Source organism: Mauremys reevesii, linkage group 6 (assembly GCF_016161935.1).
Source record: "Mauremys reevesii isolate NIE-2019 linkage group 6, ASM1616193v1, whole genome shotgun sequence".
NCBI classification, from domain to species: Eukaryota; Metazoa; Chordata; order Testudines; family Geoemydidae; genus Mauremys; species Mauremys reevesii.
This window is the reverse complement of record NC_052628.1, coordinates 61,119,805-61,241,700: the sequence shown is the minus strand read 5'-3', so window position 1 is coordinate 61,241,700 and position 121,896 is coordinate 61,119,805. Positions and strand designations below refer to the sequence as shown.

The 121,896-nt window shown below is 40.7% G+C and overlaps 1 long non-coding RNA gene across 7 annotated transcripts; it reads left to right on the top strand.

Moving 5' to 3' along the window:
- Positions 1 to 329: 329 nt before the first annotated feature.
- On the top strand, positions 330 to 64,603 carry LOC120408193. 7 transcript variants are annotated; one of them, XR_005600501.1, is made up of 6 exons: positions 330 to 353; positions 10,636 to 10,732; positions 16,263 to 16,413; positions 25,057 to 25,223; positions 57,738 to 57,861; positions 63,666 to 63,893. It is a non-coding gene; the product is annotated as an uncharacterized LOC120408193 (long non-coding RNA). The 7 variants fall into 7 exon arrangements; XR_005600500.1 differs by lacking the exon at positions 63,666 to 63,893 and adding an exon at positions 64,468 to 64,603 and having other exon boundaries at positions 332 to 402; XR_005600498.1 differs by having other exon boundaries at positions 332 to 402.
- Positions 64,604 to 121,896: the final 57,293 nt, after the last annotated feature.

Below are 121,896 nucleotides of genomic sequence, written 5' to 3'. Positions count from 1 at the left end.
TCTATAACTTGCGTGGGGAATTAAAAAGTTCAGAGCTACAAGAAATAGTGAAGAATGCTGAAAGCATATATTATATGCAGTAAACTAAATAGTCATAATGTGTGGGAAGTAAGATAACTGATAAAAATGGCACATGCTATGAAAACAAACAAACAATCAATCAATCTAGTGGTTTTAAGCCATGGCACCCCAACTAGCTTTAATGCAGTAAATGGTAGTTTTTTCTGGCTTACACCTGGGAATTATAACAGCAGATATTGTAAGTAAATACAACTGGGAAATATATAAAGAAGGAATGAAGAATGATCATTTCCCTATACTTCTTACTTCTCAAGGGCCAGGTAAAGTTGAAGGTAATGGAAAATTGCCTACTGTGATGGGGTTTACAGACTCTATGGTAAGGTAAGAAAAGTGGTGAAACACTGTTGGGATAATAAGACCCCCACCCCTTAGCAGCTACTGGGCATGCACCCCATGGAGCACCTACTTAAAAGTGAGCTCTGGCAGGAGAGACTAGCTGCAAGAAGGCAGACAGGCTTCAGCTACTGAGGCAGAGCACTCTACAGGGGAAAGACTGGGACTATGAGTAAGGCCTGGCTGGAATCCCTCTGACTAAAGAGGGACAAGTGAACTCTGAGGGTGGGCTGGGAAGCTTCCCCACCCCCCCGGCTGAAGCCCTGACACTATTGAGATGCCCCTCATTTTTCTCCCCTTAGGCCCTGGGACAGGACCTGGTGCAGAGTGAGAGCCCAGGTCTCCCTATCCATCCCCTTTTCTCCAGCCTCCTGAGAGATCCTGGGGGCCGAAGGGGGTGATGAACTGTGGCTTGGCTGCCAGGCCCCTGGACTGCTCAACGAGCCACCTCAGGGTTTGCAGAGAGTCTTTGGCTATGGCCTGCCTGCCTCTGAGCTAAGCCTGCTACACCCACCTGTAATTTTAAGAAAGCTAAGTGGGAGCTATTTACAAGAAAATGGACTGAATTTGTGAATACTCGTTGTGTGAGTGATGACAGAGAATTTCAGTGATAATATGATAAATGGATTAATAGCAGCAGCTACTGTAGCTGTATCCTATGATTACTAAAGTACTTCAAAACTAAAAACTCACTTCCACAGTGGAATGAGGAGTGAAAAGTGGCAGTTAAAGAAAGGAACCAAGCCCATAAAATATAGTGAATATCTAATGAAGTATAAAAGAAGAAAGAAGAATTTAAAATAATCAGAGTTGGAGGAAGTACTGTCCAGGGTAAGATAGAGACATCAGAAATATTCAGGCATATTAAACAAATGAATGAAATTGAGACAAAGAGTAGCCACATTCTAATATGGTTAGAAGTTCTGATAACAAGAAAGCAGAAGTTTTAGAGAAACTTTGAGGGGTGAATGGTGAAAATCCAAGTGCAGTTTTCCACCAGATTAAAAGACAATTAGTTGAAGAGGGTCATGATCTATTATGTAGTTGGGGTAAACATGAAGATACTGAACTGAATGAATGCTATTGATATCAGCACGAATACTTCCCAAGGTAAAGTGAATATATCTAACAATATTTAAATATCTCTCTGAAAGTAGTTTGAGGATTCTTTTGGAATTATGTAACATGGGGGGATGATGGGAGTGTCGGGGGAGGAGGAGGTGCATTACCAGTACAATAGAAACATGAAGTAGTAATTTCAATATCAAAACCAGGAAAATTATCCACAAAAATGGATGCCTATAGACCAATAGATGTCCTGTCTGGCTAAAATTATGGGAAGAATGGTAAATGAAAGATTGGTTGCCTCCTTGGAAAACAATGAAATTTATAGATAAGGTGCAGAGTGGTTCTAGGAGAGGAAGTTGCACCATTGGTCACATCATTAAATTAGAAACAAATACAAAAAGGAAGACGCACAAGGGTTTCATGACAGCTGGCTTTCTGGATATTGAAAAGGTGTAAGACATGCTATCAAGGGAAGGCTTGTTGTACAAAGCAGGTGCACTAGGGATAAGGGGATGACTGTCTGACTGGATTAGGGATTTTTTGAGTAAAGGACCATGCAGGTCAGAGTTGGGAAAGTTATGCTGACTATATACAATATTTTAAAGGGTACACCACAGGGAGTTTTTTATCAACCCAGCCTTATTTAATATTAAACACTCTCCCAAAACAAATAAGCACCAGGGTTGGTTGTCACTCTATTCATGGGATTGTACTCTGTGGGTTAGGTGCAGGACTATTGGGGTGGTGGAAAGAGAATCAATAAAGCATTACGAGAGATCTCTGACTGGGGAAATGCATGGGGTTTCAAGTTCTCCATTGCTAAAAACAAAGGATTGATATTTATAAAAAGGAAACTTACAAAGGAAGGTAAACTGTATCCATATGGAGAACAACTAGATACAGCTAAAAGGGATAATATCTGATACTAAATTACTTTGGAAAGCTCATATGAACTATGTTAAAAATAAATGTACAGGAAGGATTCACCCGCTTAAAAGTCTTCCTGGACTAATTGGGGGTGTGTGTGGGGGAGAGAGCACCAAATGCTATACAGAGCCTTAATCAGACCAGCTGTTGACTGTGACTGCCAAGCTTTTGAGTCAACATCAAAATCAGAACTTACAAAATTAGATGTAATACAAGCCCAGGCACTATGAATTGAGTGTGGTGCATTAATTACAACACCTATATGTGCAACATATAGCTTCTAGTGAAATGCCAGTTGCACTACAAATGAAACTACTGGACCTAACTTTCTGGGACAAATGGGAACTGTAAGAAAAGTACAAAATCTGATTAATACATCAATAAGACATTTGTAGGGCATTTGACTTGGTACTGCATGACACTTGGATTAAAACACTAAAGATATAAAATGAATATGGCACACATTAAATAGAGTAAAACCTGGCTAATTGATAGGTCTCAAAATGTAATTGTAAATGGGGCATCATTATGGAGTCAGGGTTTTTTCCTAGTGGAATATTGGGGATTATTCTTGGATCTATGCAAATTAACATTTTTATGAAACATTTTTATGTATACAACTATACATGTATACATGACATTAATTTATGAAGAAAACATATAATCACCGATTAAGTGTGCAGATGACACAAATTAGAATGGTAAATAATGAGAAGTCAGGTCATTGATACAGAGCAATTTGAATTGTTCAGTAAGCTGGGAGCAAGCAAACAATATGTGTTTTAATATGGGTAAATATAAATGTATACATCTAGGAACAAAGAATGTAGGCCATACTTACAAGATGGGGGAGCCTATGCTGGGAAGCAGTGAGCCTGAAAATGATTTGGGGGTCATGGTGGATAATCAGTTGAACATGAGTTCCCAGTGGAATGTTGTGGCCTAAAGGGCTAATGTGGTCCTGGGGTACATAAACAACCTCTCTTTTCCTACTCAAGAGTCCCTTGTTTATATTTGGCACTGGTGTGACTGCTGCTGGAAGACTGTGTGCAGTCCTGATGTCTATAATTCAAGAAGATGATGTTGAAAACTGGAGAAGGTTCAGAAAAGTGCCATGAGAATGATTAAAGGGTTAGAAAATGTGCCTTATAGTGATCAAGCTCCTTGAGTCTATTTAGCTTAACTAAGATAATGTTACATGGTGACTTGAGTACAGGCTGTAAGTACCTACATGTTGAATAGGTATTTAATATTGAGCTCTTTGCATCTAGCAGAGAAAGGTATAACATGATTTGATGACTGGAAGCTGAAGCTAGACAAATTCAGACTGGAAATGAGGTAAATTTTGAACAGTGCATAATCAATCATTGAAACAATTTTCAAATGTTGTGGTGGATTCTCCATCACTAACAATTTTAGAAAAGCATTCAATCTTGATTTAAAAAGATCTGCTCTGGGAATTATTTTGGGGGAAGTTCATGGCCTGTGTTAGACAGAAGTAAGACTAGATGATCACTATGATCCCTTCAGGTCTTAGACTCCATGAAATCTTATTGCAGTTGGCAAGGTCACTCTTCTTTGGCAATTTTACTATAAGACCTCTCTTCCACTGGGCTGGGTTCTTTTGTTCATTCCATATTCTATCAAAAAACATAAGTGAAGTCTTAAGGGCTGTTTCATCACTTGCTTTAAGCATCTGTCCCGTAATATCCTTTCCAGCTGCTTTCCCATTTTTTAGTTTACTGATGGTTTTTCTAACTTCTTCCATTGTAATATCTCTTAAATCAATATCAAGCTCTTGTTGTTCTTCATCACATATTTCTAGCCATTTGGTTGGGCTTAGTCTATTTAAAACACCCTGCCAATGTTCTGCACATCTTTTCTTTTGTTTTGCTTCTGTTCTAATAGGGCCTCCAGTACTGCTAACATTTCCTGTTAGATGTTTGGTTGTCTTACGCAAGGTTGCAAGGTCACCTCTTTGACTACCGCCTTCAGCCTCTTGAGATTTTTCTATGAATATATGCCCTTTCATTTCTCTTTAGCCCTTCTGATTCTATTTAAAGCTCTGTATTCTTCTTGCCACTTGCTCGTCTCTTCATGTCTTAGCATTCATGAGTTTTTTGCTTTACACTTCTTCTCTTTTCCACTGCTGCCCAAGTAGCATCACTAATCCATTGTTCCCTTTTAGATTTTTTTTATTAGAACTGCATTGTACTTTCTAGACCGTACTCTCCATTTTCCCACAGAGTATCAATTTCTTGGTTTTCTTCAGTTGATTCCATTAGAACACTGGTTTTCAGCTTGAACACAAGGACGGGTTCACTTTTTTTGTTTGGGTCTTTCAGTTTTGCGCTGTTAAAGAGAATAAAAACATGCATTAACTTGATCATCAATTTAGTGATACACAGGTTATAGTCACTGACCACACCATCTCCTCTGTATGCATGTATATCTGCCAATGAGTTGTAAAACATGCTCATTAAATATATCATCTGGGGAAATCCATGTTGCTTTGTGGACTTCTTCATGAGTAAATATTGCTCCACCTGACACTAATTTGTGCACATTGGACATTTCTACTAATCATTCACCATATTGTTACATGTTCAAAACCCTGCCACACTTTCCTATAATTTTATCCAACCCATCATTGTTACTTCCAACTTTTGCATTAAAAATCACTTATCGTCACTATGATATGTTTCTGGGACCTCTGTGAACACATCCTGCAACAAATCATAAAAGAACATCTTCCTCATCTGTTTTTTGTTGGTTTGTGCAAAGCATTGCATTACTTTGAAGAATCTAGTCTGAAAGTGAGCTTTGAATTCTTTCATTGACTGACTGATTCCCAGTCAGTGCCTGCTCTGCATCATTTAGGATTGCTGTGCCAGCTTCTTGTCTACCAGCTGTATTTCCAGAATAGATGGTGGTTTTGTTTCTTTAAAGGGTAGTTTGTTCAAATCTGTCCATCTACATTAACTGATTCCAAAGACATAAAGATGGTGTCTATCATTTTTTTCTTTAATTACTTAAGCTGCTTAAGTAGTTTCATACATTGTTCTCATGTTCAAAATCTGATTTTCATTACTGACCTCGAGCAAGGGACTTTTCAGAACATGGGCTTCTTTATGGATTTGACTGATGCCTGTAATATTCTTTACTTTAAGTTGTTCTTTTGTTTGAGGCTTCTGCATACTGATAGGACTCCTGACATTCAGTTCTGTAGTAAGTTTGTTTTTTTACATGATGGGTTACCAGGCCCAAGCACAACCTTATGCTGCTTGATCATTATTCACCCACTGGGGGACACTTGGTAGCTTTGGATGCCCTGAGTGTTTATACCTTCCTAGCTTGAAATGGAAAGGTGAAATTTATGTAGATAACCACATAAGTTTCATGGTGGTCATTTTTGCTGTGTAAATAGTAAAACTGTTTAAATATTCCACTGCACAGATCATACAATGTTTCAGGGCCTATCAACCCTGCTTTGTGGTTCTCTCATCTTTTCTACAGCCTCACTATTTTGAGTCTTCAGTTTGCCTTTGCCTTTCCTCGTCTCTTCAGCTACTTGTTCCACTCACTGGTTTTTCTGCAGCTCCTCTTTTTCTCCCATTCCAATCCCTTCCTTTTTCCTGCAGGTATTCAAACAGCAACTATACATGTATCCATGTGGATATGTTTCCTAGGAAAAGAACTATTGCTACAAGAATAGCATATCTGGCTGAATGCCTAAATAAAGGATAACAAGTTGTGCTGAACTAGAAGAATGGAAACCATGTGATCTCAAAGGAACTGCCATTCAGGAATGCTAGAACTTGCCAGCTGGTGTTACACACCAGAGGTTGTTGAAGGACAGTAACTTGACTCAAGAAACATGTTTCAAACTGATTCTTAGTCAAAGTTCTATGTTGGTTTGGTCTGATAAAGTATAAGAAGCACGATGGGAGTGTCCAAATTGCAAAAACAAAGTAAATAGAGTTCTGTTTCTACTGTGGAGGCCTTGAGAGAGGTGGTAATATATGAAGCAGGCTTACTCTGTGGAGAGAGGAACCAAAGTGTAGTACCCCGATACTGGAGAGCAAGTGTGAAGTGTGTGTAATCTACTGAACTTGCAATCTTTTGTCACAACAGCAGCAGACATCCCTGATTAACAGTTTACTACCTTTGCTGTTCCCTTTGGTTTGCCAATAGATGGCTCTGTTGTTTCTGCTAAAAAACCACAATCTTATTCTGCATTGGATGGAAAGTTAAGGTCTTTGGAACTCAGAGCATAGACTGCAGCAGTCACAAAAAACAAAAACAAAGAAAACTCCATTATGAGAGGTATGACTATTGTCTTTTGTCTGGTTGCTTTCTATTCTTGCAGTAGTAGCTGCTTTTTTGTTGCAGTAAATATAAATATACTTGGTTACATTCTTTTTCTTATTATGCCTCTCTTGCAGAATTTCATCTCTCAGAAAAAACACACGTGCACATCACAGTGAATTTTAACTATCTTCATATTGTTTAAATTTAATAGCATTTTTAATACAAAAATCCTGGGGCATATAGGTTCAGAATTCTAAATATAGGCAAGCATGCATACTCAAACCAGAATTTATACTGGCAAACTGGAAACTGCATTTTTAGGAGCTTGCGTTATAAAGAAGTTGACTCTTTCTATGGGCTAAAATAAAAGTTTGAGGGAATTAAGGAACTGTTATTTTGCAATGAAAGACAATACAAAAACTTAGATATCTTTTGCCTTGATGTGCATGTATAACTTGCTTTTGTGAATTTCCTCATAAAAGGACAGTTAAGAACATACTTGTAAATAATAGGGACCAATTTACTTTAAAAAAATTGGAGATCCATACATACCTGTACAATAGCAGGCAAGCACATGCATTCACCAAAAAGTTCACATTCAGGTAAGCCATATGTAACTGAGTTGAAAACACCCACCCATGGCTGCTTCTCCAATTTGCAGACATACCTCTAGTAAGTAGGTGCACAAAAGCAGAGACTAAGGAACACATGGAAAATGTGACTAAGGCCGTGGCTACACTTGCAGCTGTAGAGCGCTTTGGGTTAAACCAGCCTTCGGAGAGTGCACTACAGAAAGCGCTCCAGTCTGTCCACACTGACAGCTGCAAGTGCACTGGCGTGGCTGCATTTGCAGCGGCATTGGGAGTGGTGGATTATGGGCAGCTATCCCAGGGTTCAAGTGGCTGCAACATGCTTTTCAAATGAGGGGGGTGGGGTGGAGTGTGTTGTGTGTATGTGGGGAGAAAGAGAGTGTGTTTTTGGAGTGCTAAGAGTGTATTATTAGCATGCTGTCTTGTAAGTTCAGATCCCCCTAGCCCCCCTGCCTCTCACTCACTCAGTAAACGTTTGCTTTGCCCCGTTGCAGGTAAGCAGCCTCCGTCTGAAACAGAGCTCTGAAAAGGCACTTCCACATTCCTCAGCCAATTTCACAACGAAGAGAAGAGAGACCACTTGACTTAAGGGGATCATGGGACGTTTTGGGAGGTCAATCAGAATGCTGTAACTTAACTCCCCATTTACACTGGCCCTGGGGCATCTCAGCCAATACGCAACAGCCATTATCCCTTTCATGGAGGTGGAGTACCAGGAGCGCTGTAGCCAGGGAGTCAGAGCGCTCTACGTGCTTTGCCAGTGTGGACGGGGACTAAGATAGAGCGATCTGGGAAGCTTTATTGTGGTATAAAGTGCCAGTGTAGCCAAGCCCTGAGGAACGCATGCATCATTAACCTTTAAGACCTTCCCTAAAATATGTGCTTGTTCAGAACCACCCTCAGAACAAACACTTGGTTAAAGTTAGAGAAGGGCTTACGTATAAAGGAAGTGTAAAAAAAAATGGTGAAGATATTAGGTCTCTAAAATTAAGATTCTAAAGCCTTAGTAAGGCACCTAAATATGGATTTAGGATGCTAACTTGAGACACTTACTTCTGAAAATCTAGGCCTTGGATTGTTTTGTCTTGAAAGGAGCGGGATGAGAGAGAATTTAATTGAGATATTTAGGATTTAAAAAAACCAAACACACACACACACACAGAAAAGCCTTTCGTTTGTACACTGTCCCATAATAAAGAAACAAGAATATTTAATTTAATGTTCAATTGGCCTGATCCTACCCTCACTGAAGTCTAATGGAATTTTTGCCATTTACTTAACTAGGAATAGAACTGGGATCTAATGGGTAGGTGTGTTCTAAAACCAGTAAGAGGATTTATGCTACCACTTCATATGGCTTTATTCAGCCAGTGGAATTCATTGCTGCAGGAGGTTGTAGAATCTAGTTCTATCACCTGTTTTTAAAAGCAGCAAGATTTTTTTCATTAGCTTATAATTATGATTCAGGAATTAAATGCAACGCTTTAAAGAATCAGTTGGTTCAGCACATGCTATAGACCAGTGGTTCCAAAACTTGTTCCACTGCTTGTGCAGGGAAAGCCCCTGGCATGCCGGGCTGGTTTGTTTACTTGCTGTGTCCACAGGTTCAGCCAATCATGCCTCCTAGTGGCCGTGGTTCACTGCTCCAGGCCAATGGGAGCTGCTGGAAGCAGCAGCCAGTACGTCCCTCGGCCCGTGCCACTTCCAGCAGCTCCCATTGGCCTGGAGCAGTGAACTGCGGCCACTGGGAGCTGCAATCGGCTGAACCTGTGGACGCGGCAGGTAAACAAACCAGCCCGGCCCACCAGGGGCTTTCTCTGCACAAGCCACATCCCAAGTTTGGGAACCACTGCTATAGACCATTAAAATACAGTGAGCCCTGTATAAGTGATCACTGTTAGTCAGATTTGTCTAGTATCCTCAGACATACTTCACTGCATCCTCAGTTGTTGTAGCTCCATTGAAGGGATCTAGTGATCTATAAAATAGGCAAAGTATGATAAGGGTCTGACAGAACTCCACCCTAGGGTAGATAAGAGGAAAGGAGAAGCATTCTAAAAAGGGTATCTACATTTTTTTTAGGTTCACAATTTTTTCTGATAGACCAAGAAGTTGGGCCACAGATAGGAGAAGCAGTTTTCAACTGCCAAATTAGTTGTTGCTGCTGAAAAATTGAAGGAAAAAAGACTAAAACTTTTGCACACCAAGAGGGACTAGGAAAATCGCACCAGTTTGGCATCAGGAGTAAAGTTTCACCTGTGGTCAATGTTGCTGAATATTTGAGAGATTTTTATATCGGTGCATTAAAGATGCAGCTTGGATTGAAATATGTCAGGACACTAAAACCTGAATTCTATGTCAGAAAAAGAGACTTCCTAATGTCTTTCAATGGCTGCTTACAATAATCATCCCAAACCTATTCAATTCTAATTAGGTTTATGTCATACCCCCACCACACAGTGGTGTGTTCTCTTCACCACTTCTCCTGTTATATCATTTACCTGCCCTTATTAAGCTTTATCTATTGATTTATAGAATTTAAATGAGGTGATTTTTTTAGACCAGCATTGAATTGATTACTTCATGTAGCAATTTTGTTCAGGTCCATATGGGACATCTACAACTAATTAGCTCTAAAACAAGAAATTCAGACATACAAATATGTACCAACATGCAGCTCTGATATCAGAGACAAAGATTCAACCTCCAATTAATAGACTGAAGACACAGAATGTCACAATCTATAATTGTTTCCCTCTGGGCTCATGTAGTTCAAACAGTTACTTAGAAAGCTCTTGAGTTAGGAGAGTTTGAGCTCAGGTTAGTTCCAAATTAATATGCTTAGGGTTTTTTGTTTGTTTGTTTTTTTTGCTGTTCAACTTATTTTGTTACTCACATGTATGATGTATACTTGCCTATCAGAACTCCTACATTTTTCTGATTTGCTTTGCTCATGATTCTTATAGGGCACCTGCCACCAAGTTTGTTTCCTTTTCCATGAGTGAAACAGAACGATGCAGTGCTTAAAGTTAGAGCTGGGGGAATAATGGATTTCTTTGCTACACTGGAAATTATGAATAATTGAAACATTCTGTTACAAAAGTGTTGACAAACTTAGAATTTTGGGGATTTTTTTAACTGATATGATTCTGTTAAACTGACAAGAATATGCAAAATTTTGGTGTTGCCAAATCTGTATTTTTCTGCTGAAATGTTTTTTGCATAAAAAATATTGCCTAGATTTACTTAAAATGACAAACAGGTCAAGCTCCACAATACTTATACTTAGACATAGATCTTGTCCTGGTTCTCTTTTCAACTGTAGACTAAGCAGAAGAATAGCAGTAAAAGATTCTGCAGCAAATGAAACAGGCTGAGCTACAGATAACGCAGACTTCAAGACACCAAGCTAATTACCTACAGTAAGTGAATTGAAACAGTTCCAGTGAGAGATTGGTGAATAAGCATATTAAAACTGCTATAATAGGAGACATGAAATGAGACAAAAGAAATAAGGGATGAAAATGTAATGCATGAAAGGAAATTCATACAGGAGATTAAGAAAGTATACATTGCTATTGTTTCATTCTCAAAGTGAATGACCTTCATTTGAAATGTTTTGAGGCAGTTATTTGTACCTAAGGGAACATAAGCAAGCACAGTTGTTGACTGCACTGAGGCTTAACTCCCCCTGGAAATACATTAGGTACAGTATAGATATCATAGTGCATAATGTGATAACTAGGAGAGAGAAGAAGCCATAGACTAGATTCACCAAGGCGTTTCTTTTTCTGGTGCTGTAAAGGCGATTTAAAATTTTGTAGCGCTTCATTTTTCATAGACACACAAGTTCTAAGTTAATATTTCAATATTGCCACCAGGTGATGAGTTTACATGGTGGATTTTTCTGCTAACAAAGTCTACTTTTTCTGTATATTTCTGTAGAACTGTTTAGGATTTTCTTGTGGGTGTGACTGCTTTTGTTTGGCTCTGTGTTTTTCTTATAATATGAAGCAATATCATACTGAAATATTCTCCCCTCTGGCTGAGTTCCTGTGCTTTCCTTCCTTTGACCCAGAAATGATTTCTGTTTATCCTCTTGTACACCCATTAGAGGCTCTCTGTTGTTGTCGTACATTCTTGTATCTTCCTTGGCCAAATGCATTTTTCAATACCTTTGTAAACAGCAAATATATCTATACACTTGCAAAACTGTTTCCTATGAATTGGATGCCAGATTTAAAATTTCTGTTTTAATCATTGATATTACAACCACTGCCAGTTGAGAGATCGAAACAAGTTTTAAATCTAAAAATCTCCACTCAGATAATACAAAATTTGAAACTAAGCTGCTTAGCTCAACTTCAAATTGATTCTGATTTACAATATACTATTTTTCTCCTGGTAAAGTTAATCCTATTAGATGAACAGACAAAAAAAATTAGCTGGAGGGCATTTTTATTAGTATTTATTGATGGTGGCTAATAAATAAAATCAAAGTCCTCCTTTGCATCCCTAAATATAGAGAGACCATCACAAGCTGCAAGCCTAATGGCCTCCTTTCGCCCTCCACGAGGAAAGCAGCAGCCTTGAGAAACCCCATATGCAAACAGAATGTTGGGAATCATTAAGAAAGGGATACATAAAATGAAAAAAAATATCATATTGCCTCTATATAAATCTATGGTATGCCCACATCTTGAATACTGAGTGCAGATGTGGTCACCCCATGTCAAAAAAGATATATTGGAATTGGAAAAGGTTCAGAAAAGGGCAACAAAAATGATTAGGGGTATGGAATGGCTGCCATATGAGGAGAGATTAATAAGACTGGGACTTTTCAGCTGGGAAAAAAGATGACTAAGGGGAGATATGATAGAAGTCTATACAATCATGATGGGAGAAAGTAAATAAGGAAGTGTTACTTACTCCTTCTCATCACACAAGAACTAGGGGTCACCAAATGAAATTAAAAGGCAGCAGATTTAAAACAAACAAAAGGAAGTATTTTTTCACACAACACACAGTCAACCTGTGGAACTCCTTGCCAGAGGATGTTGTGAAGGCCAGGACTATAATGGGGTTCAAAAATAACTGGATAAGTTCACGGAGGATAGGTCCATCAATGGCTATTAGCCTGGATGGATAGGGATGGGGTCCCTAGCCTCTGTTTGCCAGAAGCTGGGAATGGGCGACAGAAGATGGATCACTTGATGATTACCTGTTCTGTTCATTCCCTCTGGGGCACCTGGCACTGGTCACTGTTGGAAGACAGGATACTGGCCTAGCTGGACCTTTGGTCTAAGCTAGTATGGCTTTTCTTATACTCACTACTCCTTTCCCAAAGAACAGGGTCTAGGGCAGAAAAGCCCTCTTATGTATTCAGAGAGACCAACGCTGAACCTAGCAGCTTCCTCTCCTCATTGGGAACAGTAGCTGGGAGGAGCTTTCTGAAACATGGATTGTAGACTCTCATTTGTTCACAGCTTCACTCTCCCCCATCCTACTATTGCAGTCACCCAAATTCCCTCTCCTTGCCTACTCTCATCCTACTTTTCTGTCTCCTTTCCCATTTTTTTCTTCTGATTTTACCCACCCTCTTTCTTCCTTCCTCCTCCCTACTGTAGCCTTCAATGCTCTCCACCTCCCATGTCAGTTTGGTTGCATCCAATCAAAGCTTTAAAAACATTTGGGACTAACATGGCCCGTATCTGCATCCCTGTGTTCACTTTGCTTGTGTAAGATGGGAGACCCTCCATCTGTGTCTTGTCCTTTCAGAGTGTAAGCTTTTCAGGTCAGGGATTTTGCCTTCCGATATATTTGAGTCCCTGAATCTTCGGCTTGTGAGAACTACTGCTGTATACATGATAAATAATAATGCCAAGACTTAGGAACGTATTGGGCAAGTGAGCGTGTTCTTAAATATGTAAGCAAAATAGCTCGGGTTCTCTCCAGCACTGAGATTTACTTGTCATTGGAGTAGCTGGAGAGACCCATGAGAGATACAGCTGTAGCTCCCTGATTCTCTGGATTGCTGGCCCTGACTCTGACCTAGGTTACAGCTGCCTGAGGAAGGAACTCACAAGATTATAGAAACATATTTCAAATGAGGGCCTCATATTCTGGCCATGCCCAACCCCTCTCTACACCAGGGCCAGATGGGGGCTGTTGTGAGAACCAGCTCTGCATCAGCTGAGAGTTCATCCCCCAAGGGTAATTCTCACGTGGCAGTATCCAGATACTTGCTAGCCTTTTGTTCTGCCAGTGTGGTACAAAGGGGCCAGGATACTAGACAGATTCTGGCCCAACCATACAATCGTTTCAGTCAATTTGTAGTCACCCCCAGAGCTGACATTGATACACAAAAAGTGCACGTTGAAGAGGATTTGTCCATTTTGTTACTTTGTTTTAGTTTGTAAAATCTAGTAAAATGACAAGTTCTGGGATAAGAGATCATTTTGAAACTGTAAAGCGACAATTTAAAAAAGAGGCTTTATGTATCTATTTCATCACAGAGAACATGGTCTCTTTTGACAAATATTCCTAATTAGATCATTAGTTTACCAAAGGAAATTCTTTGAACTTATAAAATAACTCCTCTGCATGGAGGAGAAAAAAAATCTTGTGCTCTGACTTAGTTTTCCTAACAACAGATTATTCATTTCCCTTTAAGTGCTGTTTCCTAATAGTTCCCAGTCATCTTGATGATTTCTTGCATTTTTAAAGCTTTTTGTCAGTACCATGAAGTTAAATTTGTTTTTTAAATAGCTGATGCCAAAATGAAGAATCAATTTAAAGAACTTCCACCAAACAACCCAGCAATTTTGGTAGAGATATCGGTGTTGTTTCAAAATAACTTTAAATAAAACATTTTAAGGTAGCCTGGTTGCAGAAGTATATCCTGACTGTTCTATTATAGCATCCATTTTCCAACTAATATGATTTTGCTCTGCAGTAGATTATCTAAACCTAGGAGGGGGTCAAATGTACCTAGCTTTGGTCTTTTGCTTGACTAGCATTTTAGAAAGGCATAACTATTTTGATGAGAAGGAAAGAACCCTCAATAAAGCAGATTGAAAAGTAAATTCTATAAACTGTATGCATAGAAATGCATCTTTTATGTAGTAGTGTTTGGGCACAAAAGAGAGCATTACAATGTCTTTCTGCAATAATTTAATGTTGTGCACAACAAACTCTTCCTATCTAACTGCTTCCACAGGATTTCATTTTATTTTTTTAGTCCAAATTTGTTTTAACAAATAATCTTCCCACTCTAACAGAAGAATCAGAAAGTGAAAATTGACTAAAAACTTGTTTATAAAGCTAAAGTGGAGCTGACTGGTCTATTTGTCCAAGCTTGAAGAAATGCAATAAGGCCAAAATATTCAATCTGGAAAGCTTAATATTAATATGTATTTCAACCAAATTGTACTTTCCAATATATCAGTGTTAATGCATAGAAATGCATGTTTTATGTAGTAGTGTTTGGGCACAAAAGAGAGCATTACAATGTCTTTCTGCAATAGTTTAATGTTGTGCACAACAAACTCTTCCTATCTAACTGCTTCCACAGGATTTCATTTTATTTTTTTAGTCCAAAAAAATACCCATTCAAGTTATATTGTATTGAAACTGCTGCGACAGAAAAGAGAATCTGTCCCATTGACTTTAATGGAAACTGCAAGTGTTTAGCAGCACTTCTAAAAAATTAGACTCCTTCAATTCCTTAGGCAGCCAAGCTTGAAAAATTTGTACTTAGTGGGGAAAAAAGCCAGTATAAAAGTCAAAAAGATAATTCAATATTTAGAAATCTTTCACTTTTAAAATCTCAGATGCTACTTTTTTAAATGTGATTTTTTTTTAAATGGGGCAGTGTCTCTGTCATTTCTCACACATTATACATGGTTAGTACTTCCTTGATACAGTGTTAAGTAAAAGAGTGATCATTGATTTTGTTCCATACACTAAAATACTCCATTAATGACAGACCAAATACATCACCACTCTAATGATACTAGAAATAACTGGAGGCTGAAATCTCTCCAAAGAGAGCCTCCCATTGAGAAGCTCCTCAGTCATCTTAAAACTTGTATTAATGTTGTAAAGCCAAGAATTTGTATCATTTGCATGCCATGCCAAAAATATACTAGATTTAAAATAACGTTAAGCTCTTTGTAAGTCAAGTTTGAATCCTGTGTTGTAAATAATTATTTATGACCAATTCACTCAGAGTGATACTTGAGGATATGTAGCACACACAATATTATTTAAATAATAGACTGATAACATAGAGCTTTGTATTCTGTTCTCTATCCTTTATATTTACAGTAATGCCTGCATTAAGTAAAATGGCTGAGGCTGAGGTGATTTGTATTACCTGAGAAAAAGGGATTAGCATTTTTTCTTTAATCACAATAACCAACATATAAAATACTTTGGGGCTGTGTGGGGCCTTCTTTCTAAACTGTCTGTAAAACTCAAAAGACATAGGGAGCAGCTGCTGTAATCATTGCTTGAAATATTTATGGAGGTATCACTGCTGAACTGGAAACTTTGTATCGTGTAATGGGATGATTTGATGTGCACACTAAAGCCCTCAAGTTACAGTGCAACAGTTTGCTGACAATAAAATGTGATGGGAATTAATGGTGGCTGGAATAGAGTTTGATCCAGTAGAACGTCTGTCCTGAATTCTAAAAGACATACATGCTCATGCCAGTGGACTGTCATATAAAAGCTATATGAACTAAGGACAGAAATTTATGAAGTTAAAGATAAGGAAGATACATGTTAAGCAAAGACCTAAGATCAGGAAGTTCATTCAGAGGAAAATGTGATTAAATAAGCAGAACAAATTATGCGCATTTATGAATTAGTTATTTCATTCAACTAGCTGTACACTGTTAGTGATGCTCCTTATTCAACTGGAGTGTGTTATTACTGTTCACATAGGCATATAGCACCATAAATGTGAAATTCAAGAGGAATCTTAAACACAGACCACTGGAAAATTCTACACACTGCAATGGCATGCTTTACAGGATAAACTTTGTGGTCACACTTAGATTAGATCCAGCTAGGTGTGCCCACATCTACACTACAGGTTAGTACTGTTTTGTGCATTACTTATATTGCTAAACAAAAACATGTCAAGTAAAAATATTTTATAGATTTTAAAAACAAAACCTAGGAATTAGTTGTGGAAAAAGAAACAGCTATTACAGGAGCAAAACTGGAGACTCTAGGAATGCAGTGGGTTGAAGTGACATGTTGTGCAGCATCTTGTATGTGGAACTGATGCGCTTATGAAATTTATGCTTGCAGTGTCTGAGGGAATTTTAAGTTTTATTCATTGTCTTATGGCATGGTAATCAAATAGCTACAATTCAGCATGATCTCCCTTTTATAACAGTGTAATATCCCTCACACCCAAAAATGGACACAGTAATCAAGACTTCTTCAGTCTAAAAAATAGACAAATTGAACTAAACTGAAAAGGACTTCCTAATGAAATCCTTCTTTCATTTGATGGATTATGTCGCTTGTGCTTGCACATGATTACCTCTGATTGCTTCAAAAGAATTGAGTTCACAATCAGCAGTGCATACTGATCATTGGGGATCAATACAGTCATTAGTATTTGGTTCTTGAGGAAGAAGTTGGAACGGAAGGTGTCCAAAATCTTTTATATTCTAAAGCCAGCAGTTTATAATTTTCTAAATCATATAACTGTTATTTGAATAGGTTCAGACCTGCTATTATTAATGGTATTTTGTTGGATTGTGAACAACAGTGTGCACAGATTAGTTCTAATGCATCCATTATGTATTTTACCATTCCTCACTTTCCTGTTGAAATGAATGAAGCAGAATGCAATGATTACTGTTTTTGTCTCCCAACTTTTCCACAGTGACACTGTAGTTGCCTGAAGAAATATTTTGAATGTTTAGAAAAGAGGGGTGGAGGAAAATGTATTGTATAAAGTAACCAGACCTAGAATATATATTACAAAACAGAAATTACTTATTTTATCAATTACACCATTGCTTTTAATCACATTCAATTACTTGGATGACAAGTGATTCTTTTTTCCCCAACCTATTTCCTACCCGAATGCTAATGATGATTGTAACACACTATAATCTGTGTTTTTTCTAACATAATATCTCTAAATGCAGAGATAAGAGCAGATTTTGCTGGACATGTCATTTGCTGTGCAACTCAGAGTGGTGAATATTTTAAAGAGGAGAGCTGCCTCATGATTCTTTCCATTTGAATTATATTTTGATGGTGTTCTGCCTTGAAAAACTGATGATCAGTTCACTGAAGCCAATAGGAACTTTTAGGTACTCAGCACTTTTGAAAATCAAGCCTATTTAGGTACCTATTTATGGACTTAGAAGAGAACTTACAATAGGCATCTACTTAAAAAAAGTCTTAGCGCTAAATCTTGAGTAATTCTGCTGTAATTTTGTTTATGCACTTCAGAGGGACATGTGCCTAGTCCTCCTTGTTTGCAGGGAGGGGAGGATTTGCTTAGAGGCAGGGCCTATGGAGGATGGAAGTAGTAATTGTTGAGCATTAAGATAAAATGGAGCTTGTGGAGGTCCCCAAAAAAGACTGGACAAGCCCTTGTAAAACCTTGTAAATAGTGGCTATTTTGATCTTGCTGTTCCTGCATACCCCTTTCTGCATCCATAGTTTCTTGCTCCACATTCAATCACTTTATCTGATCAACAGGACCGGGGGCCTGATTCTACTTCCACTGGAGTCAAGTTTCCCTTGACTTCAGTAGTGCAGGATAAAGGCCAGGAGAACAGTCATGATATCAGCACTCTTCCACCCTCTAATGCAGTGCAAAAGGCTTCTGACAGCACCAGAGTGTGAAAGAGAAGGCAAGAGTTGTTGTGAACATTTTATGCACAACAAAACAGGCAGACCTCTCGTGACTGTCCTCCAGTTCTTGGCAGGGATGTCTGCCCCATAAGACTTGGCATCAACTGTGGATATAGAAAGAGGAGAACAAAGGGCTTAATCCTCCTCCCAGTGAGGTCAGTGAAGGAACTCCCATTGGCTGTAGCTGGGCTTGGATTGATCTCTTATTTAAAAGTTCATTCTGATAGTCTTGCTTTCATGCTTTCACAATACAGTGTTAGTCACAGTTCCTATGGTGGTCCTTGTAATAGGTAGTGAAATGTGCCATGAACTAAATTCCTGCTTCACACTCAATGTAGTGTACAGTTGCAAGAAGCAGAAAAGTGAATGGCTCTTCCACCCTCAGTTCTATACTCAGCGTGGTGTGTGAGCGAAAGGTGGCTTTAGGCTCTCCCATATGCTGGAGTGGTCAGGGGCCATTTTGGCTCTGTTGCAGGTTAGAGTAGCCTGACGGAGTAGCTGAGGTTTAGGAACCCTTAAGTCACATCCCTCAGTTCTCCAACACAATGCCTTGTAACCCCCTTCACTGAAGGATGCTGCCAGAGGTATTGCATAGGCAGAGTGTAACAGAGCATGGTAGGCTCCCTTTGCTCCCACTTCTGCTAGGTCCACAAAGTCACTTTGAGACCCTTAGTCACCGCTGGTGCAGTTTATGCACAGGCTTGTTCCCACCACTGTTTCACCATGTACAGTTGGTCCTTCACCATCTGCGGAGAGGGGCGGGGGGCAGGTGTCTACCTCCCTGCTTTTCCCCTTTCTTTATGCTCTCCCCTTGGCTTCCTTCCCAAGGCTTTTATATAGCACCCAGGATAATTAGGCAACAGCTGTCTCTGCTTCCCCAATTAGGGCCAGGTTATCTCCAGCCAGCTAGAATTTATTCCCCTAACTGGGAGGTGTCCTGACTGAGGGCTGAATCAGCAATCCTTTGCCCAGCACCCTGTCACGCAGAGCTTATGTTAAGTAGCCACAGGACAATGCATAAACTGTCTACTTAGCTCATGCCTAATAGACTCAAAATCGTGCGTTGGTAGAAGTTTGAATAATTTGTTCTGAGGAGTATCAAAACCTCACAGATGTGTTTTTCAGGCTGTTTCCTTTCTCACCAGGAAATATAAAGGTTCACAGGTTTTATTTCAAGTTAATCAGTCTTTTCTGAGTCTCATTAAACAAATTGAAATAGTGTCAGTGCAGGTGGTGTGTGTGAAGCTTTTTGTCACCTTAGCATTTTACTTTTGTGAGGTGCATTTTGCACATCACCTATGGCAAGAACAACTAAATCTGACAAGAACAAAGACACTTGAACGGATAGTGTTTTGTGTATGCCCTCTTGGCTGCCAATCTGGGGATTGCCAGAGCTCCTACAGCTTCAGCTCAAGAGCCAAGGCTCTCTATTTGGGGTCAGCCACAGATCAGACCAGATCCTCTGCTGAGCAGCAAATGTTCACCACTGGGTTGCAAGTACATTAGAATTTTTTTTTGTTCTATCTTATGTCATGATCCTTTTTCTAAACTGCCTTTGCCAAGTATGTGGATTCAATACATATGTAGTAGTAAAATTATTAATAGTGTGTTCATTACACTGGTTATTATTAGCTTAGGTCTCGCATTGAAGGAGGTGAGGAAAGGCACAACACCTCCTAGGGCAAAGGGGTGCACAGGGAGAACATCACCACTGCTATGCACACTTCCCTTTATGGTCTGCTAGCTCTGCTGGCTGGTATGGAGTTAGGGTTTTACCTCTATTAATTTAGATAAGGGTTAAAGGTATTAACATAACCTATTCACTGTCCAACATTAAACAGTGTTAAACCAGGTCCAGGGTTTGGTAACCAGAGACCTTAGCCTGCTTAGTACCAGGGCAAAATCACTATTAAGAATTTTAAATCTTTTTATTAGGGTTGCTAAACTATTCAAAATGTAATCGTGATCAATCGCACAATTAAAAAATTGCAATTAATCATGCTGTTAAACAATAGAATGCCATTTATTTAAATATTTGTGGATGTTTTCCACATTTTCAAAATATATTGATTTCAATTACAACACAGACTAAAGTGTACAGTGCTTACTTAATTATTTTTACTACAAATATTTGCACTGTAAAAAACAAAGAAACAGTATTAGTATTCATGCAATACAAGTACTGTAGTGCAATGTCTTTACCATGAAAGTTGAATTAACAAATGTAGAATTATGTCCAAAAAATAACTGCGCTCAAAAACAAAACAATGTAAAACTTTAGCCCCTATAAGTCCACTCAGTCCTACTTCTTTTTCAGCCATTCACTCAAACAAGTTTCTTTACATCTGTGGGAGATAATGCTGCCTGCTGAAATGTCACCTGAAAGTGAGAATAGGCATTCACATGGCACTGTTGTAGCCAGTGTTGCAAGATATTTATGTGCCAGATGCACTAAAGATTCATATGTCCCTTCATGCTTCAACCACCATTCCAGAGGTCATGTGGCCATGCTGATGATGGGTTCTGCTTGATAACAATTCAAAGCAGTGCAGACCAATGTTCATTTTCATCTGAGTCAGATGCCACCAGCAGAAGGTTGATTTTCTTTTTTGGTTGTTTGGGTTCTGTAGTTTCTGTATGGGAGTGTTGCTCTTTTAAGACTTTGGAAAGCATGCGCCACATCTTGTCCCTCTCAGATTTTGGAAGGCATTTCAGACTCTTAAACCTTGGGTCAAGTGCTGTAGCTATCTTTAGAAATCTCATATTGGTACCGTGTAGAGGTCAAGCATAGGAGTTTATTACAAACAGCGCTGGCGGAGTGTCACCTTGCTTATTAGGCTCAGAGACACTGTCAATCAATTGATTACAATAGAATATATAGATTTTCCATGGGCGGGGGAAAGTGACGAGGTAGGCAGTTCCACACCCCGGGATAGGTTTTGCAGCAAGACAAGATAGCACATTAGCCAATGGTTAAAAGGTTACATAATGTCTCCGCCCATGGTCTCAAGTTAGCAAGTTAACAATTAATACTTTGATAAAATGTTATTAGTATTATATATATATATATAAAATTCTGATTTGGGATCCATAGGAATGGAGCAACTCCTTTGATTGCTTTAACCCCTAGGAATGTACCTGTTAGACAAAGAAACAGTGAAAGTATGACAATACAGATTGTCTCCTTTATGTCTTAAGGCAAGCATTGGTCCCTGGGAAGGGAGGTGGAAGGATGTATTTTATACTGACATGTGCCATCTTTTCATAAACTCAGGGTTAGATCTGTGGGAAAAACATTTTCCCTACAGGTGAAACACAATAGGAACAGGGATCCTTTGTTCAATTTGAAACATAATTATTCAGTTATTGCTTCAACATCTGGCATTTCTACTGACCAAGCATATCTTTGTATTCTGTGTGGTGATTGAAATCAACATATTTGAAAATGTACAAAAACATCCAAAATATTTAATACATTTCAATTGGTATTCTATTATTGTTTACCAGTGCAAGTAAAACTGATTTGTGATTAATTTTTTGTGTTAATCACAAGTTAACTGTGATAGACCTACTCTTTATTAAAGACACAGAAAAGAAGAAAGTTAAAACTTTTGAAATAAAGTATTAAATAAGGCTTTTTGTTTTAACCACATCCCTTGTTCTCTTTAGTTGGAGAGCGTTTTTAGAAGGGAGTCCCCCAACCCCCTTGTTTGCCAGTCTCTTAGATTGTATCAAAGGTAGTAATAACTGTTCTTTTGGAGAAAATATAAGTTAGTTGATATGGGCAGGAGCTGTTGTTAAGGTCTGATCGCATTTCATGTCAGGTGGTGGTTGGGCTTCAGCTTGAGCTGGTAGAGGTGATAATGTCATCTGGCTCCCTCTCCCTGGCCTGCTCAGGTCAGGGCCATCTCTGAGGATCAGGATGATGAAGGCCCAGGGCTCCAAGGAGACCAACCACAGTGGTGACAGCCATGATTGTGAAACTTGCTCCAGGAGCCAATTGTTTGCCTAAAGTCTCTTTGACTCTGTGACTCTGTACAAACCCCACACTGGAGAGAAAGTGGTTAAGGAGCAGCTCTGGGCCCAGGCTGCCCTGCACAAACTGAGATGGGGCTGAAAATGGGAGCAAAGCAGCTCAGAGGAAGGCAGTGCAGTGGAAGGGAGCAGCAGACCACTGCTCTGAATAGGAAGAACTGCCCAGGAACTCCTTGCCTGAGACCTGACAACACAGACTTGTGTAAACCTACAAAGGGGAGGCACGTGACTGAGAATGAAGGTCAGAGACTTCATTGAAGACTCTGTGACTTACTCTGTGATGCTAAGGAGACTGAGATAGGAATTGGTCCCGGGGAGAGGGAAGGAGGCATCTGCTTAACACCCCAAGGTGGAGACTGGAGCCCAGTGGAGAGGTTGGGCCTGGGCTCCCCTATTGACTCCAAGAGGACATAACAGAAACCTTCACCTTTTGCAAGAACCCAGCTGGAAAAGACCTTGACCGTTCAAGAGCCCAGACCCTAAAGTCCCCGTGCAAAAGGGGAGGAGGACTGGAAACCTTTGAGGTAGGTGCCCTGAAGAACAGGACTGTCTCTTCAATGGAGAGATGATCTGCCACCCCACAACCACTAGGCAGCACTTTTGGTCATGGTTCACCTTCTACAGGCTCCCCAAAAGGGAATGATGGACAGAATAGCCCATCCCCTCATTATTTTGTCCACTAGTTAGGCCTAGCTTCTGACACACTAATTTTGATTCACTGATTTCTGGTTCCACACTAATCTTGTTTACCAAGCATGATCTTAATAGCATCTTTGAGTTATATCAGTAGGCCTTTTCATTTGGACTAACTTGGCCTATCTGTCTCTCCCTTTAGCACCTTTTCCCATCAACATTTGTTGTTACAGGTTATTTTGACATCTTATGAACTTACTCACTTTTTACAGTTGAGCTTGCAAATAGGGTAAATTTGTAGGCCCCAATTATCACAACACATTATCATTGGGATGATATATCAGTGCTAGCCTCAGGCCAGGGAGCACCAGCAAGAGTCTGTGGTGCACCTCTCAGGCTGGGAGCGCCAACAAGAGTCCTTAGCTCTTTATCAGGGTTCTGCCACCCCAAGGCAGGGTGGCAGGGGAACACAGTCCCACCCAACTCCCCTGCACTCCAGCCCAAGTCTCTGACAGTGGTGGGAGGAGAGGGTCCTGCCACTGGGTCAGCAGGGATCCATCTGCTACATGCTGATCAAACACTAACTCACCACACTGTCCAGTTCCACCCCTGGGCTACTTCCTACCCAGTCTCTCAAGTGGGTCCCTCTAGTTCCTCCAACTCATCAGAATATTCAGCTACTGGTAGCGCCAGCTCACTCTCCATGTTGGGCTCACTCGGCCTCAGGGCACTGCCCAGCTCCTCCTGGTAGCCCAAGTCCTTCCTCTGGGTCAGGCTTCCCCTGGTCCAGGGCATCTCCTGGTTCAGCAGCAGGGTCTATAGGGAACAGCCAGCAGTCTGTCTGTCTCCATACCTGGTGCTTTCCTGACTGGGCTAAGGGCCCTGCCTTTTGTACTTCCTGTTCCTCCCCTCTCCTCCGCCCACTCAGGCTGAAAGAGTGGCTCCTTACCCTTTGGTTCAGAGGGAGGCCATTCTGGCTCCCTACAGTGTTCAGTGATCACTTGGTGCTTAAGATGCTTGCAAAAGCTCGGCTTTAGTCTCAGTGGCAGCATTTGTCCAGTGATGGCCCCTTGTAAAGTTCAGTTCCAGCGTCTTATCAATGTTGCTGCTCATCACTCTGGGCAGGGTTTGCATCCCTACATTATCACACTGGGTGGAGCTTGAGTTTCACTTTGGCTTTCCCTTGGACACCAGAGACACCATACCAAGGGGTCCCCTTGCTGCGTTGTGGGCCCCATGTGATTGCCTGGGTTATAAGTGCCTAATTCTGCCACTGTTTAGTCTATGTCCAGTTCCCACTGGCTGTGTAGAACTTCACAATGCTCTGCTCAGATTCCAACCTTAAAGGCACAGTTCCCAATACCACAATATGTATTGCTATATCTGTGTCTATTGCTGTGTTTTGAAAAGTCTGCTGCTTTATGCTAATTTGCCAGCATTGCCTCTTCATGACAAACTAAGCTGTGATTTACATTGCACCCCTTATTATATTCCATGTATTTACTGTCTCTCTCTCCTTTTCAGAGTCCAAAGGGGCAGAATTTGTGATTTCCACCCCCCATACTCCAGAGTGCTCCTTCTAAAACAGCAATTAATTTTGATTCTCTTTACACTGACAGTTTCTTTAAACGGGGAATCAGACATTTTTTAACCCTAGACAAGGGTGTTGTATGGTAGTTTTAGTTGAATGGATAGCCTAGTCCAGCTCTCTGGGGCAGAGGGGAGGTGGAAAGCTCAATCATCTTAGTCAGTTTTAGCACTTTAAAAAGGAAGAGACAGCTTGAGTAAACAGCACACTTGCTGTCTGTATTGGATAAAACTGAAAATAAATATGCTGTTGCCAAGCTACAAACACACTTTACAATGCAGTAAACCAATTTTGCTACCTTGGCCTAGAGAGACTTGTCCCATTAAGCTGATTGTAGAGGTCCCAATAATGGGTCCTGAGATGATAAAGTACAAATATGCAGCTGTTTCTGAAATGAGCAAAAGTAGTAGCAGGCTGAACTAATGCTGCCCTCTATCATATATGTGTACAGATTTTTCCCTTTCTTTGTGCCTCCCACTTATTCCTGGGTTTCATCCTCTAGGGCCTGTCTGCACTACAAATGTAACTGCTAGTGCATAAGTAGTAGCCTCTGGGTTCTAACACTGTTCTTTATTATTGTGGTTTGTGTGACAGGTATGATGAACACAGGTGTATCCTGAGACTACTGTATCCACTTTATAAATGTTATCTGTATCTCTGTGAGGGAGGAATCGTGTGCTGGCTTGTTGGGGAGGGGTCCAAAGCTTTGTCCAGGAACTAACGTGAGCGTGTGTGTGTATTTACCTCAGATGCTGGGACAGGTAAATGACTCCAGAGAAGTACCATCCCCATGGGGAGAGGGCGGGGAGGGAATTGCAAATGCAGGTTCTGACTGGGTTCAAGAGACAAAGAAAGGCTATTGCACATAAAAGCTGAGTTTAAACTGAGTCAAGGAGCTCTCATTTTGATCAAGCAAACTGATATGAACTTTTAACCAAGGGCGCAAACTGTACTCAAAGGGTTGGAAGCTTTGGAACCTACCAGGATTTCTCTAGGAAAGATGTGAGACCTCTGGTAAGCTTAAGCTAGCAGGTAGTTTGTTAGTCTTATTATATGTTTCCTCATGGTATATGGTGCAGTACAGACTTCTTATGGATTTCAGAATGCAGAAACCTTGAATCATCAGAACCCATGAGCACTAAAGAGGCCTAAGGGGTGGAAACTTTAAAGATGGGAATGAAAAACATTTTCCAGCAAGGAGTAACATAGATTTTCTGACAACAGACAGGGATGTGTGGAGAACAGCTGGCACAAACTAAAGTTAATTTGGCTGGAAATGGCACATGACGTTCTAGGAGTAATGAAACCACAGTGCTGAAAAGCATAGGAAGGGAGATTTGGTGGTGGAATCCTCAAGTTAGAGAATTGGGGGAAAGGAAGCATAATAAGAAAAAAAAATAATGGCAAGCCAGCGTCTTGATTAGTGATAAGATGGCATACATGGAGGCAAACAGAGACCAAAATAAAAGCTTTACCAGAAAGCTAAAAGTATGGCTTGTGATGAGCTATATAACGCACGTTGTTTTCAAAGCTGGGTGGCAGACAGCATCAAGACAGCAGCAACTGCTCTCTGCTCTCCCTTCAGAGCTGGGTGGCAGTGCAAATGACTTTTATAAACAGATAATGCTCTATTCCTGACTCGGAAGTTAGGGATAGACAAGACATGGTGAGTTTTTTATTTGGTACAGCTAAAGGCCTGGTTATCTCAGAAATGCTCCCTCAGCTTGTTCCATTACCATTAAGAAAACTTAAGAATCATAGAATCATAGACTTTAAGATCAGAAGGGACCATTATGATCGTCTAGTCTGACCTCCTGCAAGATGCAGGCCCCAGAATCTCACCCAGCCACTCCTGTATCAACCCCCTAACCTATGTCTGAGCTACTGAAGTCCTCAAATCGCAGTTTAAAGACTTCAAGGTGCATAGAATCCTCCAGAAAGTGACCTGTGCCCCACGCTGCAGAGGAAGGTGAACCCCGCCCCCCGCAGAGCCTCTGCCCCGGAGGAAAATTCCTTCCCAACCCCAAATATGGCGATCAGTTAAACCCTGAGCATGTGGGCAAGACTCACCAGCCAGACACTCAGGAAAAAATTATCTGTAGTAACTCAGATCCCACCCCTATGTAACAAATCCTGATTCATTCTCTCTGCTGGGCCAGCAGCATAGAAGAGTGGCAATGTGAAAAGTGATAGTTGTCAATCATCACTTTTCACAGCAGACTTAGTGTCCCATTGCCACCCTTACTTTTACACTACTGCTGCCACACTGGGGCTAAAGTTTGCTGAAGGCACTGCTGGCCTCACCAGTGCTCTTAGTAATGTCATTGCCAGTCACTGCATCTTGTGAATCAACACTGCCTAGGTAGCAAAATTATAGTTATCAGTATGGTTAAAGTGGTACAACTATCCCATGTGGAGACAATGAGGAGTATTGTGTGGGGATGTTCATTTGGAAGTTGTGGGGAAAAGGGGCCTGTTGAGGTGGGGGAGGAAAAGATGAACTTGAGATTTAGGTCTCTAATATGTTTGAAATTTGATAAAAATCATAGTTCCAAATACTGCTGTATTTCTGCTTTTCATTTTAGTTTACACATCCCTCTACAGAGTGAGAGAAATTCATATTGCCTTTGGAGAAAAGAAGCAACTGTATATAATACCAATAAAAAATAACAACAGTTATACTCAAGTATCAAGTGTGGTTATGGTCAGACAAGTTACTCTGTACAGCATCATGGGGTTCCATGTTTATTCTCCATCAGTGACTCCAGATGAGCTTTGCTCCGTTAATAAATTTAAAGCAAAATTTTTCTAAAGCCAGCACTGCATGCACACTCAATGATTTATCTGAAATTCAAGCTGTGTGGATTCCACCTTCTATATCATCACCAACATAAACATTCTGGAATCTGAATTTAGCTGATAATTTTGTTGATGCTGTTTACAGATTGGACATTTTGCTCTTCCTCTATTATGTTGGCTCTGCAGTACTGACAGCATTCATTATCAGAAGCTTGATTTGGACAGAAAGGTAAACAGCGATATCTCTGAAGACACAGAGGAGGCAGTTATGTGCAAATAGCAAGGTGCAATTTTTAGTCATTTTCTAACCAGAATCATAAATTAGATGAATTGGGTCAGCTGTAAAGTAAGCACCTCTTTGCACAGACACCCAAACCTCAAATCTTCATACAAACTAGGGTGACCAGATGTCTCAATTTTATAGGGACAGTCCTGATATTCAGGGCTTTTTCTTATATAGGTATTCTCCACCCCGTGTCCTGATTTTTCACATTTGCTATCTGGTCACCCTAATCCAAACCTTGAGTCTCACCCCACTCTTGAAATTAATCTCAGCCTTTTTGGACATCTGAAAACTCTGGTAAAGATCTTTTTCTTCACTTTCTCTTTTTGGTTTAGACAAGAACCAAATACCAGGAAGGTGTCTATTCTCAGGATAACTTCTTCCCAGTCCACTACTTGGAAGTAGTGGAAATTTTAGAAATGACAATATTTCTAAATCATGTCTATAATGTGCATTTACATGGTGCTTTTTAAACATACATTATTGCTATTTTATGTTATAATAGTGCCCAGAGGACCTGAACAAGATCAGGACCCCTTTGTGGTAGGTACTGCACAATCACAGCAGTAGATAGTCTCTAGCCTGAAGAATTTACAGTCTAAAATAATTCCACTTCCCCTCCCTCTCAGACTTGAGAGGTTTCAGTCAGTATCCAAGTCTTTTCTCAACAGAATTGAAATGGTAAACCTGTTCAGGATGGTAAACCTGTTCAGCTGAGCTATCATGTACCATCTTTAATCTCATTAAAGCTATAAAATAGGCTTTTATAAATGCGAACTTTTATCAAAAAATCTGTTTACACAGACTCTAAATATTATCGTCATGTTATAGATGGGTAAATGGAGGCATATGTAATGTGGTAAAATGATCTGTTCAAGGTCACACAGTAAACCAGTGGCAGAACTAAGATTAGAATACAGGTACAGTAACTCCTCACTTAAAGTCGTCCCGGTTAACGTTGTTTCATTGTTATGTTGCTGATCAATTAGAGAACGTGCTCGTTTAAAGTTGTGCAATGCTCCCTTATAATGTCGTTTGGCAGCCACCTGCTTTGTCCACTGCTTGCAGGAAGAGTAGCCTGTTGCAGCTGGCTGGTGGGGGCTTGGAACCCCTATCAGCTCCCCGTTCCTCTAAATTCCCTGTGTGGCAGCCATCCAGCAGGCTATCAATTGCCGGCAGTTCAGCTGTCCCTCCCCCCACTGCCATGTGTTGCTCCTGCCCTCTGCCTTGGAGCTGCTCTCCGGAGCCTCCTGCTTGCTCTGCAGGGGAGTGGGAGGAGAGAAGGGGGCTAATGTCAGGGTGTCCCCCTCCCCCCTGCTCCTGCACCCTGCTTACCCTATCTTCCAAAGAGCAGGGGGGACACACGACAGGGTTCAGGATGAAGGAGGTTCCTGGCAGCAGCTTCTGTCTCAACTTGCTGATCTACTTAAAAAGGCAGTGTACTTAGAGTGGGGTCAGCATACTTAAAGGAGCAATAAGAATGAGGAGTACTTGTGGCACATTAGAGACTAACAAATTTATTTGGGCATAAGCTTTTGTGGGCTAAAAGCTTACACCAAAATAAATTTGTTAATCTCTAAGGTGCCACAAGTACTCCTCGTTCTCTTTGCTGATACAGACTAACACGGCTACCACTCTAAAGGAGCAATGCGCATCTGTCTCACACACAGGGTGTATGTCTCTGTCTCTGTCTTCCATGCTGTCTCCCCTCCCTCCATTCCTGCTGCCTTGTAGAGTGTGAGGCTACATTAACAACAATGAGTTAACCCTTGAGGGCTCAGCCAATTGCTAGTTCATCATTTAGCAGCAAGGCATTCCTTGGGAAATATCCCACCCTCTGACTTCACCACCTCAACCAAATTTCACAATCATCATCACTGTGTACCAGTATTAAATTGTTTGTTTAAAACTTATACTCTGTGTATATATAATAGTGTTTTGTCTGGTGAAAAAATTTCCCTGGGACCTAACCCCCCCATTTACATTAATTCTTATGCGGAAATTGGATTCACTTAACATCGTTTCACTTAAAGTCGCATTTTTCAGGAACATAACTACAATCTTAAATGAGGCATTACTGTATCTTGACTCCTAGGCTATGTCTGCACAGGGATAAAAAACCTGCAGCTGGCCCAGGTCATCTGACTCAGGCTTGCAGGGGTCTGGTCTCCGGGGCTGAAAAATCTCTGTGTAAATGCTCAGGCTTGGCTGAAGCCTGAGTTCTGGGACCCTGCAAGGGGGAGGGTCCCAAGTCTCTGGCTCCAGCCCAAGCCTAAACATCTGCACGGTGATTTTCAGCCCTGCAGCCATGACTTTTATCCCCATGTAGATGTACCCTTAATCTTCCAGACCCCGCATGTTTAGTAAATCAAATTTAGCCTGTCCCAGCATTCTCTGGAAATCTGACAACATGATCTCTAGAACTGATTTTGTCTCTATTTAGATTCTCTTCACTTGATGTATTCTTGTGTAGCATAGGTGAATTCCAAATTTTGAGAAAAGGGAAATTAGTGTTTCATGTGTTTCCATTAATATCATATTTCTTCATTCTTTTCAACCACCCTTAAAGTGCAGAAACAGGCCATTCACATTCTGTACATTTTAGTAGTTGGGTATAGAGTACAGACAATTTAATATTCTGAGGAATAAGTAAATGGCATTTAAGCAATAACAATCGAGGTGCTAAGCATTTCCTGTCAATTGATGATCAGTTGGGAGGAGCTGATGGCCCATGACTGCATCTTGGATCATTAACCTTACACAAGATGATTTCCCAGTAAAATGTCATGTGCTGAGATAATTTTTACTATTCATAAGCCATTAAAAAAGATTTAGCATGTAAATGGCTTTACTTTGTTGGGGTTTTGTTCGTGTGTGTGTGTGCGCATGTGTCGTCACTGTCATAAGTAGTACCCTAAATGGTTTAGGATGTAGATCCCAGACAGCCTGCTGTGTCTCCCTGTTATACCACTACACATGTCAACAATGGAGGCATTCAAGCAAAAGCCACTCCCATGTTAAAGAGGGAAGGGGTCTACTATTGGGGATTTTCAATGAGTGGTTCTGAAACTTGCTCTTTTCTTTAATCCAGCAGACCTGGGATTACTAACTTTTTGCAAAATACAATTCTTCCCCACCCCAGTAGATGTTTGGGGATGGGTCAAGAAAAGAGACAGAGGGGGTGACTATTTACAGTCATGTGATATCAGTTTTGTTCACAAATGTTATAGTGGCTTATCTGGGCAGTGTATATAATAATTATTTGGGGCTCACAAGTAGTAGTGTGGCATAGTAGAAAACTTTTTTTCATGAGTTTCCCCCATTATTTATAAGTGGCAAATCCACAGATGAGTTTATTCACTGTATCTTAAAATTGCCTTTTTACCTCATTAGTCCATCATATGTTCTGAATATGCAATATATGACACAGAGATAATATCCCCCCAATGTTTTTGAGTTTCTCAATGTATCCTTCCACTTACAAAGATACCTTAAAACCATTAGTCCATAGGTACAACAGTCGTGGCATCCACAAAAACTTCGAGAAATGACTTATATTAGCTTTATTATAACTAATGTCACAATTTCAAAGTCTATGGGCTTTCCCCCATCCATGGTGTAATAAAGAAGAGGTTTGTTGGCTGTAGCATAAAGATATATTTAAAACTCTTATGCTTTGGCTGGCCAGGAGGCAAAGAAGTTATGTTCCTCCATCGTAGCATCCACACAATTTTTAAACTTATTGCCTCAGTGTGACATTCATCTGTGTTCCCTTGTGCTGCCATAGTGCCTCTTGGGAATAGTAGTTCAGGTGCTTCCTGCCTTGATTCTTCTCTAAGGGACAGGCTCCCTGCCCAGACTACATCTCCCTATGATTCATTGTGGTTCAACCGGAGCGGAAATGTGATACATAATGGTAGACGCACTTTGGTTAGCGAGCCTGGACCAGAAAGAAGAATGGGGAGATGAAGCACCTCAACAACTCAGGTGGACATAGGCTAATGATGAACTCAAATGAAACATTTTGATTTGGCCTTGCTAATCAAAACATTTGGTTGATCTGAAACCAAGTATTTCCTGGTAGAAAATTGAATTTTTTTTTGGCAACATTTGTCCAAGTTGAAATTGCATTTTCTTTCAAAAAACATTTTGATAGAAAATTCCTGATCAGCTCTAGCTGACAATCCTGCTGATGCTTCTAGTATGACATCTTCTTTTTTTGGGTAAGATTGTGGAGAAGGTTGTGGCAAGACAACTCAGTGTGTCCTGAACTTCTTGACCATTTTCAATCTGGGTATAGTCCTGGCTTTGGCACAGAGATTGCATTTGTCAGTGATCACCTGGCATATGACAATGTTCAAGTGTCTAGGTTGCCATTATTAGAATGATCAGCTGTCTTTGATATTGGTGATCAGAAAGTGGTGTTGATTCTCCTGTGCATCTTGGTGGATGTGGGTGCTCTTCATTAGCTCATCCTTCTCTCTTGGAAGATCTCAATGGGTAGTTGTGGCCAATTTTTCTTCCTACCAAAGTCACCCCAGGAATTTAATTGTTTATGTATTTTAATCCAAAAATCAATACACCATGAAAGAGACTATATGCTAGACAGAAAACCATAGCCTGTGTAGTATTTAAGAATTGTTCAGTGTTCATTATGGAAACTATAATAAAAGTTTAATTGGCACACAGTTCTGGAAATGTTTTAAGAATAAGGGACCAGATCCAGTGAATCCACTAAGGTCAGCTAAGCAGCTGGCCTCAAACTACTGTGCTGTTAAAATGTAAATGGTTTGGATACAAAAAGACAATATTTATTTATTTTTTACTAAGTGTTTCTCAAAGCTGAGCTAAGATCACATTTCATGCTGAACACAGAATTCTTTAGTTTAAAAAAAAATTCTAAAATTGTTATGAAAGAAAAAATAGTCAATTAAAACTCCCAGAAACCACTGACATCAGCAAACACAGTAGAACTTAGTCAACAGGAACTGTGGTGATTAATTTGCATCTTTAATATACAATTTATTTTATAACCATAAAAAAGGTCATTTGAATGAGATTCCTGTAAAGGATGCTGATTTTTGTACTTCAGGTGATTGTGATACCCTTAATTAGGTTGAATGGTACCTTATCTATTTACCGCACTGTAAGTACTTGTGAAGTAAGGTACTACTCAGTGTGAATAAATTATTTGCATTCTGGTACTTAATACTTTGTGCAGGGAGCTAATAGATTCAATTCCACTATACACAAAATGTGCAGACCACTACAAAATGAAAGCTTTAGTTTTGCTCGTGAGCGCATTGAGAGTTTTATTGAAATACTTCTAAGAGTTTATAAAACTAATGGCTAGCACTGTGAATGGCTGTCTTGAAAATGATATTTTGATCTGCATCAAGTTACATCTTGTTAGTAGCCCATGACCCAGTAGTGTGATTCCAACACTTGAAATGAATGTTGAATGTTGATTCATGGGCCTGGCTCACTGACAACATTCTGCAGTGAAGATAGTTGAAGTGTTGTACAAGCAGAAGTAAATGTATATTGTAGGGGAGAGCAAGTAAAGCTGAAAGTTATGACCCCATGCCAAGATTCTGATGGTTGATGACCAGCACACTGTGTGTGTGTATATGTGTATGTGCATATGTATAGTCATCATGGCAAAACAGCCGTTGCTGGATACGGTATGTCGTAGTGATGTTAGTCTGTTGATGATTTTAAAAGCTGCTACCACTAGATGGAGTATGTTATTAGGAGACATGAATCTCTCTAAGATAATAGGGCATAGCTTGGTGAGCGTGACTGCTTCTACACTTACGATCGGTGAGCCCCAAATGAGCTAGCTGCTGTTTTTCTCACCAGTGGGTTCAGTACTATGCAGAGATATAATTAAAAATTATAATTAAACAACACTCTAACACCATGAAGGTCAAATAATTTCTTATTGTTTTATTAGTTGTGTCCTGGAAGGAACCAGGCATTACAATGATATACAGCAACATGAGCCCCTAATTGCAGGCAAGTCATATATATTTAAAGTAAGTTTGCAGTTGTATTTAAACACTTACAATAACTGAACTAAACGTAATACAAACTTCTGCCCTCTAATCTATTTTTATATACTTCCATGGTGAATTTAATAGTATAATTCATACCAAATGTTTTCACTAGAGATGCACATTTATCTCTTAAGAAAATGAGGTGATGTATTGATGAATAATTGGTTATGGGGGTATGACAAATGCTTCATTTGCTGCAAGGCAGGAGTCAGATATCTGCATGTTTTCTTTTGGTGAGTAATCCTAAATGGCCACATAAATGGCTTTTCTGCTAACATTCTTTTGATTTTTTTTAAACAAATCACCTGTATTTCAAACCCTTTGTGTTCACTTGCTGTTAATAATCTAACAAATTAGTTTGCTGGCAGGACTATTTGCTAAAACAGTGGATTTTAAATACTATATTTGCATAAAAAGTGAATGCAGAAGTAATTGTAATTATTTACATTGGAGAATGTCTCTAATAGCTAAGCTCATCGAGGAACAGAATCATACCATATGATCTATATGTGCAGTCAAAACAACCTGAAAATTGAATACTCACAGCTAATAGCCTGTGAATAATTTACACATGAGAATATTTCTGAAGAAATTAAGCAAATAATTCTTTAGAATGAATAAAACGCAGAAAATCTTAACCACTACACACAATTCATAAACTGAAAAGTGGGGTGGAATTCATAAAAATGAATTTGCTACCCTTTCCCTAGCTGTTACTTTTTGTATTCAGTTGGAGGATAAACTGTCCTGGAATGTTTTAATAAATGTTGTGGCATCTAGCTGCCACAAAAGAGAGTAACTAATCAAAATACAGTATCTAAGTTGTCTATGAACCTTTCAAGTGCCTAATATTTGGATATGGATATCAGGTTATCTCTGCTTATGTAGGAACGCTGAGACGTAGTGAACAAGAGACTTACTGCTATGGATTCTTCCTCTTATGTTCAGAGATACGTTGCAGTCCCACATTTCTCCACTGAAGTGGTAACAATGCATCTGTTACTATATTCTACCAGCACATTTTTGGAGGTATTCACAGAGGTAATGAATTTTAGATCAGGGAAAAAAGTAGAACTTCCAAAGTGCATGTTGAAATACCACCTGCTGTAATGTTGACAGAGACATAAAGATAGTGACGATCTTACACTGATGTTCTGTGTCTTTCTTCAAAATGGATCGCAAAGCTTTACAAGCTGATGCGTCAGTTATACACAGGGATCATTTAAACCACTAAATTGCAACTACCAAGCAGCCCAGGAGATTAATTGGTATGATAGTCTCTTCTGGTAAGAAAACAAGAGAGCTTAAGCAGAAACTAACCAGAGTTTTCATTAGGAACTGCTTCATTTGTCAGTTTGAAACAGTCCAAAGACTTCGTAATTAAAATGAGAGAGTGTGTACAGATCAAAATTTTAATGCAGAACTACTGAACCTTGACTTATTCTTTTGACTAGCATATATCTACAGAAAGCTGTATTTATGGTCATGCCAAGAAAATTTTTAAGCAGCTAGTTATCATAGTCAGTGATAGTGGTTTAGAGTGCAAGAATAACTTTAGTGAAGTTATATTGCTCAGATAATTGAAAGAAGGCATAAATCTGTAAATTACACTGTATTTTCAATGGCTACACTAAAACAAATGCCATAATGAAGCTAACTGCAGGAAATAGCAGTGAAAGATAGCCCTCTGGTGTTAGCATCACTTCAAAATGTCTATTTTGACTGCCTCTGATATACAGTTATTATTGTGCTTTTACAACTATATTGAACTCCTCTATAGACTTCTTTATAATGTAAGTACATACCACATAAGAGGAGTTGGCTTGTGTGTGTGTGTGTGTGTGTATGCATGTTTTGTAATATATAACAATGCTTGGGTGGTGGCTCAAATAACTATATTTTACAGATTAAAAAAACATCTCACTGGCAGTTAATGACTAATAATTGCATCATTTGAGGGCCCACAGGTTATGGCTGTGGGGTCATAGCTGTGAGTCACAGAGCTCTTTTAAAATGACCATAGAGTATCTCTTTCAAATGACTAAACAATAGGACTGCCAGATCCTCAGGTTCATATAAGCCCAATCGGCACACTGAAAGGGGTAGGTGAGGTAGAATCAGTTGCTTTCACAACCTTTCTGAACATTTGGTATTTGGGTTTGTTTAGCTTCCTGTATGAGTTAGACAGGCAGCTGAGGATCAGCCGTGCGTATGAAGCTGATGTCACTGACTGTGTGTCAACTGCTATGTTCTCCTAACTTAGGGTCACTAGAGCACAGATTTTATGAAGTTCCTCTGGAAACCAGGTAGGATTCTGATGGGAATATGCCTGTCAGTAGTTTTTGAAACCTGCCACCTTTTCTGCCAGTTCATCTGCCACCCAGGATCTGTGGCTCAGGGGGATGCCGTCAGGTGTACTGTCTGAGTTGGGACTCTAGGATTTTCCCTTTTGTGAAAAACCTTGAAGGTTCTGAATTGGCTCAAAACCAAATTTTGAAATATTGAAATCCTCTCCAAAACAGAATTACCCTTTGCCACACACCTTTACTAAGTGGCATTTTGTTGGACATCTCAACCAAGAGGCCAAAGATCAAATAAGCATGGAATGTGAACTATTTCCTCTTTCCTCTAGGTATGAGCCTTTGATGGAGCAGTGTGGAAGTGCAAGCTTCCCTAGTGCTCAAGCTGTACCCATTCAGTGAATAAAGAAAGCACTTCAGTCTCCAGGCCTGTCTGGGCAGAGGTGCTCTGAGTGGTGTCCACTGACTCCTTGGACTCCTCATTGCAATGGGCAACATCTGGGATTCTCTACTCAGTGTCCCCTTCTGGTTTCCTCATTTTGACCACGTGACCTACACTCCAGTGCCTGCTTTTCATTCTTTGTCTCCCCCAATTGCTTATAGCCTGGGTTATGTGGCCCCTCCCTCATCTCGGGGTCTGGCCTTTTGGTTGGATATAAATAGGCTGGGACCTTTCACCAGTACTAAAAATACCATACCCTAAAAATATTCTTAAAGGAAACAAAAATCATACTCTTCCCGATTAAACATTTCTGAAACTTTCTGCTTAAAATTGTGTGTGTATATGAGAATAATAAAATGGGGTAAATGCCCATAAAGTCACTCAGGGGCACAAAGGATACAGAAATGCCCCTCTAGACTCTGAAAAGGATAGCAGACGTTTTCTAGCTGTCAGTACATTGTGGAGGCGAAACAGCTTTGAAAGATGGTCACTAAGTTAAATATGTCATGACCCAGAATGAGGCTGGTTATAGTTAGCAATAGCTTGAATTTCCAGTGGATGCACAAACTACCTTTTATGAAAAGAATATTTGCCAGGACTTTGAGAATGTTTGTGAACATTAGGGTAGTTAAGGAGCCCTATTTGGTTGCCATTTTTCTGAAGGTAAACAGCTGTTAATGGAAAGCTTGTGAATTATGTTTCTTCGGTGCAGTGGCAATTTACATTAATGAGTTCTAATTTTCAAGGCAGATGAAATAAAAAAAACAATGAATGGAGGCCAATAGAAGAAATAAAAAGCAGAAATATGCCAACATTAGGAACCTAGTTAATGAGGCTTAAACTGAGCCTTAATATTCAGCACTGGTGCTATTTGTGTTCTTTGTTTACAGAACTTTTTATGAAGAGTATGTACTTAACACACCTATTGAAGCAGATGGGTGAAGAAACAAGTGTTTCATGGCACCAAGACAGCTGGCACTAATAGACATGGGGAAAAAAAAGTCCTTTAATGCTGAGTTCTATTGTTTTAGAAAAAGATTATGCACAGAAAAGCTCTCCCACCAGCAGCAGAACAGGAGCAGGGGATGAAGCTGAGATGGGTCCCCTAGATCTGATTGGGATGATACCCTGTTATGGACATTGTTATGACTCAGCTGGTCCCCTCCCCTAGCTATGTGGGCAAGCCACAGAGAATCCCATCAGCAGCTGTAGCAGGGGGCAGAAGATAGAAAGTATTTGTTTTACTATAGCTAGTGAAGCAGATGGTGCCATGAAATACTTTCTTCACCCAATGCAGCTGGCATTAATAGTGAGTATTAGAAAAGCCCATCATTGCTAAGTCCTATTGTTTCAAAAATGTTTTACACAGATAGTCTTCCTCCAATAGCAGCCATAGCAGTAACACTGAGTGACGAAGGTAATGTCCAACCAGTGTCCCCTTCCTCTCTTCCTGGGCTTGGATGGGATAGAAATGCACCACTCAGGACCATTAAGATTTGCATTCTCCCCTCAGGCATGTGGGCTAAGGGAAGGTAAAAGCAGGAACTCCCAGGATCAGAGTAATTCTCAAGACCCACAAAGAACCCTCCCAGCCCCAACTTGAAAGCAGCTGGAGCAGCAGAAGCTGCGATAGTGGGTGAGGCAACCTTGGGCAATGGTGATGTCTTCAGACTTGGCCCTATATGGAACCATATTGTCCCTGTCTGAAGCTCGTTCAGGCAGCGTGCTGTGACTCGTCCTGTTATGTGAACTCTAGTGAGGATTGGGCCATGTATCTGGGCCCAAAAATATAGATGAGTCTGTTGGGTATTTTACATGTCTTTTGAGGAGCATGATAAAAACATACTGACTCCTTCTGTTTAGTCACTTTAAAAATGTATTTAGTTTAACTATATGTTGGGTGGGAGGCACAGTTGTGTATTGGGAATGTGGAATGAGGCCACATAGAAATGTGGCCAGTGTGTTTGTAATTATATAGATCCAGTGGCCACAAACTCTTGTAGCTGGGGACAAATGGATTATGGAGAAGCATCAGCAAAGGGATTGCTTGTGCCTTACATGCAGTCTCAGAGTACATTCCACTCTCCTAAACAGCATGTAGCTCCCCTGTATGGTACTCATTTACTTTGACTTTTGGGGAATTCTGGATATTGCTCTGCACGTCTGTATTTCATTTCACCTGAATTTCTATATTCAATTTAGTCTCTTCTTCTCGTGACTTTCTTACTGGCATATCGGTCTTATTTACAGGCCAGTTGAGGTAACTGTCATAATGGGACTTCAGCTGTGTTCTTTGTTCAAGTTCAGTGTTGTCCTTTGTTCTCTTCAATTTTGATAATTGTTTCTTCATGTCTTTTCTCTAATATTAAAACAAAGAGAACATTACCAAGAAAACACAAATGGTGCCTTGGAGTTTTCATATTTAGCAGGACTCCAGTGCCAATGAATATTGTTTTATTTAGGGAATAGAGCAAAACTGCCTTCATTAAAACATAGGAGAGGTCTAAGGACTGCTTCTCCTGAACGTTAGTTTGAAAAAGTTGTTCTCTAATAACCCTTGGAAATACATAATGATCAGCAGTTTTCTTGCATAGTAACCTAAATGTGATATATACCCCTGCCCTTATTTTAACAAGTACCATGAAGACCTGTAATTTTCTATCTTGATTTCCTCACCAGTGTCTAATACACCATATTAGTGCATAAATCAGCTATACAATTGCCCTAAACTCTGTATTAAATTGTGTCACACTTCAGAGTCTTTTAAACCCTTCATTAACCTCTTGGTAGCACAGCTCATTAGATTTATATGTAATCTTGTCCTTTTCTGACTTTCATGTATATACAAAGCTACCATAGTTGGGTCACACACAAAATGAGATATGCTTTATGTCTTAGGATCCAATATCCATAGATAGCATTCCTGTTTTATAATTATAAAACAGGTTTTGAGCCTGCTCTCCTTGGAAAGACAAACTCTTCTGAGTTAATTCTTGCGTTCAGTGAACTTAGTGTGAATTTTGGATAGGCAAAATCCAGGGCTTATTACACTTCTGGCAGCTGTATACTCTATAAGAAACAGGAAAATACAATTGAAAATAAGGGCCTGATTCTATAAAATTTGTTCACAAAAGTAGCATTTACTTGACACTAGTGTGACTATTTCTGTCAATGAGTGCATGTAGATTGAGACCCGTAAATTATATTTCAGTTCTACTTAGATTGTGAGCTCTTTGGGACAGGGACTGTATTTTTGTTTTGTATATGTGTAATGCCTACACAATAGAGTTCTAGTACATGACTAGAACTCACTAGGTGCTACTGAAATACAAATGCTAAATAATAACGAACTAAGAACGTCAAGCTTTTAAAATTTTGTTTATTTCATGCACCATGTTATAATAAGTGTTGAGAGCAATTCTATTTAATTTTCCCTTTAAACTGCACATTCTCCGAAGATGACATTCTTTCAGTTTGCCTGGATGTTCAAGCCAAACCCTTCAAAATTCCAGGCTACAAAACCAAACCACCACCAACACAAAGCCCTTTTGCCATATAAACATGATGTTTATCAAACTTAGCTAACAGTTTAAATAGATCTTCCTTCTGCAGCTGAAAGAATGTGGATTTATCAGTCCCAGGGGGTTAGGTTAATGATCAAGGTAGCTCATACAGTGTTAAATCTTTATAACACTTAACGGGTGTATCCGTATATTTTTATATTTGTGTGTGTGTGTATTTTAAAATATGTTTTCATGTTGTTTCCATATAAAGGCATCTAGATGCATATTCCCTCCTTCCTGCTGCCAATGCCAATATCTCCTGTTGAAGCTGTTTCACTGTTGATAAAGAGAGTGATTGGAGCAGGGGGACTTGTTCCCCTCCCCTACGGTGCGTGCCCTAACCAGTACTCTACAGGGTTATCCCCACATACACCGTTTCTCTCTCTGGCCCACTTGCTCTTTCTTTATCCATGGTGGAACTGCTTCAACAGGAGAGATTGACAGAGCACCACATTTGCATGTCCAGCAGGTAAAGCACTCTCCTGAGAGGTAGGATTTGAACAGAGGTCTCCTGTCTCTCCCTTTGGCAGAATGGGGGGAAATTGAACCTGAGTTTCTGCATCCCAGGTGAGAGCTCTAAGCACTGACTTATAAATTACAAGATGGCCACCTCCTCCACCCCCGCCACTCCATTTTGTGTAGAGTGAGGCAGGTGCCTCACTCATTCCCACAAGAAACTATGTAGTCACCTAAACCAGGAATGGGGTTCCCATCCATGGATTGCTAGCAGAGCTAGCAGTCTATCTCCGAGAAAGGGATGGGACTTAGTACATTCACATCTCCCATTGACTAGCTGAGCTTAGCTTTTAGGTGGGGGTGCTGCTGAGCATGCTGGCTTTTGTGGGTTGTATTCTTAGGCTCCTCTCTATCTGCATTCCTAGGGTATAGGTATAGGGAGTGTAAGTCGATGGAAAATGGTGCAGGAGCAAGCTCTCAGATGTTTTTGAAAATGTTTCCCTTGGTCTGTTTTTTTTAATGGTCCAGTGAGATACAAACATTCTTTGTGTGATCAAACTGCATATGTGTGTGATATCAAACTAAATATAACTGATTAGCTCTCAGTTTGCAGAAACTGCACTTCAGGAAGTACAAAAGCAAATATTTTCACCGTTCATAAGTACGGGCCCAATTCTCCAAACACATGTTTGTGGGATCAGGAACAAAAGATTTGATAGAATACTGCAGGTGCCTTTGCTAGAAGCAGTCATTTGCTCAGCAGTCCTTCTGCTTCTCATTAATTTCTTTCACACCATATATGTATTAACCTAGTCTTTGTATGGAAACCAATATTTTTTAGACTAATTAATAGCATGACAAGATTCATTCTGAACTATGCTTTACTCTCAGTACAGTTGGTCTGTTAAAATCATTAAGAGCATGTCGTCTCTTGTTACAAGGGAGGCATTTAATCATTTCTCATTGGTGTTTTGTAGTACATACTGCTCATAAATTTTAGTTGCATGACTGCTAAGAAGGAGACATTGAGAGGAAGCTGATTGCACATTAGTTTTATTAATTTTAGCTTCAATGTCTATTACAGTGCTAGCATACAACATATAGTTTGCTGCAGTAAAATCATTGGGTTTGATTGGTAGCCTACTCATCAGCTGGCATTACACCAATACAGAATCATGCCCATTCTGTAGGAATGTTAGCAGATTCCTCAAATTTGATTTGTAAACATATATGTCCAAATACAGTGCTCAGTACACTGGTGTAATTTCTATGACATCAATAGACATTTCACCCATGTAGCTGAAGGAAGAATTGGCCCCATATATAATACTGCATTATGAAGGCATCTTCATAGTTAACATTGTGTTGCAACTTGCATTATATATATATATATATGACTAAATCCCTCCTATTTTTCACTTTAATGATTGCATTTAATCTCCCAATTTGGCACTATACTTTTTCAGAGGACATTTGCATTTTGTATGTAATATAATGTTTTGGTTCTTTGGTAAGTTTACTCTTTTCTCACAGTTCTTTGGACTTTTCTGGTCACAAACTCCAAACTTGCTTTCTCTCTCATGTGCACCATGTCTGCCCCCTCACCATGCAGATAACTATGTACAAAATAAATACATTAAGGTTGCAAAGTCAAGTACTCAGAAATCAGGAAATGTCAGATTTATGGTTGCCTGAGAATCTTTAATTCTATCCCCTGGTGCATCCAATTTATGCAATAAAAGAGGCAGGGGAAAAATAATATACAATCATGAAATTAAAGACATTATTATAATGCATATGTACCAGGGAGCTGAATTAAGTCTGCATGGGAAACTGTAAATCTGGCATTTCCAAACTTCAGAATGCTTGACTTTGCAACCTTAATAACATTCTTGTGTCATAAGGTTTTTTGTATGTGTGTAAGGGGGAAAAGTTAAAACAAATTACACTACATACAATTGTAATAACACACCTATTGTGCATCATCAGTACAATTTGAATATTGACTCTTTATCACTGACTTCTGTCATCTGAACGACAGGACTGACTGTTACTTGGCAACAGCAGGAGAAAGCTGATATTAAAAAGATAGGATGTGTGGGCCTCTGGTGTCCTGGGATAGATCCAGGGGGTGGCCAGAGCAACATGGCTCAGCTCTTTCCTCTTGGACCTCCAGAAGGTTGTTGTGTAAGAGGGCTCCTGCCTCGTGTGGTGCCCCAAAGTTGGAGATAAGATACTGGGGCCATATGCCAAATCTCGGAAGGAGTGTGGTCTGAGGGGAGGATCCTGACATGCCGTGGCTCTTCTATGTGGCTCCCGCAGAAGCTGCTGTTACAGCTCCCAAGGCAGCGTCTGCTGCTGCTTTGGTGGTGGTTTGGGCCTGGCCTCAAAATGTTCATCTTCGGGTTTTTTTGGCATGTTATCACAGGTTTTTCCCCTAATCAGCTCAAGAAAGAAAAGGAAATGGTCATTTCCTCTCCCTCTCCCAATTACTTATGTTTCAGTTGAACCTGAATGGAATTTCTTGGGGCAAGTGAAAAAAATGGCTCTAAGCCAAGGCTTTTTCCCTGTTAAATTTCAAAGGTGTGCATCAAACAATGGATGTATTAGAGTGTCTTAAAAAGGGTTACAAGAATCTCTTATAATGGAAAGCAGTGTTGCTAGTTCTTGCAATTTTATCACGAGTCTTATATTATTTGGCTGTTTGTTTGTTTTAAAAGACCCACCTCCTGGAGCTGAGTGATTATGTCAGAATCTCATCTTTCATTTTTAAAAAGAAGTAAGTATCTAGCCCTTATGAATATGGAGAAAAACTTGAAAAATCCAGCCCAAAGTGCACCCTAATGACTCAGAAAATAAAGCAAATAAATGTCAAGTTCTTTTTATTATTTTTAAGCCAATTTCATGATTTTTTTGGAGGCCTGACTCATGATTTTTTTAACTCTTGATGCTGGCCATGTTGGGAAAGTGTAAGGCAACCTAAATACAGAGATCATTATCAGCTACCCCTATAATATCTGGGCAAACATATAGGAATTTTGATATGATATTAAACATTTGGAAAATATTAAATATTAGGGAAAGGGTTATTTCCCTAGTTCACATTGTGCTCAAGATTAATCTACAAAAAAGTCACAGTTCATCAGCTACTTTAGTTTTCTGGTGTTATCAACTTGCTTCCATGGTTCACAAGTTCCATTCCTCACCAAGTCCATGGGAAGGCAGGAGAGGCAAAGCAAATATAGGGTGTGTTCTTTGGCGGGGGGATGGTCAAAAGGCATTGAGTGGGGATGCGAAGGAGCAGCAGAGTGAAAGGGAACTGAAGGAACACAAAGGAGTTAGCATGGAGATATGTAGAGGCTAGGAGGAAGAGGATTATCTATAGTGAAGAGAGGTTGAGATAGTGGGGAAGAGCTCTGTGATTGTGCTGGAGGCTTGAGGAAAGGGGGAGGGGGAAGGGAGGTGCCCTATAATGCATTGACATGACTCCCTTGGTATTGCTGCCTCAGCATTCTGGCACTCTCAACAGGAGCATAGCAAGGACTCCCTCCAGTGCTGCTGCCTTAGGCACCGGGGAATTGAAGAACTAGTGTGTGTGTGTGGGGGGGAGCAGAATGACTTGATGAAACGTGTTTCATTATTTGTCCTGCTCTACTCTTGAATGTGCAGAGTGGGGAGTCTGTGGATCCATACTGTGCAGGAAAGTGCAGTTACCACTTATTGACCAACAGGCAGAGTCTCTGCTCTGGCAAGAAAACAGTTCTGAAAGTTGAATCAAGTTTAACTACTGGTTTGAATATCGTACACCTGGACTGGAAAAGTAATTGGTATTTGCATATAAAACTATTAATTTGAGCTGGTTGGATATTTTCTGATGGGATATTTTTCTGTCAGAAAATGTCAATTTATGAAATCAAAATGTTCTGTGGGAATGTGTCTATTTTGACAAAACTTTCAACAGAAATGTGGCAGGTTTCCCCTGCCTCCCCTAGTCCTTGGCAGCCAACTTGACACCTTGCTGGGTGCTTGGGCTTCCCAGGGATTCCAGGCATCCAGCTCTTCAAGCAGTTCACCAAGTGGGACATGAAATTAGAGCCATGGGACATGGGATTGAAACTTTCAAAAAAGGCCATTTCAGTTAGTTTTTTTAAAAAGTCTCTTTCATGAACATTTTGTGCATATCCAACTTTTCACTTTAACTTGGAATTAAGGTTTTTTTTGGAAATGCAAAATTTTCCATACAAGGGACATTCTAGTTTCTGCACAACTGTACAATAAAAATTTATACTAATTAAGAACCTTTCCGTCTTTCCAACAAGCCGGTACTTGAACACTTCTTGATGTCTGCCTGAGGGAACTCCTTGAGAGGTCCAAACAAAGCGAGTTGAAGGCCCAAGAGCTGAGCTAGCTGTGAGGGAAGGAAATAGCTTTGAGGAAACTGAAACTTTTACCATTATCTGATGCTAAGTGATGGAATATGATCCCATTAACCTGAAATGCTCATTAAGGGCTTGATTCAGCAAGGTACTTAAGCACCGGTATAATGTTAAGCAAGTAAATAGTCCCTTCTTTGTAAGAAAGAAATCAGGAAACATCTTAATTATATGATCTTTTCTCTCTTCAGTATAGGTGTACAACTCCCATTAGTACCATTGGGAACTATGAATATCTAGATAGCATGAATATCAAGAAAATACAGCACATTAAGAGCCCAAGAATGGGATCAACACTCTATAATGAATAAAGTCTAAATTAAATAAAAAAAATCACGGAGGTACAGAGACACTGCTCATAAAACCATTCCAGCATCATGTCCCTAGAAAACCAGGCAACAGTTCTCGGTCCTCCAGCAAAATTTCCACTGACTTCAACTGGAGTGTTTCCACTGAAGGAGTGGAGTCATTAAAACTGAAGATGGGGTCACGTGAGGTGGAGGAAGAAGTATTCTCTAGCCTCATTCCCAAATATCCTCTTAATTTTATTTTATTTATTTACAGTTTTACAAAGTATCAATTCATTTAAGATTCTGAATGACGATCCAATTTCCTCCCCATCTTTTCCAAGGTGAAAAATAATTCAGCTGTTCATCAGTTTCAACATACATAAGGTCAGAATCAGACTTTCAGTAAACGGGCATAGCTCCAGTTTTACCATTGTATGTAGTTATCCAGCCATATGTAGTTATCTCTTTACAAAAGGTATTTATCCCCATTTTACTGTGTTGGAAAATGAGGCATAGAAAGGTTAAGTGACTCGATCAAGGTCACACTGTGTCAGAAGCACATAGATCTCTATCCACTAGACAACTCTTCCTCCATTGAGGCCTGACTGATACTTTACTCCAATCAACTATGCTTCTGTTACACCTGAAAACTGGCATTATCCCAGAGGGAAATAGAAATTTGTCAGTTATCAGAAATACACATGATCATAGAACTACATTGTGCTGAGAGGTAGTTCATTAATAGTTTGCAGAAACAAGAAATGTTAATAGTATGTAATAATGTTAAAACAATATTAAAGTAATAGTTTGACCAAAAGCAAAATATTTAATTTCAATTGAACTTTAAAAAAATATTTTAATAAGATTTAAAAAATTCTAAACAGTAATTTCCAATCCAAAAAATCTGTTTCATTTTAAAATGTCAGAATGAAACATTTTAACTTTTTAGAATGTTTTTTGCTCCTCCCACAACACAAACAATTCAGCAGAACCAACATGAATTTGCAAAACATTTCAGTGTTGTCGAATTTCAATTTTTCTTTGAAATTTTTTTTTTGTCAAAAAATATCACCTAGCTCGAAATGTGACTTGTTTATAAGGCAGTAAGGAAGAAGCTGGAAGTGAACAAAGGACCACACAGATGGAAACTTCTGTCAGCAGATAGTAATGTAACTTTGTAGAGTATTAAGAAGAGCCTTCCAAATACAGTGACATCATACACATTAAGTATTCAAAGCTATAAAGTATTCAAAGTATTAAGTAGCAAAGCTTTTGATACAGTCTCCCACAGTATTTTTGCCAGCAAGTTAAAAAAGTATGGATTGGATGAATGGACTATAAGGTGGATAGAAATCTGGCTAGATTGTCAGGCTCAAAGGATAGTGAAAAACGGCTCGATGTCTAGTTGGCAGCCAGTATCAAGCGGAGTGTCCCAGGGGTCGGTCCTGGGACCGGTTTTGTTCAACATTTTTATTAATGATCTGGATAATGGCATGAATTGCACTGTTAGCAAGTTTGCAGATGACACTAAGCTGGGGGGAGAGGTAGAATCATAGAATATCAGGGACCTCAGGAGGTCATCTAATCCAATCCCCTGCTCAAAGCAGGACCAATCCCCAACTAAATCATCCCAGCCAGAGCTTTGTCAAGCCTGACCTTAAAAACCTCTAAGGAAGGAGATTCCACCACCTCCCTAGGTAACACATTCCAGTGCTTCACCACCCTCCTACTGAAAAAGTTTTTTCTAATATCCAACCTAAACCTCCCCCACTGCAACTTGAGACCATTCTGTCATCTGCCACCACTGAGAACAGCCGAGCTCCATCCTCTTTAGAACCCTCTTTCAGGTAGTTGAAAGCAACTATCAAATCCCCCCTCATTCTTCTCTTCTGCAGACTAAATAATCCCAGTTCCCTCAGCCTCTCCTCATAAGTCATGTGCTCCAGCCCACTAATCATTTTTGTTGCCCTCCGTTGGACTCTTTCCAATTTTTCTACATCCTTCTTGTAGTGTGGTGACCAAAATTGGACACAGTACTCCAGATGAGGCCTCACCAATATCAAATAGAGGGGAATGATCATGTCACTCGATCTGCTGGCAATGCCCCTACTTATACAGCCCAAAATGCCGTTAGCCTTCTTGGCAACAAGGGCACACTGTCGACTCATATCCAGCTTCTTGTCCACTGTAACCCCTAAGTCCTTTTGTGGAGAATTGCTGCCTAGCCATTGGTAGTAATGGGAGTTGTACACCTGTATTGAAGAGAGAAAAGATCATATAATTAGGATGTTTCCTGATTTTCTTCTTACAAAGAAGTTAGAAATGCTGGGTGCATTTATCTCACATCAAAACAACAAAAATCCATTGTTGTTGTGTGTTTATAGGAAAAGGCACCAATTCTCTGCTCACCTACATCCTATGCATCTTGATTGATGTCAGAGGGGATGTATGGCACATAACTCAAACCATGTCTATGCTACAAACACAGCTACTTCAGGGAACCTGGTTATGACACAATTGTCTTATAACCTGGTTAAAATATAGTTAAAACTTAGTGCAGAATGGACTTTTATAGGGTTAACTGTAAAGACTTCAAAAAGAAAACAGAATCTGTATGTAACCTGATTAGGAGACAGTGGTATATTAGCCAGGTTGCCTGATGTGCATGAGTCTGCAAGGTAGACAGATCCTTAGCTCGATGGATTTGCTATACTTGGTTGATTGTGTAAATCTCTTCATAACTCGCTGCTGTAGTCTGGAATATCCAAAAATGTCAGACACTGGCTGTCAGAAATGTTTACTGTCTTCCCTTCTGCCCGGCTTCATTGCCAACCATTTGCATCCTTGCTAAAACGTTGACATGACATTGTTTTTTGAACGTTTTAATTTTGTCTGTTACTGACAGTTTCATTTACTGGCATGCATAAAAACATGAAATGCCTGCGCTTGGAAACACCTTCATTGGAACCGTTAATCAGGAGGATGAAAAATGACACAGCTCTTAGCATTTTGTAACTACAACATTGAACTGGGTTAGAATAACTGTTAAGAGGATGAAGTGGCCAGTTCTTTTAAGTAAGAATGATTGCAGTGCTTATCATGTTTTTTAGCACTGTTTAACCATATAAATTATTGTGACCATATGTGGACTGTTTTCTCTTATATAATGCATTTCACTTGAGGCTTTCAAATCAATGACTCCTAAAAGTGAGATTTTTTTTAAAATTAATATAGTATGGTCACTGGCAATTTGGATACTTTGGAACAATCACACCACTTAAAAGTAATGTAAAATAGACTGTTTTTTTTGGTTAATGAAGATGTGGTGATTAGCTTGGATTGTTTTCAGGAGCACTAGAATTGATTGGAAATGTTTTATAAAGGCTAATTATTAAACAAACTCCAATGTTGACAGTGTAGATAGAAGCTTGGTGATTCCATAACTGTGACAGCTAAAATAAACTGAAATCTCTGTATTACAGGTTCTAAATCTCACAAGCTTTTATAGTCACGTGGAGGATGAAATTCATCCTGCTCTCGCAAAAAGCCTGAATAATCATAGTCAGGGCCGAAAACTTATGGCAGTTCATGGTGAGGATTAGGAATGTGATCTCTTTCCCTGCAGTTCATAGATGGTCTCCAGGCCATGTGCAGGGCTGTGCATGTGCAGATCCAGTAGCCTCTCCCTCAAACTTGCTCTTCAGTTCAGCCTACTCAGATTCATCAAGGAGCACCTCAGCAGAACATGCTGAGTTTGTGAGCGCCTTCCCCATCCACAGCCACTCTGCTCACATGCCCTTCCACACCCACAAATCCCTAGAGAAGAACCATGAAAGGTGTGGACTTTCAACACCGGTGTGAACTGCACCTGGAGTAATAGTTAGCATGTTAAGATTAAAATACATTTAACATAATTATTAGAAATGATTGCCTGTAGGGAAGTTTTAGGAAATATTCAGTCTAATATGAGCTGTTAGAACAAATATGTAAATAGTTACTTGACTGGCAATAATCATTTCAAAAGCATGTATGTAAATTCATCTACAAGAGAGGTTGTTTTATCTATTGATCTGCTTGCATGGTGATACAGATGCAAATCAGTGCGTAGACTTCAATGCTCTTTTTAGGATATTCTAAATAATTCAATTCATGCATTTCTCTGAGTTTGAAAATATTGCTGTGTTGTTCATAGATCTTTGTGTGTCTCAGTGGTTTTAGACAGTTGCAGAAACTGGGCTAGACTTCAATCACTGAGTGAAATTCTGTGGGCTTTGCTGTGGGATTTAAATCAGTTAGGGAAATTCTGGATCCACTGAAGGCAATGGAAATTTTGCCACTGTCTTCAGTGGGGCCAGGATTCATTCCATGAATTATTCTTTCAGTGCAATTAACATTGTAATCTTATCAGTTTTCATAATAATTTTGTACATGAAACAACCTCCTAATCCTACTTGACTCTCCAATCTGCCAACAGACTCAGCATGTTGTTCATCAGAATTATAATAACTGGGAAAAATATTGGGGTCAGATTCTACCTGTTCCAATGTGGATTTTTTCAAAGGGGTGTGTGTGTATGGAATATTCTCCGCTTCTTGTACCCCTGCACGGGGAGTAACTGGAATTTTGGTGTTTGTTCTTTTGGTGGAAAATCTTTAAGGAATGCCATGTATCAAATCCCCCAGTGTAGATGTAACCCACTGGTGAATGAGTGTTATGGGTCCCCTTTGTGCTAATCCACAGACAAGATGTAGCAACTCATGGTTTTAGCTCTGGAAATCCCTGGTGTGTCAGTCAAGGAGGCAGCCATTACACCGACACACAACTATCAATCACTACAGACTGATTCCTGTCTTCAAGGTATGTTTAGAAATCAGTGCAAAGCAGTTTTAGACACACAAGAGACATCCTTTGGCTATTGTTCCTATGATGGAAGTCAGTGTTGACATATCTGTTGACTGGTAGGTATATTATTCAAGAATGACCGATTGACTGTGACTCTGTTCTATAATCAGCAGGAGATCACTGATGACCTTTAAAAGCATGGGCTCCTTTTGGAGAGAGAAAAAAAAGCACTAAACCAGGTGGGATCCCATCTGGAATGTCATTACAAGCAGCAATGCTTTGTGTTTGTTGGATAATTTTTAATATTGGGTAGTGTTTTTCCCCCTCCCACACCATATAACTGCTAGGTACTTTGCATGAGACTTGATATTTAAGGATATACAATATTGATGTAAAAATAAAATCATTGTGAAAATGGACCATTTATTCCTACACTTTGTTTCCTATCTTTTAACCAGTTACTAATTCATGAGAGGACTTTCCCTGTTATCCCATGACTACTTAACTTCCTTAAGAGCTTTTGGTGAGGGACCTTCTCAAAGGCTTTCTGAAAATCCAAATGTGCTATATCGATTGGATCATGATTGTTGAGGCATGATTTCCCTTTACAAAAGATGTGTAAATTTTTCCCCAACAAATCGTTTGTATCTGCTAATTCTCTTCTTTTCTATGGTTTTTCTTCCCTAATACTTTCTAACTGAGCTTTATAAGGTCATAGGAGTCTTACAATTTGTTGAGACTACATTGGACTCATCAAATTCTTGTGTTCCCTAGAGAGATTTCCCCGCAACATGGTCCTACAGACTCATTGAACTTTTGGATGTAGACCCCTGGGATCTAGGGTGACCAGATAGCAAGTGTGAAAAATTGGGATGGGGGCGGGGTGGTGGTAACAGGCGCCTATATAAGACAAAGCCCTGAATATTGGGACTATTCCTATAAAATTGGGATATCTGGTCACCCTACCTGGATCATTTCTTCCTGTTACAAATGGCTTATTTTGTTCTATAGTTATTTTCAGGGGCGTGCACACAAATAAAAATGTGGCTCCTTTGTAGCCCCTGACGGCCGGAGGACCTGGCTCTCCCCACCTCCCTCCATGGCCCCAGGGCCACAGGAGCTCACTCTCCCCTTACAGTAGGAGAAGCTGGAGCTCCCCTCCTGGTCTTGGGGCTGGAAAACCTGTCATCTCCTGCCCTGGCACCAGAGGAGTTCTGTGCCCCCACTGATTAGGGGAGTCCGGGCCCTTGATTGCCCTCCCTTGCTCACACTCCTGATTATTGTTGAATATTGTTTCAAATGAATATTTATATTCCAAATAACTTAAAGCTCTAGCCACATTTTGTGTTTTACATTCCAGTGGATGAATCGAGGAGCATGTGCATGCAAAATGCAGTTTGGGTTTAGCAGACTGTGAAACACAGCATATTTGATTTCAAGATGTTATTATTTTCAGCTTGAAAGTTCATATTTGGAAAATCCGAATGCGACGTAAGTGTCACAAAAGGCTTAGCACCAGACATGTATCAAATGTTGAAGGTATTGCAAATTAACAGTTAAGTACGTCTAGATTTTTGAAACAAAAGAATGGGATATATCACACATCCCCAGAGAAATGTTCGGAGAATACACTCTTGGTATTAATGGACTTGACCATTGGATGTCACTATTGCTGCTCATAGGGGACATTGCTGTAAGTCTATTCCTGTCAGTGATAGAAAATATTTTTGAAAAAGAAGGTTTGGAAATGAGTTCTGGGGTTCATGTTCATTTCATCAACTGCTGCTCTTTGCTTTTCTTGGAGGGTGGAAGGACGGGGAACTAAGAAAAAAATTCAAACAGACAAGATAGTGACTGATGTAAGTTAAGGGGGGAAAATATCCACTCTGACTGAGATGTGGTCTGCATAGATATTCAGCAGGATCTAATGTAGCAACTTGTATTGTTAAAAGCAATTACTTAGGAATTATATTGACAAAATTATGATGCATTTTTCCATTATGGGACCAATTTTCGCATAACCAGTTAAATCAAGTACTGGCTTGATAGTTATGGGAATGAAGGATTATGCTGTCATGTCACATGTCTCCAAGTGAAGACAGTGTTTTGGAAAAATACTGAAAATTATGCAATTGAGAAGCAGTAAGAGTAAACTGAATTGTAACTGTTCACATTCATAATCAGTTAGCATGTCTGGGAGCAGTGGTGCGTAGAAAATGTTGTATTTTATGCTGAACTATCCCTGTGCTTATTGTCAAATACAATTTTTCTATTGGTTAAAACATAAGGCCCCAATCCTGCAAACATTTGCACATGTGCTTAACTTTACTGCTGTTAGGCTCCGATCTTGCAAGCTCCTCCACACAGGCAACTCTTCATACCTGCACAGAACCCCCATTGACATTACTTTTAATGGGGCTCAGCTCAGGCCCTGGGTTCTGCATGTCTAGAACAGGTCCAAGTCCAACTCTAGATTAGTAAGAATACTATCTTCCAGGTAAAGTATTTTTTTTAGCATGCCAAACCCACTTTCTAAGCACTCACATCTCATTTTTGTACCATAAACATCTGTAAAATACCAGCAGGAAGTGTGGTAATGGCATGTTTCTTATCCTGTGAGGTGACGAACCCCCGCAATACCCATTGAAGCAAATGACACTCTGTGCTTATGTAATTATACAGGAGTTTTACATCAGTTTGATCCTGATAGTTATATTCACCATAAAAAAAACCCTATATTTCTTATTGGGGAAGAGCTACCCTATAATTCTTGACATCATTTGCATTATTTGCAAGTAGGCTTCAGTGAAATGGAACTTCCTTAGCAGTTTAACTTCCTGCTAATTTCCCGCTTTGTGCAGAGATGTAATGCTCATTTGCTTATCTAAAGTTCTTGTATGGCCCCCACTACTGTAGTATCTGAGCAGTTCACAATCTTCAATATAATCTAGCTTTGCAAAACCCCGGTGAAATTGGGAAGTGCTATTATCCCCATTTTACCAATGGGAATTGAAGCACAGAGAAACTAAGTGACTTGCCCAAGGCAGAGCAGGGAATTGAACCTGGGTTTTTCAAGCCCTATGCTAGTGTCCCAACAACTGGGGCATACTTCCTATCCACACATAGCACAAATAATGACAAAAATCACCAGAGTTTATTTTTTCTCTGGTTTTCACTAAGTAAATGGCAAAATGGATAGCAATATGTCCTTTAAATTTTCCATGTTATGATCTTGTTATAATTCACCCCGTTCTACAACTACTACTAACTAAAGCAGATCATCTACATTTCCTTGAGCTCGTCTTTTAAAGGCATTGTTAAGATGTAAAGCTGGTTGGAAAAAATGAAAATAGAATGCTAATAAGTCCTGAACTGACATAGTAATTCCCTCAGAGAAATTAACTTTTATGGGAATCTAAGTAGTCAAATATATATCTTTATGTCTCGTGAAATAATTCATGATATCCTTGCAGAGGGAGAGTGTTTTTTTTTTCCTTAAAGAAAGTTCATTCTGTTCCAGATTTAAGAAAGGTAACTAGCTAATAATGCCAGCAATTAATGTTAGAATTGCAGATTTCTCTCCAAGGTATTTACCTTGTGTTGATCTTTTCATCTAAGTAACACAAAGAACCTTGTTGTACAGAGACAGTTTAATCAAGATGGTTTGTTTCTGAAGAACTGCATTCTAATTTTTCAAAATACTCATCTGAAAATGCAAGGATTCAATGTAGCATAGTTTCTCTGAATCTGATCCAATACCCATTGAAGCTAATGGGAATCTTCCCATTGACTTCAATAGGAGTTGGATCAGATTCTCTGTAAGCTGCATCAGTTGGAAACATTAAGGCAAAAGTGCCAATGATCAATACACACATTTTTCACTAAAACAGAAGCTAGGGGATTTGCGGGCTTTTTTACCTATTCTAGGTTGGATATGAAGTGAAAATTTTTGGTATATCACTAGAAAATTTCTCAATCTCTTGGTGGCTTAAAGCAAGTCTATTGTTGTTTTAAATTGCCCTTGACGGGAAATAGCCTTTTCACTTACATGAAGGACAAACTAAACTTTGTCTATCTTGGATATTTAGGGAGTGCCAATCACTGCAATGTCTGGCTGCTGAATATTAATGGTATGTTAACATTTATATAGGCCTTTATATGTTAGAAGCACTTTACAAACATTAATCCTCACAGAGAGAGAAACAAGGACATAGATGAGGGCATGATTTCTTCTCCAAGCAATGGCTACTGTAAAAAATGTTGTAAATAAAAAAAAAATGGAAAAAGTCCTAGTGCTACTTGGCTCTGATTCAGCAAGTTACTTAATTACATACCTAACTTTCAGAAGATGAGACACATAAAAGTAATTGTAGGTAATGCCCAAATACCTCAGTGAATATGTACATCCCTGAATATATACATTTGTGTATTATTTAATAACATTCTTATTGTATGTTTTACATAGGTTGGAATTTTTAGGTTAGATAATCAATTACAGAAATATGATGTACTCTGTATTTGAAGTAATGATATTAGCAATAGTTCTGCCCCTTGAGGGCTCAATGCTGTAACTGTGCTTTTCATCAGTCAAATTTATTTAAATAGAAAATATTTCCTCAGCTGACTGCATCACTGGCTTGGGAGGTTTTTATCTTTGTTGTCAGTGCATTATGGGAAAGACCCCATTAGCATAATTTAAACAGGTTTAATATCTTTTCTAGAATTTGTGTAAAGTATACCTCTGGATATTTTCTTGATATCCATATAAATGTCCAATCCCTTTCAGAATTTTGTTAAGTTGTAAGCCTCGGTAACTTCTTGTGACAATGAGTTCCACAGTCTAACCCAGGGTCAGCAACCTTTGGCATGCAGTTCGCAAGGGTAAGCCCCCTGGCGGGCTGGACTGTTTTGTTTACCTGCCGCATCTGTAGGTTCGGCCAAACGCGGCTCCCACTGGCCGTGGTTCACCGTCCCAAGCCAATGGGGGCTGCGGGAAGCGGTGCAGGCTGAGGGATGTGCTGGCCACCGCTTCCTGCTGCCCCCATTTGCCTGGAATGGAAAACCGTGGCCAGTGGGAGCCGCAATTGGCTGCAGCAGGTAAACAAACCATCCCGTCCCGTCAGGGTGCTTACCCTGGTGGGCCACGTGCCAGAAGTTGCCAATCCCTGGTCTAACCACAAATTGTGTGAAAATTATTTCCTTTTTATTAGTTTTTAATTTGCCACCTTTTAATTTACTTGAATTTTTCCTTATATTTGTTTTGAGACAGGGAGAACATAAGTTCCCAATCTACCTTATCTTTAACATTCATTATTTTTAGATACTTTAGTCATGTATCATAGTTGTTTTGTTTCTAAAGAAAACAACCCAATCTTTTCAGTTACTCAACTGTGAGTTTTTCTAGGTCTTTGATAATTTTCATCACCCTTCACTGAACCACCTCTAATTTTGCAATATCCCTTTTGTTCTGATTCAGAAAGAAAATAAATTTTGAAATGTCAGAATTTCCTACAGGATAGAAATTCCAATTTCTGACCAGCTCATTTTTTAGAACCTTTTTAGGAGTATGAACAGTTTAAATCTTTCCATCCCATGTGAGTTACTTCACATGTTTTGACACTGAATTCCATTTGCCATTGTATTGACCATTCACTCAGATGATTTAGGTCTCTCTGAACTTTCTTAAAGACTAATCAAAATAACTTGGTGACATCTACAAATCATGCAGCTGAATCAACCACATTCTTATGCACAGCCTGTCTTTGCTCCAAATGTCGGTAAAAGGTATTTAATAGACACTAACCCTGGAGGGTCACAATCATATTTCCTTTGGAGCTACCTGGGAGTGAAGTCCTGCCTTGAGCAGTTCAAATATTTGAATTTCACTTCACTTTTTCTGTGGAAAAAGGCTCATTTCTGAGGGGGGAGTGAGGTTTCATTCCAAACTGAAAACATGAAATTTTCCACAGAATTCAATTTTTTGAAAAATTCTCGGCAGAGAAATGGTCAGTCAGGGAGCCAGGCAGCCACCTGCCCACCCATCAGTCACAAGTGTCAGGACTAGAGCTGGTCGAAAATTTTCCAGCGGAACAATTTTCCATTGGAAAATGCTGATTTGATGCCTGCCTGGTTTCCACTGAAAGTTTCTATGAAATTTACAAGTTCTCACAGGCTGCATCGGTTCCATAGACCTCAACATTTTCAACTGAAAACGATTCCTTTGGAAAAATTTTGACTAGCTCTAATCTTGACACTTTTTTTCTCTTGTAACATGGGCTCACAGTATGGATCTGATATAAATACAATGTTGTATTAGACTGTAAAGTTAAGCAGATTTTCACAGTGCTAATCTAAGGTGCTGCTGGGAGCTCCTTGGGCCTGTTCCTTCTCCTTTGAAGTCAGTAGTAAAACTCCTATTGACATCAGTAGTGTAGCATCAATCTCCTGTAAAATGGTGAATCTACCATTAGAGGGAAGGGTGTGCAGCACCTCCCTGGATTGGGCCTGCTGGAAGGGAAGGCGCAGAAGAGGATTAGCTGTTTAACTGTTGAAGAGATTCTTGTCAAATGAAAAGCTTTAATAAAAATATTACTTAGGATATATTTTAAAAGTGTAGCAGTTCCCATAGGTTTTAAACTCTGGCAGAAAGAAAAAAATATTAGCTTCTAAACTCTCTTTGCTGCTTCATTAAAATTAATATTCTTCTCAAAGGCCTTCTGATGTCCCAGAAACTTACAGCAGCAATTGATTTCCAGCCTCAGGGTCATGACTGCTGAAACCTAAATTGTGACTAAAAGCTTGAATCAGTCCAAAACTATGTTAATTTGCTTTAAAATATTTTTGCATCTATCGTCATGGGTTTTCTAATGTATAATTTGTCATCGCATCACCTTCGCACAGGGGATCATGCAATGAGTTGGTAATAAATTCAAGGATATTTGAATGGTGATTGAGGTTCATTGCTTGTCTCAAGAGATAGTTTATAGCAATAGAAATATTATGCTTTATTAAATAGAGTTGTGAAAGTAAATTGACTGGGAAATTTGTATCTAATCAAGAGGTATTTCATAATAAACATCATATCAAAGGGAAGAAAGGGAAGACATTAAAGGGAAGAAAACATATTTATTACGTAAATGAGATGGCAAATACTCTTACTTTTTTCATATTTTAGAACAATCCTACTATGTGTTTAAAGAATTTACTGACCTGATCTTGTTAAAAGAACCTAATAATAGCTTGCAGCTCTGTTATTGCTAAGCTGTGGGCCCCTGTGTCACCAATATCTACTAATAGTCAAAATCCCTTTGCATTTTCATGCTCATTATTGAAGAAGGTCTACACTCTAGGCTGATTTAAATTTCCATAAAAATGTAATGAACCTAAAGTTTATATTAAAATGTTCATAAGATGACAAGTTATGATCAGTGCCTCTTCGGATGAGGCTGGCTATAGAGGTGTTGAATTTATTAATATTAGCAGGAGGTCACAGTATCCTGCTGCTTCGTTAATCATTTTTCCTTCAGATATATTGCATTCTTTAATTTAACAAAGATAAAAATCTTTCCTACTGCCCACCCAGCATGGGGCCTACTGGTGTGATGCCACGTCTATAATGTTCAGGGTGACTGCAGCTCATGCAAAATGAGCACAGACTGCATATGGGCTGAAGAGCAGGTCTGACAGAGTGCACTGCCAAATGCAGAGGTGGAAAACTCTGAGAGGTGGAAAGGTGTATGTGGTCTATTCTGGTCCCCATACTGCTTGTGACTCCATGGTGAAAGTTACATTCTCTGCTGTCATTTCAGGGTGTGCTGCCCACACTCCATCCCTAAGACAAGATTTTCAGTAATGAAGTAGATACATCAGAAAGTGCTGCTGCTTTGAGCTGGCTCCCACAAATATGGGAGCAACTATGGCTAAGAGTAAGAGGTAAGAAACTGAGCAAAGGAAAACTGAACACCAGAAAAAAACATTCTTGCAAGAGACATATTGAGTGGTGGAATAGTCTCCCAAGAGAAAGGGGGGAAGCCCCATCTGCTGAATTGTATACAACAGGACTAGGCCAAACACTCTAATTTTTAAACATTTGAATTAGCCAGATGCTGGCTTGTTACAACCCTGTTAAAGTATAAAACCTCAGCTATGCGGAGAGAATTACAAACTTGTAATGATATTAAAATCCAATTATGTGTCACTCAGACATACTTTACATTTTTTTAAAAAGAAAAATCCGTAGCTTTTATAATTTAATAAAATCTTAACCCCCCCACCCCCACACACAGTAGCAAGCAAAGATAAATGTCTTGAGATACCTCTTCAGATATTAATGGAGGCTCAATTCATCCCTGGTAGAACTGCCACTTCAATGCAGTTACACCAGAGATGAATTTGGATCCTTAATTCTTGTTCCTGCTCTTTAACACATGAAGGGATCTATAAGTCTTGCATTCTCTGGACAGTAACATGTGATGGGCCCTATTCTTTCCTTCCCTTGGAACCTTGTGAAACTCAACCTTGGGAGTAGGGGCACAATGTATCATGCTGCCCACAGATTCCACTCCGCTGGGGGAATCAGAGTTGGCCAACATAGTCTACAAAGTAGGCAGGTAGAGGAGGTAGGATCTAGCTGTTCAGGAGATTATTCACCAGATCCTCCGACCAGTCTCTTCAAGCAAAGTCCTGTGGGTGCTGACTAAGGTTTAAAAGTGCCTGCAATTGATCTTGAATTAGACAATGTTTGGAGGGCATGGGGGTGGGTGACAAGCTGCAAATCTTGAACTTCTACATAAATTCATGCATAAATATGATGGAGGGTTTGGGTTTGGATCACGTCCATGTCCATGCAGCCTTTGAACCAGGGGCAGGTATATATAAGCAAGCATGAAGCAGGCTAGAGATAACGAGGTTAGTTCAATCAGGGAGGTTGAGGCCCTCTTCTAGCAGTTAAGTGTGAACACCCAGGGAGGAGAAACTGCTTTTGTAGTTGGCTAGCCATTCACAGTCTTTGTTTAATCCTGAGCTGATGGTGTCAAATTTGCAAATGAACTGAAGTTCAGCAGTTTCTCTTTGGAGTCTGGTCCTGAAGTATTTTGCTGGAGGATGACTACTAAACTTCTTACTAAACTGTGGGGTTGTAATTTTTTGGGCATCTAGTAAGGTGTTGTTAAATGAGTCTCAATTATCATTCACATTTTTATTTTTATTAAACTCTTACTACCAGCTGGTTTGGTTCATAATTGTTTTTGGCTTTGTGAAAATTGGTTCTATTAAAGCACCAAGTATATGTATTACTAATTCGGATTTCATTCTGCTCGCACATTATCAATGTGATCAAGTCATGATCAGTTGTACCTGAGCTACCATTAACTTATAGTTATGTGATCAGTTACTCTTTATCTGCTAGGAAAGATCTAATATAGAATTCCCCCCCTGTTGGCTGCAATGCTTTTTGAGTTAGTTCTGCCAGCACGAGACCTCCAGCATATGTCACTCATAGTAAAGTCCCCCATGATCACACATGATCTTGATCTTAGATAGGTGCATAAGGAGGCAGTCATCTTGTTCCCTAGTGTGGTTTGGTGGTCTGGAGCAGACACCAACTAGTACCCATCTTGTGCTTTATCTGTCAGGAAATTGATCTATAAGATTTCAAGATCATTTTCTTCCAAGCTATCAGTGACTCGGAAACAGATAATGCCATTTTGACAGAGTGCCTTGCCCGCATGATCCTTCCTAAATAGGCTATAGCCATTGATTTTATCATTCCAATAGTAAACCCAGCAGGGGATGCTGCTTTTGGGAGAGCTGATTCAGACATCAGAAAGTACAGTTTAATGGTGGGTTGTGATGGAAATGACAAAGATATATAATAGGGCTGTCAATTAATTGCTGTTAACTCACGCGATTAACTCAAAAAAATTAATCGTGATTAAAAAAATTAATCATGATTAGTCACACTGTTAAACAATAGAATATCAACTGAAATTTATTAAATACTTTCAGATGTGTTCTACATTTTCAAATATATTGATTTCTATTACAACACAGAATAAAAAGGGTAGAGTGCTCACTTTATATTATTATTTTAAATACAAATATTTGCACTGTAAAAATGATAAACAAAAGAAATAGTGTTTTTCAATTCACCTCATACAAGTACTGTAGTGCAATCTCTTTATCATGAAAGTATAACTTATAAATGTAGATTTTTTTGTTACATAACTGCTCTTAAAACCAAAACAATATAAAACTTTAGAGCCTACAAGTCCACTCAGTCCTTCTCCTTGTTCAGCCAGTCGCTAAGAGAAACAAGTTTGTTTACATTTACAAGAGATGTTTCTGCCTGATTCTTATTTACAATGTCACCAGAAAGTGAGTACATGCATTCACATGGCACTTTTGTAGCCAGTGTTGCAAGGTATTTATGTGCCAGATATTCTAAACATTCATATGCCCCTTCATGTTCAGGCCACCATTCTAGAGCATGTGCTTCCATGCTGATGGATGCTCATTAAAAAATAATGCATTAATTAAATTTGTGACTGAACTACTGGGGGGGAGAACTGTATGTCTTCGATTCTATTTTACCCACATTCTGCCATATATTTCATGTTATAGCAGTCTCAGATGATGACCCAGCACGTTTGGTTTAAGAACACTTTCACAGCAGATTTGACAAAATTCAAAGAAGATACCAATGTGAGATTTCTAAAAATAGCTGCAGCACTCGACCCAAGGTTTAAGAATCAGAAGTACCTTCCAAAGTTGGAGAGGGATGAGGTGTGGAGCATGCTTTCAGAAGTCTTAAAAGTGCAACACTTAGATGCAGAAACTACAGAACCCGAAACACCAAAAAAGAAAATCAACCCTCTCCTGATGGCATCTGACTCAGATGATGAAAATGAACATGCATGGTTCTGCTCTGCTTTGGATCATTATCGAGAAGAACCCATCATCAGCATGGATGCATGTCCTATGAAATGGTGGTTGAAGATGAAGGGACACATGAATCTTTTGCGCATCTGGCACGTAAATATCTTGCAATGCCGGCTACAACAGTGCCATGCAGACACCTATTCTCACTTTCAGGTGACATTGTAAACAAGAAGCAGACAGCATTATCTCCTGCAAATTTTAACCAAGTTTGTTTGTCTGACATGATAAAGAGATTGCACTACAGTACTTGTATGAGGTGAAATGAAAAATACGATTTATTTTATTTTTTACAGTGCAAATATTTGTAATAAAAATAAAGCGATCACTATACACTTTGTATTCTCTGTTGTAATTTAAATCAGTATATTTGAAAATGTAGAAAAAAAACTGAATCGCGTGATTAATCACAATTAATTTTTTTAATCTCTTGATAGCCCTAATATATAATATAAAGCACTTATGATGGGGCGATCACACATTAGGGTATGGAGAGAAGGAGTTAGCTAAGAACGTAGAGATATTATGTGTGGGCCCCCAAAAGGTAAGGGAGCTCTTTCTTTCCTGCCTTGCCTGGAAGTTAGGTTAAGAAATGTCTAGGCCTACATCTAGACTAAGAAGCAGAGACAGACAACAGCATGCCTTAAAGTGGCAGGGTGCAGCATATCCTCTGTTTTGTCTTCTTCCTCCTCCCTCCAGCTCGGGAAGCAGAGGCTTGTGCTTTTACATCCAGAGAGCCCAGGTTCAGTTTTTGCAGATGACCTGACCATGGATATCTTATACTTGTTTTTTCCTGTTTCACATTGCCTGCAGTTAACTCCCCCAGAGCAAATAAAACGTATGAATATAAGCTGGCCACTGCTTACTACACACTGAGCTGCTGCGAAATGGGGAGGAGTCATGGATGGCAGGCCATAGAGCATAGGAAATGTGGTGAGAGGAGTGTGGCAGGGATATGGACTGGAGGTATGGAACTGGGGCACACACAGAGGATAGCAATGTTGGTCTCTGATGAAGTACACAGAGGAGGCAGGAGGCTTGTGCATGGAAGGGGATCAGGGTAATGTGCAGGGGTCAGTGCCGAGGCCCATAGAGTAGGTACATGGGATATTTTTTCTGTGTTAAAACTTTAAATGCTTAAGATGTTCTAGACATAAAACTTAAAACACTTTTAATGCAAATAAAAGCCGCCTCTTCCTTTTCTTTGCATTGTCCATTTTCTTATACTACAAAGGTGTAAATCTTCTCATTGTGCACATCACCCATGTGTTCCTCCTCCAGACTTGCTAAGATTGCACAGATTTAAGAATAAATGTGCAGGTCCAGATTCTTCAATTGTTAACACCCAGGAGCAGGGGCGGCTCCAGGCACCAGCGCAGCAAGCGCGTGCCTGTGGTGGCAAGCCGAGGGGGGCAGTCTGCCGGTCGCTGTTAGGGCAGCAGTCAGGCAGCCTTCGGTCCCGTGGCTTCGGCGACAATAGAGCCGCCCCTGCCTGGAGGACTGCTGCACATGTGTGGATTACCAAAGAAGTCAATAGCCATGCTATCAGTAGCAAGGTTCAGGCCTAAAATTGGTTCTTCCCACCATCACCAATGAAATTTTTTTAGCATTAATTATGTCATGCCACTTTGAAGATTGTGCTTCAAGACCCTTTTATGATTGTGTCATGGTGCCATCTAATATAGATTGTTTTGATGGATCCTTTTACCCAGTGCTCAGTTTGTAATGAAAGTGGTTCAAGGGCTCAAACAATTTTTACTTTCATAACTGATGCAGGAAACCCAGATGTGCTGGGGCTATGAACTGCCAAGCCTAGAGGTGCTGGGCTCAGCCCTGGCATTACCTAGGATTTGCCTGTAATTTTATTGTCCCCAAATAAATTGATAGTTATAACAAAAGGCGTGATATTAATAGTTATATGGAATATGTAAAAGGCCGCTTGTTGTAGTGGGTTGAACACAGAGCCAGAGGCCAGGAACTACTGAGTTCTAATCTAATCCCAGTTTTACACTGACTGGCTGTGTGGCTTTAGCTGAATAATTTAAATTTTTCTGTGCTCAATCTGTAAAGCAGGTGAATGAATATTTAATGACCTGGCAGCATTAGCAGTTTGTGATTCCACTGCTCTGTGATAAAGTTCTAGCAAGTGCTACGTCCTATGTATGATAAACATGGAATTGGAAGTGTCCTTGCATAGAGTCATGGGCATGAGCTAACCCAGGGAAACTATATATTACTTCATCAATTTAAATATAAATAACTGTCCATGCTTGAGTTGTCATGAAACACACATTAGCTGAAAATTACACTTAATGTAAGACACTACTTAATATTATAAACAATGACAATCTTTATTGGTGAGCCTTGTGTTAATATATGGAATGCAGAAAATAGCTGTAAAATCTCAATGTTTGGAGGTATTTCCTCAACTCTGTTTTAAAATGCTCAGCTAAAACATAGTATTTCAAATTTAATGTGTAGGAACATGAAAGATAATCAAACAGCAAATGTTTCCATTCCACGGTTCAATCATAAATGTCTGTATGTGCAATTATATCTAATTATACAGAGTGGTGAGAAAATGGAGATGTATGATGATTGCAACATCACAATAATAGACATTCATTTAACATGTATAATTTCCGGTGTTCCAGGCTTTGCTTCTGAGGTCTTTAAAAAAACCCTACCCTATACTCTCTTATATTTTTTTTAATTTGAAACAAGTGTCAGGCCGCAAAGTTGGCTTCAATATACTTTTCTGAGTAACAAAGTGCATGGGGTTACATTATTTTGTTTGTCAGGCTGCGCTGAAGGGTTGCGCTGCACCAGGGAGTCAAAGGGGTTGAAGACAGGTGACTGGAAGAGAGAAGAGTGAAGAGAGCAAAGAAGAAAGCGCTTCAGGCCTCAAGCACCAGTAGTACGCCAGTTTCATTTTCTGGCCTTGCTCCTTATGCCTGTACCATCGGTGGCAGACTGCCTCTTGAGAATTGGATTTTTTTAACCATTTGCTACACTGCAGCATGACACATAGTAACTGAATTGCTTTGGCAAATTATACCATTGTATTCTGAGATGGATGGTTGCAATTTACAGCTGTTTTGCTTATATGGAGCAAATAAATAAACTGAAATTGAACAAAAGGAAATATATATTACAGTTGGTTTGATTTCTGTTGTTCAGTTTTACTTTATTTAGTTGTATATTTCTTTTTCTGGTTGAAGGATATATTTTATTCTTCGTTTGTTACTTCAACCCTTGACACATATGTGGTTATGATCCTTCTTTAAGCTACATATTAAGGTATCTAGAAGCTATCAGAGATGGCCATGTGATTAACAATGCACTAATGGTACGTCTGCACTGCTAAGAAAGGTGTGTTCTTAACTTGGGTTAACTAAATTGGTTTAAAATAGCAGTGAAGATATGGCAACTTGATTTTCAGCTTGGGTTAGCAGTTTGAGTTAAAGCCTACAGGGTAGCCAGGGTTTGAACTCAAGCTCCTAGCCCAAATTATCATGCCTCCACTGTTATTTTATCCTGCATTAGCTAAAGTGAGTTAACTAACCTGAGTTAAGGAAATAAATTTTTTTTGTTTGCTTGCAGTGAAGACATACTCTGAGTCCTCACTTACTGATGAGGAGAGGAAGGCTTCATTATGGTTTCTTCTCAAGAACAATATAAGAGTTACAAGTAGAGAGAACCCTCAGCCTTTTTCACTTGCCAATCCTGCTGTTGCAGAGAACTTGATGTTCACACAAGCACTCTCAAACGAAACAAAGCATATTCCTCTGGTTGCACACGCGTGGCTTAGGAAACAAAGAAAGAAACCAGGATACACAGCATGCATGTTCTCATTGTACTGATGTGAAAATAGGGATTATAAAAGGAAAATGTTAGAGATATGGTCGATTGAGCTGCATCCAACTTTCCTGGCTACAGTTACCACACCAGTGCTCATGTCTGGGGGGTGGGGGAGGAACCTGAACGGTTCATTTCTGTGTGAACTGAATTCTTTTTATAAAGCATGCTGTGGCAGAATAAAACATGTCTTCATTTACATTTATGGGAATCTTAAATAACAAGCCTATATAAATATCCAGTGAAAAAATTTATTGAAACTACTGGCATTTACAGATGTGGTGCACATTATTTCTTTATACATTATTCCAGGTGGAAAACAATTTTTGTCAATAAATGTGCAGCTATGAATGACTGATGTGTAACTCACAGTTAGTAATTTTTAGCAAGTAACTACTGGAAACCTTCCCATTGGGACATGAAAGCTTATAGTATAATGCTGCCAACTGCATTTTCAGCGCTTTTATAACTAATAGCAGGGGTGAACCTCAAAGTTTGATTTGGATAAGGCCTCAAATCTATCAGACTTTGTAGGTTTAATTAATCTTTTTCATTTCCTTTTGTCTGCCTGCCCATTCTCTTCTCTCAGTAGCTACCTTTCTCTATGATTTCTCCAATAAGTTTTCTTAGCTAACCGCCTGTCTTCACAGACCTCTTCACTCTCTGGTGATGCTTTCAAGCTTTTCAGCTGAGGAATATACATGTAGGGTACATAGTAGCCATGCAGAGGTTGGAAATACTGGTTTACAAAGGATTTCCAGATTTTTGAAATGTGACAATTCCAAATCTGAACAAAACCCCAAAATTTAAAAAGGAAATAATTTTGGGTAAATTGAAACATTTTGTTTTGATTGACTTTTTACTTCCCTATTGTTATAGTGTATAACATAATACAGGTTAAAGAAAAATTCAAAATGAAAAGTAATTTAAAATGAAAAAAATAGAATGTTTCTTTCCAAAAATATCAAAATAGGATGTTTAACATCATCAGAACTTCTTTCTCCTTTTTTTTCTCCACAATGGAATTTTGGCAAAATTGACACAATTTCAAGATGTTACATTGAACTTCTTCCAGCCAGTTCCAGGATGGTACAGTAATTTGTCTGCAGGACTTGTAGCCTGCTGCATTGGAAAATTCTTGATCTACCCAACTTTGAGTAACACTGTATGGCCTACATGAGAAGTCCTAGATTCCACAGCAGTCCTAAAGCCTAGGAGACACAATAATGGGCCTGAAGGCCACTTTAAGGAAGCGGATATTCAAAGGTCAATCTGCTAGGATAAACTCAGGAGAGGGTTGATCATGGAAAGGAAATAGGGCTGGGGTAAGTGTGCTGGTCATCAGGCAAAGTCTCCTGTCCCAGTGCAGGGGAATAGACTCAGTGATTTCTTGAGGTACCTTCCAGCCCTACATATCAATGATTCTATGGAGGTTTGAAACTTTATTTTTTAAATGAAAGCTTAGATTCTGGAGAACTTTACTCGGTTATGCACACCATTTCTCTAGGTCCTTGTGTATAATGTGGATCATTAAAGTATTCTTTGCCCCATCTTCCAGATCATAAATGAAGAAATTAAATATGCATAAACATTTTTCAAAAGTGCCTAATAGCCATTTTTCAACAGGAGTTAGGCTCTTAAGTCATTTCTAAAATGGGACTTAGACTCCTAAGTCATTTAGGAGCTCTTGAAATTTCTACCCTAAGAATGGTTGTACCTATTCACCAGCACCAGTTCAGCCAGCGTTAACTGCATGCTGTTAGAGGAGGAAGCCTCACTCCAACTGGAACCTGAATATAAAAGGGAATAGCTCAGCTCAGTCTAGGCTGTTAGAGGAGGAAGCCTCACTCCAACTGGAACCTGAATATAAAAGGGAATAGCTCAGCTCAGTCTAGGCTGACTACCACAGAGAGCAGACATGTGTTGGAGGCAGCCAGAGCTCCAGGACACAGAAACCAGCTAGGTTGAGACCGCTGTATACACCCTAATGACTGCCAACAGAGGAGAGTTGGCAGAGCCAATGAGACTACCAGCATTGAAAGGACAGTCTTACTGACTCTGACCATTGGGAAATACTGCCGTGAGCTGCCAGGCCACTGCATAGACCAGGTCACTTAGGCTGTCAAATACCCATTTGGATAATCCACCTCGATCTGACACTGCATGACACGGTGTACCTACCTCGCAACAATGGTCATCAGAGATCCCAGTGGTATCTCATTGGTCACTCTCACAACTCAGTTCTTTGTGATTCACCATAACTCTTTGATTATGGTCTTTCCATTTGATGTCTCAATCCAAGGAGTAAGTGAGTTCCTTTAAATATTCAGCAGCATATTATTTTGGTAGAAAGAGATAGCACTGGGGCATCTGAGAAGAGTTATGTATGGGTGGTTCTGGCTTGAGGTAATAAAATAAAATGGAATAACAGATTAGAGGGAGTTAAATGGTGTATGTTCATCCAGAGAATGCTAAGAAGTTACATTGGCTAACTCCAACCATCTATTTTGTAGTTGTTACTTAATTCTTCTTGGTGTGGACAAAAGATGCAAAAACTCTGTTCATTCTCCTCATTTACTGAGCTAGATCATAAAGGCAATAAACATGCTGACAGAGCTTTCCAGTGTTGGTACTAAAGGTTGTGATTTAGGGAAACAATCAGCATTTAGAAAGAGGAAATTAGAAAATAAAATAACTCTCATTGTCCCATATTTTTTTATGATATACTACTGTAGCTCTGTTATGCATGGACATGTTCTCATTTAAATTTGGGTTGTTTGAATATTGTTTATGCCTTGGCAATATGCAAGAATTTTTGCTAAAAAATTACCTAATGCTTTTTTGCATATTCCATAAGCACTTCCCACAGAGCTTTTAGTAATAAAACACGGACTTAAAGGTTACAAGAGTGACTATAAATCTGTGCTAATGCCCTGTTCTAAGTTCTGCAAAATCGTGGCCTTTAGCAATGAATTTGTTAGTGAGAATAATGGTGAATGATTGCATATTCTAGTCTCATTCAGAGTATTGAAGCAGGGATATAATACTGACACATGCCTAATGTTACTGCTATTGAATAATGTTGTGGCACTCTTCTTCAGAATTCTGATCATGTATTGTTAATTTTGCTGCCCTGAACATGGGATCTCTGGAATCTCATTGTCTGGCTTAGTACATTTGTGAAGGCATTTGTGAAGCATTTCACCCAATGTGTGATTCTAGAGGTATTCACTCGTCTCCAGTCAGGATACACTGACTGGGGAATCTGATGCTGATTTGAAGTCAATGGGGAGCTTTGCCATTGACTTCAATGGCAACAGATTCAGCCTTTGAGTGAGAAAATGTTCTGATTGTGCTGTTGTGACCCAGTTTTCTAATTGCCTTTCTTCTTTAACAAGAAGTCTTTTCATAACCCTGGTAGTGGAAAAAGGTTTTCTGTGTGATAACAGAAGGTACAATTAGGTTTTGTATTCAGTTTTGTTGAGAATTACTCTCAAGATTTCTGTATTCCATATTAGTACAATATAGTTATTAGGTGAGATCCTGCCCTCAATGAAGTAATTGGGAGTTTTGCCAATGACCCCATTAAGGCCAGAATTTCACCCATTTTGTTTTGTTGAGGATTCTGCTTGCTTATTATGTTCCACATGGAACTCTTTGCCAGAGGAGGATGTTGTGAAGGCCAAGACTATAACAGGATTCAAAAAAGAACTAGATAAGTTCATGGGGGATAGGTCCATCAATGTCTATTAGTCAGAATGGACAGGGTTGGTGTCCCTACTCTCTGTTTGCCAGAAGCTGGGAATGGGCAACAGGGGATGGTTCACTTGATGATTATCTGTTCTGTTCATTCCCTCTGGGGCCCCTGGCATTGGCCACTGTCAGAAGACAGGATACTGGGCTAGATGGACCTTTCATCTGACCCAGTATGGCCGTTCTTATGTTCACATGGACATATTTATATTATCATTCCTATTGCAACGGTGCCTATGGCTCCCATTGTGCCAGGCATTGTACAAACACATAGCAAAATGTTGGTCACTGCCCTGAAGAACTTAGAAACGAAGACAAGAGACAACAGGTGCCCAAGAAACAGATGGGAAGAGCACAAGATTGCAACAAGTCCATCGTGATCAGTGTGATAAACAGCAGTTACAGCCCACCAACTGCCTAACCCAGTACAGTTAGCGTGTTATTTTCTAGAAATGTTTAGGGTGGTTATTCTTTTAATATCAACAGAAGAGCTGGTTTAAAAAATGTAAGTGTATTATAGATTTATGGAACTGTAGTCCTGGAAGGAATCTCAAGAGATCATCTAGTCCAGCCGCCATACTGAGGCAGAACCAAGTAAACCTAGATCATCCCTGGCAGGTGTGTTGTCTAACCTGTTCTTATACACCTCCAGAGACAGGGATTCCTCAACCTCTCTTGGAAGCCTATTCCAGTACTTAATTATCCTTAAAGTTAGAAACTTTTTTCAATATGTAACCTAAGTCACTCTGGAAGCATGTTAAGCTGATTACTTCTTATGCTACCTTCACTTTAGATGGAGAGCAGTTGATCATCCGTTTTATAACAGCCCTTAACATATTTGAAGACTTATCATCTTTTGCCAAGACTTTTCCTCCCACCCCGTTAGTCTTCTCTCAAGACTAGACATACCCACTTTTAAAATCTTTCCATAGGTCAGGTTTTCTAAACTATTTTTTTAAAATATTTTTTGATGCTGTCTGCTGGACTCTCTCCAATTTGTCCACATCTTTCTTAGTGTGGCGACCAAACTGGACACAGTACTCCAGCAGAGGCATCTCTAGTTCCAACTAGAGTAGCCACTGCTGTTGATACACTCAAGAATATCCGCCTTTTTTGCCATCATATAACATTGTGACACATGTTCAATTTGTGAGCCACTATATTGCATGAAAACTTCTGAAAGATATGATTCATTTTGTTTGAAATTTATTATATTTTTAGAAAGAATGAGGACTACTTGTGGCACCTTAGAGACTAACAAATTTATGTGAGCATAAGCTTTTGTGGGCTAAAACCCACTTCATTGGATGCATGCAGTGGAAAATACAGTAGGAAGACATGAAAAAAATGGGTGTTGTCATACTAACTATAATGAGAGTAATCAGTTAAGGTGGGCTATTATCAGCAGGAGAAAAAAATCTTTTGTAGTGATAATCAGGATGGCCAATTTGAAAATGGGCCATCCTGATTATCATTACAAAAGGTTTTTTTCTCCTGCTGATAATAGCCCACCTTAATCGATTAGTGTCATTACAGTTGGTATGGCAACCCACATTTTTTCATGTTCTCTCTGTGTGTATATATATCTTCCTACTGTACTTTCCACTGCATGCATCCGATGAAGTGGGCTGTAGCCCACGAAAGCTTATGCTCAAGTAAATTTGTTAGTCTCTAAGGTGCCACAAGGACTCCACGTTCTTTTTGCTTATACAGACTAACACCACTACCACTCTGAAACCTATATTTTTAAAGTTCAAATATTAGCTTTTGCGGGAAACATTACTTAACGTTTTTTTGTGCTGGAAGGAGGAAGCAGTGAAAGCAGGGGCTGTGGAGTGCCGTTTAAAGTGATGGGGATGGGTTGGCTAGTGAGCCTGCCCCACACTTACTCTGTCGTAGCTCCTGCCCTGCAAGGCTGGCCTGACTCCTTGCTGTGTCCTATTGGGTCTCACTACAGTGTGCAGGTAGGGCCTTCCCGTCACAATGCCCCACCCCCTTCCTAGCTGTGATGCCAGCAATTGTGGTGGGCCAAAAAGTTGTTGAGCCACGGCCCGGGTGGTCTCCCCAGCTCTGCAGCCTACATGTGTGAAAGAATGAGAGAAAGCCTTTATTTTCCCCCCAGCAAAACAATGTTTGGAAATATTTAAAAAAAAATTGTTCAGAAATTTTTCATCAAGGAATACACTTTACTCAAAAGGTTGTTTTCGTTGTTTTTTTTTTTACCAAAAAAAAAATCATTTTGGTTTCAATGGCTTTTCCACTGAAAAAAGTTTTGATGGAAAATTTTCAACTAGTTGTAATCAACAGTAATAATTATTATTCTATAGTGCTATACAATCTAAGGCTCTGATTCTGCAAAGAGTTATGCATGTGTTTAACTTTAAGTATGTGAGTAGTCCCCTTGGAATCTACCATAAGAGATTGCATGGCTGGGATTGCAATATCAAAATTACAGATCACTGTGGGTCAGGGGTTATATGCAAATGCAGGAAGGAGAGTTATCACAGCTCCTCCAGGAACCAAAAACAGTGCAGGGTGATTAAGGTGAATCACTTAGGTTGTAAACACCTCCAGAAGTAACACTCCCTGGAGAGGTTTGCATATACTGGTTCAAACTGGGTTTTCCAGCGATAAACAGAAAAAGAAAGGTCTTTTGATATGAAAAGGTTGGGTTCAAACTGACTCAGGCCTTTCTTTTTGATGCAGCAAACAGTCAGGGCCTTCTGTCCAAGTGGGGGGTGGGGGAGCAATTGCTGAGGAAGGATTGCAAAGACTTTTGCCTACTAATGCCCCATAAGACTGATGGTGACCTCTGATAGCTTTTATATAGGAACTGTTACTCTTTTTATATGTTTTGTCTCTAACACTTTTACCTTAGAATAAATGTGCTTGTTTAGAAATAGCTGTGTGGTAACTTATAACTGCTGGTAAAACACTGTTCATAGCCCTTGGAGAGAAAGCAAAGCACGACCATTGGCCTTTAATCAGACTGGCTTGGTGGGGAATCACAATATAAGGCAGGGAGCTGTGCAGCTTTAAAACATGGATCAAGAGGGAGTGGAACAAGGGCCCTGCCCAGTGACAGGTGATGGCTGGAAACTTGAGACCTGACTGGGCACTCCTGGAGTAGATGACGGAGGGGAGGATACAGGTGCAGTTACCCTGAAACTATGACATAAGTGAGAAAGAATGCATGGGGGAAATCTTAGGGTGAGACATGGGGGACCAGAAAGAGAGGGGCAGGAATATGGGAGAAAATTGAGAGTGGATGTTGGGAAGTTTAGGGGAGAAAATGGTAAGAATCTATTGATTTGATGGGGACCAGTAGTGAGGAATTGAAGGATTTGACTGGGCAGAAGATATCCATATTAGGTGGCGCATATTCACTAGTATGCTAATTAGGATCCATTATCATTTGTATGACATCTCCCACTTTCAAAACTTTTATATAGACTTAACAGGTACAAGATAAAATTAAAGAAGGTGCTTTTATAATACCTGGGTTTATTATGTGCATGTGTTTGTTTTCATATTAGGGTTGGGGGAAGTGGGGTTGCATGTATTTAGATTGCTTGAGTGTAGATGTCTCTGCTAGAATGGCATGAACCATTTTAAAATAAAAATCATACAGTTCTATCTGTAATGGTCTCAAAGATAAAGGGATACAAATGATGACAAGATTTAAGATAAATATGTGGGCCTGCATTGCCATCCTCTCTAATTAAAGTTATTATTACTACTTGGAAAATGTACTTGCAAAGCCAGCAATTAGTGAACAAAGAACCTAACAAATATTTCAGTCACAAGGACGTCATCAGCCATAACGCTTCCACGAAGATGATGTGGCCGTGTGCTCCAGTTGCTAGATCATAGGCATGGAAGGAAGGATGACCTTGGTTCTGATGGTAGCTGAACTGCTGACTGTAGCGTGAGCCTGAGAGCCACTTGACTTTCCTGTACTCCATTGCTGAAAAATCAAGTTAAAAGTATTTCTTCCCTAGGCAGAGGCATGAAAGGGCTGCTGTAGATCCTTTATCGGGGCGGTTCCAGGCCCCAGCATGCCAAATGCGTGCTTGGGGCGGCATGCCGCGGGGGGCGCTTTGCTGGTCGCCGGGAGGGTGGCAGGCGGCTCCAGTGGACCTCCCGCAGGCATGCCTGTGGAGGGTCCACTTGTCCGCGGCTTCAGTGGAGCATCTGCAGGCACGCCTGCGGGAGGTCCACCGGACCCGCGGGACCAGCAGACCCTCCGCAAGCACATCTGCGGGAAGTCCACCGGAGCCGCGGGACCGGTGACCGGCAGAGCACCCCCTGCTGCGTGCCACCGTGCTTGGGGCGGCGAAATGGCTAGAGCCACCCCTGTCCTTTATGGTAACTGTATTAAAAAGAGGAAATCAAACAATGATAGCTGGTGGAATCACTGCGTGCATTGCATTCTATACTGTATTAACTTCTGTTTCTGCTGATTTCTTGCCTTTGGGTTGAGACTGAAGAGATATTTAGAAATAAAGATGGTTTTAAACTATATATTCCCAGTCTTATTTGCTGCATCTCTCCCAGATTGCTCCTATAGGGAAAGTATTTTTAGTAGCACTGTCAAGCAATTAAAAAAATGATCATGATTAATTGCGTAATTTTAAAAAGTTAATTGCTCAATTAATCGCACTGTTCAATATCTTGCAATGCCAGCTACAACAGTACCATGAGAGCACCTGTTCTCACTTTCAGGTGACACTGTAAACAAGAAGCGGGCAGCATTACCTCCTGCAAATGTAAAAACAATTGTTTGTCTGAGAGACTGGCTGAACAAGAAGTAGGACTGAGTGGACTTGTAGGCTCTAAAGTTTTACATTGTTTTATTTTTGAATGCAGGGTTTTCTTGTACATAATTCCACAGTTCTAGGTTCAACTTTCATGAAAAAGAGATTGCTCTACATTACCTATATTAGGTGAATTGAAAAATACTATTTCTTTTGTTTTTTACAGTACAAATAAATATAAAATGAAAGCAGTACACTTTGTATTTCTGTATTGTAATTGAAATCAATATATTTGAAATTGTAGAAAACACCCGAAATATTTAAATAAATGGTATTCTATTATTGTTTAACAGTGTGATTAATTGAAATTAATTTGTAATTGCTTGACAGCCCTAATGAAAATGTAGAAAAACTTCAAAAATATTTAATAAATTTAAATTGGTATTCCGTTGTTTAACAGTACGATTAAAACTGCGATTAATCATGATTAATTTTTTCATCATGATTATTTTTTTAATTAATCGCGTGAGTTAAGTGTGATTAATCAAGAGCCCTAATGTTTAGACAGTGATTCAATTTTTATTTAAATCTTGCTTACAATGTTGTCCGAATTTGATACAGATCTTAGGTGAAATCTTCAGCTAGTGTACATTGGCGTAGCTCCAAGGATCTGGACCCTTATTTTTGTGAATCTTCTAGAGCAAGAGAGCGAGCAATCATGCAAATCCCAATTTTCAAAGGGGCCTTAATGAATGGGGACTATACTGTTGCATTGGTGGACCCCACTATCTCATTTTACATGTCTAGTTTTCTCTACTACAAGGCCTGTTTTTCTCTCCTCACTTTGCCAACACTCCCATTGACTTCTGTCATAGCTTTGCCTCCAGGGCACACAGGACCTGGTCCCCAGTTTGTGCTTGTTGATAAGATCCATTAAAGAACAGTAGTTTGTTTCTTATCAGCAATGGGGTAGTGACAAGGGACAGTTTGACTGAATAGTGAAATATATCTCCCACAGAAAATAATAATATTTGTTCCTGTAGTGCTTGCTGGGATTTTGAACATATCGTTCCCAAGCCTGTTATGTAAGATACAGAATCTATAAAGATGAAATATGACAGCTCAGGTTTGCTGAATTAAAGGCAGGCATTACCATTTTAAGCTGAACAACTGTCTTGATTATAAAGTCAATAGCCAAGTAAAAACAAATCTTCATGGAAATTACAAACATGTCCATATGTCATGGAGAACCCACAGCTCAGCATGTTTTAAAACCCAATCTTCAGAGAGATTTGTTAACTTTCAGTTTTGTGTTATGTTATGCACTTACAAGCAGGCAGGTTTCCCTACATCAATTTTAAAGTGAATCCCTAAACGACATTTTGAAATAAAACTGAAATAGCAATACAGTAGACTGATATGTCACATAAAGTCTTACAGAAAGATGTTCTCCTTGTTTCCCTAAGTAGTGTGGAATACTTATTTGATGGTGTCTTGTCTAATGCCCACATTTCCATGACAATTCTATCTGTGCTATCCAATGGATGATGATGCTGTAGGAAAAAATGCACCACATGTGTCATAATTTCTTAACTGCATCTTTGCAGAAGTAATTGCATCTTTTTTGGATCAAATTCTGCAGTTCTTACTTACAAACAATGGGGGTGAAATCCAGGTCAAATGAAGTCAATGTAAGTTTTACCATTCACTTCAATGGAGACAAGATTTCACACTGGGGTTTTTGCCTAAATAAAGAATGCAAAATTTGGCCCTTAATAATTGGCTGGATTATGGAATGTCTGTAAATTACAAACTGTCATGAACCAAATCCCTGGATGGAAACACTCTTAGCATGGTGGAGAAGTTTGTATCCAAATTCAGACTTAAAGCTCAGGTTCAACTTTACAAAAAAAAAAAAAGAAATTTTACTGCTGTGTAGTCTTTTTTTAAATTAACATTGTAGGTGAAGCCAAAATATGTTGTAGGAATATTACTAGTGTGGAGAAGACTAGAGGCTGTATCAAGGCTTCCACTTACATACCTAGGAAATGCAAAATAATCCCATATGCATCAGATATCCCTTTAGGCTCAATTCTGCCCTCATTTACTGTATGTGTATGTGAACAATCATAACTTTCAAAACCTGCTATTCTGCTTTGAGGAAAAGATGATCAGTGGGTCTTAAGGTTATGGGTGTTTTTTTTTTCCTGTTTGAGAAACTTTAAATAAGTCTATCATTAAAAACTAAAATTTGAAAAAGAGGAAAATAAGTTCTTTTATTTTAGCTATTCTCTGTAGAAGAAAATAGGTCTCAAATGCTTACCATAGATGTTTTCTCAACTCTAGTTCATGATTTCAAGGCACAGCAGTAATCTTCGGTTCATTACAAAACACCATTTTTACAAACGGAGGAAAAATGAAGTTTGACTGTTAAATTAAAAATGCAATTGTAATAGAACATAGGAGACCATTGAACTGTTAGTGATCTCAGTTGAAGAACTGGCACTACAAAGAATCTACAGTTAGCATATCAAGCTATCAAGAGAAATATTATTTTGAAATTAAGATGGATAATGCTTTAATCAATGAGGATTTCTAACTGACCCTATAGATGCCAGTGAAAGCTATGACTTTACATTCCATGTTGCTTCTTTCTATTGAGCAGCACTTGTACAAAAGGGAGAACATATCAGTTACACCAAATGCAGGGATTATCAATCATATTTGGCACTGCAAACATAGCATTCATTTTTCATTTCTCAATAAATGGAATACATGAGCTCCTGATTATGTTATAAAGCAGCTGGGACAGGGAAAGGATCCTGACTGGCTGTTCAGCATTCACCAACAGTTGTTTAATTTCAGTAATGTTATATTTGAAGTGCTTCAACCCTAATTGACAGTTTCCATTATCAAACTAATTTTATTTAAATAACTTTCTATGACTGAAAAAGGAAAAATCCCCTTAGGACAGGTTTATCAGGCCAAATGGCCTTTCCTACTCAGTGCTTCCTTATTTGCTGAATTACAAATCTGTACGTGCTGGGAAGTCAGTATCCAGGCTGTCCTAGGAGTTTTTTAATAGCTCTTAGGATGTTGAGAATTCTTTCTTGATTTGGCTGTTGAAGAGTTTTTTTTTTCTTTCTAATGGAATATTCCAGTATAAAGTTATGTCTACACTACCACGGTAAATCAAGCACTGGATCAAGAGAACACACTTTCCCATTGAATTACCTTAATCTTCTTCTAGCTGGAGTACTCAGGTAGACCAGAGAGCCCTCTGCCATCGATTTAGCAGATCTTCACTAGACCTGCTAAATCAATACCCAGTGCATCGATCGTCGGAGCATTAATCCGGCGGTAGTGTAGACAGCCTAAGATTCTTTCAGTGATGTTCTATCACTAGAGATACATGCATATTATCAGTAGAAATGTAAGCCCTATGACAAGAAGTGCCAGAGGGGAAATAGCTCTCTATTTCCGCTACTGGAGGTAAAAAGGAAAGTGTGACCACATAGTGCTTCATTTGTCTGAGCTACCTACCATCATTTCCTCCAGTGACTTTTGGAAGGCCACCATAACTATACATGAACTTAGATTTTGAGGGGCAAGGATTTTGTTCATGGATCTGATATGCTACTAATTCCCCTCTAAGGATCCTGCACCATATGGAAGACTTTGTGGCAAGAAATGATGCAGACAGAGGACTGAATCTTGTAATGAAAGAAGATGCAGAGGCATTTCTTTCTGGAAACTACAGAGGACATCAGCAGAGCTGGTTGAACTCTGGTGAGGACCTTGATACCCAGCCGCTAAATAAAGTTGAAATCATTATAGCTAGACTACGTAATGGAGTCTCAGGACAGAATCAGGCAACCCATCCCAAGGGACTGGAGACAGGCCTGCTCAAGTGTTCTTCAGGACTCTGGGACTATCCTACTAACTAACATCAAATCTTGAGTGGAGTTTACTGGATGGGAAAGGAACTTAATATAGGGACACCTATTGGATATTGTCACTGGCAGATGGTAGACTGATTTAATAGACTACTGCCAAATTTCTGGGGAGTGTTTTATTACTCATTCAAATAGATATATTGTTGCTGCATTTTCCCAAGTTGATACTGTGTTCTGGTCCCCCAATCTGTTTCCCTTGTTTCATACACAGACTGAGGGCTGTGAATGGGGCAGTATTGCCTAGTAAAGGCACTTAGAGAAGCTTTTAGGGATCACAGAAATTCTGGGTGGGGGCTCAAGTTGGTGGTGTTTGTCAGCGTTAAGAGGAATTCCTATCTATAGTCGACCCTTCTTGCTTCTGACAGCACTTGGCAGAATGGTTACAGAAAGATGTTGAGTACTGGATAACAACATAGTGGGAGACCTGGAGAGTGGTGGTACAACAGCTCAATTGTTCTCTTTAGTATATGCAATTTAGAGTTCTTACTGGAACACTTCTAGACTTTGCACAAGTAGATGTTCAAGAAAAGTGCCAAGAAGATTTTACAGAGCGCATCATATTAAAAATAAAAAAGATGCTCATGTGTTCTACCATAATTTTTATTACTATTTTTTTACTCTCTGTTTATAACTAACCTGTGGGTGTTGGAAGCTAAAGTTCATTTGCATATTGATATATTTTTTTCTCTCAGGTACATGTGGGAAGATTTGTTCTAGCTGGCATTAGCTCTTTCCTAATGCTCCTAGAAGAGCATTATTTTTTATTTTATTTTATACATTGTGTGTGTATACATATTTCAAACCATTTTCCTATGCCTAGTGTGTGTAAGTCATACCTTTGCAGAGGGCCAGGACAAGACTTACAGACCACAGGGATGTGATGATTTATTAATTAGTGTTAGTAATGCTATGTTGTGAGAGCTTTAGATAAAAAGTGCATTATGCAGTGATCACTGTTCATAAGTTAACATATACCACTATTAAACAAAATACCAGCAATTTCCCATTCTAAGTGCAGGAAAATACTCAATAGCTCAGATTCTGCACTGTTGTAACTGGGAAATACTGCGGTTGCCATTTAAACAGGTACTAAGTGCAAAGTTTTATTATTCCAAGTGGTACGTTGTTTTCATAGTGTTTTCTTCCTTATTTAGTTAGATCCATATTTATAAAGGAAGCTCACACCTCTGAAGCCTCTGGGTACATTTACATTGCTGAAAATGTAATTACCATATATATCAACAAAATCACAACATACTACCTATAAAAAGCAGCACACCCCTCTACTCTTGAAACTAGCAGCAGCAGCAATGCTATCAATCTACCTTAAGGGGAAGCTCTGTACAAATATAATGAACTTCACTGGTTACTGTGTTTCATTAATGCTAGGGAGAGATTTATTTTGGGCTGAAAATGTGTCTCAGGGATGTTAATGTTAGAGCTGGCCAAAAGCTGCACACCATGGTTAAACTGATCAGTATCAATTTTGTTATTTGATTTGCAAAAAAACCAAACCAAACCAAACAAAATCCAACACACAGGAAAAAGTCATTCTCACCACATGAAAATACAAGCCATTATTGCATGGAATGGAAATGGTCATTCAGCTGGAGCAAGCTGTGAAAGTGGCTAAATGGAGAGTTTCAGTCAGAATGGTTGGAGGGAGAGTCATTTTTCCAGTAACTAAAATCCAGCTATTTTTATCATCAAAGGCCATTTTTGTTGACAGAAGAAGAGAAATGCATCCTATTCCTGCTTTAAGTAAAAAACAAAACATAAAACCTTCAACCTCATGAGAGGTACTTCTCTCATATATCATGAATGCTCTTGAACTGTGCTATGTTTCCTGCTGGTGAAAAAAACATACAAAGTATTCCAAAAGCCTCTGTGGCTTTGAAATTGCTCTCTGGGATGTAATCCCTCTTCATCATGCTAGAAATGCAGAAGTTGAGGCCAAAATAATTTAGAGGTCTGGGAACTGGGTGAGTAAAATTAAGGTGAGTGGCCTCACACCAGTCTTACACTGATATAGCCCCATTAATACATGGCAGTTTTAACACCAATGCGAGAGAAGAATCATATGCTAAACTGCTGGCGGATCTCAGCAGGTCTTTCCCTCCATAGCTGGGCAGTGACCCCTGGTGTGTGTATGTAATGCCTTCTGTGTGTGTAATAGGGAGCTAAGAGATTTATGTGGGGGAGGGTAGGAATGAGTTGTGGCTGGGTCATTGTTGCTAGGCAGATGCACAATTAGCACTCCACATCCAGAAGTTTCTGGACTTGGGTGTGGTAGTTTTGGGTATGCTCCAATAGATTTCCATGGCTGGACTCAGACTCCATGAAGGCAAATAGTCAGGGCAGCTGCTTTAAAAAAAGGCCGGCTCTGTGTGGGCGAGGAGAAGTTGAGCCCCAGGAGCAGAAAGCAGGCTGTTTCCCCCTAACTCTGAAGCATTTTGCAGCAGGTTATTGATATTGTTAACTCTCTAACAGGGATGTCCTGGCGGTGTTAATTATAGAAATGGAAAATTGGGAGAGAAAACTAATTTATTTTATTTTAATTTTGTGCTTGGAATGTTGTTTGATTTTAGCTGAACTGCTTTAGTTAAATTGTGTCAACTAATATGATGCACCTACTTTTCTCTTATTTAAATGTGGTGATGTGGAATGAATCAATTATATTTTTCTATCCTCAGTTTTGTATTTTTGTTGTAATAGTTTTTTTAAAATCTATATACTTAACAGAGTGGTTGATTAATTGGTTAACTGACTAGCTAACTGGGTGATTTCAGTGGAGGAGGAGAAAGAGTCTGCAAGTATCAAGCCCTGCAAATCTGCGGATATCTGCTTTATATCTGCAGACCATGTTTGTGTATTGTGGATGGATGTGGATAATTGCTGCTAGTGCAGGATTCTCAAAACAAATGTTTTGGTGGCCTCTGAGTGCAGCCACCGACTCTTGCTGGTGGCCACTCTGAAAATGTTTCCTAAAATACTTAATTTTAGGATAAACAAATAAATATGCATATCCACATGTCCAAATCATTGTAATTTACTTATGTAGGGTTTTTTGGTTGTTTGTTTTTTTCAGACTCAATAATAAAAAACAATGTGTCTCCATTCTTTATTGGACCTAAACAGAATAGAAACACAAATAAGATGCTTCCCACATTCTTGTATTTTTTTGTTGTTTCTTTTGCTTTTCTGGTTGCTTTTTTTTTTTTTAAAGACTTGCTAGCTGGTAAGTCTCCTACTATGAAACATGGTATTTGTATGTTAATATCACTTTTCACAGCCTCCCAGCTAGCTACTAAATCTGCTGTGAAAAGTGATATTAACAAACATGCAAATATCACATTTCACAGCAGATTTACTCAGCCCTGGCAAGGCCAGGGACAAATTAAGCCCTGGATGAGGAGGTGGACAGGAAGGCAGCAGGGACCAGGGTTGATGGACGCGTGAGCCCAGGGAACAGAGCTCGCCACTGCACAATCAGATCCCAAAGCCCCATGACTGGAGCCTGCTGCCTGCCACTCCAGAGCTAAAGTCCAACCCACCACCTCAGGAAGGTGGAAAACTCACTGGCTGGCTGCTCCTCCAGCATTTGTATCTCCAGAGGGGGATCCTGGGGGCAGGGCCACTGCTTTTGCTCCCGCCCCCAATAGGGTGACCAGACGTCCCGATTTTATCGGGACTGTCCTGATATTTGCTTGTTTGTCCCGCGTCCCGACCAATGTTAGGTCGGGACACTGGACAAACAAGCAAAGGCTCCGGAGCCCAGAAGGGCTCGCGCCCTCCCCCGCCCTGACTCTGCCCCCTCCTTCCCCTATTGGCTCCCTCCCCAAATCCTCGCCTCTTGCCAAGCATGCCATGCCCAGGAGACGCAGGGGAGTGTGAGTCTGGCCTGGCCCCGAGCAGGCAGGACTCGGTACCTGAAGGGAGAGTAGGGGGGCGGCCCGCGGGGCCAGGCGGCGGCTGTTCTCCCCACCTGGGCAGCAGGACTCGGGAGCAGCCGCTGCTGCAGCTCCCACTGCCGCGGGGGGAGGAAGCGGCCAAGCACGTGGCGCTCAGCGGCTTTGGCGCCCGGGCCAGAACCCCCTGAGCCCAGGCCTGCTGCAGGGACCCAGCAGCGCGCACGCTGCGCCCAGCCCCTGGCCAGTCGTGTCTGGGCTGGCTGCCCGGCTGGTGCAATCCCGCAGCGGAGGCATCGGCAGCCCAGCCCCATTCATTCTCCTGCGGGACCCAAGCGGGATGGGGGGGCTGGGGCCTGCTGCCCCCACTCCGGGGCCGCCTGCGGGATTGCACCAGCTGGGCAGCCAGCCCAGACGCGACTGGCCAGGGGCTGGGTGCGCGCTGGGTCCCCACAGCAGGCCCGGGCTCGGGGGGTTAATGGGTGCTAGAGCCGCAGCCGCCAAGCTTGGCCAGCGGCCGCTTCCTCCCCCCGCGGCAGTGGGAGCTGCAGCAGCGGCTGCTCTCAAGTCCCGCTGCCCAGGTGGGGAGAACAACCGCCTCAGCTGCTGCCGAGTCCCCTGCCTGGGGCAGGCCACCAGCACACTCACCACCCCCGCCCGCTCCCCTCCTCTCGGCCTCCCTCCAGCGGCGCTGGAGGGGAGAGGAATCGTGGTGGGGATTTTTTTTGCTCTGCCGCCATTTCTCCCCCCCCCCATGTCCCGATATTTGACCTGGGTGATCTGGTCACCCTAGCCCCCAATCACTGCCCAGGATTTCTGTGGCCGCAAGAAAAGCTGTTGGTGGCTCCATCTGAGAAATGCTCTGCTAGTGTGACCATCTTGAATTTTTTAGCCTTCACTTATTTTTTCAGTGCCCTGAAATCCAGTATGGGTCTCCAGTGTCCCTTTTTCATGGGGATCAGGAAATATTAGGAATAAAAATCATTGTCTCTGAGATGTATAGGGATGGGTTCTATGGCTCCCAGGTGTATGAGGTGATCTATTTCCTGTCTTAACACTCTCTTGTCAAAAGGGTCCCTGAAGAAGGTGGGGGGGGGGATGAAATGGATGGAATACCCTTTAAATATAATCTGTAGAACCAACTCTGTTGGTTATGTGTTCCCAATTTTAAAGGAACAGAGAAAAGCGGCATACAAAGGGAGTCTTTGAGAGTGTGGAGTGATGCATCAGTCTTATCTGCAAAATAATTTGATGCCTTTAAAAGGGAAGTTTTCAGCAGTCATCTGTACCTCCTTTGGCAGACCCAAAAGATGCAACTACAGCACCCGTCACATCACAACCACTGTTGAAATCATGTGTGCTGCTGTATCCATGGCATCTAGTGAGGTCTGGAATACTGGTAGTTTGCAATTCTGAATTGCAAGGTCACGGAAGAGTAGACCTTCCTTCCAAACAAGTCAAGCCTTTTTCAGTCCCTATCGTAAGGGTTGTATTTCAAGTAATGTTGGTGGCTATGGGAGTTCACCACATCCACCATGATGAAATTAGGTGGAGGTTGGTCTGATGTGTTCCCTCCAGGGTGCCACTGAGCTCTCTGACTCACCAGCCTTGGCTCTATCTCATTCTGTGCTTCTGTGACAAGCTGCAGACCCGCTCCCGGTCCTAGACTTCCACCAGGTAGGGACACACCCAGCTGTAGTTGCATGCAGGCTGACCAGCCACTGCATGAACCAACAATAGAGAGGCCAAAATAACTACCAGCTTCCCAGCCTAGGACTCCAGAGCTCTACTGTCCTGCCCTGGTCAAAACCCCGACCAGTATGAATTTATTATCCAGTTTGCCTCCCCCTCAATGTGGAGAAGAAATACAACAGCCTTTGCCCTTGAGCTAAGATTTCCAAGCACTTCATTCAAACTCACTGGTTTCGATAAAGCAAAAACAAGTTTATTCTCTACAAAAATAGATTTTAAGTGATTATAAGTGATAGTAAAACAGATCAAAGCAGATTACCTAGCAAATAAACAAAAACACAAACTATGCCTAAGATACTAGAAAGATAGGGTATGAATTAGCAAATTCTCACCCTGACTGATGATACAAGCAGGCTCCAGATTCTTAAGGTGCTTTTGCTTTGCAGCTTAGGATCCCCAGGAGTCCTCTTGTGTGGGGAGTGAAGAATAACAGATGATGTCACTCCATGTCTTATATAGCTTTAGCATATGACAGGAAACACCGGGACCATATGCTGCCATGCTTTGTTATGCAATGATTCCCGACTACGTGCTACTGGCCTGGCGTGGTAAAGTGTCCTACCATGGCGGACGGAATAAGGCAGCTCCTCTCCCCAGAAACCTTTTGCAAAGGCTTTGGGAGTACATCCAGGAGAGCTGTATGGAGATGTCCCTGGAGGATTTCTGCTCCATACCCATACACGTTAACAGACTTTTCCAGTAGCTGTACTGGCTGCAAATGCCAGGGCAAATTAATCATTAAACACGCTTGCTTTTAAGCCATGTGTAATATTTACAAAGGTACACTCACCAGAGATCTCGTCTCTGCCTTCAGGGCCCAGGAGCACACCTTGGGTGGGTTCGGGGGTTACTGGCTCCAGGTCCAGGGTGAGGGACATATCTTGGCTGTTGGGGAAACTGGTTTCTCCGCTTTTTTGCTGTCAGCTATCTTCAATCACTTCATCATCATCTTCCTCGTCCCCCAAACCCGCTTCCGTGTTGCGTGATTCTCCATTGACAGAGTCAAAGCACAGGGTTGGGGTAGTGGTGGCTGCACCCCCTAGCATGGCATGCAGCTCATCATAGAAGCAGCATGTTCAGGGCTCTGATCCAGAGTTGCCGTTTGCCTCTCTGTTTTTTTGTTAGGCTTGCCTTAGCTCCTTAATTTTCATGAGGCACTGCTGTGCGTCCCTGTTATGGCCTCTGTCCTTGCCGTTTGAGACTTTTTCTAATGTTTTGGCATTTCGTTTACTGGAATGGAGTTGAGCTAGCACGGATTCATCTCCCCATATGGCGAGCAGATCCCGTACCTCCCGTTCGATCCATGCTGGAGCTCTTTTGCGATCCTGGGACTCCATCATGGTCACCTCTGCTGATCAGATCCGCACTCACCTGCACTTTGCCACGCTGGCCAAACAGGAAATGAGACTCAAAAGTTCACAGGCCTTTTCCTGTCTCCCTGGCCAGTGCATCTGAATTGAGAGCGCTGTCCAGAGCGGTCACAATGGAGCACTCTGGGATAGCTCCCAGAGGCCAATATTGTCAAATTGCATCCACACTACCCCAAATTCAACCCGCCAAGGCCAATTTCAGCGCTAATCCCCTCATTGGAGGTGGAGTAAAGAAAGTGATTTAAAGAGCCCTTTAAGTTGAAAAAAAGGGCTTCGTCATGTGGATGAGTCCAGGCTTAAATCAAGGTAAAGGTGCTAAATTCGACCTAAAATCGTAGTGTAGACCAGGCCTGAGTTCAGGGAGCCAGGAACAGGGAGCAAGAAGGGAGCACGCATAGTAGTGATTACAGAGCCCTTTTCCTTTCTTCCCTCTGTGTTCACTTCCACTACACAACCAATTCTGAGTTTCTGTGCAGTTATGATGACTCCCAGCGTGTCCTTGGAGGAATTCTGGGTAGACAGCTTATAAAAATGAAGCTCTCTATAGCCCCTGTTCACCTATAGATAGGTATAGAGATCTCCTTCCCTAATGGAGCTTCTGTCCATCTGGGATTCTGGATAAATACTGCTTATTCTCCAGCCCTGCTGCCCCCTGTTCACCAGGAGCAGAGAGCTCATTAGTATGTAAAACTTCAGGCTACAGGCCTTAATTAATAATCAGGTCCAGATTCATGCAATCCACTATTACTCCCTTAAACAATTTAAAGACAAATTTTCTGCTGGGGCTAGAACATCTTGCCAAGATTCTTTGCTTTTTTTCAGGCCCTATATGGCTACACTATTGTGATACTCATCAGGTGACTGGTTATTATCTAATTAATTATTTGATATGTTATATGAAAGTTAATTGAAGATAGCTTTTGTTAAAAAGCTTTAATCTTGAATTATGTGATGTTCTTATTAATAATTAAATAAAGCCCATATTATTTGTAGTTAGTTACACATGCTAAGATAAGGAGAAGGGGAAAATCTTATGCTCCAGGGAGAGGTCTGATCACCACAGAGATCAGGAAAGCTTTTTCTCCCAGCTTCTTTATGTACATCACTGCACAATTAATTATGAGAATTATAGGATTTTCTAGACTTCTTCTGACTGCCAGTGACATGATACCAAACATGATTGACTGATGGTGTAATATGGTTTGGTAAATCCTTTATTTCTGAAAGCCTAGGCAAATTTTGCAAAGAGAATAAATAAAAAAAATCTAGGGCTGTCAATTAATTGCAGTTAACTCATGTGATTAACTCAAAAAAGTTAATCACGTTTAAAAAAATTAATCGTGGTTAATCACAATTTTAATCACATTATTAAACAATAGAATACCAGCTGACTTTCATTAAATATTTTGGATGTTTTTCTACATTTTCAAATATTTTATTTCAATTAACAACACAGAATACAAAGTGTATAGTGCTCACTTTATATTATTTTTATTACAAATATTAGCACTGTAAAAATGATAAACAAAAGAAATAGTATTTATTAATTCACCTCATACAAGTACTGTAGTGCAATCTCTTTATAGGGAAAGTGCAACTTAACAAATGTAGATTTTTTTTTTGTTACATAACTGCACTCAAAAACAAAAATATAAAACTTCAGAGCCTACAAGTCCACTCAGTCCTACTTCTTGTTCAGCCAATCACTAAGAGAAACAAGTTTGTTTACATTTATGAGAGATAATGCTGCCCTCTTCTTATTTACAATGTCACCTGAGAATGATAACAGGTGTTCGCATGGCACTATGGCATTGCAAGGTATTTACCTGCCAGGTATGCTAAACATTTGTATGCCCCTTCATGCTTTGGCCACCATTCCAGAGGACATGCTTCCATGCCAATGATTCTCGTAAAAAAAATATGCATTCACTGAACTCCTTGGGGGAGAATTGTATGTCTCCTTTTCTGTTTTACCTGCATTCTGCCATATATTTCATGTTATGACAATCTCGGCTAATGACGCAACACATGTTGTTTGTTTTAAGAACACTTTCACTGAAGATTTGACAAAGCGCAAAGAAGGTACCAACGTGAAATTTCAAAATGTAGATACAGCAGTTGAGCCAAGGTTTAAGAATCTGAAATATCAAAATGACCTTATTGAAATGCTTCATTTTGAATTTAGTATTATAGTCTAATTTATAATATGATTTCCATATTATTCTGTGTTATATGGTAAAAGTTAAAACAAAGTCAAAATGAGGTGCTTCAATAAGGTTGTTTTAGAACAGGGGTGGGAAAATTTTTTGGCCTGAGGGCCACATTTGAGTATGGGGAGGTATGGTGGTTATAGGCCTCACAAACTCTTGGTGGGTGACACTAGAAGCTGGGGAGGTATGGAAATTGTACGGTGGGCCATGAATGCTCATGAAAGTGGGGTTAGGATGCAGGAGGGGGTGAGGGCTCTGGATGGGGGTACGTGCTCTGGGGTGGGGCCAGAAATGAGGAGTTCAGCGTGCGGGAGGGGGCTCCAGGCTGGGGTAGGGGGTTGGGGTATGGGAGAGAGATCAGGGCTGGGGTAGGGGGTTGGGGCACAGGAGGGGGCAGGAGGGCAGATTCCGAGCGGCCCTTACCTCAAGCAGCTCCTGGAAGCAGCGGGATGTCCCCCCCTCTGGCTCCTATGCGGAGGTGCAGCCCTTGCAGCTCTCAGTAGCTGCAGTTTCCGGACAATGGGAGCTGCAGGGGTGGTGCTTGGGGTGGGGGCAGCACATGGAACCCCCTGGCTGTGCCTAAACATAGGAGCCTGAGAGGGGACATGCTGTTGCTTCTGGAAGCACGTGCAGAGAGGCCTCTGACCCCCTCAAGGGCTGGATTAAATCAGCTGGATGGCCGGATGTGGCCCACAGGCTGTAGTTTGCCCACCCCTGTTTTAGTATCTTTGAAATGAAAATTTGCACTGTTGAAACCAAATGTTTCAATAAACTTTTGTTGAAAATGTTGATGAATCAACAAAACATGTTGATTTTTGTTAAATCAGCATTTTCCAACATAAAACTGTTCAGTCAGATAATCAACCTGGTCAAAAATTATCAACTATAGGGAAGATTGCTAAGGCCACTTCCTTACTATGGCAAGTGGCTTTATTTCCTAGTGCTAAGTCAAAGAATCTGCAACACTGAGCATGAGGGACCTACAAGATGCAAGAGAAATAGGGGTAAATAAAACATAAGATGCACCATAAACTTACAGTTCCACTAACAGTTGCAAAAAGGGGAAAGTAGTCTTTTGCTTTAGTTTGTTTTTATTTCAGAGCATTTCTTTGAGCTTCATCGAGATGGGAGTTGTATAGTACTAGGATCATAAAAGGTATCTGAAGGGATTTTAAATGAGCGTTGACAAAGTGAGAGGGAGAGAAGGAGGAAAAATGATTTAAGACTAGTTGTAATCTCACAGAAACACCAGAGCTGTGTTTCTTGGGTTATTTCCCCATGGCCTACAAGTCTTCAAGTTTTTTCTGCACTTGGGATGTATTTTCTACTATTCAGATGTTTTCGTGTTTTCATGTGTATTCATAGAATCAGAATCATAGGACTGGAAGGGACCTTGAGAGGTCATCTAGTTCAGTCCCCTGCATTATCCTTTGGCATTTAGTATTTGTTAAAACCCATTTTTATTGAATGATTCTGATATTTTAAAAAATCCTGCTAACATACCTAATTCAATTAAGTTAAATCCCGCTTTTATTATTCAAAAGGTAAATTGGCCTTTATAGCTGAGCAGGAAGAAATGAAGCAAGTTCATTTCATCCTAATATTGAGCAGATCACTTAAATTAGGAAGCTTGATTTCATGGTGCATTGAAGTAGGAGATCCTTGGTCAGCTCCTAAGCACAAGCAAGCATCACCCTTCCCATCCTGGCATAGCTTCAGAGCATGTTTGATTGAGACTGTCTTCTCTTATTCAGCTAGAACACTACAAATGGGCTATATAGCAGGTATCCATAACTGCTTTGACACTGACAGTGTGAACAAAATATGCAGCCAAATTGGGAGGGGTAATTGCTTGTTACATCCATTCATTGTGGCTTGTTTTAAATTAGGGTTTGTCAACATGGTGGGGTAATGCAATATATGGGGGTGTGATTTCTAATTGTTAATTGGTCTGTGTAAACCCTGTTGGTGTGCTTTAACATAGTGCATTTAATGTGTAACACTCTTGCGTGCTTTTTAAATTAAAGTCTGAGGGAAAACACACACCTACTAATCTAACTAAGAATGAATAGTATTATGGGTCTGTCTCTCCATCCCACCTCCCACCTCTTTAACATTATTCTGGTCTTGCTGAGATTTTCTTCTGGTTTTAGCTCAATATAACATCAATCGGCAATAACTTCAAAGCAATCTCTGCACTGCACCAGAGGTGGAAATCAGTACATAAACTTTGCCTTCAAAAGTCAATGCAAATATTTAAAACAAATTAATGAAGACAAACATATTATTAAGTTTTTCTAGGCACACTGGATGCTGCTAACCTTATTTTACTTTAAGAACTTTTGCAGGAAAGTCACACATTCTTAGATTGATGAAAAAGGTAAAGAAGAAATTAGCTAGCAATTTCCTTAGTTTCTAGGGAGGCAGAGGAGTAATCAGTGCACATTGAACACCAGCATAGAATTCATTTTCACAGCTGTGAAGTGCTAGATAGATAGAGCTTTCTTTTTCACTACATTTTTTATTTTATTTTAAGCAATTTTATGCTTCACAATGTTGCTTTTCAGCAAAAAAGTGAGGAGGTGTTGCATTATACATCAAGAATATATATATACTGGTTCCGAGGTCCAGAAGGAGGTGAGAGGCAGACCAGTTGAAAGTCCCTGGGTAAAGATAAAAGGGATAAAAAATAGGCGTGATGTCATGATAGGTATCTCTATAGACCACCAAATCAGGAGGTGAAGGTGGAACAAACAACAGAAATATCCAGAACATAAGACCTGATAGTAATGAGGGATTATGACTACTTAGACATCTGTTGGAAAAATAATAAAAAACACAAAATTTCCAGTAAATACTTAGAATAAGAACATAATAACGACCATGGGTCAGATCAGTGGTCCATCTAGCCCAGGATCATGTCTTCTGACAGTGACCACTGCCAGATGCTTCAGAGGGAATAAACAGAACAGAGCAATTATCGAGTGATCCATTCGCAGTCATCGAGACCCAGCTTCTGGCAGTCAAAGGGTTAGGGATACCCAGAGCATGAGGTTGCATCCCTGGCCATCTTAGCTAATAGCCATTGATGAACCTATCTTCCATGAATTTATCTAATTCTTTTTGAACCCAGTTATATTTTTGGCCTTCACAGCAACCCCTGGCAATGAGTTTCACAGGTTGACTGTGCGTTGTTTGAAGAAATCCTTCCTTGTGTTTGTTTTAAACCTGCTGCCTATTAATTTGAGTTATGTGAAGCAGTAAATAACATTTCCATGTTCACTTTCTCAATGCCATTCGTGATTTTATAGACCTTTATCTTATCTCCCTTTAGTCGTCTTATCTCAGATGAATAGTCCCAGTCTTTTTAATCTCTCCTCTTATGGAAGATTTTCCATATTCCTAATAATTTTTGTTGCACTTCTCTGTACTTTTTCTCGTTCCAATATACCTTGTTTTAGATGGTTTTGCCAGAACTGCATGTGGTATTTCAGGTGTGGGCATACCATGGATTTCTATAGTGGCATTATGATATTTATTGACTTATTATCTATTCCTTTCCTAATGGTTCTTAACATTCTGTTAGCTTTTTTGACCAGCACTGTGCATTGAGCAGATGTTTTCAGAGATGATATCTCCAAGTTCTTGAGTTGTAGGAGCTAATTTAGACCCCACCATTTTATATCTATAGTTGGGATTATGTTTTCCAATGTGCATTACGTTACACTTATCACCATTGAATTTAATTTGCCATTTTGTTGCCCATGCACCCAGTTTTGTGAGATCCTTTTGTAACTCTTTGCAGTCTGCTTTGGACTTAAGTATCTTGAATAATTTTGTACTATGTGCAAACTTTTCCATCTCACAGTTTACACTCTTTGTCCAGATCATTTATGAATAGGTTGAACTGTACTGGTTCCATGCAGATCCTTGGGGGAACCCCACTATTTACCTCTCTCCATGTGAAAACTGACCATTTATTCCTACTCTTTACTACCTATTTTTTAACCCGTTACTGATCCATGAGAGGACCTTCCTTCCCAACCCTGTAACTGTTTACTCTAAGAGCCTTTGGTGTGGGACTTTGGCAAAGGCGTTCTGAAAGTCCAAGTACACTTTATCAAGTTTCATCCTTGGCCACATGCTTATTGATCCCCTCAAAGTATTCCAACATATTGTTGAGGCATGATTTCCCTTTACAAAAGTAATGTTTACCCTTCCCCAAAGTATTGTGTTCATCTATATCTCTGATCATTCAGTTCTTTATTATAGTTTCAACCAATTTGCCTGGTACTGAAATTATGTTTACTGGCCTCTAATTGACAGGATCGCCTCTGGAGGCTTTTTAAAAAAATGGCTTTAAATTAGCTAATCTTCAGTTATCTGGTACAGACGCTGATTTAAGTGATAGGTTACATATTAAGGTTAGTAGTTATGGAATTTGAGTTCCTTCAGAACTCTTGGGTGAATACCATCTGGTCCTGATATATTATTATTTAATTTATCAGTTTGTTCCAAAACCTAGTCTATTGACACCTTCATCTGAGACAGTTCCTCAGTTTTGTCACATAAAAAGAATTGCTAAGGTGTGGGAATCTCCCTCACATCCTCTGTAGTGAAAACGGATGCAAAAGAATTCATTTAGTTTCTCTGCAATGGTCTTGCCTTCATTGAGTGCTTCTTTAGCACCTCGATCATCCACAAGCAACTGCCATAAGCTGGGACTAGATGGATCCCTCATAATTGCCCTGTTCTGCTCATTCCCTCTGAAGCAATTGGCACTGGCGACTGTCAGAAGACAGGTTATTGGGTTAGACGGACCATTGGTCTGAGCCAGTATGGCCATTATGTTCATCTTCACCCCAAAATCATTTTTCCTCAGTAGGATTTGACTTCCAATTTTTAAGGGATGTCTTTTTGCCTATAACTTCCTCTTTTACTCAGTAGTTTAGCCATGGTGGCATTTTTTGGTCCTCTTATTGTTTTTTTTATTTGGCATAGACATTTAGTGTGTATCTCTATTACAGTGTTTTTCAAAAGTTTCCATGCAGCTTGCAGGCATTTTACTTGTGTTACTGTTAAGTTTAATTACTGTTTAACTTAAAAAAGGGGAACTACATGAAAATGAAGAAACTAGTTAAAGGCCACTGTGAGGGACTTTTTTGTATTTTCCCCTCCATGAGGGCAATAAATTTCATTACATTATGGTCACTATTACTGAGGAGTTCAGCTATATTCATCTCTTGGAACAGATTCTGTGCTCCATTTAGGATTAAAACAAGAATTGCCTTTCCCCTTGTGGCTTCCAGGACTAGCTTCTCCAAGAAGCAGTCATTAATGGTGTTTAGAAATGTTATCTCTGCATTTTTTCCTGAGGTTACTTGTACCCAGTCAATATTAGGATAGTTGAAATCCCCCATTATTATTGGGTTTTCTGTTTTTGTAGGCTCTGTAATTGCCCTGAGCATTTCACCATCACCATCCTGGGCAGATGGCCAGGAGTATATTTCTATTGTATTATTATCATTATTCATGCACAGAATTTCTATCAATAGAGATTCTGTTGTACAGTTTGATTACTCACGATTTTTACTATATTTGACTTTATGCTTTCATTGACATATAGTCCCCCCACCCATCAGCTACTCTATCATTCCTATATATTTTGTACCCTGGTATTACCGCGTCCCATTGATTATCGTTCCACCAAGTTTCTGGGGTGACTACTATATTAATAGCCTCATTTAATACCAGGAGCCAATGAGGAAAGTCTTCAAATATGTTAATAGCTGTTATAAAGAGAACTCTGATCAATTGTTCTGCACGTCCACTGAAGATCAGACAAAAAGCAAGGGAGATTTAGGTTAGATATTAGGAAAAGCTTTCTAATTATAAGGGCTCTTAAGCTCTGGAATAGGCTTCCAAAACAGCTTGTGGTATGCCTATCATTGGAGGTTTTTAAAAACATGCTGGACAAACACTTGTCAAATATGGATTTGGATTGCTTGGTCCTGTCTCTGTGCAGGGAGACGGAGTTGATGGCTTCTCAAGGTCCCTTCCAACCCTATATTTCTATGATTCTATAAAATGGCTGTTTTTCACATTGAAGTTCCCAATGGGTCATTGCAGCAGTTAGAGATTTGTGGAGCACAGCGTGCTCTGGCTTGGCCCTCTTCCCTCTTGGTGCTCCCCAGAACATCACCTCCCTTCTTCCTGCACCTCATGATTCCTCAACACTAGAGTGTCCCCAGCTGACCATTTAGAACATATCACAGCTAAGGATCTGTTTTTCTGTGTTTCAGATATCCCTAAATTTGTTTATACGAATTCCTACACAACTACATTCGTGAAAAAGCCTTGTACATGGATATCCATCTGTCCATCGTAGGATTTTCTGTAGTGCCTATCACACTAGTATTTAAGATCAAGCTACCATCATGTACTGCATGAATCATATTGATACTGTTGTTGGAAGCCATGATACTAGGGGATTTGGTGCAGCTGGTCAGTCACTCATCTATCAACTTTGATTCCATGCCATATGTGATTTTGGGAAACTGCATAATCCTGGTGTGTCTTCCTGCCTGATGCTGCTGCTGCCCCCTCCATTCCTCCCCATCCACATTTCCAGCCCCAGTCTAACCTCCTCACACACACGTATGTAGTCAGTGGTTTGGTAGCTGGTCTATATGTCTGCTGTGAGATGAATTAATTGCCTTTCCCTTGCACCTCCTCAATGAAGTCAACAAATGAGAAGAGCAATAAATTACATGTCAGCATTGCTGTAGGCCTGGCATTAAAAACACATGTAGATGGAATTTTGGCCAGGCTGGAATGAGAGTAAATTCAACAGCAAATAATAGCAGCAGTAGCATCAGGATAGCAGGAATTTTGGATGAAAAAGTATCAGCAAACAAAAAATAGTAACAAGAGTTTGACCTCCAGATTGGACTCTAAGCGGGATCCCATGTTAATGCCAACATTGCAGACTATTACCTATCCACTAGACAGTCACAGAACAGTAGCTGTAACACCATTTGGCAGTGGGATTGCTTAACAGCAATGATGGCTTATTTTGAGGGAGAGAATTCAAAGCCAAGATCAGAACAGAAGTAACAGCTGCCATTGCAGCAGTTTTATGTGAGCTTTGCAGCTGCAATAGCTGCTCTGTGTTCTGATCAGCAGAATAACTTACAGTCCACTGCAATTGGAATCTCCTACCCATAGTCCTCTTGGCTACTATCATTTGATTGCCACTTACCATCAGGAGTCCTCTGCTTCCTTCATGGGCTCTGACAGAATGTTCATCTCTTCCAAATGAACGGATACAGCAGAACAATCATCCTCTCCAATTTTGATGACATGAGCATAAGCAGCCTTCTCTCTGTGGATCACCTCTACTCCTCCCAATTAATTTTTGTAAATTAGACCTACGCTTTTTTGGCAGCCTGTAGCAGGATGGTCACCCGCTCTGGCCCTGAAGGGGTTAAAACAGCCCTGGGAAAGGGCTGCCCCAGGGAGCCAGAAGGCTGGGCTGATTGGGGAAGCAGCCACAGCTGGGGCCATGCCACAATCAGGCACAGCTGGCCCTATAAAAGGCTGTGGAGAGAGAAGGACTTGGCTGCCTGGGAGCTGAGCAGCGTGCTTGAGCAGAGCAGGGCTGGGGAAAGGCAAAGGAGTGGGGGAGCTCCAGCTTGGCAATTCCCCAGGCTGCAGGTCTGGCTAAAGGCCCAAAGCTGGTACAGGGGTTGCAGAGGTGCAACCCAGGGTTAGGCGAAGGCAGCAGGTCCAACCCCCCCCCCCGATGATGAGTGGTTTATAGACTGCAGTCTGCCCTAGTGAGAGGGGGTTAGATGATGACTGGCAGTAGCCACTGAGGCAAGGTGGGATAGGGAGTTGGGGGTTCCCCTGAGAGGGGAGACCCAGAGACTATGGGGATACCGAGGTGGGCAGAACCCTGACAAAAAGGGCACTGGGGTCTGGAAGGGACATGGGGGCCAGGAAAAGGCGAGTGACAGGCGAGCCACCGGCCAGTAGAAAGTGCTCTGGAACTGGAGAGCTAATTCCCAGGATGATGAGCAGGATTTGGTGGTGAGTTGTCGCATTGCTACACAGCCATTCTGAGGTCTGCAGGCTAAACAGACTGTTTGGGAGGGAGTCAGTGCTGAAGAAGCTGTTGTAACTTCAGGGGCTGTACCCAGCATCCAGCTAGTGACCCTTGTTAAAGGTGCCTCTTTTGGAGAAATCCCTCCTTCATTTGAGAACGTAGAACCAACTCTGCTGCTGCTCCTGACCATTTTTATTTTTGAGGACTATCTCAGATACTAGAACAGAGCAGAGCTCTCATCTTTCTGAGGCGCTGTGTTCCTCTACAGTAAAGCTGTACTGAGGGACAGTCAAATTTCACATCAGATACTTAAAATCTCTGATACTGGGAAAAGATGCAATTTCCAACTTTACTAACACAAATCCAGTCCCCAGGCTTTGTAGTTTAGAATCTCAGGCACTGGAAAACTAACACGTACTTGGCATCATTCTTATTCACTCCAGTGTACATCACTGAAGTCATTGGAGTAATACTGAGGTGAGAGCAGAATCAGACCCAAGACCTTTTTTCTTCTGATTGACTGAGATGAGAAAAAAATACAGCTTTTTCCTCCCAGAAAAAACAGACTGGCTTCTGTTAGTCCACCTGAACTCCTGTGGAGAAGGTCCAGCCAGTCAGGGAATCTGAACAACAGCATATCTTCAACCATGTAACTTTCGCAAAAGACCAACCCAACTCAAAACTTGGCACCTACCGTGGACTGTAAAAAAGCTGTTCCTAAATTTTCCAGGCTATTAGCACTCTCACACACACCCACATACACACCCCTACCTCTTTGTGCCCCATGTCAGTGAAAATTTTCACTGGTGTGAAAAGCTTTGCCCCAGAAATGAATAGTTAAAGAAACATCTCTAAAGTGAGGTTACACAAATTTGAAGTGGTGTTTAAGTAGGAACTGAAATTTCACAGAGATCTGCTAGCAAAGCCTAAAGCCATAGAGTTGAAGGCCAGAAGGGACTTCTCTATAGATGGTCAGACTAGATGATCTAGCACAGGCCACCAACACTACCCAGCACCCACACATTAACCAACAACTGAAGTGAGACCAATGTTTACAACCCACAGGAGATTAGGCTATTACGTGCCACAAGCAGAGAATAGGGGGGATTAAGGTGCACCGGTGCTCAAGGGTCCCTGCAACAGCAGGGAAATGATTAAATAAGATACTTGCCCAGATCATCTGGGCAAGTGATCTGCACCCACAAGCTGCAGTTGAAGGCAAACCATGCCCCACAGTCACTGCCAATCTGACCTGGGGGAAAATTCCTTCCTGACCCAAAATATGGTGATCAGTTAGACCATGAGCATGTGAGCAATAACCAGCCAGCTAAGCACCTGGAAAGAGAATGCTCAGTGCCACCTCAGAGCTCTGGCCCAGCCCCCACAATGTCCCATTTCTAGCCTTGGCCATTCCTGATGCTTCAGAGGAAGGAGATTAAAAATTTTCTCCCTAAATACTTTTTTTGGGGGTGGGGGAAGGGAGGTGGTTCGAAATCCTTTTGCTGACCCCTGCAAGTGGCTGGTTGAAACCCTGAAACATGAGCTTTAGGAACATAGGACATAAACCAGAAGTGAGCTCTATGGCTGTTGAGCCTTGCTGCCCACCAACACAAACGTTTGCACTCAATATGTTATATGATTGCACTCAAATTGGTCCAATTCGCTCTTAAAAGTAATTAACCCCTCTGATGGTTAGAAACTTTCTTCTAATTTCCAGCCTGATTTTGTTCCTGGCCAGTTTATATCTATTTGTTCTTGTGCCAACATTTTCCTTTAGCTTAAATAGCAATTTACACTCCCTGGTATTTACTACCCTGACATATTAATATAGAGCATCCATATCCCTCTCAGGCTTCTTTTACTAGACTAAGCAAGGCAAGCTCTTCGAATCACCTCTCATAAAATAGGCCCCCTCCATTCCCCTGATTATCCTAGTAGCTCTTCTCTGCACCTGTTCCAGTTTAAATTCATCTTTCTTGAACATGGATGGCCAGAGCAGTATACAGTTTTCCAAGTGAGGTCTTACCAGTGCCTTACACATGGCATTAATACTTTTATCTCTACTGGAAATATCTTGTCTAATGCAGCTTTTTCATAGCCACATCACAAACAGGCTTAAATGGCAAAAAACAACAAAACGTGTTCATTCTGCTAGATTTGTGCAATATTCTATGTTTATGTAAAACATATGCATATATAAATAATGTACACGCATACCCATTTTTAGAGGAATGATGGAAGGTGTTCAGATGGGAGGAGTGAGGAATTGTTTGTAAGAACTTAAGCAAAGCTGTGCAAAACTTTCCTAATGAAACCTTAAATCAGGTAACACTCATCTATTTTGGGGTTTTGTTACCCCAAAATTATTCCAGCTGCACTGAGGTCTGCAAACCAGTAGATTTGGATTGGTTTATACATGGGTGTAAATGGGAAAACTGATTTCTTTTGACCTGAAACAAGACAAAATGACTATAGGACTATGTAATAGGATCAGCTTTTTTCAAACTTGAACCACAGAACAGAACACCAGAGTGCAAACCCACCCAAACTACAAGTGATGAAAAAGTTCTCTCAGATCTATATAGACAGGAACTAACAAGGTTCAGCTAGTTCTATTTCAGTGTAACAAAGCGCTTGGGCCCCATTCATGGAGGATAGGTTATGGAGGATAGTTCTTAGTTCATAAAGGATAAGTCCAGTAATGGCTATTAGCCAAGATGGTCAGGGAGGCAACCTCATGCTCTGGGTGTCCCTAAACCTCCAACTGCCATAAGCTGGGACTAGATGGATCCCTCATAATTGCCCTGTTCTGCTCATTCCCTCTGAAGCAATTGGCACTGGCGACTGTCAGAAGACAGGTTATTGGGTTAGACGGACCATGGGTCTGAGCCAGTATGGCCATTATGTTCATCTTCACCCCAAAATCATTTTGGGCCAGTCTTTCAGGTGGGGTAAGTCGACCTGTCTCCACTGACTTAACCGGAATTATGCTAATTTACTCTAGCTCATGATCTGGCCCCTTTTTGTGTTCTACTTTTGCAATAATTGATGGTCTAAATAATAATAATGTATCCTGGGAACTGACATTAAAGTATGCTAGCAAGGATGAATTTGAAGTAGTACATGGGCATTACAACCTGGACTAGTTTAGCAATAATATAAATTGTTTTCTACAGGCACATGATGTTTGCTGTAGGAACACTGGGCACAGATTTCGTCACACTTCTTTCCCTAAAATGTTGTTCACTAGTGATGTGATTTCAGTATTTATACTCTGGTTTGTATATGTCTTTGGATTTCTTAGAGTGAAAGTTGCTGTGTACATGTAAGATGATATTACCACAAACCAACCCAGCTAAAGCTACCTTAGTGACTTTAACATTTTGATTTTACAGAAGCTTTTTCTTTATGCTCTGTCTTCTCGGATAAAGACTCATGTCCCTGTACTGGTAGTGGTCAATACTCTGGGACAGACCTAAAAATAAGTGTCCAACAGAATGAAAAATGGAGCACCATAAAATAATGTTCATGGCTACAGCCATTACTCTGGATCCTTCACTCCAGTTTTTACTTTTTCATCAGCTTAACTAGAATAATTGGTGCTACATGATAGTATTATAGTATATAGCACATTATGGATCCATGCATGTTCAGATAACGGAAAACCTACTTTTGCCCCTAAAATATAGTCTTACAGGTTCAACATGTTGCTGTGCCTGATCTAGGAATACTTCTCTAAACCACAACCCCAACCATACACAATCACACACTCTTGTTTGAATTTGGGAAACACTGTGTAGTGGGGTGGTCACCCTGCTCCGGCCCTCTCCAGGGTTAAAGCACCCTGGAGAGGGCTGTGGCTGGAGAGAAGCTGGGCTGATTGGGAAAGCAGCCACAGCTGTAGCCAGTGCAATCAGGGCCCAGATGGCCCTCATAAGAGGATGGTGGTCCAGAAGGACTGAGATACACTCTGTCTCTCTAGCTCCCTAGAGAGAGAAGGACCTGGTTGCCTGGGAAGCTGAGGAGGGTACCTAGGGTGGAGCAGTGCTGGAGGAGGGTAGAGGGAGCTGGGGAGCTCCAGTCTAGCTAAGCCCCAGGCTGCAGGCCGAGTTAAGGGCCCACAAAAGGGCACTAGGGCTGCAGAGGGGCAGCCCAGGAATAGGCAGAGGCATCTGGTCCAACCCCCCCTTACCGATGATGAGTGGTTTACAGACTGCCGTCTGCCCCAGTGAGCGGGGGCTAAATGGAGACTGGCAGTAGCCACTGAGGCAAGGTAGGGCTAGGGGGTTGGGAGTCTTCTGGGAAGGGAGACCCAGCGTCCGGGGGTACTGTGGTGGACAGAACCTCTGGGCAAAGGGCACCGGGCTCTGGGAAGGACACGGGGCCAGCGGCAGGTGAGACAGGGGCCTGCAGAGGGTGCTCTGGGCTGGAAAGAGATAATTACCTGGACAACCAGCAGGAGGCACTGCGCCAATGAGTCGTCGCCCCACCACACACTGGAATACAAATGTTTATTTCTTCGCTTAAAAAAGCCACAAGATCTTCCTACTTGAGATCAAGGTCTTGTTGTTGAAGTTCAGAAACAGAGATCTATTTATTTTAGTTTAAGGCCTGTTTTTATTTTTCAAAAGTATGTTTGCTGAATAAATTCAAACAACAAGTAAATTATTGGAAATCTTGATCTGCTCACAAGAGGCAAAAATTGTCAAACTGTTCTCTGCAAAATGATTCACTCAATTTTAGTTAATACCCTCTGCGTATATACACTCTGTCTATATGTATTATAACATTTAGCTTCTAGTGTTGACATCTTCAATGTGTTTTCACAGACATTAAATTTTAATAGCAAATGCTACATTTAAGGTTTCAAAACAGTCTCCACTGTAATCTTTCATTTTTATTTGCTCAGACTTTTGAAAAAAATTATCTCTATTTAGGACAGAAACACTCCACATTTGGGCTCAATCCAAAATGTGGGGTTTTCTAGGGAAGTTTGGAGAAAATACTTGGAGTTGTTTCTGTGATAAAGAGCAAGAAAAGCATGCTTTCCTTTTTATCATCGCACTTTGATTTTTAGCTGAAATAATATAAGAATGTGGTTTTAATAAAAAGTACAACGATGTGAGTACAACTCTACATATATCTTGTTTAGTAAGAAGGTATCATAAAAAGTAATTCTTATTTGTATGTAGAACTGTACATTTAGGTACCATTTCCACTACACAACAATTTGTTTTCTCTTTTTTCTCATTTCTTCTGTCCTATGCTCCCCAAGTTGGATCTGGGTTTTCTGGTGCAATGCCCTGCCAAAATTTGGACCTATGAAAAAATCCTTAACATAAGTTCCTAAAAATTGGACAACTGAAACGGTGCTGGATACTTATTTGTGGCATATCATCCTTAGCGATGGCCCTGTGGTAAGAGAGCTTCCAATTTTGATTGACATTTCTGGAATGGATTATAATAAAAAGACTACCTGGTGCTTATCATGTTCTGCCAGGTGGGATGAGGACACATTGAGTGGTGGGTTTTATAGTAAAACTGGAAAATGAATACTTGGAAATGTTAAAGCATGGTTTAACATTTCCAAGTATTCATTTTCCAGTTTTACTATAAAACCCACCACTCAATGTGTCCTCATCCCACCTGGCAGAACATGATAAGCACCAGGTAGTCTTTTTAGCATGGTTTTGTCCAATTGGGTTATGTAAAGTGCTTTCCCCGGGAATTAAAATTAGAGGGTGTTTGAATTTACAGGGGGAGCAGTTGGAAAACGACTAAATTAGTGACAACACTGGGAGGAGGGAATGGGGGATCTTAGGGGGGTATACACCCCCATAAGGGGAAATCCCTTATGTTCTTAGTATCCTGCTTGTTAATCCTTTTCTAGCTACAAAAGGTTGAAATATTTGCAATCCCACATGTTCTGATGTGGGAGCCAAGGTCTTTAAGTACTTTAGAAACTGTTGGTTTTATGGTGAGTTAGTAACGTATTGTATAGTATATGGCAGATTTTCTTTGCATACAATGGGTCAAATCCTGCCCTTCCCACTCATCCTTCACCCCACACTGCTATACACACACGATGTGTGCATGCAAGGTCCACAATACAGTGCATATGTTATCTTTTCGCTGTAAGGGCAAGTTGCAGATAGCCTGCCCAGGGACCTGGAGTGAATTAGCATTAGGATAGCTCTCTTAGGTCCCAACCATGCAAACGCTTATGAGTAGTCCCATTGATTTCAGTATTTTATGTAATAAAGGGTTACTCATATGAATAAGAGTTTGCAGGACTGGATCCTTATTGACTATATACATGTGGCTTATGTATGAAAAATCGAAAAACTGAGTATAGAAGGCCAGTTTTGCTGATGGGTAATAAGGCCACATATTCTGACTGAACTAAAGGAAATGTCACTGACTGAGTAAAGCATTCCAAATCACATTTGTGGTGCTTGTGTAACTTGAGGAAAATTAACAATCGGAAAAATTTGAATGTGGACCATCCTGACAGAAAATATGGGCCACATCCTGTAAAGTGTTGAGTGTCCCCAAAAGGCTCCCAGCTGCCTCAACTTCCTCAGAAATCAGGAGAAGTTGTTGATACTCTCTACCTCTAAGATGCAGTTTGGAACCCTGCAGTATTGGGTCCTGTGTCGTCTTTTCCTGGAAGCACAGGTCTCTGTGCCCAAAAGCAATATTAATCTTCATTTGCTTTTTCATCTACATTTTGCAGTCCTGGTGGTACCCATTCCCATTCTCGCTTGCCAAGTGGCAGAACAAAGAGAGAACCTGGCACACAGGCATATTTTCAAAACCTTTCCACAAATGCCAATTTCAGGAATGTATAAATCCACCGCCCACCACAGATTTGTTTGCCCTAATCGAGTATATTGTTGCTGCTGTTGAAGCCCTTTCAATCAGTCAAGACTGAAAAGAAAAAAATAAGGCTAGAGATATATCTATAATGCATTTATATTGGGCATATATGATGGGTGACTTAATATGAAGGTTTTGTTGGTATGTGTTTAGAAAGTGGTAGTACAGGTGGTGAGGCGGTAAGAGGTTTATGCAGTCTTCCCAAATTTTATGCCACGTTGCACCGTAAATTATAGATGGAGCTGGCCGTGCTCCCTATAATTAATGTTGTCTGATATTTCCTATGTTCTTGCTTATAACTTTGTCAAATGTTAACAATTTGGGCAGAAATTTTCCATGCCTGGAGATTGCCTAAGGCTTAATTGTTTTGGAACGTTTCAGCCAAATTGGTTCTGCCATTTCTGAGAACCAGGTTGGGGAAAAATACATCACAACCTGTATCTCTGGGGTCTTTTCATAGTTTTCCTCTGTATTCCATGTGGATTCTCTAAAGACATAAAACTTTTGTCTGAGATTTTCAAAGGAGTTCAAGGGATTTAGCATGAATTTTAGTGGGCTCTAACTCCCTTAGTAACTTTGAAAATCCCAGACACTGTTTCTAGCTCTGTGGGTTAGCAAGATGTCAGATCCATGACATTCAGATCAATCACTGCTGTCGGACTGAATATAGCTTGTCCTAGGCTTTGGCGAGTGTAATTTTAGTGAAATGAAATGGCAGGGGCAAGGGAAAGAAACATTTCTATGGGAAGTTGATTTAAAAACAAAAGTAAGCTGCTGGTGAATTTGGAATGCATGAGTGGGCAGATGTGGAAAATTAAAGGTATCTGGTAAGTGGAATTTGTCACATGGCTCTGCAATTTATCACATAGAAATCATCACCATTGATTGGGTATTATCATTCATATATTTATGGATTACTAGGATCTGATTTATTGTATAGATCGACTTCTAAAAATGCTGGAAACAAAAATGAATATGTAGTGGAACTGATTAACCTTAAATGTCTGTGTGGGTTTTGTTCTTTCTTTTTCTTTCTGTTGCTTTAGTTCCTCCTCTTTCCTACTTTCTTGCTGTTTGTCTATTCTATTCTCTCTCTCTCTCTCCTTTCATTCTTTCCCTTATCTAGTCTATAATTTCTTCACTGAATCCCTCTCACCCTGTATCAAGATGGGTGCTATGGAAACACCTTAGCTAGATAATACTTTTGCCGATAATTTATGTAGAGACAGTTCAGGATTAAGTTCCAAAATAGTAATTGAGATTGAGAAAGCTCTTTCATTCTGTAAAAGTTCAACTGAACCATCATTGTGGCAACTGAATGACTGTCATATACAGATTAAAAGCTCTGAAAGCAACCATAAGAAAAGTCAAGGTTCAGAGTAGAGCTGGTTGGAAAAACTATGTCTTGACTCACCCAGTATTGTCAAAATATAAATGCTTTGTGAAATTTATGTAGCATTACTCTTGATTTACATTGGTGTTAGATAAGAATCCAACCCTAGATATTGAATATATGTTGTGATGTGTTTACGGCTCTGAAAGGGTTAATGAAGTTTGAAAAGGGGGCTAAATTTTGGCTGGGAGAAAAATAAAAAATGTTCCAAAAATGCCAAAATAGTTTCCCCATGTTTATTTCCTCCCCCCCCCCACTGTTCCTCACAACTTCTTGTCAACTGCTGCAAATGGACCATTTTGATTACCACTACAAAAAGTTTTTTTTCTCTCCTGCTGGTAATAGCTCACCTTAACTGTTCACTCTCATAAGAGTGTGTATGGTAACACCCATTGTTTCATGTTCTCTGAAGACCAGTTTCATGACTGGCCAGGCTACGGTGTGAATGTTCTGTTTGTTTCTTCTTCATGAAAACCTGCCTCCTTGGTTCACTCTGCTTCCCTGTAAGTCAACCGCCCTCCCCTCCCCCCTTTGATCTCCACTTGCAGAGGCAATAGTCATTGTTATTTCAAATTCATGCATTCTTTATTAATTTGTCACACAAATGGGGGGATACCTGCCAAGGTAGCCCAGGAGGGGTGGAGGAGGAGGGAAGCACCAGGTGGGGTGACGGAGGAGGGGAGGAGGGAAGGGCAAGGCCACACTGCACTTCAAAACATATTGAATGCCAGCTTTCTGTTGCTTGGGCAGTCCTTTGGGGGTGGAGTAGTTGGGGGGCCGGAGGCCCCGCCACCGCATTCTTGGGTGTCTGGGTGAGGAGACTATGGAACTTGGGGAGGAGGGCGGTTGGTTACACAGGGCCTGCAGTGGTGGTCTGTGCTCCTGCTGCCTTTCCTGCACCTCAACAATATGCCGGAGATCTTCCAGTAGCCTAAACATTGCTTCCTGCCTCCTCTCATCACACTGACACCACTGATCATCTTGATCCTGCCATCTGGTGAGGCCTCATTTGGAGTACTGTGTCCAGTTTTGGGCCCCACACTACAAGAAGGATGTGGATAAATTGGAGAGAGTCCAGCGGAGGGCAACAAAAATGATTAGGGGGCTGGAGCACATGACTTATGAGGAGAGGCTGAGGGAACTGGGATTGTTTAGTCTGCAGAAGAGAAGAATGAGGGGGGATTTGATAGCTGCTTTCAACTACCTGAAAGGGGGTTCCAAAGAGGATGGATCTAGACTGTTCTCAGTGGTAGAAGATGACAGAACAAGGAGTAATGGTCTCAAGTTGCAGAGGGGGAGGTTTAGGTTGGATATTAGGAAAAACTTTTTCACTTGTAGGGTGGTGAAGAACTGGAATGGGTTACCTAGGGAGGTAGTGGAATCTCCTTCCTTAGAGGTTTTTAAGGTCAGGCTTGACAAAGCCCTGGCTGGGATGATTTAGTTGGGTTTGGTCCTGCTTTGAGCAGGGGGTTGGACAAGATGACCTCCTGAGGTCCCTTCCAACCCTGAGATTCTATGATTCTATGATCTCTCCTCTTGCTCCCACCATCTGTCCTCACATTCATTTTGTGTTTTCCTGCACTTTGACAGTGTCTGCCTCCAGGCATTCTGCTGGGCTCTTTCAGTGTGGGAGGACTGCATGAGCTCAGAGAACATTTCGTCACAAGCACATTTTTTTTCTCCTTCTAATCTTTGCCAGCCTCTGGGATGGAGATGATACGGGGAGTGTTGAAACATTTGTAGCTGTGGGAGGAAAAAAAGCGAGAGTAGTATTTAAAAAGACACATTTTAGAGAACAATGGGTAGACTCTTTCATGGTGAACCAAGCTGTTAACATTACATAGCACGTGTGTTTTCTTTACAAGGTCGCATTTTGCTTCTTATAGTGAGGGCCTGCCGGTTTGGTGTGAGAGATCACACACGCAGGGCCGGTGGGCAACAGAATTCGGCTTGCAGGCAGACATGGTAAGCCACAGTCTTTTGGCTTCTTTAGCCTTCATAACATGTGGGGTTGGTTTCAAACTGTAGTGCTCTCATTTCCCATACCAAGCACCTGGTGGGTTGGCCATTTAAAAGGAAGGACTGCGGTTTTTGGGTTAACGTGCAGCACAAACCCAACTAACCCCTCCCCCCACACACCCAATTCTCTGGGATGATTGCTTCACCCCTCCCACCACCGTGGCTAACAGCGGAGATGATTTCTGTTCAGCCACAGGCAAACAGCCCAGCAGGAATGTCCACCTCTGAATGTCCCCTTAATAAAATTCCCCTATTTCAACCAGGTGACCCTGGGAGTACATCCAGGAGAGCTTCAATGAGATGTCCCTGGAGGATTTCCGCTCCATCCCCATACACGTTAACAGACTTTTCCAGTAGCTGTACTGGCCACCAATGCATCCCAAGTCTTCAGGGCAAATTAATCATTAAACATGCTTGCTTTTAAACCATGTATTATATTTACAAAGGTACACTCACCAGAGGTCCCTTCTCCGCTTTCAAGGTCTGGGAGCCCACCTTGGGTGGGTTGAGAAGGTACTGGCTCCAGGGTGATAAACAGTTCCTGGCTGTCTGGGAAAACAGTTTCTCCGCTTGCTTGTAGTGTGCTATCTTCAACCTCCTCCTCCTCATCATCTTCCTTGTCCCCAAAATCTGCATCCCTGAGGCGTGAGAATCCATTGACAGAGTCCACACACAGGGGTGGGGTAGTTGTAGGGGCACCCCCTAGAATGGCATGCAGCTCATCATAGAAGCGGCATGTCTGGGGCTCTGACCCGGAGCGGCCGTTTGCCTATCTGGTTCTTTGGTAGGCTTGCCTGAGCTCCTTAATTTTCATGTGGCACTGCCGCGGGTCCCTGTTATAGCCTCTGTCCTTCATGCCCTTGGAGATTTTTTCAAATATTCCGGCATTTTGTCTTTTGGAACAGAGTTCTGATAGCACAGATTCCTCTCCCCATACAGCGATCAGACCCAGTACCTCCTGTTTGGTCCAGGGTGGAGCTCTTTTGTGATTCTGGGACTCCATGGTCACCTGTGCTGATCAGCTCATCACACTGGCCAAACAGGAAATGAAATTCAAAAGTTCGCAGGGCTTTTCCTGTCTACCTGGCCAGTGCATCTGAGTTGAGAGCGCTCTCCAGAGCAGTCACAATGGAGCACTCTGGGATAGCTCCTGGAGGCCAATACTGTCGAATTGCATCCACAGTACCCCAAATTCGACCCAGGAGGGTCGATTTCAGCGTTAATCCCCTCATCGGAGAGGAGTACAGAAATCGATTTTAAGAGCCCTTTAAGTCAACAAAAATGGCTTCGTCATGTGGATGGGTGCAGGGTTAAATTGATCTAACGCTGCTAAATTCGACCTAAACGCGTAGTGTAGACCAGGGCTGAGTAATCTCCATCTGAGGAGAAACAAGCTGGGCTGGACTTATAAAGACAGGAAGCAGACGGGGCTTCAGGGAAGTAGTCTGCAGTCACTCACTGGGAGAAGGGAGGTATGTTTGGGGCTATAGTGATAGGTAGCCTACAGTTACTTCCTGGGAGGAGAGAATTTAGGCTAGCAAACCTGGGGAGGAAAGTCAGGAAAATAGGAAAGGCTCAGGGGAAAAGCCGCAAAGTGTGGGGTAGGGTCAGGAGTAAGATGGCATGGGCCGGTACGGTGTACCGGTAAAAAGTAGCTGCCAGTACCAGCAGTGCCGTAACAAGGGTGAGGTGAGTGAGGCACTTGCCTCAGGCGTGCAAAGTGGAGGGGCGCAGCTTTACCGTGATCAGCGATGCTTCAGCGGCAGCTCTACTGCCGCCGCTTCTTTGGCAGCAATTCAGTGGTGGGTCCCTGAGTCCCTCTCGGAGGGAAGGACCTGCCAGCGAATTGCCGCTGCTGCTTCATTCATTCTTCGGCGGCAATTTGGTGGTGGGTCCTTCTCGCCAAGAGGGACTCAGGGACCTGCTGCCAAATTGCCGCCAAAGAAGCGGCAGCGCTAGAGCTGCCGCCGAAGCGCTGCCGAATGCATTAAAGCTGCGCCCCTCCGCTTTGCGTGCCCGAGGCAAGGGGGACACTGCTGAATTACCGCCGAAGAATGAACGAAGCGGCAGCAGCAATTCGGCGGCAGGTCTTTCCCTCTGACAAGGACTCAGGGACCCGCTGCCAAATTGTTGCCGAAGAGCCTGGAGCTGACCCTTGCCTTTGGCACAAAAATTCCTTGTTACAGCTCTAAGTACCAGCCGTACCGCTTTAACATCACTGCCCCTTTTGCGCCCCCCATCGGCGGCCCTGCTTGGTATGTATCGGCAGGGCCACTGATAGGGAGGCACAAAAAGGGCAGCGATGATCTAGCAGAGCCGCCGATGGGGGGCGCAAAAGGGACAGCGCTTTAAAGTCATTGTCTCTTTTGCCCCCCCCAGCCGCTGATGGGGGAGGGGGAAAAAGTAGCTGTCCTGGGGCCATGATTTCAAAGGGCCCAGGGCTCTGGCTGCCACTACTGTGATCCCTTTAAATCGCTGCTGGAGCCCTGGACGGTGCGGTCCAGGCACATGTGGCCCTTCCCCTTGGGGGGTGGGGGAGGATGCTAGAGCTGGCCTTGTACCGGTAAGAGCTCCATTTTACTTTCACCCCTGGGTAGGATAGAAATTGGCTGCTGAAGTGAGGGCCCCTGAACTGGAACCCAGAGTAGAGGGTGGGCCTGGGTTCCCCTACTAGCCACTGGGGAAATGGTGTGGACCAGACAGCGAAGAATGGACTGCCTGGGACAGTTTGCCATGGAAGACTTTGATAACCTGGAAGGAGAGGACCATAGAGACCCAGCCAGAGGGCCAACGTGCAAAGAGTAAACTGCATCTCCTGGAGTGGGGTGGGGAGGGGAGAAAGAGGACCAGGGTAGAGGTTCACCAGAGGAGGGTGCAGCATCTGGAAGGAAGGAACTAATCCTCAGAGTGGTTAGGAAGAAGTGCCCCTGGCGGTGAGTGGACTCTGTTGACAGTGTATTATGATTATTTTCTTAATTTATACTGCAAAGATATATTAAAATATCTAAAATTAAATTAAGAAGGTGACTTTCAAGACCATTTTATATATTTGTTTCTTGGTGTCTCTTAAATCAAACAGATGTATTGTATATTCTTCTATCTGAAAAGAGAGTTTACTGAAAGGGAGACAATTGCTTCAGTTTTACTATATAGCACAATTAAAATACAAAATCCCCACTTCAGGCTATGAGATAAAAAAAAACTATGTGGCACACATGTTGCAGAGACTATGTAGAAATTGGGGAATTCCTTATAAATGACCCAGATAATCACCAGATGGATCAAATTATTTGGTTGCTTCAAGAAGGAATGATCAAAATATTATCTTCTGACTTTTCTTCTGTCATTTATCCATGGATCACTGATGATCACGTAAATTACACATCTGAGTTGTTGCTTTAAGGTTCAGATCCAAAACACATGGCCCTGAATGGGTTTTGTATCAGGCCTTAAATATTTTACAGAAAGTATGTATTTTCTTTATGCTTATGGGTCAGGTTTGCCTAAGGATTATAGTTACTGACAAATACATTTTGGTTTTTCTTCTTTTACTGCTTATACTGTTATATCCATGTCTTTTTACAATGGGTATAATAATCTACATTTCCTTTTTCTTTTCAATGAAGAAACTTTATTGAGAATGTGAGGAATTGAAGAACTTTTAATGAACTTGTGATATTAAAGCTGTAATGATGAATTTGTCCTTTTCACTCTTTTTTGTAATTTATTTATTTTGATGTAATGGGATGTTATAGTTTGTTTTTCAATAAACTGAAACTACAACATATATGACAGTTCTTGTCTGTTTACATCATCTTCTTCAACATATTGTCATGTAATGGACTGTATAATGTATTAGTTTGTTACAACTTCAAGAGTAATAAATGTATTGTCAACTTGTACCAGAACATCTTTATTTGGATATTCAAGCCAGAAGAGGGCAATGTTAATCTTAATAAAAAATTATGCTTTGATTTCATTTGTATCTTTTTTCCCCCTTGAACATTTACATTTGTTGCCTAAAAGTCTGTGATAACTTTAGGACAATCCTACAAATATATAAGGATGTGACTGATGTCATTTGCGTGAGTTCAATGGAACTACTCACTGAAGCATGTTAGTATCTTTACTCATGCAGGATTGGGCCCTTTTAACTGGATTTTTAGAGATTTGACGTGTATAAAATATTTTATTACAGGTTTAAATTGAAAATTGCAATGTTGGGTTTCAAACAATATAAACAATTTTAAAAAAAATAGCCTCGTGGGAATTGTGATTTTTTTTCTTCTAGAAACCTGACTTTGAAAGTTATGTATGCATGTATTGGAAATTATACATTCAAAAACTGGGGGTGAAATCCTGGCCTCCATTGATTTCAATGAGTGTTGCCATTGATTTCAGTGGGGCCAGGAGTTTGCCCCAGATTAACATCCAGAAATCAGGCATTTAAGGGCACATACACACTGAATGGAGTTTAATTGTTCGTTCCGACGGGGGAGGGAGCCCTAGGAATTGTGTGCACTCATTTTATAGTATTTGTGTATGCAAAGATATGCATACAGTTGCCCATGTCTAAATGAAAATCTGTCCCTACCTTAAAATAATTCATATCAATGTCAGCCCTGTTACTCACTTTCCTTTCTACTGGAAGTCCACAAGCACTTAAGTATCTAGCTGCATCAAGGCCGTTAGTAGTTTTCATTCTAGCAATAATGTAGGTTCAAGGTGGAAAAGATTGTCACGCTAAGTTTTCTAAAAGGAGATGCAATGTTACAGGAAGAGATTGTGTAACACCATAGCAAAGTTCTGTACTTGAAGATCACACAATACAACAAAAAAACCTCCTTATTTAAATACTGTATATTAACTTTACTAGTTACGATGCTCCTGTGAATAAAGGCTGCATGTTTGGGCTGCCGGTTTGAGCCTACATGTCTGAGGAAGGAACAAGTTAATATTTTTGACATTGTAATCTGGAATATACTGAAAATAGATGCTGAAAAAAGAGCTCTGCCCACCCATGCAAACTACAGATGGATTAGTGAAGATATAACTGCTTCAGCCTTCTGTTTAGGACAGTTGCTTCATCTCTCTTATTTTAATTTAAATTATTTTACTGTAAATACTCATGCTAATAGTTATTTCCATAATCTGCTATTATATTTTTATCCCACTGTAGGTTAGTTGTAGAACTTCAGCCAAAAGAGATTTATACATAATAAACTCTTTGGGCACAATAAAATAAAAATAAAGAATATATTGCATCTTCCACCAAGGTTCCCAAAATGCTTTGCAAGCACTAAGAAGCTGAGCCTGTAACACCCCTGTCAGATAGTTAGGTAAGTATTTACATTCTTTCCCAAACACACACAGGAACACTGTGGCAGAGTCAGGAAACCAAAGGTAAAACTTGACTCTACTGCATTAAATGGGAATTTTGTCATTGGCTTCAGTGGGGTCAGGATTTCATCCTACATCTCTTGACTCCTGCCTTAAACACCGAGCAGGCCATTCTTCCTTCCAGTTGGATTTAAAATCATATAAAAACAGGACATTCAAAGATGAGGCTGCCTCACTCTTACAATCTTCCTTTCTTTCATGCCCTCCTAGGCTATTTCTACACTTACAATGGTCTGTAGAGAACATACTCTGCATATCTCTATAGTGTACATATAAAAAGCTTTGTAGACAGTGAGGAACTGCTTAGGACAGTAGAGTTAAAAACATGCCCAAACCTTCAGGTGTATATACCCTACATGTGTCTCTCTACTTGCCCAAGCCATGCCTTCTATGTCTGCACTGCTATTTTTAGCAGTGTAATTTCCTGCTGTCTCCCTGATGCTGGCCCTTATTCCCACTGGAAAGAGTCCAGCAGTGGGTGAAAGGCTCCAGCAGCTCCTCACTGCTGGAACCTCTCCCTACTGCATGGAGCTGCCAGAGCTTTCACTGTCACATATAACTACACACTACAGCATGGATTCAACCCCCTGTTCACTGCGGCATGTAGCAACATCTATACTACATGCTGCTGCCAGTGTAGAGAAGGCCATATTCTGTTATCCATCCCACTTATCTAGGTTTTTCATCTCAATTTATTACTACCTGATGTAAGCAGGGTCTGAATGAACTCTCCCAAACAGCTATCTGAGAGTGGGAGAGATTTCAGGAGCAAACTGTATTTACATGAACACACTTACTCTGATTTGATAGCCAGGAGATAGAGCAGTGTTGCTTAAAAATAATTAACTTTGGCTGGAGTTGGGTTTACAAATCACTTTAGTACTGAACTTAGGGGTAGTGAAATGCTGTTATCAATGTTGTCTTTATTGTATGAATAAAGGGGAGAAGAATTGTGCTTAACTTATCTCAAATGAGGGGGTCACCCTCATCTGAAAGGACCTCATTAAGCCAGGGGCTCGAATGCCAGACCCCTGTGAAAGTAAGAGGGGTGGAGACAAGTGTCCCAGCCAGGAGGTGTGGACTTTCCCTAAGGGTCCCCGATCTGGTTTAGGTTGTTCCTCCCCACTGTTCAAAGAGCGGCTCCTAATGAAGCCTGTTTAGCTTTTTTTGTTATGTTAAATACTCAGCGAGAGCTGAAATCACTGTGGTGGGACAGTGTTTCTGCCCAGTTTGCTGAGAGCTAAAAATCACTAAGAGACTGACCTACAGAAGTCATAGCAGAAAGACAGGTGGCAGCAGGAGATGACTGACGTGGCTGGCAGGAGCGACCAGTGAAAGTGGCGAGCAGTCAGCTGGCAGGGCGGCTCGGCGGCAAGGAACAGTGGCTGGCAGGGTGGCCAACAGAGAGAAACAGCGGCTGGTGAGGCAGCTAGCCAGAACTAGTGCTCAAATGGCAGAGTAAGCCAGGTGTCTTCTTCCCTGGATGGGAGCTGAACTCACACAGATGCACTTCTGAAACCTGGGTCTTCACTAACTAAGGACAACCACTGTGAGTGGGGTATGGTGAGGAAGCGAGGGTGGGCACAGTAAAGGAATTTTTGGTTGTAGAACTCAAGAACATGAGGCAGAAGACTCTGCCCCATGCACTCCGGGGTGTGTGTCCTGCTCACAGTTTTAAGTTTATGAATCCTGCTTGTGGCATTTTACCTAATTAATGTCAGTTGACTTCTCTCCTTTCATTAAAAGTTTATTTTCTACACTCAGACTCTGTGTTTGTGCATGGGGATGTATTTCTTCTCAGAGGTGCCCAGGAGTGGTGTGTAACTTTCCCAGGGTGGTGGTTCAAGCTGGTTCTATATTGTATTTTTGAAAAGGAACTCCTAGATATTGAACCCAGCCCTGGTTGCTGCCAGGTGGGGGTTACATTCATATTACTTTGTAGACCTTTTGTGATGTCAAAAAGTATATGAAGATGTATTAGCAGACCAGTGTCCCCACCAAGATCTCTGCTCTAATCCAAAGAGTATATGGTGGTAGAGATCCTGATCCTTTTGGCAGAGTATTTAATGGAGCTATGCCATATAGCTGAAATCAAATTAAGTGCAATAAGTAGGAAAAGTGGGATAACAAAGTGAAAGTTATTGTCAGATGCGTGTGAGGTGGGGAGGACTTAATCAAAGACATAAATTGGTTCATTTTTAGTGTTTAACCTTAGCAAAAAAATCTGGTAATATCCACAAAAATTGTCTCATGTAAGGACCTATTTAAATAATGGTATGGATGTGGAAAAATGCTAGAGGTGTAAATACATCTTCATTGCTTTCATTGAAATGATATTTGTATGCCATGCTTCCTGAATCTTGACCCTTAAATTTCTCTGCACAAGAGGAGGTAAAATCTTTTCTTATCCTTTCAGAAAATAGTGTCTTCCTTTTTTCTGGTATGTCTCTGTTTCAAACAACTATGATAACGAATTACAGAACCAGTTGCTTTTTCTAACACTGAATGAGATAATTTACTAGAGTAAGGAAAACAGTATTATCCCTACAGCTTCTCTTTTCATGCTTCACTATAGAACATCTGGCCAGAACTGTCTTTTGCCTGGCCTTCTGCCACTTTTAAATAAATAGCAGATATCCTTACAAGTTTCTTCCCCCCCACCCCTTGAAAACTTCTGCAGCTTCTCCTATGCCTATTCCATTAGTACTGCAACCATTTTAGAAAAGTGCTTGCTTCTGACTGAATGCAGTAAGGATTATTCTAGCATAGCCCTGTTTGGATTTGAGTAGGGGAAGCCAAATACTGTAGGATATGAAGAGGATGCAGTGGCAGTGGTGGGGAATGAAAGGGAGGAAATATGAAGTGTACATAGTATAGTGTTGGATGACAGACTCCTGCAGAGGCAGGAACTTAAGGTTTAAATTATCAAGAGAAGGGACCACCACACTTGCAGGAACCCTTTTTGATTTTTCTCCACAGAGGAAGCAAGTACCATGGCTGTTTCTGAAGCTACAATATGCATATCTTTCACTGGGGAGAGCCTAGTTCAGCATGGCTATCAGGTCAAAAATGTTTCCAACTTATCTTATGTTTGCTTGTGTAGTATCCTCTTTATAGATAGGCATATGATCAACACCAGTATTCGAAGAGGTTGCTGTCAGATGTATTCTGATCCATTTTATGGTTAGTTCATTCCAATCATGGCCAATCCTGTCCACATCTAATTCTTTTGGTCTTGTCTTTTTCTTTAGCTTGTTCTTATTCAAACAGTTGAAGACAGTGCTCTGATTCTAGCATCTTCAGTCTTTGCTAAAATCCATATTAAATTTTAAAATGATAACTGTTATTAACCTTATGAGTGACTACAAATCAGATAGAAATCTGTGTAATAGTTGGATTCCAAAACCAAACTAGAATCTCTAAAGGAACTGAAGTTTGTCACAGAGCTGTAGAAACCCTAGTTAAGAGTGTTATTTCTTTAGCTAAAGGTTTAAGATGGGTGATTGAATAAACCATTTTACAATGAGATGCAATAAGATGACTTCCGTGACATCTCTTCCATGCAATTTCAGCCTCTGCAACCTAGAACTAATTGAAAAAAGAAAATCTTTATCTTGCAGGGCTTCTTTCATAAAGCATGGCAATCTGTGTATACAATTAAGTCAATCATTTTTAAACCTATAAATAATTTGTGGTCATTACGATGAAAAGCCCATGTCTACTTTGCATATGAAAAACCGTCTGTCATTGTAGAGATTTCTAATGGAGATGAATAATGGCCTGTTAAAATAATTGTGAAAAAAACTTTAATGTAATGTTGCAATGAAGCAAAGAAATACTAAAGTCATTTCATTTTCCTTTGAATAGCTGTCCTGCATCCGTTCCCTTCTCAAGGTATATGCACTCTACAAACAAAAAAATCCTTCAGTTTGTTTCCAGAACCTGTAACTCTCAGTAGAATCAATAGCCAAATCATGGCTAACTTTGTATTAATGATCTTTCTCTGCTGACTGGGGACTTGTAGAGCTAGTGGTCACATAGCTTCTCTTAAAAGCAGTTTCAAGAGTACTATCCACCTTATGTGGCAGAGTTCCAGAGATAATTACAGTCATGTAATCTGCCCTATTACTAATGCAGAAAAATCATCTGTAAAATATTTTATAGTCCTTCGCACAATCAAAAAATATAGCTCCCACCACATCCTTTGAAAGACTATTCTGCATAAATCTAATAAATTGCTATACCAATTGCTGATTCCCTTATCAGGAATGGGAAAACTCAGCTGCCCCTTCAGGCACGGGGTAGATTCTGTCTTACTTATCGTTCATGTATCTTAAATTACATGGCTGCCATAGATTTCATTTTGAACCATCATAAACTGTTTTACAAATCGTTATACAAACTATGCAGAGGAAGCACTTTATCCACCAGTGAAATAAAACATTTTGATGGTGAAGTAAAGCATCTATTTAACAGGGGTCCTCTACATTTGCTGACAGTTTAGGTTAGGAATTAATCCAATCCAGCTGAAATTGCACACAAATTTGGGCAAGCAAAATATAAAGACCCCAATTGGAATTTAATCCAGGTAACGTGACTATTACCTCTATTGCAAAAAACTTCCCTACTTGTATGTCATATCTGACAGGCAGCACTTCCTGCAGCACAGTTCCCACTCCTAACTCCACGATGGGGCATTGTTTCAGTAGTGACCCAAGGGCAATTTGGTGCTGACTGAATCACCATGAAGGATCCAAAACCGAGCCCCATCTAATGCCATATGTGACTTATGATATGTGACTGGATTACAGCACAAGTTGTGTTGGCTGCAAGTATCTAGGCATTAGAGAACATTTCAAGTAATGATGGTGTGACAGAGGGCCTGTCAGTAATGTATATTTCCTGACAAAGGAAAATTTGTGAGATTTAAAGTGAATCAAAATCCTGTTCCTGTTGTGATCAGCTAAAATAGAAACAGGATATGTCCAGCATAAAAACATGATCTGACACATAAACCAAGGAACAAACCTCTGTGTAGACACCTTTAAAAGGAGTTGTAAACTGGCAATATCAGTTTAGCTTGCCCTTCTAAATGTAAACAGTTTAAAAGCATACCTGTAGTTAAAATGGTGACATTTGTGTACTGACCAAACCTAAGATCTTAAAAATAATAGAATTAGAGACAGAAATGTGAGAGAACCTCCCAGATGTCATGAGGGGGCAGTCGTCCCTGTGGAGAATTTTTTTTTTGATGTTTACTTGAGGAGGTACTTCTGATCAAACACACCTTTATGGAATTGTTGATGTAACCTCCCCCTGATATGAGGGGATGTTAAGGAGGGGCTGCCCCACATAGGATTGAAAGGGGTTAAGGTTGCTAGGCAGGCCAATTAGCTCCATCAGGTGCACCTGGAGAATGAGCCAGGCAGCATGCCACTAATTAGAATTAGGCTCAGCTGGGCAGGAACAGGCAGGGCCAGAATAAAGCCCAGAAGCAGCAATGAGGCTAGAGGAAGGCAGGGAAGTAGGCTGTAGTAACTCTCTGAGTAGAGAGAGTTAGGACACTGGCAAGTCCAGGGGCGGGAAGCCAGAGTAGGATGAAGCCCAGGGAAACAGCAGCAAGGGGATAGACCATGCAGAGACTTCGGCTGCTTGTTATACGGGTCCCTAGAATCTAGTGTAGAGCGTGGGCCTGAGTTCTCCTGCCAGCCACTGGGAAGTGGCAAGGACATTGGAGATGCCAGACAGTGGGTCTGGAGGGACTTTGAGTTCTCTGGAAGGGGAGGACCTCTGTGACCTAGTTGGAGGGCCAACCCACAAAGAGGAGACATATCTGAGAGTGAGCAGGGCTACAAAGTGAGACAGGATGCAGGAAGATACCACTGGAGGAAAAGCACAAGTCTGCCAGATCTAATTCCTAGGGTGGCCAGCAAGAGGCATCACTGGCAGTTGTACCCCATGACTGGGGATATATGGAGACACTATGTAAGGTCTGATCAGGAAATGATCAGCTAGAACTGATTTTCAGACAAGCAAGATCTTTTCTCTGTAACTAAGCCAAAAGAAGCTGCAATAATGCACTGGTCCTGGATCACATGTATATCACATTGTGCCTGTGCTAAGGCTGGCTGTGGCAGGGCAGCCTGTTATAATTTTGCCTCTTCCATGAATATACACCACTTTTAGAATTTCTTGTTTGTCCACACCATTGTGTAGTTTATTTATAATATTTTAATCCCTCCACCAATACCTGTCAGTGTCTCCCCCCTTTCACACTGTATCTTGGCTTTCTAACCTCTTCTCCAAAAGTGGAGGGTAAGGTGTGTCTACTCAGAACTCCTGTTGTCAGGTTTTCCTTCTCTCCCCTCTTACCCACTCTCCCCGAAATGTGCCTTCCTGTCCCCTTTTATACACTTCTCTCTGAATAGGCTAATTGGTTCATTGACTCCCTAGCCTAAACCTGGTCTAGTGGTGTTGGGGCATTTAATTAGTACCAATAGTGACCAGGGTGCTGGTTCAAGTGCTAGCCCTTACCACTCTGTCACAATGGCCCTTTAAGGAATTCACTTCCAAATTGAGGTGTAAGAAGGAACAGGACAGTCATGTGACTAAGTAGACAGGCCTGCTGGGAGGTATAAAGGAAACCTGTGATAGATTTGGGAAAAGCACTAGACAGGTCAGGGTTGATACAATTTTCCATACATTTAGGGAAAGAAATCTGCAAGGAGAAGGAGCATGTTGGAGGAAAACCTGTCTGTAAGACCTGTAGAAAGGAGGCCCAGAGAGGAACAAGTCTTATCTGTGAAGAGCTTTAAAGGACTGGGAAGCTATGGAAGGAGGATGAAATCCTAGTAAAGGACTGAGGGTGATTTGGGTGGTATTGGATGATGCCAGTGACCTCAGAAAGGGAGTGACCCATTCTGATTTGCAAGGGATTTCTGAGGAGGAGTTCCAAGGGGGAGGAACAAGCCTGTTCAGCCACCGTCTTCAAAAAATGAAGAAAAAGAAGTTTTGCTGCCGGCTTCAAACCATTGCTTTCCTGTCGTGGCTGCTGGCTTCTGGCCTCTAGCCATGCAATGCTTGACAAAGATGTCCATAGCTCTTCCAGCCTCCTGGTGATGACAAGGGATAGGAGTCCATTAATATGCAATGTCTAAGATTCTGCATCTATAAGCAAGTGACCTCCAATCCAGCAAATCCGTTGATGTTAAAACAATGAAACTACCAACTAATCTTTTCAAGCATGCCCCTTTTCCTGAGACTGAATGAATGAGGTAACTATCCTGAATAAGCATCAATCTCTTTGATTTCTATTTTTTAACAAATGTTTATTATAGAGACACCTTTACCTCAGCATTCTTGCAATTGTTTTTAACTCCAGCAGATCATTGGTAGTAAGCCTGTATGTGTGTGCGTGCAAACGCACAGGAGTGTGTGTGGATAAAATCCACAGAATTTGAGAACTGTGCCTATAGAATAGTTCCTCAAATACTTAAAACAGCCTTAGGCTAAACAATTTTGCTGTCTGATATAACACACCCCCAGCCACACATGCATATTTCAAGGTTTAGGAGTTGTATATTTAATCCTGAGAAATCGTGGGTGTTTTTTTTTTCCATCTAGATTGTCATTTGAATATTAAATGTAACAAGCAGTGTCATCTTGAAAAGTATTTGAATGTTTCATGTAACCCTATGCTGAGGGTGGAGGGGAAGAGATTGGTTATTGCCTAGCAACCACTAATTTGGGCAGGCAGCCTTGATTGGCATCAAACTTGTAGTTTTAACATTAGCCTCAACCAAATCTGACCCTCCATGTATCAGCTATTTGGCTGGAACATAAATAAATCAGTTGATGCTGAGATTGATAATGCCCTGTTACTTTAAGGGCTGATAACTAAATGAGCCTGCTGCCTTCTCAAGTATTACACAGAGCTTATAAGGAATTTTTGGTCTATTTGATATGGTTTAATCTACCTTATAATATCAAATTAATCTAATTACATTAAAAGAAAGTGGGTTACATATTTTATGCTTTTGCTTAGATGTTCAGTTTAGTTAATAAAACTGGAAATGTGTGTGGTTCAGAGATTTCTTCCCCAGATGTTGGGGTTCCAGACCTGAGTCCCCAGGAAAATAAAATGCAATTATATGACCCACCTAGTAACACTCCAAAGACCTTCTCAATAATCCTCCCATAACTGGTGCCCAAACAGGAGCAGCTTTAAGAGTTAGCTTTAGAGGAAAGTTGATTAATGTGTTGATCATTTCTTTCAATAAGCAACATAGACTCCAGAACCTTTGAGGGCCTGGGGTGATACATACCAGCCAGTCGATCAACAGGCTGGTATGTATCAACCAGTTCCCAATACTAAGCTTATATTCTTCACATGTGTTATGCTGTGAATAGGACCATTGAAGTGCCTAATATGACAGCCCTAAATTGAACATTCACTCATCTAACCGGTAAATAAATTAAATCAATGTGTGTCAAAGTGGTGGCAGGAAGGTCTCACCTCATGCATCTGGGTCTGTCTTAAACAATTGTCTTATACTCTAGATCATCTACAAGTGTTACAATTGTGGCATGCACAAGCACATTCTTACTGTCAAGTGCAATGCTGGAGGAAAAACTGTAACACTCTTCCTCTGAGTACAGTCCTCCTTAGTATCACTGCCCTGGGCTACTGGATTGCATATACTTAGCAGCCCTTTCCCATGACTGCTGAGATAGAGACTCCAGAAATATAGTAACCCCAATGGCTAAAAGACCAAGGTGTCTGTATTGAGGAGAAAAACCAGCACTGGCCAGCTTCATTTACGTGAATTATGCTTATCCAAAATTCAGACTATTGATTTTTGTTGTTTGGTATGGAATTTCTTTTCATGTGCAAATGCTTTAATAGGTTATCATTCCTACACTCAAGAAAGGGCATAGAATTGTGCAGGAGATGCAATAGATGAGGTGTCATTATCCATTTATGAGAAATGGTCTTTGGCTTGGTAAAAAAGCTCAGGCTCAGCAGCCAGGTGTAATGGATTCTGTCTTGAAAAATGAAGAGCTCTATCACAGGGAGTTTGTCCAATGGTCTGGTCCTGTTCTGGGCTTCCCGTCTGGAGAGTCTGCACCTTGTGTGGTGAAATCTATAGAACTGGACTGGCAGGAGCAGAACTGATTCTCCAAAGCTGAGGACTGACAGATGGAATAGAGTGGGACCTGATAAAGCAGTTCTCTCAGGACTTGAGCAGACCACTGGAGGAGAGTCACTTGATTATGACTCGGACCAACTTGACTTGTAGGTTAGGTTTGTAGTGAGACAGTTTTGGATCTCCATTTGAGATGGCCCCTTTTGTTATAGGGGACTTGAGGGTTGACCAAGCTCTTCACATAGCAATTTGGGTGCTGGTGTCTTATATGCAAATATATATGGGGTTTTCATGTATATTTTGACTGTTTTCCCCAAATAAAAATATTTCCCGTGTTCATGTTCCCAAAAGATTCTTAGGTGCTTGTGAGAGTGTGGGTGGGAAAATGCCTGCAAAAGTGATGAGAGAGGTTTTAGTTACATTTCCTTGTCAGAAATGAGTGATTCTGGGTGGGGGCTCAAGTCATAGTTTGGAAAACAACTGCTAGACGTATTGGACCCAGCCCTAGTTGTTTCTGCTGTTGACACCTAGAAGAAGTTACTTATAGAAGCGTGACTCAGTCTCCCTCCCTGCTGTATTGCCTTTACATGTGATCTGATCAGGAGGGCAAACATGTGGACTGCTTGCTCTCCCTGACTTTCCAAGCATGCATGGGCTAAGTCCATCCCACTACCTCTCTCAGGCACAAAGGATCCTTGAGAACAACAAATGCAACCTCTCTAGGACATTTGACTTGACATTCCAGAACACACAGAGGATAATCTACACAGATTGTCCAGGGGTGGTGGGGTGGTATCAGCCTGGGTCTATGCCTCAGTTATTCAAACACTTGCTGGACCAGAGAACCTGTAACAATGGAAAGCGGCAGGTTCCTATAAGGGATAGAGGAACAGGAGTGCACTGTTATGTGGACTGGTTATTGGCATGGAAGATATAGCAATGGAGAAGTATATGAAAACTGCATTCCATGTGAGGTATTTTTATTTATAGGAAGTTGGGGATAAGCTTCTTGCAGAGACCAGCTGCAACTCTGGGCTTGGAGGCAATATTTTTTCCTCTTAAAAAGAGAAGATAAGACAAATCTGCCTCCTTTCTGATCAGTGATGAGTGGGTTTGAGATTGAAGCATCTCTAGTTTATATAGAGACCAATACATACCTAAGCCTTGCCTCAGGTTTTAAAATGTAAGCACCCACCTCACTGGGTGAGAAGTCTTTCCTGGCCAGTCAGGCAGGAGGAAGAAAATGCTAATGAAGTGACATCAGACATTCATTACCAAAATTGGATAGTGGTATGTAAAATAAATATATGAAAATTAGCCTTTTCAGCAGACCCATTCTGTCCATATCTCAGCAATGATCAAAATGGCAACATCCAGGTCTGAATGTGCTCTGTCAGCAGCAGGGTGCTAGAGGAAATGGGGGCAGGCTCACAACAGGGAAATTCTTGCTAACACTAGGAGATGGTTATTAGTGATTTTATGCATGAGCATGCCTCTATCTTAATGGTGCCAGAATAAATTGCCTGTCTTTTGCAGGACAGGAGCTGGGAGAAACTGGCTGATGAGGGTTAATGCTGTGGCTGGGCATGGATGTGGACTACAAGACACAAAGTGGAGAGTGCTGGGAGAATCAGAAAAGAGGATGTTGCATGAAATTTCACTGGGGAAGGAGAGAGGAGTTATGAGTGAGACGCATGGATAGTGCAGCTTCCTCTGCAATGAAAGACAGCAAGGCTACTAGTTCTGGCAGAATCATTATGGGTGAAAAAAGCCTGAACACTTCCGATATGTGGAGAAAACCAAACAATAAGTTAAATCTGCAGTATGTACTGCACAAGCGAACACAATGGGTGTACAAAATTAACATAGTTTAATATTACTGCACACATTCACTTGAGTCAGGTTTTATTATTAGGTACAAAAATCAGTTATAAGACTTCTTGCATGCTGTCTGAAGTTTTTTTGTTTTGGATTTTAGTCTAAACTGTTGCAGTCATATCATTTAAACAATCCAGTCACTACTCTCAGGCCCATCCACTCCCTGTCCTATGAGAGCAGTGTGAAAGAAGTTATGTTGCCTGCTACTCCACAAGACTCAAGTGCAGGTCCAGAGATTTACTTAAAGGATCCGAGGCTCAGATCCAGTAGTACTGGGTGTAAGGTCATACAGGTAAATTAATAGTATTTTTTTTTCATACTTAGGCCAAAGCCCAAGAAAATACTCATCCCCTGATGGAGTTCTGACAACAGTAGTGCTGAAAGACCAAGTGCAGCAGAAGACTTCGGGAGGAGGATGGATACCATGACCAGCCTGGTACTTCCTCCTCCAGTTATAGCTGCTTACTACCAGCACACCATCTACCTGTGCACATAGTGCTGGGCAACAACTCAACACAAGCCTGCTGGTACCTCCAAGAAATTCTCCCCAATAACAGCCCTGTTGGGCTTCTCTTGAAAGACTTGGCATGCCTGTCCCACTTTCTAGGCCTGAGAGGCCCATTGAGCCTCTGCCTCTTGCATCTGG